The following is a 106,663-nucleotide window of genomic DNA, read 5'->3' on the forward strand; positions in this document are numbered from 1 at the left end:
AAAACTACTTTGATGAAAAAGTCTAGAGTCACAGAATAGGGTTGTTGAAAATGAAAAATGAAAAAGCGCTAGTTGTAGCAGTTAGGCAGAGGCAATATGGGAATAATAGTCTTAATCTAGGGACAATATCGTTAAACTGAGTATCAAGATGCCGTCGAGTTACACTTCGTGTGAAACTGCATGTTGAATGTGATTGTTATACTTCTATATATTCTCCTACCGTCTATCGTTATGAATGCATACTTCATGTTCATCACAGTTATCATCATCGTGATTGTCATCATATAACACAGTATGAATGATGACCCTTCTTTATTTAGTTACCTTCGGAACATTCTCACATTCTCCCCTAGGTTAGGTCAGGTTGTTTGTTCAGTGTTCCTGGATAGCCCTGAGGTGTGAGGTGTTCCAAACCAGTGCCTAAACCTTCTGTACAGGTACTCATACAGACAGAGAGAGGGAGAGAGAGAATGCAGAGAGAGAGATATATATATAAAGAGGTGAGACTAAACCATGCTGCTGCACTAAGGTTTTCTTTCAAGACGTTCATCTCTCAATGGGCGCCCTACAAACACAGGGCCGGGATGAAAGGGGTCTAGACCCCTCTCATTCTACACACTGGCTCGGACCCTCTCTAGTCTCCCTTCCACACCATGCAACCAAGTGTTACATTTACACATGCCATCCCCAGCCGGTTAAACACAACATCACATGATGATACGTGGAGCCTATAAATGGAGAAAAAAAGATTGCAGAATCAATTATTCATTGAATTGACTGTATATTTCCATAGAGATGCATTATAGAGTTGCCTCTCATTGATAACACACACTCGGTTCAAATGAAAATGAAATCTATAGTAGAAAAAATTATTCTCGATAACGTGATATTAATATGCGCCTTAGGATAGGAATTAATTGTAGTTCAACGTATGGGGGAGGGGTACACAGAAAAAGAGAGATAGAGAGGAGCAGGCGGAGAAGCAGGGGAGTGATGGAGAGGAGGAGGAGGAGGAGGAAGAGGAGGAGGAGGGGAGAGATGGAGAGAGGAGGGAGTACTGTAAAATAGCCCCTGGACTCACTTTGTCGAGATAACAAAGTGCCACTGCCGCAGCGCTGTCACCGGAGTCGACGGACAATCGGCAGCACTTTCCCAGAATCCTACGGGGGTTCCATCTCTCTTTTCTGCCTCCCTCTGTCCCAACGACTCAATCCTCTATCCACACATGTACGCACCAAAGTCCTGTAGGTAATTAGATGGGTCCTGCGTGCTTAGTTAAGGTTAACACATGATCCATATCCTGATCATGGAGATAGAGAGAGGGAAAGAGGGGACGGGAGAGGGGGAGAAGGCGATGGAGAGCATAGCATCTTGGGCGAGACGTAGGGCCCTTTCATGGACAATCATGGCGTGCTTCAAAAGCCTTCATCAAAACCTCGCCTGGAAACCAGAAACCCCCTCTCCCTCTATTCTTCTCTCTCCCTCTCTCTCCCCTCTCTCTACAGTGACAGAAGGTAAAGAGGGAGTGAAGGACGGAGGGAAAAAGAGGAGAGAAAGAGGGAGATTAAAGAGGAGAGAGATCAGTCAGACAACGAAAGGGGTCTTCGGAGTGGATAATGTATTTTCTTAGGAACTGTTTTCTCTTGTGGTTGCTCATGAATGCCTCTGAATCCTTTCTCATCATCTTTTGTTCTGCTCTATGGTTAGGTTACAGAAAGAACAATAGGTGTGCATGAGCTTGAGTGAAGAATTTAAATTGGATCCCTGCCAATGGTTAAGGATGGTCTGAGCCTACTGTAGCTTGTCTATGTCATATACAGTGCCTTTGGAAAGTATTCAGACCCTTTGACTTTTTCCACATTTTGTTATGTTGCAGCCTTATTCTAAAATGTATATATTTTTATTCCTCTCATCAATCAAATTGAATTGGTGTAGACCTTACCGTGAAATGCTTAATTACAAGCCCTTAACCAACAATGCAGTTCAGGAAATAGAGTTAAGAACATATTTACTAAATAAAATAAACTAAAGTAAAAAATAAAATAAAAAGTAACACAATAAAATAACAATAACAATGATAATATACTGTAGGTCCTGGATGGCAGGAATCTTGGTGTACTGAGCCATACGCACTACCCTCTGTAGCGCCTTACGGTCAGATGCCGAGCAGTGGCGAAACCAGACGGTGATGCAACCAGTCAGGATGCTCTCGATGATGCAGCTGTAGAACATTTTGAGGATCTGGGGACCCATGCCAAATCTTTTCAGTCTCCTGAGCCTCTGCCTGCCCTTGACCTGTCGTTTGCCTGCCCCCTGTTTCATAAATAAACATTTGTTATTTCGAACTGTCTACATCTGGGTCTTATCCTGAGGTATGACACACACATGCGGAGATCATCCCTTCACCTACTCTGCGTCTCACAAAGACAAGGGGGTTGGAACCAAAAATCGCACATTTGGACTCAGCAGACCAAAGGACAGATTTCCAAGGGTCTAATGTCCATTGCTCGTGTCTCTTGGTCCAAGGAAGTCTCTTCTTCTTATTGGTGTCTTTAAGTAGTGGGTTCTTTACAGCAATTCGACCATGAAGGCCTGATTAACGCAGTCTCTTTTGAACAGTTGATGTTGAGATGTGTCTGTTACTTGAACTCTGTGAAGCATTTATTTGGGCTTCAATTTCTGAACTTATCCTCTGCAGCAGAGGTACCTCTGGGTCTTCCTTTCCTGTGGCGGTCCTTATGAGAGTGCTTGATGATTTTTGCGACTGCACTTGAAGAAACTTTCAAAATTGACTGACTGTCATGTCTTAAAGTAATGATGGACTGTCATTTCTCTTTGATTATTTGAGCTGTTCTTGCCATAATATGGACTTGGTATTTTACCAAATAGGGCTATCTTCTGTATACCACCCCTACCTTGTCACAACACAACTGATTGGCTGAAACACATTAAGAAGGAAAGAAATTCCACAAATTAACTTTTAACAAGGCACACTTGTTAATTGAAATGCATTGCAGGTGACTAGCTCATGAAGCTGGTTGAGAGAATGCCAAGAGTGTGCAAAGCTGTCATCAAGGCAAATGGTGGCTACTTTGAAGAATCTCAAATATAAAATATATTTTGATTTGTTTAACCCTTTCACACGTACCATCACACGGGTGTGATCATTCTACAGTGGTCCCTGTCGCGTACGATCACACCGGTGTGATTAGAAAATTTATTTAGAACATCCAGTTTCGATTGACAACAGTCAGCATTTGAGCTGGCCACACTGTTTTTTTCAGAAACATTTTTCAAAAACACAGTCCTTACAAAGTTATGTCCAGAATGTGACCAGTTTATTTTTGGATGCACTATTCAGACATTCACAGAAGTACCTACAGCATAACACAATCATCCAAACCGGAAAAGTGTAGGCTACATTTGTCCTAGCGCTAACTGAGGAAAGATTTACGTAACACAAGCGGTCATATTTAGATAACTCTCAGCTGACATAAACTACAAAATGAATTAGCTAATAGAAATGGCTATTTATTATTAATCACATCACGGGTGAGCTCACCATTAATCAAAATAATTGAGTAAAACACTCTAGAAATTGAAAGTCATCCGACGATAGGTAGTTTCTGCTCGCTGCCATTTTTTTTCTCTCACAGGAACCAAAGATAATAAGAGAAGACAAGATGAGTTCGGTCTGTTTATAGTATGCATGTTGAAGGGGGTGTGTCGTCTATCATTGTTCACATTCCACCATTAATTTCCAGAAGTTCTCAAAAAATTTGTGAACCCTCACTCACCTCATTTTGTTGTAACATCTTTGGTCTAACAGACGATTACGTGGAACCCAGAATGCATTGTATGTCAACAAACATGGCCCCACACATAGCTAGAATTAGCTAAGCTCATCATAATCAGTACAACCTTCAAAAAACTATTTTACACAAATAATATGTGCCCTGTACAAGCTATGCAAGAATCGGAATGCATGATTTGTTACCGGTAATTGAAAACATGAATAAAACAGTAAATATATAAATAATTACCTCACAAAACATTTTATGATAGTGATTTATTGATACTAGTGGCGTGTGCCGGAAGTCAATCACGTAACCTCTGACTCCCACTCTGAGCTATTCAGAGTTGTTGTTTATGTATGTAGCTAAGCTGTAGCATGAGCAATGTCTTTCAAAAGGAGATAACTCACACATGCGGAAATTCCGGAGATTTTTATAAATCCTGACAATGAGTCTGAAAGTCAGGAATCAGATTCTGACAGTGAGGAGCTGCCCCCCAACCTTGTAGCCATTGAGAACCCTGAATCTGAGGACTCCTTGTCCACTGATGAAGTCACAGGTTCCTTTGAAGATGCTGGTGGTGATGGAGGCAGACCAACAGTGGATGAAGTACAGGAGGTCTGTCGTAGCTGGAAGGCCGCCAGCCATTTCACCCCTCCTGGCCCTGCTGTTTGCTTTGATGAGCCCCAGTCTGGAGTGCAAGTCTAACCGCTTCAGATACCAGAACTAGAGGCCTGTAACTTTACTAAACCCTGATTACAAAATTACCAAGTTTCAAGTGTGACTTATACAACAAATTCCCATGGGTTCTAAGCTCAAATCCATGACTCTCTCTCTCTCACTCCAGAGCCTACGACTTAATTAGAATATAATGATTATAAACGGTCCCATCAGAAAGGCCTTATTAATCAAAACAAAACTTTCATTTTTCAAAATAGGCCTCCAATGAGTTAGTAGTATTAAAAGGAAGCGCACTATCGTGTTTCTTGGTAGGGGGAAGATGAGAATGCTGCCGAGCGTGTTGGGCGGATGATGATTTCTAAATCCTATCAGGGGGAACCAAGGTGGCACATTGGCATTCATTATCAGTCAGTGTTTAATCAAGAGCCGGAGTGATTAAGTAGCAAATTGAGGAGCTTGTCATTTCTCGAAATTGAGTTTGTTGTGTGTGTGTGTGAGCAAGGGTTATTATTCGTTTCCAACTCACAGCAGTTCTATGGGTAAGGTTCTAATTATTTTATTTTTTACAAGACTAAAGTAATTTCTTTAACAATCCTGTTTGACATTTGAACCAAATTGGATTGCCAGATTAAAAGCTGCAATATGTAACTTTTTTAGGCGACCTGACCAAATTCACATAGAAATGGGAGTTATAGATCTGCCATTCTCATTGAAGGTACAGTAAGTCTAAGAAGTGGTCGATCTGTTCTATGTGCACTATGCTACCTGTAAATTTAGTTTTTGCGTTTTTTTACTTTCAGTCGAAAATACAATATTTCTGGTTATTGAAAGATATATTCCCCAGTGGTTTAGATGGTTCAATGAGTAAAGGAGTTATAGCCAGGTATGTGATACATTTACACCATCCTCTTCTGAGCATCAGAAACATTCAAAAACCCTTGTGTATCAAGCGAAATCTGTAAGCATAATATTGTCATTACCGTAGGTTCATCTGAATACGAAAGCCATTACAGATTTCAGAGATCACCAACTGTGTTATTCACAGGGTTCTGACACTAAACGTAGCTTCAAGTAGCTAACTGTTCAAATGATGATCTTGCCTGGAGAAAGACAGTGCGTGATATATGTGCTATAGAAATTGTTGCGCAACCTTAGATCACACCATTCACCATATCCATACATTTCTTGTGTCTCTTTGGTACAATCAACAGGGAGGAAACAGTAGTTCACCTCCCCACAGGGAACATTATGCGGGGGAAGACTTTCTTTTCTTTTCCTTTTCACTTCCTCGCCTGTCAAAACCTGAATCCAATAAAGTGTCTCGGACAAATCAACAGCTCTTTCAACTAATTCCTCGCAATCCTGAGAATAAAGAAACGTGGGCAATCGAGAGAAGCGTTCGGACAGCATGAGGGATGTAGCAGCAAAAACAAGAAGTACTATTATGTACTTCAATGGTAGAGGCCTTAGTTTGCTTAGTGTGCTTTAGAGGGTCCAGTAATGGCTGTGGTGCAGTCACACACCTTATTACCAAATTTCCAGCTGACTTTGGTATTAGAACTGTCTGGTCTTTTCGGGTGAAGTATCAGTCCAGTAATGCAGTCATTTAGGTACCTTGCAACTTGGCAGAGAACAGCTTAGAACTGAACTCCACTGATACCTAGTATGCATTCATTCTATCCACCTCTTCTTGGCACAGACGTTTGGCAGTGATAGGTGTTGTCCGGTAAGGTTCCTGTGGTGTTTGGTATAGACACACATCCAATCCTGTAATGTCTGACCCAGTTTGTGGCCATATAGTACTACAGTGCATTGCAGTGGCCCAGTGGAGTGTCGGTCGGCTGTGTTTAGTTCACTGAGGTGCTACGTCTCCACGCCGGCCATGGCTTAGCCTCCAGCCATGAGTCTTTATGAGGCTTGACAGCGTGTTTACTTTGGACTCCATTTCCTAGAAGTTTATGCATGGTTTGGCGCTCACTAACAGTTGATGGCCGGGCCTCTTTATTGAATTAGTTCTGTCTCAGAGCATGAGAGAGAGGGAGAGAGAGACGTGGTGGTTTTTGTCCCCTGAAAACATCCACCCAAACCCCTTTCCCTAGTCTCTCTCCTAATGAAAGGGTAATAAATGTATGTTCTACACTCTGACATAGACACACACTGACCCTAACCCCAACACAAACATCAACAGAGTCAACCATTCAGGGGGTTATAAATTGTGGTCACACCCAGACACAAAGGCACACAAACAGAAGTGGGGAAACTGGATGGATGTGTAGGGAATGGATCGATCAGTGTTGTTGAGCAAGAGTTGGAGAGAGATTCTCTTATTGGCTCTGCTTTATCCTCTTGGCTCGTTGCTTTATCCTATTGAGATGCCTCTCTTTGGGATGTGTCGTACATACATCGTTCTTGGGCAAATATCGCATACTTACATGTACTGACCTTGTTCTGTATAGAGAAGCGTATCCGTACAGCGAAACAACGCGTGCTTTAACTAGTGATAGCATGGGTCTGTTAACCCATTGATCAAGCGAGCAAAGACACACACACACATGCCCACGCTACCCACTAATGCACACACACATCCCCCCCCTTCCTCCTTTCCTCCCACTTCTTCCAAGAAAAACACCAAAATATGGTGTCTTCCATTTCAACACTTTGAAGCGTTGGGGGTCTTCACGACCATTGCTCAACTAAGGCCTTAATAAGCCCATTCTGAATGAACTAACCTCGATCACATGCTAAAGTAGTTGTAGGGTGCTGGTGCTCTAGCCAAGATTTGACTTGCTCTTAATCTCACCATCCGTAAGGGATACGGACGCCTCAGGAACACTATGGCACTACCGTACATCTCTGTGACAGATATGGAAAGCAGAGGCAGGATAAATCTCCCAGTTAGCACTTTACATCCCCATTATACTAATCTCAATCCAGAACCCATCAGATTAGTTCCGTAAAATGATAATGCTTCATCCATCACTCATAAAGATTAGTCATCAACACTGATAATCCCAAATCAAAGCCCAAACCTTATTTGATGGTTATCGGGTGGTGATATACAGTGTGCGCTAATAGATAAGTAATTGATGCTTTATTGGTATATAGATCATGTTAATCATTACCGAGATATAAGCATCTGTAAAATGGCGTCTTGGGAGACCAGTATACAGTATTTCCTCAGTCATTGGTTGTGGCCTGAGGGAGAAGAAACAGTGAGGAGAAAGGACACAGGGATCAATAAAGAAAGCCCACACAAGATCGATATTAGGCCACAATGTTTATTCAGTAGTGTTGTTTCAACGTATAGGTACAATACTGTCTGCTTTTGTAAGACTAAAAAAAAGTGACCATTACAGTCATCTGTGCTCACAGAATGCCAGTCATTATCATCATCATCCTGGTGTAACGTACGCACCTCCTTACGCTCTCCGAGAGAGCAAGTACATTTCCAAATGGTAGGCACTTTGAAGGTTTAAAACATTTGTGAATATGCATTTATATATATAATATATATCTTTTTGTATACTAATAAGCAATTGGACTCAATGGTCAAAGTCTCTAATAAAATAAAAAGCTATAAAAAAAATGAAGGAAAAGAAAATGAGAGAGTAATGTGGCCATAATGGGAATAAGTTCAAGCAATGGTGAGAATACTGTTTCTTTGGGTTTTGGTTTGCAGTTTAGTACCTATCTTTTCTATGATGATAAAACGAGAGAGAGAAAGATTGCAGGCAGAAGCTGGAGGGTATAGCAGAAAGGGAAGGGATGAGGAGGGAATGAGGGAGAGGAGGGGATGCAGGGAGGAGGATGGCCTCATGTGGGTGGTTGTGAGTTCAGACGTCTACTTCACATTTGTGTACAGCTCAAAAGGCAACTTCACAACCTGTTGTACCTTTCACGCAGAGGTGACCGTTTCAATGCGAGAGGATGGCAACAACAGGTCAATCCCATGGTGTATTTCTCGATGTCTTGTTCCTGGTAACCAACTTCACGCTCTCTGAGAAGCGCTCAAAGGAGAGCTCCTCGCCGCTAAACGGACGAAGGTGTCCTGCAAACTGAGGGCCAGCACTTACGTTTTCTCTTGGACTTAGCTCAAGTCAAAATGCTGTGACTGACCACAACACGTGAGAAACCTTAGAAAAAAGGATCCAAAAGTTCCATTTCCCTCTAACGACTGGATCTGAATCACCGTGGTCCCGCACAGAGCCGACTCTTTTCAATGGGCAGCTGGTGCGTATCCAGTAGCACAGAAAAGGCTGTCGGAGAGGATCTCCGGGCTAAACCATCGACACAGGGGAGACAAAAACACTGGCAACACAGTGGAGTGAGAAAAAGGGGGAGAGGCCGACAGCTTACATGGAGGAGATGGAGAAAGTGCTGAGGATGAGAGGGAGGAGCAAGGGCAGATGGGACAGGCAGAGTAAACTAGGGAAAACATTGGGCATGGCAGGGGGCCAATGCCCCAGAGCCAAATTTAACCCCAAAGATAGTAAACACTCAGAGCTGAACGAGACCAGCAAAGAAGCAATGAGGTGAATGTGCAATATGAGAAGTCGTATGCAATTAAATTAAATTGAAAAAAAAATACATTCACAAGACATACTGTAAAGTAAGTCTTGTGTTTTTCTTGAGCCCCTGCTGACACATCTTAGCTTTTTAAGACCGATTACTGTGTTTTAACATGTATGCTGTATAAGAAATGGTTTTGACCAAAAGAAACATTGAAAGAAAACAAACAAGACGAACAAAAAATAACTGAAACGCTCAAGTTCAACTAGATTGATTGCCATTGTAACCTGAAGGGAGAACATTTACATTGACAGTTATCAGCGTTAATATGAAGATGAAAAAGCTTCATGAAAACTACAAAAGGCATATATATATTTATTTTTTTTACATCTGAGAAAAAAATATAAATGAATGAAATACACCTTTTAAAGATCAACGCCAGACATGCTAGGACAATATTTTTTTATAGGATTGATACAGAATAATTATATTCAATTATTTCCACTTTTAAAACATTTCTTTACAAATACATACTGCTACAGTTAAATAGTAGTCAGCGACTAAAAACAGCTCCTTTGACAGAAGACAGATGCAATAGCTTTTTCTCACCTTAACAGATTTTTTTAAATGTTTTTATATTTTTTTGCCTTTTCAAATAATACACAAAATGTTTAAATACACTGAGATATGCCATAAAATAAGCAATGCTTGGCTTTTCATTAAAAAAAGAAAGAAAATGTCTTAATTACAATACTCTATGCAAAAGCTTTCCTTTATGTAATTTTTCCTCAATTAACTTTTTTCTTTTTTTGTTGTTGTTACAGTATATTTGAACAGATTTTTCTCGTTGTCATGGACTGCTTGCTATAAACTGTCACTCCGATTTGTCAATCTTGTCATGAGGAGGCGGGGCTTTATGCATAAAACTCCTTGGTTGGGGCCTTCTGATAGGCTGCCCCAGAGGGTTTCCTCTCTCCCAGGTCGTAGCTGCCCTCGTCCTTCTTCCTCATGCGGTAAACCAAGAGGAGGATGAGGAAGATGGCGAAGAGGAAGCCAATAACTCCACCCGCAATGACAGCTGTGGACAGAGAGAGGGTGAGGTCAGAGGTCAAAGCTATTCAGAGGACATTAAAGCTTATAGCATCTAGAGAGGGAACTTTGAATGCACCGTGCCCTTTCTTACACAATCCCCCTATCAAGCTACTCAACATTACTCCTAGGACATGCCCTTGTTTCCTGCATGCTAATTATTTCCATAGGATTTCATCATTCTTCCAATTATACTTGTATAAGGTTTCTTTACAGCCCTTAATCTGTTTTAGGGCTCTTGTGGCGAAACAATCTCCCCTCTGCTCCAGTTTTATTTCCACATGTTGAACTGGCGCCTCGGCCCCATGGGTAAAAAGATATCTGGCACGCTTACAGCCAGAAACCGTCCGGCTCCTCGGTGTGGAGCGGATAAATGTAAATTAGATTACAGACAATTTGAGTTTGTGGGAGCCATAGGGGACAGGATGAGGAAAGGTAGGAGGTAGAGAGGACAGGAGGAGGTTAGCTAGCCAGATCTGTTTCCACACAGTGGGCCTGGGCCTCCTGAACTCAGAGTTTTACATTACTCTAATCCACAGTATATACAGCCCTGTCAAGGCCATGGTTTTAGTGGATGTGGCCAACATGACTATAATTGAAAACAGAAAAAAGTAGTGTAGCTAGCAGACAGTTCGAAAAGTCAAGGCCTCACATGTCTACATGACCAGTAATTTGAGCAATTTTGAAATACAATAGTTAGACAAAGTTTCCTACATTGCAAACTTTGGAATAAACAACAAAATCCAAATGAGCAAAGGCGGCTAACTGGTTGGATGTTTGTGGGATATATTTCCAGCACGACTGTATTGACGTCCCTATTTGTCCTCATCCATGTCACTTTTTCACAGTAACTATCAGATGGATGTCAGAACAAAGGGGAACTGAAGTGCCAATCCATTTGTAACACTCTACATGTTTATCGCCGACACTGAAAGGAAAAACAGCATCAGAGAGTGCGATTGCCAGTCAGATCATTTTCCTAGTTTGGATTTCATTAGAAGTGAATTAACACTAAATTAGAGCAAAGTGGGCTATGATCTCTGGAAGGTCCCACTGACGGGTAGAAATGTATTTTATACATTATTTCCAAAAGCTGTAGAGAGCATGAGAGACACGGGCAGAACATCATGATTAAGGAATGTGGATCTGATCAGGAAATAAACACAATGTACACTGAGTGTATAAAACACTAGGAACACCTGCTCTTTCCATGACATACCGACCAGGTGAAAGCTATGATCCGCTATTGATGTCACCTGTTAAATCCACTTCAAATCACTGCAGATGAAGGGGAGGAGACAAGTTGACGAGGCAATTGAGACATGGATTGTGTATACGTGTGCCATTCAGAGGGTGAATGGGCAAGACAAAAGTTTTAAGTGTATTTTGAACGGGGTACGGTAGTAGGTGCCAGGCGCACTGGTTTGTGTCAAGAACTGCAACGCTGCTGGGTTTTTAACGCTCAACAGTTTCCCGTGTGTATCAAGAATGGTCCTCCACCCAAAGGACATCCAGCCAACTGGACACAACTGTGGGAAGCACTGGAGTCAACATGGGCCAGCATCCCTGTGGAACGCTTTCGGCACCTTGTAGAGTCGATGCACGACAAATTGAGGATGTTCTGAGGGCAAAAGGTGGTGCTACTCAATATTAGGAAGGTGTTCCTAATGTTTTTTTACACTCAGTGTATAACAGCAATGTTATAGCAATTATATTACAGATTATTAGGTGTTATATGGCAGAGGATATATGAAGTTGCTGCACAAGCTAAAGATGCAGCAAAGATCCAACCAACAAAACTCGCCAGACATCCAAACGCAGATTTTCATGTCATCAATCTCGGCAGCAGACACACTTTAGTGTCGCTCCAGACCCGGCACCTGACCTACTTCATAATCAACGTTGTAATCAAGAATTCAGAAATAACACGGCAGTGTCATTACCTGATGTGACAGAATTTCCCATACAACAGCTCACAACCCATAATCAACATTCAGATGTGTAGACACAGGTGTAAAGACTGCACACTGTTGCCTGCGTCGAGTGTGAAAATGGTGAACCCCTGTTCTGCTGTTGCCGTACGTACCTGCCAGCACCTCCGTCCTCTGGAAGAGGTTTTCCGAGCGAACATCGATGGGCTCCAGGGGGGAGCTGAGGGTGCTGGTGATCTGGTTCTTGCGCACGTCCTCGGTGACGGGTACTGGGGGCTGGGAGGAGAGAATGGAAGGATACGATGGTGGTATACCGTTTTTTTTTTTTTTACAAACATAATGGCCAGGAGAATGGAAGTTAGAGATGGAGGGATATAGTTTATGTACTAACATAGATGCCTGGCTCCATATTTGGGTCTCTAGCCCCGAAACCAAGGTCAAGTAAAATCACCTGCCCTACACCTTCCGTGTTAACAGATCTGAAAAGACTGGATAGGAGAAAGCAACATGGCAGAAGCCACACTAACACTATTGGAGGGTTTGGTGGAGTCGTCACTGTATTGCTGTCACCTCCCTAGTGTCTTCATGTGTAAATATTGAACGGTAAGGGATTAGGGGAAGGAGAAAGGGACCACAATGGAACCAGGCCAGAAATAATCTAGGCCATCACCCAACACACCAAGGGAGGGGGGCCCAAGAGCTGATGTTGTAGTGTTCTAAAACGGGAGATTATGACTGTTTGATTCAGTAATCCAGCATAATGTACAACAAACCAGAGCAACATCAGGAGCCTAGATGACTGCTTGATCCTCATCCCCAGAGGAACCTCTTGGAGGGCATTATCATCACTGCATTAGAGGGATTTGATGACATGCTATGTCAACGAGTTAAGACTTATGGCTGATGGTTTATACTCTGTGGGGAGGTCAAAGAGCATAGATCACTGTCTAGCAAAATGCTATAATATCAGTGTGTTATTAGGGCTCTATTACTAATGACTACTTTTATGTATAGCATTCCAGCATCGGGGTCAATGCATGTTCAACTGTTATTTTGGGAGGGGAAAGGCTCCCACAGAATAGTAGACAATTTCCAATCTTTCAATATCTACCGTACGGGGGGGAAAAAAGGACTGGTCCTAGGGCAGTTCGGGCAAATGCCCAATGGGCCGGTCCATCTTTAGCTTAGTGGGCCGGTCTAAAAGGTTGTCATGTTCCCTCACCTCTGTTCTGACTGGCTTCCTGGGCGTTTCCCTAGGCAGGTCTTCTCTGGGCGTGTCTGTCTCCACTCTGGGAGTGAAGTCTTTGGTGGAGTCCTGGGTGGGTTCTGCTTTGGGCGCGATGTACAGCGTGCTCACGGTCACCATCTCCTCGATCACCTCCTCAGCAATGCCTGCAGAGCAAGATGAGGAGATAGCACTGTTGTACTACTTCACCAGCACTCAATTACTTTCAGTTGGTTGTCAGTCTATATCTAAGTGAAATCCGGCTTTTCATAAGTACCTTGTGTTCACATTCATAATTCAATCACAACAGACAAGGCCACCTCCTGATATTCTAGAATGGGATCAGGTGAAGGTAAAGTGAGTCTGGTTTCCTTTTTACTGGGAACAGTGTTCGCTACAGTTATCAAAACTCTTTCTTACAGCCTGCTTTGCTTTGGCCATCTGCATGTTGTTAAAAGTTTTGTAAAAAGTGGCTTCAATACCTAAGTTAGACCTCAGTTCTACAGACATGCCCCCTCTGGTTGAAAAGCCAGTCTCAATGAATCCTTTAAAAAGACACAGTATAGATAAATGACTTTTTGTGCGTGCCAGCCTTTCTGCCTGTGCGTGTCAACCCAGTCGAAGGCTACTGTGACCAGACTCTTACCTGACCCTGACCCCGAGTTAAAGTCGTCGTCGTCCTCAGGGTAGTAACCCCCGGACCCTGTGTCGTCAATGAAAAGTTCATCCACTTCGGAGGACGACTTGGCCGCGTCCGCTATCTGAAACGGAGAACAACAGAAATCTAGACAAAGTATTGGGCATTTAGACTGTTCCGAGACCACTTTCCAATGCGCAGGTCCAACATAACTTTCTTACGGTCGCCACTTTTGACTTTGAAATACTTCTAGCAGTGAACACGTTTCTGGATACCACGGTCTGATTGTTTGGTAGAAAAGCACTGAGAATCAATGAAAAGTGAACACCAAAAAGGGCTTATCACTTGACTCAAAGCCATAGTTGACTCAAAGATAGCTAGTCGTTTCAGCACTCCAGTATGTTCTGCCAGGCGGACCTACCGCTATTTGCTTGAACATCGTAGTCCATGTACCACAAGAGGGCACTTGTCTCAACAAACCACGCTGGACTATATCACTGTGTCAGAGTCAAACAACCACTCTCTAAACAGATTAGACGTTTAGCTCCGCCCACCATTGTTGCCGGGGTAAAAGTTCATAGAAGCGTGTGTGTGTGTGTGTGTGTGTGTGTGTGTGTGTGTGTGTGTGTGTGTGTGTGTGTGTGTGTGTGTGTGTGTGTGTGTGTTTGTCTTACAGCTTAAAGTACTGGCCAATAGTAAAGCTGAAATTGAACAATGCTGTTCGTGTGACTTGCAAAGACATCAACCCCCTCAAGACTATAGAATGCTAGTTAATAAAATGTCATCCATCCTCAATTTCCTTTACAAACAACAACTTCATACAAACTCAGTGAAATTACTGCACAATGGGCAAAACATTGCCATCATTGTCATGTGTGTGTGTGTGTGTGTGTGTGTGTAGGTGAGTGCGCACCTTCGTGCGTGTGTGCATTAAGTGGAATAGCGAGGTAGGACCCATGGCAACCTCCATTCAACCTCAGTCTGAGTCCGAGTGTGATGTCCCCTCCATACTGATGCTGCTTTAGAAAAAGGGCCACAAAAGAGGGCCAACAATAAATCATCCCTGCTTTGCTAGTGCTTGTGTGGTGCTGGTGGTGCTCGTTGGTTTGGTGCACCAACGTTTTTGTCACGTTTCAATCCTGCTCTTGTGCTCTTCAGCTGATATACCTGGAAATAAATGACCTGGGATCAGTTTTACACTCGTTGCTTTTGCGGAAAAGGCCGGGGACGAAAGAGAGTGAGGACATAACATACGGGACGACACATTTCTCAGAAGGAAGCTGTGATAAGTAGGTTTGTGTTGTTGTGTGTGTGTGTGTGTGTGTGTGTGTGTGTGTGTGTGTGTGTGTGTGTGTGTGTGTGTGTGTGTGTGTGTGTGTGTGTGTGTGTGTGTTCTAACCATGTGGGGACCATTTCCCACATCCGCATAAGGACAAAGGCTATTTTAAGGTTAGGGTTAGAATTAGGGTTTTGAATGGAATGTTTGTCTCGGTCCTCACAAGGACAGAAGAACAAAACTTGTGCGTGTGTGCGCGCGCGTGTGTGTGTGTAGGTGCGTTTGCATATGTGTGTCTGTTTCTATGCACGGTTGCCTGTTTCACTTTGACTGCAATACGTGTACAACTGAGTGTATAAAACTGCGAACTGAGCCTATGGGAATGAGGGTGAACGTAGCCCCTAAATGCCTCGGGCTGTGGGGGTAAAGTGTGTGTTTTGAAGGTCTGTCTGCCTCTCTTCAAAGAGCAGCCTGACACTCTCCGCCGTCACAAAGGGGCAGGTCTGCGGTGGAGAGCGTTGGTGAAAAGACAGGGGATGATAAAACAGAACAATATCTGCCCCCCCCTCCAAAAAGGAGCAATGACTTTCCGACAGAAAGGCATTCAGGTCAGGGCTGGCTGATCAAAGGATGAATTTGATCAAAGCAACTTTATTTTAACCTCGCTGCCTATTCTGTTTCACCAACCCCCCCTCCCCAGTTCAGTTCACTAGCTGGGCCCACACACCACTATGCATCAGTAATAATACAATTAACGAACCAAAGGATGGAGCCCACAAATCAAGCCACAAACAGCAGAGCCTAATGAGATAGAGGCAATTGAGGCCACACACACTCACACCCGAACGCGCACACGCTCAAGCACACACACGCGCGTACCCACAGCATTCAACACAGCACAAATCTAAAGAAAGTGAAAGTAAACAATGCCATTGCTATAGCGTGCATGGCACAAAGAGCGAGACAAGGAGTGAATCAAATCAGATGTTCATTCTGGAGCGGAAATGGTCCGTAAACTCCTGCCTCTTATCACTATTGACATGTTTAACCTTCGAGGAGGACTTGCCTTTGAATCCTTATCCCAAGCTGGGAGTTCAAGCCTGGAACCCCATAACAAAGGAGCACCCTCCTCATAGAAATAGGATTTCTAGAATTAGGCTACTAGTAACTCCATTTCTATGGCCATTCTCTCGCGTATGAAAACCCTCTTCTCCTTCCGGTCCATTCTATCTGTTTACTTTCCTTCCGCAGAAAGTGAGAGGCCAGACAGAGCGTCGGGTTATCTTTCAGCTCGTCAACTCCACTCGTGTAAATGGCAATTAGCCTATTATAGTAACTGACGTTCAAGATGTGGTAATCGTGTAGTGGGACTCCATAAAAATCACCCTCTGGGTTCTCTTCCCAAACAAAGCCGAATCTACACATGCTTTGACTACTACGCACTGGCATTATTTGAACTCAAGAGATAAAGGGTTTCTTCCAAGCAGGCTATTTAAATAACTTCTTCCTTTAGAAAGACTAGGGCTCTAGAGCACGGACAGACATCTGTTAATGCTTCAAGCACACACACACACACGGACACACACACACACACACACACACACACACACACACACACACACACACACACACACACACACACACACACACACACACACACAGACTGTGTGCTTGTAAATACCCCCCACCCCCAAAGTGTTAATGACTAGGTCTGGGGGTCATTGTCCACTTCCAGGTATGACCCTAACTAACACAGTGAGAGCTGGCAGATACAGCTCATGTAGCTCACTGGTATGAATGAACGGGAAAAAGCCCATGGAGAATCCATCCAGCCAGTCAGTCAGAGCCGTAGCCGCCTAATCCTCAGCCGAGACCCTAACAAGCAACAAGCAGCACCTAGCCTCGCGCCCGACTGACAGCGAGACTGCGATAACGAGCGGCACCATGGCTTTTATTAGAACAGAACTACCGTTCCTACGGTCTGTCTGCACCTAATGAACAACGAGTGACCAGCAGGAGGCTGGCTGGTGGATGCGGTCAGTCTCCATGGAGAACGTCTGCAGGGAAATAAATATTATACGCAAGAGGAGGAAGAAGAGAGGAGAGGCAGAAACGAGCGAGAGTGACAAGGAGGGAGAGTGACATAGAAAGAGGAGAGAGAGAGAGAGATTACGCGCTGCAGTAGACAATATGTGGCCTGCAGGTTGCTTTGCTAAAAGCTTGTTAAACAGCCAAGTCCATGGCTGGCGGTGTCCGAAAGTCAAAGAGGCTCTCTTTATGGCGTGTGCAGTTAGCTGTAAGCTAGCGCTATCGTGAGAGGAGGTAGTTAGAGTAGGGTGGGTGGCTATGGGTCATGGGGGTAGTGTAGGGTAACTTGGGTGAGCCATTTTGCCCCGTCTCTAATCCGTGTAGACACATTGCATTCACTTCGTACACGGTCAATATTATCCCACCCCAACACAGGGGAGACAGGGGAGGAAAAAAAGACACAGGAAAAAGCTCACACACGCAAGGGCTCGTACACACAGTAAGGCTTACATCATTGACAGGAGTGGAAAGCAAGAGACAGAGGGCAGACAGTGCCTCAGACATTCCTTGTCCGTCTGTTGCTCTGCTCCCGCTCAAAAATATTTCCTCAAGAGAACCTCGAGTTAACTACGAGGGCGAGAGAGAACCATTACAACATAAAGCACTTAAGACTTGCTATGCTGTCATTTCATCTTTCTTAAGGATATTCACTGATGTCAGTCATTGTACTTCAATGGTCATTGTTCAGTATTGTCCGCTTCTGTAAGACCATTGGGTACCACTGTACAATCAAAAGAAATCAGTCTCCTCTCCCCAGGATCGGGGAAAACAAAAGTGAACCCTGAAAGTCAATGATTTTCTGAAGGGAAAAAGCCTGAGTGTCTCTGTGTTAAAGTAGTGCAGGTAGATGTGAGTTTATCTGTAAACTCAGCGAGCCACGGATCCATACGGTGATCAATACCGCCACCACTCTGGCCTGGCCTCCTTCCCATCTCTCTCCCACAGGCACATTTACAAGGTGGCTTTTTTATCGGCCCTGAACGGATGGATGGCTACGGCTTTTCCCGGTGCCGGACCTGGCTGGGAGGAAAGGATTAGAGGTGACTGGGTGAGAGCAATTGGCTTGAGTGGGCTAGAATGGCTGGATTCGAGATGGAGCGTTTCAATAGTGAAGATTTGACTCTTGTTATCGGCTCTATGTGGTGTTTAGTGTGTCACTTGTTTGTCTTAAGAGATAACGACAACAGCAATGGACGGCTAGGTTGGCACCTGTTTGGCGGCCATTTTGTAGGCTAACGCTAGCACATACTAATGCTAAACAAACAACCCCGGCAGGAGCAAGCTGGCTTCATAATTGATGTTTTGTTGGTGAGGATTTGGTTGTCGAATGTAAATGGGGTTGAGACATGAGTTCATAAAGGCTACAACGAAGTGGGAGTTCAAACACTGACCCACAAGCTAAGCAAACGGCTGTGGTGGTGGAGGAAAGGAGGGGGAGGAGGGTGGACGGATGTCTCTCCGCGCTCTTCAGAACCTTTAACTTTTATTGCCCTCCTGGGATCGTAATAAGAAACAAATTGATGGTCTTTGAGACACTGGAGGGGAGGGGCTGTTACTGCAGGAAGTTGACACAAATCAAACTCTCCCTAAAAACCAGACTGTGTGCCCTGGAGCTATTCCCGGAGTGCGGGGGACAGCTTTGTAGCTTGGTGTGTGTGTTGACATTTACCACAAAATCCAGGAAACAGAATCTGTTCATCTGGCTCTGTCGCTAGCAGCTCACTTTGCCACATGTTCCTTTTTCATTATGCATAACAGCATAAATAATGCATCCACAATAGGGCTTTCTGTTGAATGATCGATTTGTGTTATTTAAGCATGTAAAGCCTTTATAATCCTAATTGGAATACAAAAGACACAGTTGAGAAGAGCTACACAGGCGAGTGTTGACAGTATGTCGACGACTAGCTTTTGAACAATTGATCGGCGGTTGATCTGAGATTCCCGAAACCGTCACCACTCGTACTAAACTGAATGACGAACACCGGAATGAACCCAGCCGAAGAGCTCCTGTGGAAAGTTCAGGAAGTAATCCAGATGCCGTGGCTCCTTCCTGTTTCGAAGCAGTGCCACACTTGGGTTGACGTGGAGAGTTTATAGGTGGATGTGTTACCTTTTCATTTCGGGGTGCAGTTGGACTCCATCATCAAATGAATGGCGGAGAGCAGTCATTTACGGGTGCATTAGTTGATCTTTATGTCCCCATAAAGATTGAGTAAACTGTCCGGGATTGTGCTAGAATTAAAACCAGCAGACCTTGCTGCTCTATGGAACTGGATCAGCTCACCACATACTGCTGGGTAAATATGCTCCGTACTTTCAGAACCGTTTGACAGATCGGTTTCTTTAGTTCTACACAATGCTAGGACATTCTATACCCCAAAAAGGCCGTCAAGTTCTGACATGGGGGGGGGGGGGGGGCGGCATAAAAAAAAAGTTCAGTATAAGCTTTGCTTTAGTTCTCCAAACAAACATGTCAAAGTCCAGTCAAGCAGCTCAAACTACCTTAAACTACATCCATATGTGAACAAACACTAGCTGCATAAGCTGGCTGGGGAAACATTTATTAAAGTTTGACCAAAATAAGACCAGGCTCAGGAGTTTTCGCAAACATGTCTCACAGACGAGAACAGAGAGCTTGACTAACTCCGTCCTCACATACACTGACGATTCATCTACCTCAGACTGCATAAATATAACATGAGGCAAGAATCATAAAGAACCTGATAGTACAGACTGTGCAAAATAAAAAATATTTTATTTTATTTTGCGCCCGTGCCAAAGAATCCAATGTTTTTCCTACAGACGCCCAATAAGAGACAACATCCTGAGAGGAAGAAAGTCAATTTCATGGTTTCCAACGAAAACAGACGCTCACTGATAGTCTGGCCGTGGGACAATAGAGTAAACCTAACTGCCTGTACAATCCTATTTACGCAGTTCAGAAAGATAAAATAAGGCAAGAAATGTGTATTCTAATGGTCTGAATGTAAACCTGAATGAGACCATAAATCATAACAAGCCATAACACAATTCATGAGACACAATCGTTTTGCAATGTTGCAATATAACATAACATGCGACATATGTGCCAATTTCGCTGTGGTATCGGTGTGTCAATGTGTGTGAACGCTCACACACGCCGCGAACGCTCACAAATATTTTACTCGCATACCAATTAAAGCCTGTCTGCTTGACTCATTCGCTGAGGCCCCTGAAGAACCTCAAGTAAAGTTAAATGTAAACCTTGAGTGAAACAATAAGAAGCAAATGTGACTCACGTGGTCTCAACATGTAAGTTTTTTTTTGGTGAATACCTCAGCTCTATTGCATCTAAGCCTGCAGAAAGTGACAGAGTTCTTTCTGCACACAGCCCTCTCTGGAATCCCAAGTCTACCATTTGGAATACTGCCTGCCCCCCCGGGTTGGGAATTGGGAAATTCCTCGGCCCCGTTAAACATCTTTTGATACGCACAGGAAACCCTAGATTCTTTGTCAGCTCGGAAACCCAATATGCTGGGAAATGGGCTTCACCTGCGAGTCATTTTTGTGAGGAGGGAAACTGAAAGATTTTCCGCGGCGCGGCAGGTTTCGTCCCTCAAGTCACAGTGGAAATAGGAATCTGTAACAGAGGCAAGGCTGAACAGAAACGAGCACAGGGTGGTTTTAAGTGCTTAGGCCTGTATAAAAACAGGTCTAATGTTCTATAACTCTAAAACCTCTAGCTGTAACAAAAAACTAATTGAGTTCAGTAACATCAGTAATCTAGAATTCCCACATCCAGGAGCAACGTTCTTACTTGACTACCATTTATCAAGTCCACTATCCACACAAATAACACTGGGCCAGTCAAAATGGTGCTCGTGTAAACATGAACGTTAGGTCTCTTCAGAGGGCAGGTCTGTGAGAGGAGGATGTTGCTTATTTTAACACGAGTGGGGAGAGAGGGGAAAGGGGCTTAGAGAAGTTTCAACCCTCAGCAAACCACTGACCCGCTAATTGACATCGTCTCAAGTGGAAAAGTACCACGCCGTGTTCCCAAATTCACCATTTTGACCGGTTCTGACTTGTCTGAATGTCGTTGGAGACGCTCTGTTCTTTCGCCCTGCCTTTGTACCCGCTTTGCGTTCATTTCACACATCCCCCCCCCCGACTAACTCGGCAACGCGCACTTCATCACAAAGAAACTTTTCACGAAAGGTTTGGAACAGATCTTCCTTTCGCGTTCCAGTTTGTCGGAAAATAACACATTTTCAGCAACATCCTTTCCAAGGCCACATATTCATGCAAAGCCCTTTAAGGCAATTAAGGCAATGACTGTTGGTCCTCAAACGTCTCCAGCAAAATTACTATGAGGATGATAGTGGAAGAGCGATTAACAAAATGTCATCTATTCAGGTTATAGGCGCTGAATTACCCCTCCAGCCAGTTAATCATTGGCCTTATTCATCATGGCTCATATCACCTAAAGAGAGGTTGATGAGGGGAGGGGCAAAGTGAGAGAGCGTTAAAAAAAGGAGAGAGCACAAAAGAGAAAGCAGATGAGGGGGCATTTGAAAGCCTCAGGTAAGAGCAATTACTGCAGCCAACACACACACACACACACACACAATTCCAACGGCGTCATCAGTTTCACCTTTAATTAATAGCCGGACCAAAACTGGCTCACACGGTAACCTCTACTGAAGCACTTTTGGCTAGAGGCACATTAAAGCAAGATGAGGCCATTTCAGTCATGGGGAAAATGAGCAGGCCTGCCCCGCGGTCGGCTCCACACAATCACGCCGAAGAAAATTAACACTTTCCCAAGAGCTCATTCTCCAAGTCCGAGTAACTCTACCGTGACTCATTGATCTTAATATAACACAGACCGGATTTCCATTCCTGTAGTAAAATCCCTGGTTGCCGTGTGGAGGAAAATGTTGAAATGTCCTTATGGCCTCAAAGACGTAGATTACACCTTTCTGACTTCACATGCAGCACATTAATAATGTCTTACTTAGATTTTTATCCTACAGGTGGAAGAGAGGCCTGCTTTTTCTATAAAAAGGAAATGAATACTTTTTCTCCCAGGTTGACAGGTATGCTTGACTATTCTCGATGGGGCCTGTGCACATTAGGGAGAGTATGCAGGGTGGATATTGCAGGAAACAGGCCTTGGGTTCTGTTCAAAGCGCTCATCTCTTTGGTTTGATATGCAACACTCGGGTACGATTGGGTTCTTCCTGAACACAGGGCTGGCTTACAAGCGCGTGGTCCAGATTCGTACCGTTCCGCCGGGAGCTGTCAGTGACTGAAAGACATTCCTGCCTGATGAAAAGCTATCGGAGGAGGAATGCTGAGAGGATCTGCCAAGTCCTCTTCTTGGAGAGAGAAAACAGGCCTTTGCTTTTTCCTTATGTCTTAATACGAGCCAGAGGGAGGGAACGGATGGGGATGGATACTTTTCACCAAAGATGCGTCCCTGATTACTGCATTGTTTGAATAAGAAGAGCAATGTATAATTTGACTTTGACAAGTGAACCAAATCCTCCTTACGGTATTCAGTTTCATATTCCAAGGACTCGATTCAAGGTATTCGCAATGAAAACAAGTTACGTAACACAGCAACAAACACCCGGTTCACGGGGGAAGTTGCCCGGCAGACCTTGACAGTACACTGCCTTGGCACACAAACCTCCAAGCATGCAGAGAGGCACAAACAAATGAAGCGGCATGTGTCCGCACATGCACACAGACACAGGGAAACATGCTCCCTCGCATGTCCCAGCCCCCCCCTGACCCCTCTATTAGTCGGGGTGTTTTAGGTGCTCTGCAGGGCTCAACAGCAGGAGATGAATGTACCCTTTCAGGTCACAGCCTGTCTGCCATATCCTCTACAAACACAGGTGCTGCTAGCTAGCTACCCCCTGGATGAGTAAATTGGGGGGGGTCATCTCTCTGCTACAGCCTATATAAGCACTCAAGAGGACCATATGGTATCACCCGGACCCATGTTCTGCACTGCTGACTGCACATTGTAAACAAAGCATGGGCATGTGCGTGAGGAATTCCTTGTACAATATGTATTTTGATGCCCCCCCCCCATGCTGCCCACACAGTAGCATAATACAGATTTTTACATTTATACTCCAAAAGGTATACAAAACATTTAAAACTATAGATGAATCTAATCTAATTGTATTGTGGGGCTGTATCCCCGTTCTGAGCCTTTTCAACAATGGCATGCTTGGAAAGAATTTCAGACACAAAGGCGACCAAAGAAGTCACCAGTCACCTCGACCCATGTGCTTCAGCCTAAGCCAGCTATACTAAACCACTATGCTAACTAGCAATACCTCTGATCCATGCCACTGTTGCCATTGTGTCACAAGGCACTTCTCATTCACACTTCAAACAGTCTGCTATCCCCTTCAGTGTGTCAGGATAAAGGCATGGCTTCAATCGGCATCGCTCAAAGCCTTTGTGTTTGGTTCCCCGGGCCCCTAAAAGAGCTATGGCATCCAGGGAGGGGGGCGTGATGGATAAATTAGCTTCTGGTTCAAAGTTTAATTTAATCCAGATTCTAAGCCTCGGCCAGAGTGGTGAAAAAAGTTGCTGTGTGTGCCTTTGTCCGGCTTCCATCCAGGCTTTTAACCCTTTTCTTAACAGGAAACTCATGAGGATTTCAGAGCCAGCTCATTAACCCCATGCAGCCAGGAAGGGCTGTGACATGAAAGAGCTCCTAGGAGTGGTGGGGGGGGGGGGGTCAAAGGTGACCTGATCACAATGTCATGTTGTCTTTCTCACAACATAAAGCAGAAAAGTGGCTCGTTGGGAGGGTGGCTTTCGTTGTCTCTTCGTAGCCAAGGCGCAATGTGACTTTTGAGGATTTGTTTTATTTTTATTTGATAACTTATCCAATTTTACAGGCATGGACAGGCAAGTTGAGTCGTCGTGACAAGATTATTTTCCAAATGTGTTTGGTCATAGTATTTACAGTTAGCTGTCATTTCCAATCTTATTCCTTTCATTTACAGCAAGAAAACTTAAGAACGGACCGGTGGGATGCTAAAATAAAAAGTTCATGCTCTTTCACCCACACTCAAGCTCATTTATACATATGACCTTTTCCCCACCCACTTATCTATTCGTGCAGAAAAAATTATGACCTGCCAAATTCCTCCAAAGCTCAGTCCATCTCTCACTGCCCCACTGCTGCAAATGGACCCTTATCTGGGTAGGTATGGGCCATGTGTATGGGGGGTGATTTCACCGCTTCAGTGGCTGATCTGCTTCAATCTTAACAGTGCAGCAATTGAATTCCCATCCAACCCTTCCCCTAAGAGGATTTGTGTTCACGGGAGTCAGGAGAGCACTACACTCTGGTGGTGGTGGTGGGGGGGGGGGGGACGACAGTAGGAAGAGGGTGGGCCGTGAGAGATAGGGAGGGGAAAAAAAGAGAGAGATTGGCCAAGATGAAAGAAAGAACGACGGGGGAGAGAGGTAGTGGAGATAGAGTTTCCATAGCGGTGATGACTAGTTCCTCTGAGAGCAGTGGGGACCTGTTTATCTGTTAGTGTACCTGAGGGCATGACTATGACGCTGACTATGAAGAGGAAAATGAATGTTGAGAGGTTGATGAAGGGAGCGACACACAGTCAGTACCGGCAGGGGGAGGAAGAGAGAAGCAGGCGGTGATCCCTGATCCCATTATCCCAAGCTAATCCAGCAGAACACAAAACCAACGCTAGCACAAAATAAAAAATATGACTGGAGCACCAACCCGGGTCTCAGCACAACCTGCAGGGACTGTGATCCAGGACCAGGGGGGTTAGCCGGGTTTTTTTTGGGGGGGGGGGGGGTAGCCATGCCCCGTCGCTACGTTCATACACCAATTCAGAGACAGGTCTAAAGTTTCACACTGGGGCACTTAGCCCTCACCGCAAGCTACATACACTGACCGCACTACGCAGGTAAGATGGAAACAATAACAGCCCTAAAGGCATGCTCAAGCCAAGGGGCAACATACGAAGAGTGGGAAGCCAAGAGTCATCTAATAGCCAATTAATGAGACAAGGCCCTGGGAGCTGGGCGAGCTACCTTATAGGTTTGCACAGTCACAGACTATTCAACGGTGCATCACGAAGACATATTGAAACATTGACCGTAACCTCAGATTCTCATAGAACAAAGCCACAGCTTTAAATATGTAGCCTCTTCCTGTTTTGGTAACGAGAAGGTGCGGGGGGACACACCTACAGTACATACTAACCTTTCACACAGTCACACAATTACTGGGTGGATTATCAGTTTAGGAAGTGGCATATGCTGAAGATTAGCTGCTATAGCCGGCGTTCAGGGAGCGATTCAGGCCTCGTACACAGGAAGGGATCAAACACTACTCTACAGAGAGGAAGCCATTTGAGTGTGTGTGTGTAACGCTTGACAGACTACCGCTGCTCCATCCGATTTGGTTTCCATGTTTGTTGAAACAAACCGCTCCACAACAAAAGGAAAATAATTCTCCCCTCCATGTTTTATGTATGCCAGCTGCTGGGATTGCATTCCTAGCTAATTAACAGAAAAACAATGTAGCCACAGTTAGCTCACAAAGCAAGGGTAAACAACTCACGCGGTTCTGGACAATATCATCTCCAGCACATTATGTAGACAACTTTTGTAAAACAGCTGTAACAGACCAGGATTTTCCAGGTCTCTGTTTTTTTGTATTCCGCTCAATAAAGTTATGAAGTCACAAAACCCATAGGCATATAAGCTACCCTCTGAATATAAATATCAGGGATTTTACAAAAAGCGGGTTTGCTTGGTTTCTATGGAGCTTTTGTCTGACTGTTCAAAGCAGCGCTCTAGCCCTGAGCTCATATTTGAGAAAGAGGAGGCAATTCATATTCCATTCTGTGGATACAGAAATAGGTCCTTTACCAGTACCACGTCTTGGCTGCTTTCTCCATCATTAATGATTGTGTGGCAGAAGGAGCATCTTACCCCCTCTGGACCCTTGGAGAAGCCAACTTTATCAACACAGAAAACACACTTTCGACCAAGAGGCACACACACACGGCCAGAACCTCCTAAATGTACCGTTTTGTCCTCCGTCAGGAACCAGCGATTGTGATCGCTGACAAAACGGTGCAGCTAAAAACAGCTTTAACGTATCTGCCAAATCTTACTCTCGCTACGCAGCCCAATTCTATCCCTCTGCTGTAATTCCTGAAGAATGTGCAGTTATGAAATCTGCCATCTAGCCTTCCCTGAGTTCCTGAAACGACACAAGGCCACCCTGTGCTCCGCCATCTGTCTTACTGTCTCCATATGGATGGGCAGAAGATGCTTAGGATCAAGTCGAAGAAGCATTCTATTTGGTACCAGAGACACACCAAGCACCTAGCCAGTGTTTTCATTGGTTACCGGAAACTTCAAGGCACAACTTTAGAGCCTTTGAATAGGTCTCAGTAGCTGGTGCCCGGGAACACTTTGAAGGCCGGACCTCTAAGCAGGAACAGAAGAGACGTATAGCGCCTTAAAGCTGGAGAGCAGAGATTGTGGTGGTAGACACCTCACTAAAAGGGGAGATGCTACTATACCCCACACAAGTACAGATGTCTTCTAAGCATTTGTAGCCTAGACCCCAACAAAACCTGTCAAGATGCCTTATGTCGTCGATAAGTCAAACATAGTGATGTGAAGCCACGCAAAAAGGGGAACACAACGCTTCAGAAGATGCCATGAACCCGTGGAACATTTTGAAGAGGTTCTGAAAACTTTGTCCCTAATATCTAAGTCCAGGCACTGGCGGGTATGGTAGGTCAGGTCTGGTATTTTACCAAGCCTTGGCACTGAGGAGGAATTATTGGAGACAGCCATGAGGCTTCACTGTCTCTGCAGGACATCCTGGGTCTGGAGTCAGGGCAGTCGGCCCTCATTCCAGCCAGCCACTGAATCACTTGATTAAACAAATGATCATCAAGCCTCCCTCCTCCATTACGCCAGGCTAACAAGTTTATGCATAGCATGAAAATGCCCAGATTCAAATAGCAATGACCTTGGCCCAGTCTCTCTGAAATCAGGGATGGGGGAAAAAAACGGGGAGCCGATTATATCAGAGATATGATATACACACTATCAAAAGGTGACAGATTTGGAAATGCACTTTCGCATGACGTCATGGGGGGCCAAAATTCACCCGACTGTGGAACGCCACCCATTCGACTCTTGTTTGTTTGGAGGCTTTCCTTGAAATGCTCCTCCCATTAGTACTGTGCAGTCGCCTCAAAAGGACAGCGAGAAATGAGCGTGTCAGTGGCATTTGCATTTCAAATCAAAATGGATTCCATCTGACACGGTTCCCTAAAGCCTCCTCCCCTGTTGAATAAGAGTGCCCTCGTTCTTTCTCTCTGTAATGGGAGCGCTATGGGACACTGGACATGGCTATCTGGCTGCGCCAGGTTTACAGTTGGTGTTTAGCACATAGATGGGTGTTAACAGAATGCATTAGTAAAGATTAACGGGCTCGCAGGACCCGGTGCATTAATGCGTCTGAGCACGTCAAAGACTTGGTTGAGGTCCATTTTGACCTGCGGTAATTAAAGACCCACCGAATCTCTTTCTGTCTCGTCTAGCCGGGCTTTACATCTGACCTGTACTATGTTTATCCCATGCCATTGATTACTGTTGGTTTGCCTTTTGCTTGGATGACGCATTGTCTGTCTTTGTTTGATGATGTGGCCAGGGTTTAGGGCTTTGGACAGTGTGCCTGCCACCGCTGCCCTGGAGAACCAAACTACAGAATATTTTTGAAAGAGTCTTTCAATCATGACATCATGGTTGTCTTCTGGATACAAATTAGAAGACGCAGGAAGCTCTATTCTAAAAACGGCTATGATTAAGGATAATAATGTAGCTATATTACAAAACACAAAAGGTGAAAATGTCTTTGTACAACTGAACCGAATCTGAATTGGAGGTAATTTTCCTACATGCTAGGAGAGCAAAATAGTAAAAAAAATTGCTGTGCCTTAGAGAGCAATTATTGGTTTGAAAAGCATTTCCCTACGGTGCAGTGTAACTAGACAGAGAACTAAAGTACTTCCTGTTTTTATAAAACTGTTCCTATGACAACCACTACTCTGCTGAATATTCATGAGTGCGCCATCAGGGACTTTAAATGCAGTACCATTGAATAAAAGAGAAAGGTTTGCACATGACCACAGCATTCGAATGAGAGGTGTTATTTTGAAAGCCCCTAACAACTTTCTATCCATTTCATTACGGAAGTTCCTCAAACGCCTTTGGAATCTGGGAGATTTCTCATGAAAACATTACGAGGTTATAAGTTATAATTTGTGGTCCCTAACACACCCTGATTAGAGTGCACGATTTACACCCGGCAGCTGATTCAGTGTTGCATAGAATCAAGCCATGGAAAATAATGGAAACACCAGACATTAAAGTACATTCTTCTGCTTGGCGGAGCACAGTACAGGTTTCAATTAGGAGCTTTTTAGAACTGATAAAACGGGCTCGTAAATATGAGTGAGCACAGATGTGTTAAATGCACCGTGTCCTTTTCCAGAGCAATCTTGGGAGTGAGATGGAAAAAGTGAACCTGACGTCATGCCTTCATACATCCCCCATTCTTTGGATAACACCCCACAGATGGAGCACATTCCCACTCAGATCCTTGTCTATAGAGCAGAACAGAGCCAAAAGGGACAAGGAGAGATTTAGCAGGCAGCAGATATACAACGTCAGACCAACAAGCTCGACCGCAAACTATGAAACTGGGAGCCAACAAGATTTCTGTCACTTTTGGTGTGGCGTGCGTGTGCCCAAGTCTGAGCAAGGAGTTGGAGAGTGTTGTTCCAACGTTTCAGTTTTGACTGAAGTCACTTGAGAGTAATTCCACGGCACCTAAAATTTGATTTGAGTGTGAAAGGAGGCCCAGATTAAAGAATGTCCACCCAGATGTATTCCTCTTGACTGAACCTGAAAAACCAAGGAGATGTCCTTCCTTTAAATGTGGCAACAGTAAAAACACAATTTTAAACAATCACATAGAGTGCATTTGGAATGTATTCGGACCCCTTGACTTTATAGCCTTATTCAAAAATGGATGGAGAAAAAAAAAAATAATTCATCCCCATAATGACGAAGCTAAATTTTTTTTTACAAATGTTTGCACATTTATGAAAAATAAACTGAGATATCACATTTCCATAAATATTCAGACCCTTTACTCAGTACATTGTTGAAGCACCTTTGGCAGCGATTACAGCCTTGAGTCTTCTTGGGTATGACGCTACAAGCTTGGCACATCTGTATTTGGGGAGTTCTTCTCTGCAGATCCTCTCAAGCTCTGCCAGGTTGGATGGGGAGCGTTGCTGCACAGCTTTTTTCATGTCTCTCCAGAGATGTTCGATCGGGTTCAAGTCCGGGCTCTGGCCGAGCCACTCAAGGACATTCAGAGACTGGTCCCGAGGCCACTATTGCGTTGTCTTGGCTACGTCCTTAGGGTCGTCACCCCAGTCTGAGGTACTGAGCGCTCTGGAGCAGGTTTTCATCAAGGATCTCTCTGTACTTTGCTCCGTTTATCTTTGCCTCGATCCTGACTAGTCTTCCAGTCCCTGCCACTGAAAAACATTCCCACAGCATGATGCTGCCACCACAAATGCTTCACCATAGGGATGGTGCCAGGTTTCTTCCAGACGTGACGCTTGGCATTCAGCCTAAAGATTTCAATCTTGGTTTCATCAGACCAGAGAATCTTGATTCTCATGGTCTGAGTCCTTTAGGTGCCTTTTGGCAAACTCCAAGTGTGCTGTCATGTGCCTTTTACTGAGGGGTGGCTTCCGTCTGGCCACTCTACCATAAAGGCCTGATTGGTGGAGTCCTGCAGAGATGGTTGTCCTGGAAGGATCTCCCATCTCCACAGAGGAACTCTGTCAGAGTGACCATTGGGTTCTTGGTCACCTCCCTGACCCTTCTCCCCCGATTGCTCAGTCTGGCCAGACGGCCAGCTCTAGGAAGAGTCTTGGTGGTTCCAAACTTCTTCCATTTAAGATTGATGGAGTCCACTGTGTTCTTGAGGACCTTCAAGGCTGCAGAAATGCTTAGGTACCCTTCCCCAGATTAGTGCCTTGACACAATCCTGTCTCGGAGCTCTACAGACAATTCCTTCGATCTCATGGCTTGGATTTTGTCTGACATGCATTGTCAACTGTAGGACCTTATATAGACAGGTGTGTGCCTTTCCAAATGTCCAATCAATTGAATTTACCACAGGTGGAATCCAGTTAAGTTGTAGAAACATCTCAAGGATGATCAATGGAAACAGGATGCACCTGAGCTCAATTTCTATCACGCTGCAATGCTGAACATCCGCGATATGGATTGAATAAAGCCCTGAGTCTAAATAGCTTTCAAAACAACATGAGATAATAGTACGCAATCGATTGTTGGATCATACATTTTTCATTTCAATGAGGGAAAGCAACAAATTGCTTTTTGACACAATACAGCCGTTATTACTCTTGGCAACCCAGATTTCTTGGGGATATTATCAGGCAGATCTGTGATGATGTGTTCAAGCCAAACACTTAACACTCATTACTGTTCTAACTAGCCCAATCCAGTGCCATCCTGCTCGGCACATGGGTCTGCCACCCCCCCCACCCCCCGCCAAGTCAGATGGACTCACACGTTCCCCCACAGTAAAGCACCAGACAGAGGGAGATTTGTTCGCCAAAAGGGAAACCAAATTCACACTCTTCTCTTCCTTGAAAAAGTGTAACCAGGCTGCATGCAGGGTAGTAAATGAAATAAGCAAAGAAAACACAGGGTTTTCCCCTCTTCTCTTCGTCACAACCACAGAACCTCCACCGCAATCCACTGAAGGAACTTTCCATTCGCTCTGCTAATCAAGAGAGCGCGGAGAGAGACTGCTTTATAGACAAAAGCTGCTATGAGTTAGTGTTTTCAACAAAAACTTGACATCCACGTTAAGAAAGATGAGGGGTCACTAGTTTGTCAAATTGCGGCTCCTTGCTGCACCTGCCACATGCATGGTGGAAGGGGCCAAAGTTAAACCACTGTCCATGTGCTGCCTCTCCCCAATGTGTTTTTCCCATTCCTAGAAGGCTGGACTGTCTTTTGGAAACACACACAACCTCAGCCTCATGAAAGAATCCCTTACAACCAGTCGAGAGGCGTGAAGGGGGAGAAGCTGTTCCTTTCAAAACAAACACACATACGTCCTGCAGATGTTCGCGACGCCGACACAAACACTCGCTTCTCGAGTGTCCACAAAGCAGAGTGCGTTGCTGCATCGCTCTGTTCTTAAAATTTTTTTTTAAACGTTTGCCTTCATTCTTTTCAGCTGTCTTAAAGGGAATATTCATGCAACTGTTCTCAGGGCAACTCAAGACACAGCGGTAACGACAAGCAGAATCTTAGCTTCGGGGTTGCGTCTACAAATCAGGGCTGCGTGGCTGATGACGAAACAAGAGCACAAGGGATGGACGGCTTCCTTCAGAGGCCCAAGGAGCCTCGGCCTGTGGAATCCATTAGAGATTACATCATTTTTGTCAGATAGGGAGCAAATGAATACACCCCCGGAAGGGGCTTGAAGTAGATTCGGCACACAGCAAGACATGACTATTCCCACTGGTCACTTTAATAATGTTGACATACTTTTTTACCCACTTCACATGTATATAGTGTATTCTAGTCATGGCTCATCTCATATAACCACTGCTGTACACACCTTTCCTATTCACATACAGTCCATACACACCATTCACATACATATTTATTTATATTCCAGGCTCTGGTCTGGAAGCTATATTCCTGCAATTCTATCCATTTTGCCATGGGGTTTTGTAGTGTGTATTTAAATACTGTATTCTCAACATAGTTCATTCTATTATTACTACAGTACATTGCATTTTAGTTACACTGCTTATACACACCACATATTGATTTATTTCCTGGATTCTTCGAAAATACTGTATCTACTGATGTACATATCATTCTTAGTATATATTGTGTAAATTGATATGGTGTATATATGTAAAGATTGCATTAGTATTACTGTTAGTCCTATTCAGGTGAATAAAATTCATTCCGACATTTCAAAATTTCTTGTAAAAAAATAAAATATATATTATTATTTGTGTGCTTGTTGACATTTTACTGCATTGTTAGGAGCTAGTAACATAAGCATTTAGCTGCACCCGCTATAACATCAGCTAAACTGTGTACGGGACCAATAAATGTTGATTTGATGTGTGGTAGGTTTATAAAAACACAGTCCACAAACTTAGCTTTGGTTTCTATGTGGCTGTATGTACCTAAAATGCTTGCTCCCAGATAAAGACTAGAATGTTCCAGATAGGATGCGATGGGAGGCTAAGGAAAGTGAATATTTTGTCCACTGCAAACACACATTTTATTTATTTATCATGCCTTAAATTAGAGATGATGCTCTTCTTAAATAGCTTACTTTTTATAAAAGAAGGATGGATAAAGCCCTCCTCTACTCACCTTAAAAGAGCCTGGTTCTAAAATTGCACAAAGGCAGGGTGTACAAATGATCCGGTCAAAATATTTAAAAAAAAGTCACAAGAATCTACAGGAATATCGATAAAGTTGTTTGAAAATTGTATAACTAGGAAATAAAAAAGGCCTGGCATCTGTGGTTCTGGGCCTGCTAGCGAATGCAGTTTGTGTATTGATGTTGTTATGTCTTCTTTATACCGAAGCCAAAGAGCCTCAGGTGATGAGCTGTCAGGGGTGTGGGGTGATCCAGCGGTCAGCTAGCAGCTTGTGCTACTTGGGCACAACATTACTTAATCAGTGAACAAAAAACAAACGGCCAACGAATGAAGCTCTGATGTGCTGTGTAGTACATCTCCCCTGACCCCCTTGATTTTGTGTTATTTAAGAGCACGGGATAATAAAGCATACAATACACATTCATAAGCACATCATAAACATTTCTTTACAGCTACATAGCATTATTACACCTTAATGTAAGTATTCATGCATTTATGGTGTGCTTATAGATGTGTAATGCTTCATGATATACAGTTTGTAAACAATCCCCTATTTTGTTAGATACAAAGTCCCTCTAAGTGTATAGAATGGAATTTCAGTGGTTCCCCACTCATTGTCCTTGAGTGTCCCAAGATTCCATGGCAAAGGCCATTTCGGAGTTATTCCTTTGAGGTCCTGCTTCAGACACTGACGTGCATCTAGTGCATTGGATGAGAGTAAGGGCTGAACGTAATCTGTATCGCTGAAGCGTTACAGATCGCAAGATAGAAATGTAAAAGGTCATTTCTGATTGAGCCGACACATGCAGCGTTTACCGCAGCGTTTACCGGGAACATTGCCTTTAAATTTCAATCACGCTGCAATGCTGAACATCCGCGAGATGGATTGAATAAAGCCCTGAGTCTAAATAGCTTTCAAAACATCAACATGAGATAATAGCACGCAATCGATTGTTGGATCATACATTTCAGTGTAACTAAAAAGTAGCTGGCTGGCTCGTTAGCTAACGTTATGTGTATAATCTGTGTAGTAATATTATTCGTATATCAGAGCCATTTGCATTGCTAGTTATAGCTTGAACCTAGTTGGTTAGATTTAGCTACCTGCAGATTCATGCATTATGAGTTGGGATTTTGGTTAATTGTTTAGCTAGATAGCCACTATGCAAGTAACCATTTCACTGTACCTTTTACACCTTCTGTATCCTGTGCATGTGACAAATAAACGTAGATTTTATTGGATATAATATGTGTTTACCAGAGACGGTAATGTGAAGAACAACATGAACTGCAGCAAAGTTAGATTAGGTTATAACGTTAAGCCAACGAGACAGTGTCCATGTTCTAAAATTGCTTTAATTTCGTCACACTCATAACGGTCGCCAGTTGGACGGTGTTTCCTCCGACACATTGGTGCGGCTGGCTTCCCGGGTTAAGCGAACAGTGTATCAAGTAGCAGTGCAGCTTGGCAGAGTCGTGCTTTGGTTACAGCGACGGGACAAGACTGTAACTACCAATTGGATATCACGAAATTGGGGAGAAAATGGGGTAAAAAGCCATTTTAAAAAAGTAGACAAAGAGCTCTCCAGTAGGTGTACCAAAAATTCAAGGGCCATTTTCTCAAAAGTGGGGTTACAAGTTAATCAACTTTCAAAGCAAAATTACTTACCTAATGTTCCTCAACTGTAGGGTATGATATACCATTTTCTAGCTCTGAGTCTCTAGTTTTATCCAAAATACCATTTCAAATTTTACTACATAAAACTGTGTAGCAAGCCGGTCGGTCACTTATAGCCAACTTTCCAGCTGGCCCATCTAGCAGAAATCACTAAATTCTACCTCCAGGGCAAGATTCATGACAATAAACTTCAACCTTCAAATTAACACATAGATTTTTCTGGTGGTTATCAGCCAAACCACTTGATTGCCATGCCAACATTGAGAATCAATGCCACGTGACGAGTTTCATTGAGGCGGATATCTACGTCCCTCACTTCAAGGGAAATACAGATAGAGAGAAGCGATAGATTGATAGGGGAGGGAGGAGGAGGGTTATGATAGTCAGAAATTAATGTGTGTGTAACGTCTGCTTCCAACTCACACCCTCAAACACCTAGATCCCCTGAACGCAGCTCACTTTCCAGCTCACACTCAAACACCTAGATCCCCTGAACGCAGCTCACTTTCCAGCTCACACTCAAACACCTAGATCCCCTGAACGCAGCTCACTTTCCAGCTCACACTCAAACACCTAGATCCCCTGTACGCAGCTCACTTTTCAGATCCCAATCACCTGAATTCTAATCACCTGTTCACACACCTGTATGTCATTATCACACACTATTTAGTTCAGTTCTTTGCACCCCATCACTGTGAGTTATTGTTTGTTTTGTGACACACGTCTTTCGGAGCTCTGTTTTTTCCCCGTAATTTACTCCTCCCGTTTATGATAGTGAGGCAGGCAAAAACTAACGACGCCTTTTGTCTATTCCCTGCCTGTACTTTAGCCTATCGGATTTCCTGTTATCTACCTATTGCCCGATCTCCCGGACGACGTTACTAGCCTGTTCCCTGCCTGTACTGGACCCCTGTGTATGACCTTCAGCCTGCCCCTGGATCCAGCTACATGTCTCCTCCTGTGGTCCTTTGCGACAAACACCTGCTGCGCCTTGCGCTTGAAACCACCTCTCTGTCTCCCCATCGTGTTCATTACAGTGTGAGCAGTTAGGCCTGTAGTTGTCATGCCCACACAACCATGGATCATAACTGGGTAGGTTACATGCAACCCAAAGGGTCAAAGAAAATTACCATTTGGGAGGCTCTCTTCACAATTGCCTGATCACAACATTCTTTGAAACAACAAAAATGCACAGTAACATGGCCACTTGTGTTTTTTTGTGAGCTTTGAGCTTCTCCCCAATCATATCCAATAGAGTGAGACTTCTCTCTAATCATATCCAATGGAGTGAGACTGCTCCCCAATCATATCCAATAGAGTGAGACATCTCTCTAATCATATCCAATGGAGTGAGACTTCTCCCCAATCATATCCAATAGAGTGAGACTTCTCTCTAATCATATCCAATAGAGTGAGACTTCTCCCCAATCATATCCAATAGAGTGAGACTTCTCTCTAATCATATCCAATAGAGTGAGACTTCTCTCTAATCATATCCAATGGAGTGAGACGTCTCTCTAATCATATCCAATAGAGTGAGACTTCTCCCCAATCATATCCAATGGAGTGAGACTTCTCCCCAATCATATCCAATAGAGTGAGACTTCTCCCCAATCATATCCAATAGAGTGAGACTTCTCCCCAATCATATCCAATGGAGTGAGACTTCTCCCCAATCATATCCAATAGAGTGAGACTTCTCTCTAATCATATCCAATAGAGTGAGACTTCTCCCCAATCATATCCAATGGAGTGAGACTTCTCCCCAATCATATCCAATAGAGTGAGACTTCTCTCTAATCATATCCAATGGAGTGAGACTTCTCCCCAATCATATCCAATGGAGTGAGACTTCTCCCCAATCATATCCAATGGAGTGAGACTTCTCCCCAATCATATCCAATAGAGTGAGACTTCTCCCCAATCATATCCAATGGAGTGAGACTTCTCCCCAATCATATCCAATGGAGTGAGACTTCTCCCAAATCATATCCAATAGAGTGAGACTTCTCCCAAATCATATCCAATAGAGTGAGACTTCTCTCTAATCATATCCAATAGAGTGAGACTTCTCCCAAATCATATCCAATAGAGTGAGACTTCTCTCTAATCATATCCAATAGAGTGAGACTTCTCCCAAATCATATCCAATAGAGTGAGACTTCTCTCTAATCATATCCAATGGAGTGAGACTTCTCCCCAATCATATCCAATAGAGTGAGACTTCTCCCCAATCATATCCAATAGAGTGAGACTTCTCCCCAATCATATCCAATGGAGTGAGACTTCTCCCCAATCATATCCAATAGAGTGAGACTTCTCCCAAATCATATCCAATAGAGTGAGACTTCTCCCCAATCATATCCAATAGAGTGAGACTTCTCCCCAATCATATCCAATAGAGTGAGACTTCTCCCCAATCATATCCAATGGAGTGAGACTTCTCCCCAATCATATCCAATGGAGTGAGACTTCTCCCCAATCATATCCAATGGAGTGAGACCTTGAGTCAAGCAGACATAAGGGCTTCAGGTTAAGGCTCATCTATTAAAAAAACGTGCAGTCTGGGAGTGACCTCACACAAAACTATGACTCGTTAAAACACTGATGTCTGAATCAGCTAATTGGACAACCATTCATAGAGGAGCGGAGTCAAGTGACAAGTCTGTAAGCCACAGAGAAAACAGCGGGCACGGTGAATAAGAGTTCAGTTACAGCAACAACTACATGAAAGACACAAATGCTCACTGGTATCCATGCCGGCATTTTAGCCAATGTATGGGACAAACAGTGTGCCCCAATTGAATGACTAAACATGATGATATAGAAACAACATAATCACATAATAGTAAGTTTGGACTTTATCATTTAAAGCATACTATACATATTTCTAATAGGTTGGACAATAATGCTGCTTTTCGACTAACACCAGTGTTACACTAGTGTATACACCTTTGTACTAGGGAAATTCTTTTCATAGCTAATCGTGACAGTGTGGACCTGTGAAAAGCAGAATCAACCTCTGCATAATCAAAACAGTTGCCTTCTGAAGTGTTAAAGTTCACAATTAGCTGAAAAGTACCAGTGGCCTGGCTTGGGCCCCGAGTGAGAGCAGGTCCACCAGAGCCATGGCATAGTGACTCGGGTGAGGCCCGTGTAGATGGAAACAGAAACGTCTGAGCCTTTTAGGGAACACTGGGGGTAAATCCTGTAATGGAAATGTGTCAAACAACTTATTTAGCCCTCAGTGAAGTGAATGTAAACATCACAGTATCTTGTTGGGTCGCCTGGAGTTATGTCTGACTCTGATAACCAAGTAGTAAACTGAGCAGCGCAACATAACGTAGCATAGGGATAGGACTATAGCTAGGTTACTTTCCTGGTTTAGTTTATGAACAGGTCCATAGCCACGGGTCAGTAGTTTTGGGGGTGGGCAGTTCAGCTTAGCCTATTGTATGGCAAAGTGGGGTGTGTCAAAATACACCCACCAGTTGAAGCTCATTTACTGTACTTCTACACAATTTTAAAACACTAAAATCCTATTTGGAGAACAGCAAAAACAAACAAAATGTCCCCCGGTCATTATCACCACAATATTAGGTTTATATTAGGTTTAAAGGTCTGTGGAATGTCGTCTACAATGTACGACTCAACCTCATCATCCATAGGCTACATTTACTAATTTAGCCTACGTATGGAACAGTGCATACATACCGCGTGCAACATGACATAGATGCATAACACACACTATCAAGGCCCACTTCAAATACCCACATCAATGTGAAGGTAACCAGAGCATAAAACAGCTGACTGGGAATGCATTGAAATCCACATGCATTGAAATAAAAGGCATACATCGAAGGAATTACTTCGGCTTTCAATTGACAAGGACGCATACAGAGAAAGAATGTCGACCAAGGAATCTGCACATTAAGGAGGCACAGACAGCGCCTCGGTACAGGCAGGCGTAGTGGAGCTCCGTGGAGTGTTGCTGTATGAACAGTGTCTCTGTCTAGTGGGCAGCTAGAGTTAGGCTATTCACTTTGTGGGCAATTAGACATTTTCTGGGCACAGTTGAGTAGCCTACAATGCTTATATGAAAATCATAACTGGCACGTAGATCTTTAGAAATTGTAGGATCAATTGTAACTTGCCACTCCTATGAAAAAGGATGCAGACCCCCTGCTATAGGCTATATGAAGTCACCCTTGTGGTATGGTGCATACAGTGTACTATGACAGTGTCATTGTTTTGTGCGCTACCCACCAAAATGGTTCCTTATGTGTGCACCCAGCTCATTATTGTATATGCCCGTCTGCATTATTCACCAGGTAAGGGTAACATTCTGGGAATATTGAAGCATTGCATCAATGACTGAGGCTGCACTGAGAATATTGAAACATTTTGTAGCAACCTAGAAGCCAAAGTGGAGGCGGCCATTGGAAATGTTTCACCCGGCCAGCTTGTCTCTGTCTGATATTTGTGTTGCCTACACAGCATCTGGGTGCTCATTATATACAACAAAAAAACAGCCCCACATCCACACTATATCTAAATAACTTTGTCATATTTTATGATTTGCCAGCAAGATTGATCTGTTAGAATATCAAATGTTTTAATTCAGGAAGATGGACAAGCAAGACTGATATAGTGAGAGGTAGAAATGCATTATAACAGAAACATGTAGGCTACAGATAGGGTGCAGGTAGGCTACAGGTAGGGATGCAGGTTGGGATGCAGGCAGAGGATGATGATGTTGGCCTACAGCAAGAAGTTAAAAAGTTAGCCCAACTAGGTAATCATTAAGGTTATCTCAATTATCATTCTGTCAATGTATGACAATGCAAATGTGTTATAGCCTACAATTGTTATTGTCTTTGATGCCAAACACATGAGATATATTCTGGGGAAATGCTCTAAAAAGCAAATTGTTCAGTTGTTACTTTCCATACCAATAGGCCTACATTAAACCAACATTGCACTAGCCTACTGGGAGAATAAATACAAATAACAATTAGGCCTACAGCTACCACAGCCTGTATTGTAATAGAAATAAAACAGATTTTGGTTTCGAATGGTCACCAAAAAGGAGGGCTCCCCACCTCCCAATTCCCAATTACATCATCCCCTGGCTATAAGATTACAACAAGGCTTACAAGGCCATGTTCAAATGCCGAAACCAAATTCAAAGCAATCGGTGCAATGCCTAAACAGCTGACAGGCAAAGCAAATGTCACTCTCCCTGCCTTCTGCTTTCTAAAAGTGACAGAAAAGGTGCTCCACTTTTACATTACTTTCATGAAAAAATTACCCCCCCCCAAAAAAAAATTAAATAAATGATATATATATATAAAGTACCAGTCAAAAGTTTGGACACACCTACTCATTCAAAGGTTTTTCTTTACATTCACTGTTTTCTAAATTGCAGAAAAATAGTGAAGAACTCCAAACTATGAAATAACATATGGAATCATGTAGTAACCAAAAAAGTGTAAAATGGGGGGTGGGGGGGTGGGGTGCTTTGCTGGTGACACTGGCAGTGATTTATTTAGAATTCAAGGCACACAAGCATGGCTACCACAGCATTCTGCAGCGATACACCATCACATCTAGATTGGGCTTAGTGGGATTATCATTTGTTTTTCAACAGGACAATGACCCAACACACCTCCAGGCTTTGTAAGGGCTATTTGACCAATAAGGAGAGTGATGGAGTGCCGCATCAGATGACTTGGCCTCCACAATCACCCAATCTCAACCCAATTGAAATGGTTTGGGATGAGTTGGACCGTAGAGTGAAGGAAAAGCAGCCAACAAGTGCTCAGCATATGTGGGAACTCCTTCAAGACTGTTGGAAAAACATTCCAGGTGAAGCTGGTTGAGAGAATGCCAAGAGTGTGCAAAGCTGTTGTCAAGGCAAAGGGTGAATTTGAAGAATCTCAAATATGAAATGTATTTTGATTTGTTTAACACATTTTTGGTTACTACATGATTCCATATGGTTACTACATGATTCCATACGTGTTATTTCATAGTATTGATGTCTTCACTATTATTCTACAATGTAGAAAATAGTAAAATAAAGAAAAACCCTGCAATGAGTAGGTGTATCCAAACTTTTGACTGGTACTGTATATATATTATTTTCAGGGGGTGCTGCAGAACCATCCGCACCCCTACTTCCCATGGCTATGAATAGGCTAGGCAGTTTAGATAGGCTACATGCAGCAATAGTGTTTATTTGCATTTCACAATAAGATTTTATTAATGGCCAATTCATAGGTTAACGACAAAGCCTCATAAATGGAACCAGACTGGGTTTTATTACCCCCAAAGACCAACTGATAACAGATAGCGTATAAGCAGTGATTTGTAAAACTATGCTCGTTGACATTTCCATCCAGAAAGGGTTCCTCTATTTTTGACCATCAACCTGCCACGTACATCGAAATTATAGTTTTGGAGATGTTAAAATACTGACATTAAACTAAAACTCTAAAAAGAATGTGTATCTGTTCAAAGCAAACTCTGAACGTTGAAACATTGTCAACATCGACAAACTTGACGTGCAAGTACGGTTCCCAGACCAAGAAAAACAATAAAAAATAATATTGACTACAGTTCCAAAAATACCTCTGGCCGAAACTGAATTGACATTGCTCTTAAGTTATAATATGATAGACTACAACGTGTCAAATTCAGGACAAGAATAGGCTACATTTACAATTGCGCCGAGTACTCTAACCTTACAATGCAACAATCAAGAAAGAGTGGTCAAAGACTCGAAGTTGTTCGCTTTCCCAGCTACCCCCTCAAGCAAATCGACATTGTTCGCTTTTAAAACTTACCCTTTCCCCCGAGAGAAAGGCTGTTATGCCGAGGGTCAAAATTATCCAAATGTTCCTCATTATTCCTTCAATAAAATGTGTAGATACGGCAAAACATACAAAATCTTTCTCCTTCTCTCCCTTTCCTCTTCTGTTTGTGACTAGCCCCCTCTCCCCTTGCACCCTCGCGTTTCTCGACTCTAGAATGGAATCCCACCGGATACGTGTTGCGTTTTGTTAGTCCTCCACGTACTTTTTCGTACCCCAAAAAATGTAGTTCGAGTCAAATTGCTGCGTAGGACACTTGACTTGGATGTTTCACAGTTGAATCCGGACTTAATAATACCCTGTATTCACTTGAGTACAGTAGAAACGCAAGTTAGATGTTCCGCTATAACGCGCTAGGATTCGGCCATGTCACACGTAACACAAACTCAACCGCATTGCTGTATGCAGAGAGAGTCGGGAAGAAAATACAGGTCATATGAGAGAGAGCTCGTGCAATGATTGACAGTAACTCCGACCATATGGGAGCATTGTTCAAGCCAAGAGCTTTGCCTATCTGCACATCATACAGTATCAACGGACTGCCATCAAATGAATTGCCATCAAATCAAGTGTCCTGTTGCTTGCATCTACAATTATTTTAAGTAATAAACTTTATTGACATGGTATACCTTTTAATAGCCTACATAAATGTTCCAGAAAAGTCCAGTTACCATTAGTCAACGATAACATTTGTCATCTTAATTTGTGGGTTACAAATATCTGCATCTTCTGTCCAATGGAGAGGCATAAACAACCATTAAATCACTGCAGACATATCATCAGATATTATTTCCCTGTAACAAATAATTACTTTACTGAAATGACTGTGACAGCTTGAAATTGTAATTGTGCTACCAACTGTTTTTCCTGAGGGCCTCTATAGTCCAATAGAGCAGGTCTTCTAAAACTCGTTCCTGGGGCCCCACCTGGGTGCACACATTTTGTTTTTTTGCCCTAGCACTACACAGCTGATTCAAATTATCAAAGCTTGATGATGAGTTTGTTATTTGAATCAGCTGTGTAGTGCTAGGCCATGGACCGAGTTTGGGAAACCCTGCAGCAGAGGATCATTTCAAGGAATTTTCCAGTCAGTCCATCTCTATGGTTCATTTCAATGCAAAGTCTCCCCCTACTGGTATAATTCACTCCTAAACGGTAGAGTGATATTATATGGGGTCCAGTGTTAGTAGGCCTACTTTATAAATCATAGAATCATATCACGCATAGAATGTCAGTAAATGACAGTTTGAATCTTGAATGAGCACTATGTTTAAATTGTGTGACATTCTCATACTGTGAATGGCAAACGTTGTTGCGTTGTTGCCAAGTAACCATGCATTCAGACTTTGTATCAGGTTATATGCTTGTATATTTGCCATCCTCGCTCAAATCGAATGACATTTTATTTCTCACCAGCGCCAAATACAATGGGTGTAGACTACCGTGAAATGGTTGCTTACGATCCCTTCGCCACAATGCAGTTTTAAAAAATGTATAAAAACAGCAACACAAAAGGAATAAAATACACAACAATTAAGGTTTATACAGGGAGTACAAGTACCAGATCAATGTGCAGGGGTAAGAGGTATTTGAGATAGATACAGTGCCTTCTGGAATAATTCACACCCCTTGACTTTTTCCACATTTTGTTGTGTTACAGTCTGAATTTATAATGGACTCACTATGTGTGCAATAGTGTTTAACATTATTTTTTTTTATAACTTCTTCATCTCTGTTCCCCACACATACAATTATCTGTAAGGTCCCTCAGTCGAGCAGTGAATTTCAAACACAGATTCAACCACAAAGACACAAAGGTTTTCCAATGCCTCGCAAAGTAGGGCACCTATTGGTAGATGGGTACAAATAAAAAAGCAGACATTGAATATCCCTTTGAGCATGGTGAAGTTATTAATTACACTTTGGATGGTGTATCAATACACCCAGTGATTGTCTAGTAATGATCAACAACCAATTTATCAGAGCTTGAGGAATTGTCAAAAGAATAATAGGCAAATATTGTACAATCCAGGTGTGCAAAGCTCTTAGAGACTTACCCAGAAACACTCACAGTTGTAATCGCTGCCAAAGGTGATTCTAACATGTATTCAGTCAACGGGTTGAATACTTATCGAATCAAGATAGGTGTTTTATTTCTCATATTGGTCTTCCACTTTGACATTCAAGTACTTTGTATTAGATCTTTAACAAAAAAATGACATTTAATTCCATTTTAATCCCACTTTGTAACACAACAAAAGGTGGAAAAAGTCAAACGGCGTGAATACTTTCAGAAAGCACTGTATAAAGTCTTGTTAGTGTGCATAGAGTCAGTGCAAGACAGGATCAATGCAGATAGTCTGTGTAACTAATTCATTGGCTATTTAGCAGTCTTATGGCTTGGGGGTAGACGCTATCTCGGAGTCTGTTGGTCCGAGAGCCGATGCTCCGGTACCATTTGCCCGGACCGTAGCAGAGTGAACAGTCTATGGCTTGGGTGGCTGAAATCTTTGGCAATTTTTCAGGCCTTCCTCGCCGCCTGATATAGAAGTCCTGGATGGCAGGGAGCTCGGCCTTGGTGATTTACTGGGCTGTCCGAACCACCCTCTGTAGTGCTTTGCGGTCGAGAATGATGCATTTGCCATACCTAGTGGTGATGCAGCCAGTCAAGATCTCTTTGCAGCCTCCTGAGTTGAAGCGGCACTGTCATGCCCTGTTCACGTATGTGTGTCTGTCTGTGGACCATGTTAAGTCCTTACTGATGTGGACATTTCTGACCTCCTCCCTGTAGGCTGTCTAATCGCCATTGGTGGTCAGGCCTACCACCGTCATGTTCTCAGCAAACTTGATGATGGTGTTGGAGTCGTGCGTGGCCACACAGTCGTGGGTAAACAGGGAGGTGACTAAGCACACATCCCGAGGGGCCCCCATGTAGAGGGGTCAGTGTGGTGGAGGTGTTGTTGCTTACCCTCACCACCTGGGGCCGGCCCGTCAGGAAGTCCAGGATCCAATTGCAGAGGGAGGTGTTCAGTCCCAGGGTCCCGAGCTTGGTGATGAGCTTGGAGAAAAATAAATATTGTCACATACACCGGAACGCTGAGCTGTAGTCTATGAACAGCCTTCTCACATACAGATAAAGTCAGAAGTTTACATACACTTAGGTTGGAGTCATTAAAACTAGTTTTCAACCACTCAACCACAAATTTCTTGTTAACAAACTATAGTTTTGGCAAGTCGGTTAGGACATCTACTTTGTGCATGACACAAGTTATTTTTCCAAAAATTGTTTACAGACAGATTATTTCACTTATAATTCACTGTATCACAATTCCAGTGGGTCAGAAGTTTACATACACTAAGTTGACTGTGCCTTTAAACAGCTTGGAAAATTCCAGAAAATTATGTCATGGCTTTAGAAGCTTCTGATAGGCTAATTGACATAATTTGAGTCAATTGGAGGTGTACCTGTGAATGTATTTCAAGGTCTACCTTCAGACTCAGTGCCTCTTTGCTTGACATCATGGGAAAATCAAAAGAAATTAGCCAAGACTGCAGAAAAATAATTGTAGACCTCCACAAGTCTGGTTCATCCTTGGGAGCAATTTCCAAACACCTGAAGGTACCATGTTCATCTGTACAAACAATAGTATGCAAGTATAAACACCATGGGACCACGCAGCCGTCATACCGCTCAGAAAGGAGACACGTTCTGTCTCCTAGAGATGTACGTACTTTGGTGCGAAAAGTGCAAATCAATCCCAGAACAACAGCAAAGGACCCTGTGAAGATGCTGGAGGAAACAGGCACAAAAGTATCTATATCCACAGTAAAATTTGTCCTATATTGACGTAACCTGAAAGGCCGCTCAGCAAGGAAGAATTCACTGCTCCAAAGCCGCCATAAAAAGCCAGACTACGGTTTGCAACTGCACATGGGGACAAAGATCGTACTTTTTGGAGAAATGTCCTCTGGTCTGATGAAACAAAAATAGAACTGTTTGGCCATAATGACCATCGTTATGTTTGGAGGAAAAACGGGGATGCTTGCAAGCCAAAGAACACCATCCCAACTGTGAAGCACGGGGTGGCAGCATCATGTTGTGGGGTGCTTTGCTGCAGGAGGGACTGGTGCACTTCACAAAATAGATGGCATCATGATGAAAGAAAATGATGTGGATATATTGAAGCAACATCTCAAGACATCAGTCAGGAAGTTAAAGCTTGGTCGCAAATGTGTTTTCCAAATGGACAATGACCCCAAGCATACTTCCAACATTGTGGCAAAATGGCTTAAAGACAACAAAGTCAAGGTATTGGAGTAGACATCACAAAGCCCTGACCTCAATCCTATAGAACATTTGTGGGCAGAACTGAAAAAGAAAGCATGTGCGAGCAAGGAGGCCTACAAACCTGATTCAGTTACACCAGCTCTGTCAGGAGGAATTGGCCAAAATTCACCCAACTTATTGTGGGAAGCTTGTGGAAAGTTACTTAAACATTTTAAAGGCAATGCTACCAAATACTAATTGAGTGTATGTAAACTTCTGCCCCACTGGGAATGTGATGAAAGAAATAAAAGCTGAAATAAATCATTCTCTCTACTTTTATTCTGACATTTCACATTCTTAAAATAAAGTGGTGATCCTACCTGACCTAAGAAAGGGAATTTTTACTCGGATTATATGTCAGGAATTGTGAAAAACTGAGTTTAAATGTATTTGGCTAAGATGTATGTAAACTTCCGACTTCAACTGTACATAGTTATTTCCCCTCTTGTCCAGGTGGGAGAGGGCAGTGTGAAGATGAATTGAGATTGCGTCATCTGTGAATCCGTTGGGGCGGGATGCAAATTGGAGTGGGTCCAGGGTGTCTGGGATGATGGTGTTGATGTGTGTCATGACCAGCCTTTCAAAGCACTTTAATAAATACAGATGTGAGTGCTACGGGGCGATAGTCATTTAGGAAGGTTACCTTGGAGCTCCTGGGAACAGCGACCATGGTGGTCAGCTTGAAACATGTTGGGATTACCGACTGCGACAACAGATGCCTTGTCACCTTGCTTCCAGAATTTTCTCTCACCTCAGTCTCACTATCAGCTGAGAAAGGACTCTGGCAAACTTCTGGGGAGTTTTACATAACACTCTTTAAATTAGGAGTGCAATAGACCTATACCCTTTAACAGCCAGCACTGTATAACCTTTAACTTTATGAAACACATTTTGCCTAGCCTCTTTCCTATAATCACAAGCAGGGTGCTCTGCTATTGGTTGTCTGCCTCAAACAGAAATCCCTTAACATCGCCTGTCATTGTTGAATATGGATTGTAATTACAGGCATGGCTAGTTCTTTACAAGAGGTGACATGCTTCAACTGCAAACTATTTCAGAGGGCATAGACTTTAGGACCGCAATGTTCTAAAGAGCAGGGCAGGGGCCCTAATGTATGGAGAATAGAGGAGAATCGAGGCTTTGTGGGAATTTATTGAACTATGAGTCAGAAACATTGAGTGAAAATAGTTCAAGTTGGGGGTGTTGTTCTTGAATGTGGTTTTGCTTTTTTTATAGCAAAACTAAGATGATGTATTGGCTCAGGACAAAGATTTTCTAAGATGAAATGTTAACTATAGCAGCAGTAACAACTCTGAGTTAGTATATTGAACTCATAATGTTTACCAGAATTTACCAACTTAGGTTTCTCTTTTTTTTGATAGCTTTGCATACAGCCATGCAACTTTTTGGCCTACAAATTGAATCGCTACTCTCTATACTTATTACCTATACCGTGTGTCATTTTTTCTTTACTACTATCTCAATAAAACTCGGAATCTTTGATAACCACTATGTCATTACTTAGCTATACGTGGTACCTGCAGAAGGGCTTGAAACAATGACTGAAATGTAAAAAATAAAGGTCCCCGTTCCCACAGTATCTGTGTAACTTAATATAAAGTGTGACCCTCTGTCACTCTGCCAACTGTGCCAATATCCTTTCCCATGCTTACTTCTTATAAGGGGATCTTCTGACTTCGGAGTCTGGAGCGCGGCGTAATCCTGCCATCCTGCCTTTCTGGTCAGATCCAGCCCTTATAAAGGAGGAGCCATGGAGGAATCACGCTCCAGCCTCTCTCCAGCGTCCCCCTCCATCCCTGTCCTCTGTGCCCCATCCCCCAGTCTCCTGAGCAGGCTTAGCTCTCGCTCTGGCATCCCAGATTACCCAGCCAATTAGGGTGAAGGCAAAGCCCCTTCTGCCACCGCGGCTGGTGCTGCTGCAGCATGCTTAGTAGCTATGGCCCTCTGCTATGGGAGGTTAGGATGCAGGCAGCATTGACTGGAAGGCTTGCAAGTCACCCTGGGGGGAAGAGTCATGGAAGCGGTCTTACGTCAAAGAGGATGTACTGTCTATGTCAATGTGACAGATGACAAAGGATTTGCATACTGTAGCATGAGATTTACTTAGTAGTTGCAGATGTCGTGAATGATAGTGATGCATTGAATACATACAATGGTATTTTGTGATCCTTATATATTTTCCCAAGCATTGAGTTGAAGCTGAACTGTGTACAATGATGATGGATGGATTGTACCGTCGGTATGAGGAAATCCCATTTCATTATATCTCAGACAACAGCTCCACCTGGTGACAAATAATAATAGTTCAGAACATCCAAACACATTTTTAGACAGTCTACTGGGGGAAACTGAAAACACAGGATATCAAAATGATGTTTCAAATGATAGCCCAGAGATGTCAGACAGACAGACACACACACGGAGTGCGGGTAAAATCACTGGGGAAGCCAATTCAGGAAAAAAGCCATATTACAACCTATGTGTTGTGATAATTGCGTTTTTTGCTCTATAAATCATTTTAGTTCACACCCCACCGTGATATACATTGTGAACAAAACATTAGGAACACCTTCTATTTCCATGACAGACTGACCAGGTGAATCCAGGTGAAAGCTATGATCCCTTGTTGATGTCACCTGTTAAATCCACTTCAATCAGTGTAGATGAAGCGGAGGAGACAGGTTAAAGAAAGATTTTTAAGCCTTGAGATCATAGAGACATGGATTGTGTATGTGTGCCATTCAATTGTAGTGAACATGGGCCAGCATCCCTGTGGAATGCTTTCGGCAGCTTGTAGAGTCCATGCATTGAGGCTGTGAATTGAGACTGTGAATGAGGGGTGAATGTTATGTACACTAAGTGTATAAGGCCGAGACGACAAGAAGACAATAGTCACACAGTGGGCAGAATCAGTGGTGGAAAAAAGTACCCAATTGTCATACTTGAGTAAAAGCAGATACCTTAATAGAAAACGACTCAAGTAAAAGTGAAAGTCACCCAGTCAAATCTATTTGAGTAAAACTCTAAAAGTATTTGGTTTTAAATATACTTAAGTATCTAAAGTAAATGTAATTGCAAAAAAAAAAAAAGTATAAATAATGTCTAATTCCTTATATTAGGCAAACCATTCGGTACAACAATTTTCTTGTTCGTTTTATCGCTAGCCAGGGGCACACTCCAACACTCCAACACTCAGACATAATGTACAAACTAAGCAAACTAAGTCTGCCAGATCAGAGACAGTAGGGATGAGCAGGGTTGCTCTCTTGATAAGTGTGTGAATTTTACAATATTTTCTGTCCTGCTAAGCATTCAAAATGTAATGAGTGCTTTTGGGTATCAGGGAAAATGCATGGAGTAAAAAGTACATAATTTTCTTTAGGAATGTAGTGAAGTAAAAGTTGTCAAACATATAGTACAGTACAGATACACCAATAAACTACTAAATAGTACTTTAAAGTATTTTTACTAAAGTACTTTACACAACTGGGCAGAATAAATTCAACCACACGTTTGTTTCATCACAAAACCAGAGAGCCATATCTGTCCGGTGAAGTCCACAAAGCATATTGCATGTAACAAACAGGTAGATGACCTACAGCAGGGATGGGCAACTGGCGGCCCATGGATCAATAAAAATAAATAATTAAGAACTCAATTGAGGTCTCAACTTACTGTTGAGAGTTAGAATAGTAGAATATACAGGGTGCCATTTTGAAAATGTAGTGGTGCATCAGAAGTTTTTCTCTTGTTATGTCAGTCACTGATAGTCACTCAATTAGCCCATGTCAGCTAACATTTTTTGTTAGTCTAATGTCCAGCTTTCTAAACTTGTAGTAATCATGGTCGAATTACCAACTGGGGGGCCCCCATTGATTTAATTAGTCACTCACAAAAAATATGAAATATTAAAAACTGCAAACATTACTCTCCAACCTATGGCAAAATGTGTAGAATTGCAGAAAATGTGATGTAAACCTGCTACATTTTCTCTACACCCCATGGGAAAATTTGAAGAACTGCATGGAATTTGTTATGAAATTGGTAAATCTTCTGTTTGGCCCATGGCAAAATGTGTATAATTGCAGCAAACTTGCTTTAAAAATGCAACATTTTTTCTACGCCCCATGGTCAAATTTGTACAACTGCAGGAAATGAACTTTAAAACTTGATGTTTTTCTTACAAAATGTCTGACTACTAAACAATTATTGATTTAGAACCACAGAGAGTTATCACAAGTGGCAAAAAAAAACAGGAGAGGCCTCTGCTAACGTAATTCCACCACCATTTCAACTTCAAAATCATCAAATCACCAATCATCTAATAGAGTAGCAACTTAAAGATACCAAAAACAATTTAGTCCAATCAAAATAAGCTGAATAACATGTGGCTGTCCATGGTCCTGATTGTGTGTGTGTGGTGTGTGTGTGCGCAAGTAGAAAAAACAATGATTTACCTTACTTGTAGAGGAACGCCAATGCAATCTTCCTCTCTGTCATACAGTAGGCTACACACTTTTAGTTTTTGTTGTCCTAGACTAGGCTACATGGCTAAAAGGCTTGCCAGCTAGCCTAACTTAATTTCAAGGGCAATGATGAGCCAGCTATTTAACGTTAGCCTACTACATCTAGCTACATATTGAACTTCCACCCCCTCAGACCAGGGGCACAATGTATGCATTTATGATTGGATCAGAATCACCGTTATAATCACTGGCTGGTACACAAAGTCCACAAATCCAAATCCTTATCGCCATCCAATTTTTCCTTATCTCCATCCAAGCTAATTTATAAAAGACAACGACACAACGAGATGCAAAAACGCACCTTTTTTTGGCAATGCTTTTGAAGCAATGTGATTGGTGTGAAGTCAAATCCAAACTAGCTTCCATTGACACTTTTTTTGGTGCACCAGGACCATTCACAATTGAGCTCGCTCAGTTTAGCTCAATGCTGATTGGTTATTTTTTTATTTAAACATTATCAAGGGAGGCTAAATGCTTGCTAGCTTCCCTTGCTATTAAATTCAATGCTACGGGCAGCAACAATGGCATACTCTTTTTGGCCAGACAGCATCAGATAGATGGGCTACATATACTGAGACAGAGGGGCGCCGTTTCGCTCGATCGGATGCTTTCTCTGGTGAGATACATTCAGCCACATGCAAATTGAAGGCCAATTATGAAACAAAGAGAGACTAATGATACATCATTTTATATGTTTTTGTTCTTATTTTATTGGTCAAATTTTGGGGGACGCGCACATACTCTCACTCTGTGTCTGAGGACACTCCCTCTGTGGTGGCCCGTGAGATGACTGTATTGGCGCGGCTGAGGCTGCCGCGTTGGTCCACTGCTGATGCGACAGGTCTCTGAGCCATGAAGGTGCTCTTACTGCTTTGAACATGGACGCCAGAGTCTTCATCATCGTCATCGTCATCATCTTCCTCCTCCTCCTCGTCTTCGTTGTTGGCTCCCTGGGGCATAAGGGTGGTGCAGCTGAACTGGCTCAGAGGCTTCCCCAGAATCCCAAAGCTAGAAAAACAGATTTCAAAGTTCAAACATACACTCTTAGAAAAAAAGGTGCTATCTAGAATCTAAAAGGAGAACCCTTTGAATTTTGAATTGTTGGTTCCAGGTAGAACCCTCTTGAGTTCCATGTAGAAGCCTTTACACACAGGGTTCTACATGGAACCCAAAAGAGTTATGGTGATGGAGAGTTATGGTGTCACCTATGGTGACAGCCATTTTTTCTAAGAGTGTAGCAGACATAAGTTCAGGGGTGTGGAAATACAGTGCTGTGAACGTTAACTTCATGTACAAGAGATATTCATACATTTTTGAGGGACAATTAAAGTTCAATAGAATGTTTGTAGTGTATATTATCAATCTCTTACACATATAGTTTGTTATTTTCATTCAACCTTCTGATATACTTTGTATCACTCAAAATGTCATGCTTTTGCCTCTAACCCTATGATACTCTTTTCCACCTTCTCCTCCCTCCTTAATCCTCCTCGGTTCTTGGCCCTCTTCTCTTCCCTCTAAACACCAAGTCACTCGGCTCTGTCATATCCTCACATGTTCTCTCCTATCATTGCTATGCAGATGACACAAAACTACTTTTCTCCTTCCCCCCTTCGACACTCAGGTGGCGACATGCATCTCTGCGTGCCTGGCAGATATCTCAGCTTTGATGTCGGCCCACCACCTCAAGCTCACCCTCGACCAGACGGAGCTGCTCTTCCTCCCGGGGAAGGCCTGCCTTCCCAAAAGACCTCTTCATCACGGTTGACAACTCCACAGTGTCGCCTTCCCAGAGTGCACAGAACCTTGGCGTGACCCGCGACAACACCCTGTTGTTCTCTGCAAACATCAAAGCAGTGATGCAGGTTCATGCTCTACAACATCCGTAGAGAACGACCCTACCTCACACAGGAATCGGTGCAGGTCCTAATCCAGACACTTGTCATCTCCCGTCTGGACTACTGCAACACGCTGTTGGCTGGGCTCCCCGCTTGTGCCATCAAATCACTGCAACTTATCCAGAAAGCTGCAGCCTGCCTGGTTTTCAACCTTCCCAAGTTTGCCCATGTCACCCCGCTCCTCCGCACACTCCACTGGCTTCCAGTCGAAACTCGCATCCACCTCAAGACCATGCTGCTTGCCTACGGAGCAGCAAGAGGAACTGCCCCCCCCACCACCTTCAGGCTATGCTCAAACCCTACACCCCAACCTGAGCACTCCGTTCTGCCACCTCTGGTCTCTTGGTTCTCCCACCCCTCCGGGAGGGCAGCTCCCGCTCAGCCCAGTCCAAGTCATTCTCTGTCCTGGCACCTTCCCCCTAAAGCTAGGACAGCAGAGTGTACTTACTATGCCTGTGATATGTGGTTGTCCCACCTCGCTATCTTAAGAATGCACTAACTGTAAGTTGCTCTGGATAAGAGTGTCTGCTAAATGACTAAAATGTAAATGTAAAATGTATATAGCAAACATATTCCTTCCCTAGCCTGGTCCCGGACCTTACTAACAGTTGGTGTGACAATGACCATAGGAGTTGGCAAGACAGCACATACAGATCTGGGACGGGGCTATTCCCTCCTTGTGCTGTGACTGTTAGCTACCTGACAGAGGCCAGCTGCTCTTTGAGCTCCTCCATCAGAGTCTCTGGGTTACACAGCTTGGCCTGGCTCGGCTTCCTGGGTCTGTAGCGGCGGAACAGATGAGGAGCCTCCTCCCGCGGATATGGCAGCAGGGACACCATGACCGGGGAGCGCTGGGTCACGATCTTACTCAAGGCCGGACGACGCTGGGACTTCCTGGGGTCAAAGGTTAAAGGTCAAAGGACAAGAAGCAGAAGACTGAGGACCAATTCCAAGCTGGCGCCTATTCCCTAGGGCCTAGGCACTAGATATTAATTGATTTAGATTTGGGCATTAGAGAGAAGAGTCATTAGGTGCAATCCTACAGTGGAAGGACAAAATCTCACAAGTCATACTCTAGAATTTCCTTAAGCCGGGAGAAAATTAATGAAAGTGAAATACCAGAGCATGTCATTCTAATAGCAAATATTATAAATATATATAGATATCAACAAAATAAACTCCCCACATATGATTAATTTGGTTCTACTTATGGAGTGCAGACTTCAAGACCAACTTGGCCTAGACCTGACAGCATAAGAGCAATAGACCTGAAACCGCTTACAGAACTGTCAGTCATCTGTCAGATGTTGGGAGCTGACATAAAACGGCCTGTCACTCTTATCTGACAAGTCATGAATCTGTCTCAGTCAATCCTATGGTCTGGGAGCTAGATAGACAGCATTCAAGCAGAGATGGCTTTGCAGCCTAAACCATTTTGTTCTTTACTGCAACATATCATGTCAGTCAGTCACTTAAGCTAGTAGAAACTATTGTCCGGAAAAACATTTTAAAAAATGACTCAAAATGGGAGCTGATAGATAGCAACGCATGCACCACCCCATCCTTCCCCCACTCCCCACACACCTTTGCTCTGGGGCATTGTGGCTCTGTGTGTGCACTTTGGGCTCAATCTGTCCCTCTTTGGTGGAGGTGTCCTGGGCCAGGGTGTCCTCTGTGGCATCTATCCTGGTCCTGAGGGCGGGGTTGAAGGTGTCAGAACGCAGCAGGCGCCCCACCTCCTCCTGTATGCCCCTCAGGTCCTTCCTACTGAACGTCACCCACGCCACGTAGCAGAAGAAGCTGTACAGACACTGGTGTAGATAGGACAGATTACAGAGATGAGATGCTACAGTTGCATTTGATGTCGGCCATTTGTTAATATCTAATGCTGATGGCTCCATCCTCTGGAGATAATAATAATAATAATGTTTAGGCCTGTTCATTAATTTAATCATTCATTTATTCATCCAGCCATTCAGGCAGTCAGCCAGCCAGCAAGCCAGTAATTAATTCAAGGTGCTAAAGTTGCGTCTGGGTCTGTGTCACATCATCATTCTTTTTTTTCCAAAATACATTTACAAACGTCAAAAAAGCTATTCTGGTACTAGATGCAGGCACACAGGGTGCTGAGTTACCCTAAAATAACCCTGTTACACTATACCACCACCTCTGGTTAAACAGTACTGCCTGTCAAAGCAGTAGCCTCTGTTGGGTGAACATCTCCTCTGGAATACACAGTCGCAAAAGTCAAATCACAGTCCTGTGGTGTTCGGTACTAACCTCATACAACCGCCTGTCTTTGTAGGTCAGTGACACACGGCTCCTGTAGAAACAAAGCACTTAAAGTGATAGTTTAACGCAGCAAGTGAAATGTTTTGTGCATGGAGGTTAGGCCGCTACTCACAATTTCTGGATGTATTAGATGTTGTGTATAATCTACGTATATTATTCTGAATATAGGCTTTAAGTGTCAATCGCATTGGATCTAAGGTATCTGTTTAATAACCAAATGTGTATCTATTCCCTTGACTTTTGTCACTTCCCCTCCTTGCCCCTGCAGAGCCAAAATGAAGGCGAGGTGACTGACCTGCCACAGGCCATGTGGTGCTGCTGGGACAGGCCCAGGCCCAGGACCAGGCTGGAGTAGCAGAAGGCCAGCTGCTTCTGGGCCAGCTCCACCTTAGCAAGGGTCTCCGCCATCACCTGCTTCTCTGTGATACTCTGCTCACTGACACAAATCAATACATTATAGAGAGGCAAAGTCATGAGAAACATCAATATATGCAAATTAAGAGTCTCAAGTCTATATAAAATGGTAATTAATGTAAACACACACATACATACACACAAACACACACGGCACAATGAGTATGGTACTGACGCCATGAGAGGCTTGGGCTTCTTCTCCAGAGACTTCCTCTCAAAGTAACAGGACAGGTAGAGCAGGAGGGCAGCCAGGAACTCATCCAGCTCTCTGCTCCTAAACACACACACACAGGGCAATGTCTAAGAGCAATCATAAAGCCTAAGCAATATACACTACCGTTCAAAAGTTTGGGGTCACTTAGAAATATCCTTGTTTTGGAAAGAAAAGCACATTTTTTTATCCATTAAAATAACATCAAATTGATCAGAAATACAGTGTAGACATTGTTAATGTTGTAAATTACTATTGAAGCTGGAAACGGCTGTTTTTTTATGGAATATCTACATAGGCGTTCAGAGGCCCATTATCAGCAACCATCACTCCTGTGTTCAAATGGCACGTTGTGTTAGCTAATCCAAGTTTATAATTTTAAAAGGCTAATTGATCATTAGAAAACCCTTTTTCAATTATGTTAGCACAGCTGAAAACTGTTGTCCTGATTAAAGAAGAAAGAAAACTGGCCTTCTTTAGACTAGTTGAGAATCTGGAACATCGGCATTTGACGGTTCGATTACAGGCTCAAAATGGCCAGAAACAAATGATTTTCTTCTGAAACTCCTCGGTCTATTCTTGTTCTGAGAAATTAAGGCTATTCAATGTGAGAAATTGCCAAGAAACTGAAGATCTCGTAAAATGCTGTGTAATACTCCCTTCACAGAACTGTCTGGGAGGCCCCGGTGCACAACTGAGCAAGAGAACAAGTACATTAGTGTCTAGTTTAAGAAACAGATGCCTCACAAGTCCTCAACTGCCAGCTTCATTAAATGGTACCCGCAATACAACAGTTTCAAAATGATTTTCTAATGATCAATTAGCCTTTTAAAATTATAAACTTGGATAAGCTAACACAACGTGCCATTGGAACACAGGAATGATGGTTGCTGATAATGGGACTCTGTACGCCTATGTAGATATTCCATTAAAAAATCTGCCGTTTCCAGCTACAATAGTAATTTACAACATTAACAATGTCTACACTGTATTTCTGATCAATTTGATGTTATTTTAATGGACAAAAAAATGTGCTTTTCTTTCAAAAACAAGGACATTTCTAAGTGACCCCAAACTTTTGAACGGTAGTGTACGTAAATGGATGTAGCATGGATTGAAAACATAGCCGTAAAGAAAGGTTAGTGTGTGTGTGAGAGGGATTGAGAGAGAGAGAGACAGACAGACGGACAGACAAGAGAGAGAAGGCAGATATACTGTGCAGTGGGTGCTTCCTTACTTCAACACAGACAGGAAGCAAAGTGGAATGGGGAGTGCATCATTCTCCTGCAGCAAACTGAGTGCCACCTCTGCAACACAGACAGACATACATACAGTGCCTTCAGAAAGTATTCATACCCCTTGACTTATTCCATAATGACAAAGTGAAAACATAATTTTAGAAATGGCTGCAAATTTATTGAAAATGAAATACAGAAATACCTATTTCACAGTATTCACACCCGAGTCAATACTTTGTAGAATCCCCTTTGGCCGCGATTACAGCTGTAGATATGGCCTTATGTTTTAGGTTGTTGTCTTGCTGAAAGGTGAATTCATCTCCCAGTGTCTGGTGGAAAGCAAACTGAACCAGGTTTTCGTCTAGGATTTTGCCGGTGCTTAGCACCATTCTTATCCTAAAAAACGTCCCAGTCCTTATTAACGATTACAAGTATACCCATAACATGATGCAGCCAACACTATGCTAGAAAGTATGGAGAGTAGTAGTCAGTAATGTGTTGTAATGGATTTGCCACAAACATACCACTTTGTATTCAGGACAAAAAGTGAATTGCTTTGTCACATTTTTTGCAGTATTACTTTAGTGCCTTGTTGCAAAAAGGGTGCATGTTTTGGAATATTTTTATTCTGTACAGGCTTCCTTCTTTACAAAAAAAAATTGAAAAACATATTTCCACTTTGATACTATTTGTGTAAACCAGTGACAAAAAAAATATTCTCAATTCAATCCATTTTAAATTCAGGTTGTAACACAAAAAAAATTGGAAAAAGTCAAGAGGTGTGAATACTTTCTGACGGCAAAATCCTAGAGGATAACCTGGTTCAGTCTGCTTTCCAGCAGATACTGGGAGACAAATTCACCTTTCAGCAGGACAATAACCAAAAACACAAGGCCAAATATACACTGGAGTTGCTTACCAAGACGACATTGAATGTTTCTGAGTGGCCTAGTTACAGTTACGAATTAAATCGACTTAAAAAAAGGTTGTCTAGCAATGATCAACAACCAACTTGACAGACCTTGAAGAATTAAAAAAATAATAATGTGCAAATAATGTACAATTCAGGTGTGCAAAGCTCTTAGAGACTTACCCAGAAAGACTCACAGATGTAATCGCTGCCAAAGGTGATGCTAACATATATTGAATCAGGGGTGTGAATATAAATGAGATATTTCTGTATTTAATCTTCAATAAATGTGCAAACATTTATAAAAACATGTTTTCACCTTGTCATTGTGGAGTATTGTGTGTAAATGGGTGGGAGGGAAAAAATGATTTAATCCATTTTGAATTCAGGCTGTAACACAAAAAAATGTGTAGTAAGTCAAGGACTATGAATACTTTCTGAAGGCACTGTACATACTGTACATACAAACAGACAGACAGACAGAGAAAAACCATATATTCAACTAATCTGCTGTAAAGGATGTGTTCTATAACATAGATCGGTATTGTGTATGACCGACCAACACCTACGTTTCACATCCTCGATGGTCACATAGTCCCTCTGACCCCGTTTTACTGAGGACTTGTAGGCATTGAGTTGAGCAGGACCCACAGTCTTCCTGCTGCTTTGTCCCCCCCTCTTGGCCGATGACTGTGTTTGCCTACAAATAATAGACAGAAAAGTATTTGTTGAAAGAGTTCAGAACACAGTAATGCCCTTAATTATGTGTCAATCAAGGATACATATCACTTGTAATATAATAAATGCTCTATCTATTAATATCATTGCTAGTTGAACAGCATGGATAGGAAAAGTGCTGTTGGTTTAGGCTAGAAATGAATAGCTAGCTACCTCTCCGGACGCTTGCTGGCAAGATCTTGAAAATTGACAGGTTTTGTCTTTTTTCTCTTTTCTTTTACCTCCACGGATGTATTAAAACTGAAAATAAAAGGACGAGAAAGTAGTTAAATACTTATCAACAGGTGCATACTCAATGATAAGTTAATTAGATAATAAAATACATCCATATACACCCGCAAATAATAGTGCGAAAACGTTTGCACAAAAATAGGTCCAGAAAGTATTTTAACATTTGCTACTGCTATAGCTGCCCATTAACGTTACCTGGTGAACTCAAGGGCTTGGGTTTCATCATTCCAGTTCCATCGCCCAGGTGGAGGTATGCTGATCTGTCATATGAAATAGCCATTGTCATTACTTTAAAATGAATCACTGACACGTTCACGATCGAGCGTCATTATTGCAGCAACAGGTGTACACTTGTTAAAATGTTGCACTCGAGCTCTCTCAGGCAGCTGCTACATCTGTATCTGTTTGTTGTTCTATTTGTAGCACATCGTACAATTGCTACATTGTGACATTCGCTAAAACTCAACGGCAACATTGGGCCACCCTTGTCACATTTAACAAACGTACCGTTTCCTTTTGTGGTTTCGGCATTTCTCCTTTCTAAAATTAAGCTTATTTTCGTCCCTGATACCCTCGCTATGTTTACTAAAAATGTAGGTCTAGTATCTAGGCAACAGCCAATCGGGTCTATGTGACAGCGCGTGAAAAGAGAGAAGCGCATAATCCAATGCAGTACCTTGGTGTGGCTAATCGGATGTTTGCAATGAGGTAGCCTATGCATTTCAAGACCGTTCAGAATCAGTATAACAATTACTATGGAGTATCTAATGTATCTAAAGTTTCTAAAAGTTCCTTGCCTTCACTGTAGAGAAATGTTTTCAATAAGACAAAATATCTATGATAGAAATATGATACAAACTAACAATAAAAAGCAAAGGCAATATGTCTGCAATTTTATATTAAAATGAAATTCAGTTCATTTTCCATATGAAAGAATTGACTTGGCATATTTCGACATTAGGTCATTTCCAAACTGTGAACAAAGCTAATAACAATACATCAAATACAATAACAGAACACCAAATATCCTGACAATCATTTTCAATGCACTATGTCTCTCAGATATCGCTCCCTGTAGTCTCAGAGAAGCCCGTTAAATCAGGTTTGAGGCCTTTGGTGTGAGGAGATGAACTCTCTCTATGAAGACATCCAAGCCCCATTCCTTATCCTTAACCTCTGGGAGAGCATTTGAAGACTGTATAAGCTTAGTACCACAACTCCTCCCTGGAATACATGAAAAGAAAATACCATAAAACTACCTTACCACAATTCTCTCGTACAATATCTTCTTATACTCCATTCAATTGGTTTCTATGTTAAATATCAAATTCAGTTCAATGACAGATATTTTTAAAAAGTCAGTAAGCGTAATAAAGGTATTATCAATGACAAATGTAATTGTATTAATAAAACTCACTGAAAAGTCTGTTAACTTCCTCATCAGGCACATAAAATGGAGAACCTATAGGGAGGTGTTAAAGAATGATAATGGGAGGTTAATGACATACATGCATACTGTACTGTTTGTTTGAATCAATATGTTACACTTGCATGAATCTAGAATGAATGGAAGACCAATAGAATTTCCTCTGTTATTTCAGGAAACATCGTACCTTTGAACAATACAGGATTGTATTAAAAAAAGTGTCCAAGTGGTATCGGCAGTCCTTGTCCATTAACGACATGATCAGTGCTGCATACCTGTAGCATACAGTGAACAACAGACAGAACTTATAATGTGTCAAAACAATCTGTGCTTTCTTGTTGAATCACAGAGGGAAGTCCAGCTCATGTGGTCATGCTTTTCTCTGTCCCGTGGGTTGATGGCCACCAAGGAGCCTCTGTCCAAAATCCCTCCAAACTCACCCTCAATGGCACTGTTAAAAACCAAACATTCATAGATTTAGAAAACTTGAATGTTACTCTTTAACAGGTAGCCTAGTGGTTAGAGTGTTGCACTAGTAACTGAAAGGTTGCAAGATCGAATCCCTGAGCTGACAGGGTAAAAATGTCATACTGCCCCTGAACAAGGCAGTTAACCCACTGTTCCTAGGCTGTCATTGAAAATAAGAATTTGGTCTTAATTGACTTGCCTAGTTAAATAAAGGTATACTTTTTTTTTTGGAAATGGGTTACTGTTCAAATAATCTTTAGCTGGAGAATTTGTATAGGTCACACTGGTACAAGGATATCTTTCCATCTGAGCTTATGAAGGCATAATCAATCTGAAGTGATTACGTAGAGGGACAATCAAAATAGATTGGTCCTCAGAATGTCAACTGAAGAGCATCGTTTTCCTCATACCTTGTAAACCTTGGCAGTAGGTATAGCTGGGACCACTTCTTCACTGTAGGTCAACTTCTGATCTCCATCTAAGCTATATCCAACAACTGAGTGCCCCCTGTCTGTAAGCATATGTATCAACAGGTAGGAGAAGAGAATTCAGTCATGTGCAAGTGCTTGCCAAATACAAAAATAGAACAAAAATATTATTATTTATTTATGTTTTCTTGTTGAATTTCACCCACCTACCATTTCATATCAAGAAAAAGAAAAAACAGGAAGAAAAAACAGACTCCCTTCTGTCCACACAGAACCTTGTCAATATAGCTCTCCAACATCCTATTAGAGATGCGTTCGTAAATTCACTCTTGCTATCTACTCCGATTTCGGAGCACTCTCGTGTGAGTGTGCCAGAGCGCAGAATAACTGATGAATTTATGAACGCACAACGCCAGTTGAATATGATCGGTGTCATTAAACGTCGGCAAAAAAAACACAATTAAATTATTGCCAGCAGCACAGTGACAGTCATCAATGCTCTAGAAAGCATGAAATCAGCCTAACCAGTTCTGCTATGGCGAGTAAAGTGGTCAGAGTGAGGTGTTCTCTCATTTGTGTCTAGAAGTAGCTAGCAAGCTAGCCAGCTTTACCAGTCAGCTTGGGTGCTTGACTGCCGTTGTGAGGTCAGAACGCTCGGATCAACCCCTACTTCTCGCCAGAGCGTCCAGTGTGCGCTCTGAACGCTCAGAGAGTGAAACGCTCTGAATTTACAAACAGGCAATATGACAATGCTCTTAATTTACGAACGCCTAGAGCGCACTCTGACCGCACTCTGGAATCGCAGAGTGAATTTACGAATAAACAGCAATGTTGTACCACTGAAAAACGAAGTGAACACCATCTCCGTAATTTCACACATTTTAAAATCACAGTCTGTAATCCCTTAAAGAACTACTTGAGATATTCAGTAGGAGACAATAATATATTTACTTGTGCACGGGGTACTGATCTGGGTACTGATCTCCCTCTCCTTACTCCCATTCTCCAAGAATCGTCACTATCAGCCTGAGCTTCCATTCTGTAACACCTTCCACCCAATCAGACATCAAGAGAATAACAAATGGATGGAATGCCTGACCCAATCACTCTACAGAATTGAACAGAAACGTTACTGCTGATAGGCTACACTACACAAACACATACTACAGGCAGCTACAAACAAAGAATGAGTCATCCAGATTCCATTAAGCCATACAATATTATTTATTCATTCATAGTGTCTCATCAAATATTGCATGTGTGAAGCTGGATGATAGTACTATTGACATAAGACAGGAGTAGCTGTATACATGATGAATACAAGGGTAGAGAAATATATTTAAATTCAAATGAATGTGCCTCTGCACCTGTATTGAAACATGATTTTGCCAGAAGGAAATCTTCTGAACCAGCAGGCTTAGCAACCCTGTTCATTATTCATGAACTACTGCAATATAAAATGTATACTCAATCTTTATTACAGTATATTGTACTACTGATCCATTCAGGTAAACATATTTAGAAACGGTTTTTACAATTACTTTTTCCCCTAATCAAAAACGAAATCCTGGATCAGTTATATTAATTGAGTCTGGAAATGTGTGACTTTTAAAGTTTACTAATGAGTAAAGGATATGAGTTTATTAATTTAAAAAAATGATTTATCTATTCCAGCATGAGGAAAATGTATCACCCTCTTCGAGGTACAGCGTGACACTAATCCTCCCCTATAGAACCATCCCAACCAAATGCAAAATGTGAAATCTAAATAAGAGTCATAATTGGTTGATGAAATGTTCCATAATTGGTCTTTGGAGTGATGAAATGCACTTTCCTTGAAGAAGTCCAGGCCCCAAGCCATCTCATCATCTGTCAGGACCTCCATGGACTGCAGCATCTCTATATCACAGGTCTTTCCTGGAATTAAAAACACATCTAAATGCCCAAACACATACAGGGCCTTCAGAAATTATTCACACCCGTTGACTGTTTCCTCATTTTGTTGTGTTACAGCCTGAATATAACATTTATTAAATAGATATTATTTTTGTCACTGACCTAAACACAATACCCCATAATGTCAAAGTGATATTAAGTTTTTATACATTTTCACAAATTAATTAAAAATGAAAAGCTGAAATGTCTTGAGTCAATAAGTATTCAACCCCTTTGTTATGACAAGCCTAAATAAGTTCAGGAGTAAACATTTGCTTAACAAGTCACTCAATGAGTTGCACGGACTCACTCTGAGTGCAATAATTGTGTTTAACCAGATTTTTTAATGACTGCCTCATCTCTGTACCACACGCATATAATTATCTGTAAGATCTCTCAGTTGAGCAGTGAATTTCAAACACATTCAACCACAAAGATCAGGGAGGTTTTTCAATGCCTGTCACGTTCCTGACCTGTTTTCCTTTGTTTTTGTATTTGTTTAGTATGGTCAGGGCGTGAGTTGGGGTGGGCATTCTATGTTATGTGTTTCTATGTTTAGGTTCATTGTCTATTAGCCTGATATGGTTCTCAATCAGGGACAGGTGTTTTATGTTTCCTCTGATTGAGAACCATATTAAGGTAGGTTGTTCACACTGTTTGTTGGTGGGTGATTGTTCCTGTGTCTGTGGCACCACACGGGACTGTTTCGTTTTCGTTCGTTTGGTTAGTCTGTTCCTGTTCGTGTGTTCTTCGTGTTTTATTGTAAGTGCACATGTTCAGGTCTGTCTACGTCGTTTTGTTGTTTTGTAATTTTCCAAGTGTTTTTTCGTGTTCGTCTTTGCTTTAATAAATCTTCATTATGTCTTCATACAACACTGCGTTTTGGTCCGATCCCTACTCCTCCTCTTCAGACGAAGAGGAGGAGAGAAACCGTGACAGAATTACCCACCAAACTCGGACCAAGCAGCGTGTTAAGCAGCAGCAGGAGCAGCGCATACAGGATTCTTGGACTTGGGAGGAGATACTGGAAGGTAAGGGACCTTGGGCACAACCGGGAGAATATCGCCTCCCTCGTGAAGAGCTGGAGGCAGCTAAAGCCGAGAGGAGGCGATATGAGGAGGCAGCACGGAAGCAAGGCTGGAAGCCCGCGAGAAAAACCCAAACATTTCTTGGGGGGGGGGGGCTACAACGGAGTGTGGCGAAGTAAGGTAGGAGACCTGCGCCAACTCCCTATGCTTACCGTGGAGTGCGAGAGTACGGGCAGACACCGTGTTATGCGGTAGAGCGCATGGTGTCTCCTGTACGTGTGCATAGCCCGGTGTGGGTTATTCCACCTCCCCGCACTGGTAGGGCTAGATTGGGCCTTGAGCCAGGTGCCATGAAGCCGGCTCAACGCGTCTGGTCTCCAGTGCGTCTCCTCGGGCCGGCATACATGGCACCAGCCTTACGCATGGTGTCCCCGGTTCGCCAACACAGCCCAGTGCGGGTTATTCCACCTCCCCGCACTGGTCGGGCTACGGGGAGCATACAACCAGGTAAGGTTGGGCAGGCTTGGTGCTCAAGGGAGCCAGTACGCCTGCACGGTCCGGTATATCCGGCGCCACCTCCCCGCCCCAGCCCAGTACCACCAGTGCCTACACCACGCACCAGGCTTCCTGTGCGTCTCCAGAGCCCTGTTCCTCCTCCACGCACTAGCCCTATGGTGCGTGTCTCCAGCCCGGTACCACCAGTTCCGGCACCACGCACCAAGCCTCCTGTGCGTCTCCAGAGCCCTGTTCCTCCTCCACGCACTAGCCCTATGGTGCGTGTCTCCAGCCCGGTACCACCAGTTCCGGCACCACGCACCAAGCCTCCTGTGCGTCTCCAGAGTCCTGTGCGTCCTGTTGCTGCTCCCCGCACTAGCCTTAAGGTGCGTGTCCTTAGCCCGGTACCTCCAGTTCCGGCACCACGCACCAGGCCTACAGTGCGCCTCAGCCGGCCAGAGTCTGCCGTCTGCCCAGCGGCGCCTGAACTGCCCGTCTGCCCAACGCCATCTGAGCTGTCCGTCTGCCAAGCGCCGCCTGCGCTGCCCGTCTGTACTGAGCCTTCAAAGCCGCCCGTCTGTCCCGAGCCTTCAAAGCCGCCCGTCTGTCCCGAGCCGTCAGAGCTGCCCGTCTGTCCCGAGCCGTCAGAGCTGCCCGTCTGTCCCGAGCCGTCAGAGCTGCCCGTCTGTCCCGAGCCGTCAGAGCTGCCCGTCTGTCCCGAGCCGTCAGAGCTGCCCGTCTGTCCCGAGCCGTCAGAGCCGCCCGTCTGTCCCGAGCCGTCAGAGCCGCCCGTCTGTCCCGAGCCGTCAGAGCCGCCCGTCTGTCTCGAGCCGCTAGAGCCGTCCGCCAGTCAGGAGCAGCGAGAGCCGTACGCCAGACAGGAGCAGCCAGAGCCGTACGCCAGACAGGAGCAGCCAGAGCCGTCCGCCAGACAGGAGCAGCCAGAGCCGCCCGCCAGACAGGAGCAGCCAGAGCCGCCCGCCAGACAGGAGCAGCCAGAGCCGCCCGCCAGCCATGACCAGCCAGAGCCGCCCGCCAGCCATGACCAGCCAGAGCCGCCCGCCAGACAGGAGCAGCCAGAGCCGCCCGCCAGACAGGAGCAGCCAGAGCCGCCCGCCAGCCATGACCAGCCAGAGCCGCCCGCCAGCCATGACCAGCCAGAGCCGCCCGCCAGCCATGACCAGCCAGAGCCGCCCGCCAGCCATGACCAGCCAGAGCCGCCCGCCAGCCATGACCTGCCAGAGCCGCCCGCCAGCCAGGATCAGCCAGAGCCGCCAGCCAGCCAGGATCTGCCAGAGCCGCCAGCCAGCCAGGATCTGCCAGAGCCGCCAGCCAGCCAGGATCTGCCAGAGCCGCCAGCCAGCCAGGATCTGCCAGAGCCGCCAGTCAACCAGGATCTGCCAGAGCCACCAAAGCGGGTATTAACTATGGTGGAGTGGGGGCCACGTCCCGCACCCGAGCCGCCGCCGTAGGAAGGCCCACCCGGACCCTCCCCTTCTGTGTCAGGTTTTGCGGCCGGAGTCCGCACCTTTGGGGGGGGGGGGTACTGTCACGCCCTGGCCTTAGTTATCTTTGTTTTCTGTAATATTTTGGTTAGGTCAGGGTGTGACAGGGGGGATGTTTGTGTGTATTTGTCTCGTCTTGGGTGGTTGTATGGTATAGGGGGTTTTGGTAGAGTGTATGGGTTTGTGTTGAGTGTAGGTGTCTAGGTAAGTCTATGGTTGCCTGAATGGTTCTCAATCAGAGACAGCTGTCATTCATTGTCTCTGATTGAGAGCCATATTTAAGGCAACCATAGCCAGTAGGCTATTGTGGGTAATTGTCTATGTGTAGTGTTCAGTGTCAGCACTATTTTGTTTGAATAGCTTCACGGTCGTCTGTTTGTTGTTTTTGTTTGTTTGTTCGTCTTCATAATAAAAGAAGATGTATTTCTCTCACGCTGCGCCTTGGTCCTCTCTTCAAAGTTACGACGATCGTGACAATGCCTCGCAAAGAAGGGCACCTACAGTATTGGTAGATGGGGGAAAATTATAAAAAGCAGACATTGAATATCCCTTTGAGCATGGTGAAGTTATTAATTACACTGAATCAATACACCCAGTCACTACAAAGATACAGGAATCCTTCCTAACTCAGTTGCCGAAGAGGAAGTAAACCGCTCATGGATTTCACCATGAGGCCAATGATGACTTTAAAACAGTTACATAGTTGAATGGCTGTGATAGGAGAAAACTGAGAATGGCTCAACAACAGTGTAGTTCCTCCACAATACTAACCTAACTGACAGAGTGAAAAGAAGGAACTCTGTACAGAATAAAAAATATTCCAAAACATGCATCCTGTTTGCAACAAGGCACTAATGTAATACTGCAAAAAATGTGCCAAAGCAATTCACTTTTTGTCATGAATACAAAGTGTTATGTTTGGGGCAAATCCAATACAACACATTACTGACTACCACTCTCCATATTTTCAAACATAGTGGGGGCTGCGACATGTTTTTCAGGATAAAAAGTAAACGGAATGGAGCTACGAACAGTCAAAATCATAGAGGGAATCCTGGTTCAATCTGCTTTTCACCAGACACTGGGAGATTAATTCACCTTTCAGCAGGACAAGAACCTTAAACGCAAGGCCAATTCTACACTGGAGTGAGAGAATGCCAAGATTGTGCAAAGCTGTCATCAAGGCAAAGGGTGGCTACTTTGAAGAATCTCAAATATAAAATATATTTTGATTTGTTGAACACTTTTTTGGTTACATATGCGTTATTTCATAGTTTTGATGTCTTGAATGAGTAGGTGTGTCCAAACTTTTGACTGGTACTGTATATTGTGATACACATTTTACATACATGTAAGAACAAAAATATAAACGCAACATGCAACAGTTTCTAAGATTTTACTGAGTTACATTTCATATAAGAAAATCAACTAATTGAAATAAATAAATTTGGCCCTAATCTATGAAATAACACATATGGAATCATGTAGTAACCAATAAAGTGTTAAACAATTTAATATATATGTTGTATTTGAGATTCTTCAAAATAGCTACCCTTTGCCTTGATGACAGCTTTGCACACTTTTGGCATTCTCTCAACCAGCTTCACGAGGAAGTCACCTGGAATGCATTTCAATTAACAGGTGTGCCTTGTTAAAAGTTAATTTGTGGAATTTCTCTCATTCTTCATGCGTTTGAGCCAATCAGTTGTGTTGTGACAAGGTAGGGGTGGTATACAGAAGATAGCCCTATTTGGTAAAAGACCAAATCCAAATCCATATTATGGCAAGAACAGCTCAAATAAGCAAAGAGAAACGACAGTCCATCATTACTTAGACATGAAGGCCAGTCAAAGTGGAACATTTCAAGAACTTTGAAAGTTTCTTCAAGTGCATCGCAAAATCCATCAAGGGCTATGATGAAACTGTCTCTCATGAGGAACGCCACAAGAAAGGAAGACCCAGAGTTACATCTGCTGCAGAGGAAAAGTTAATTAAAGTTAAATGCTTCACAGAGTTCAAGTAACAGGCACATCTCAACATCAACTGTTCAGAGGAGACTGTGTGAATCAGCCCTTCATGGTTGAATTGCTGCAAAGAAACCACTACCAAAGGACACCAATAAGAAGAAAGGACTTGCTAAAGCCAAGAAACATGAGCAAGCGACATTTGACCGGTGGCAATCTGTCCTTTGGTCTGATGAGTCCAAATTTGAGATTTTTGTTCCAACCGCCGTGTCTTTGTGAGACGCAGAGCAGGTGAATGGATGATCTTCGCATGTGTAGTTCCTACCGTGAAACATGGAGGAGGAGGTGTGATGGTGTAGGGGTGCTTTGTTGGTGACACTGTCTGTGATTTATTTAGAATTCAAGGCACACTTAACCAACATGGCTACCACAGCATTCTGCAGCGCTACGCCATCCCATCTGGTTTGTGCTTAGTGGTACTATCATTTGTTTTTCAACAGGACAATGACCCAAAACACACCTCCAGGCTGTGTAAGAGCTATTTGACCAAGGAGAGTGATGGAGTGCTGCATCAGATGACTTGGCCTCCACAGTCACCTGACATCAACTAATTTGAGATGGTTTGGGATGAGTTGGACCGCAGAGTGGGAACTCCTTCAAGACTGTTGGAAAAGCACTCCTTGTGAAGCTGGTTGAGAGAATGCCAAGACTGTGCAAAGCTGTCATCAAGGCAAAGAGTGGCTACTTTGAAGAATCTCAAATCTAAAATATATTTGGATTTGTTTAACACCTTTTTGGCTACTACATGATTCCATATGTGTCATTTCATAGTTTTGATGTCTTCACTATTATTCCACAATGTCTAAAATAGTAAAAATAAAGAAATGTCCTTGAATGAGTAGGTGTGTCCAAACTTTTGACTGGTACTGTAGTTACACATCTCCATTAATTTAAATGCATATTCTTATCAAATAAATTAAACATTTTAAACATCTCTTCTTTCATCTGTTTTATTAACCTCATTAGTCTGTGACAATTACATTACATTCAGTGTAATTGAGTTCACACAGAAGCAGGATTGTTGCGTCAACAATTTTACAAACATGCTACGGTCAACAAACAAATTCTGTCATCTATTTACATATCTAATAATCATCTGTTAAAGATGCAGTCCGGGATCGTAAGCACAACAAATTCGCAACATATTGTACGAATTAGATTCGTAACATATCATACAAATTCCCAAAAATATATACTATATATACAAAAAAAATAAAAACACAACATGCAACAATTTCAATGATTTTACTGAGATACAGATGAAAAGGAAATCATCCGAAATAAATTCATAAGCCCTATGGATTTCACATGACTGGGCAGGGGCACAGCTAACAGTGGGCCTGGAGGGAGGGCATAGGCCCACCCACTGGGGAGCAAGGCCCAGCCAATCAGAATTAGGGTTTTTTTCACAAAGGGGCTTTATTTATTTTTTAGATTTGAGTGAAGCATAACCCATCATGTCACCCAGTTGTGTTTCAATAGGAGTGTGACTTCAGGAGGCTATCTAACACAGAGAAACTGAGGATTTGGACCAACTGACCCCAAACCCAGGATACAGGGGCTCAGTGAATGTGGTGTGGAATGTGTGCAGGTGGATCAGTGTATCAGAGGAGATACCATACATGTAGAAGGACAGCGTGCCGGCCACCCAGTCCAGATATACTCCTACTCTGTGGGAGCCGGAGGAGGTGACAGTTCTCTCATTATTGTGCTTGGCAGTGTAACCTTTATCAGAGCAGAACAGACACCAGGACTTGTCATTGGCTCCAAGCACACAGTCATTATGTTGTCCTCTCCTGCTGATTCCTTTATATACAACTCCTATTATAGCCCATTTCCCACTCCACTCTACCTCCCAGTAACAGCGCCCAGACAGACCCTCTCTACACAGCACCTGTGGATGGTCCTGAAATCTCTCTGGGTGATCAGGATACGGCTGACTCCCATTCCCACATGTCAACTTTCTATTCACCTCAGACCAAGAGAGGTTTCTGTGTACTGTGTTTGGGTCCAGTGTGAGCTCAAACGCATCTGAAGGATGGGAACAAGACACAATATTACAAATGATCATCATTCACATTCGAATGTTCACTCACTTTTCACTTATCCATACATTTAAAGTTGATGTTTCTAGGTATTAAAAAGGCACAGTCAAGGTAACTTGAGACGTGTTGAATGATCACATGTTATACTGTATGGTAATGTAAAACACACTTATTCCCAGTAATTACACACACTCAAACATGGTTGCACACATGAACACATACACATTTCTAATGTTACACAAACACATTTTTCTCACTCTCAATGACTAAACTAGTAACACTTGAAACAAAGGCGGTCTTACATTCAAAACCTTTCAATGTCCATTAATTTTGTTGTAGACATCTTTCACCACACAACAATTGATCCAAAATATAAATGTACTGTGAAATATAATGAGTACATTGGTTTAATCACCAAAACATAACATAATGATATCCTCTCAATTGAGTTATTTTAACAACCAGTTAATCCAATAGAACAAAATGTAAGATACATGTTTAAAAATTGCCCTTTGAATGTAGTATGCTTCAGTAGTGTACATATCATTACATTACACTGTTTTCACATTAGGCAATACACTTGCACTGCCCATGTAAAATCTATAGGTTTACCAAACGTTTAAGTGATCATCAATTAAGAGCAGTCGGGTTAAGTAATAGTAAAATGTATTTTAACAAAAGAGAAGAGAATCATATTAAAAGTAATGTGCACATTTAATTGTGAAAGGCAATTACTTTATATGAACATGTATTGCAATGTGAAACATGTATTTCTAGGTGAAACACTGATTAAGTTTGGTGTAAAAGTGAATATGATTCTGTGTTGTCAATTGAACTGTGCTTGGAGTTTTGAAACACCTTCCTTCTTGATGACCTGTTTTGAGTTTTGTAGAGTTTGAGAGTTGTGAAAATGTACCACATACTTGTGAAAATTGCACCAAAGCGATAAAAAACAAAGACTCATTTATAGGCATATTCTTCACAACAGTCAACACTCACATTTTCTAAGCCCAGGTTTCATTGTGTGTTCTCCACCATGTTCCACACTGTAGGAGTGAGCAGAAGAACAGACAGTCATTGAGTGATACACGTGCACGCAAATACACACACACACACACACACACTGACACACACACGGTCAACATATAACTGCTTCGAAGTGGTGGTAAGAATCTTTGGCTTACAGTAAATTATGATAACTAGCCTGATAACTCAAACATGTCTGATATGAACATGGATTGACATAAATCCTCTACCTACTTGAGTTTCTCCAGTCTGCAGTGTGGATCCTCCAGTCGAGCAGAGAGCAGTCTGACTCCTGAGTCTCCTGGGTGATTGTAGCTCAGGTCCAGCTCTCTCAGGTGTGAGGGGTTTAACCTCAGAGCTGAGACCAGAGAAGCACAGCCTTTCTCCGTGACCAGACAGCCTGACAGCCTGCAAATAGTTTAAATCGTTTCAAAATCACTTTGGTATTTTTTGGTGGTGAAGTGGCATTATATTGTTTTCAACCTTTTCAGATATATCACTGTCCCTAAACCTTCCATATCTATTAATATATGGATGTATCGTTATTAAAAATGTACAATTATTGAAGTATTACTTGTAGAGAGAAAAATGTATATTACAAATATTTGAGTAGACTGACCAGACTAGTTTAAAAAGCAGTATCAGTCAAAAGAAAGAAGGTGAGGTATCAGATTTAGATTGTATTGAGTAAACCAGGGCTGCCAAACCCTCTTCCTGGAGATCTACTGTCCTGTAGGTTCAGTCCAACCCTAATTTAGCATATCTGATTCAGCTAAGGTCTTGTTGCGCAGCTAATACGTAGAATCAGGTGTGTTAAATTAGGGTTGGACTGAAAACCCACAGGACGGTAGATCTCCAGGAAGAGGGTTGGGCAGCCCTGGAGTAAACAGTCCACACCATATGGATTTGGACAGTGAAGCTAACATTTTAAATGTGGCTCTGTACTCCAGAATTTTGAATTTGAGATAAAAAGTTTAATACGAGGCGACAGTACAGAATGTCACCTTTTATTTGACGGTGTTACCATACATATCTGTTTTACCATTTAGCAATGAAAGCACTCTATGTATCTAGTCTGCCCATTTGAAGAAGTCATACTGTACAGAGCCTTGCAAAAGTATTCATCCCCCTTGGCGTTTTTCCTATTTTGTGGCATTACAACCTGTAATTTAAATAGATTTTTATTTGGATTTCATGTAATGCAAAAAGCAGCAGCAGCAGCTGCTACTCTTCCTGGAGTTCACACAAAACATGAAACATAATACAGAATGACATAATACAGAACATGATTAGACAAGAACAGAACTACATCAATTTTTTTTAAAGGCACACGTAGCCAACATATCAATGCATACACACAAACTATCTAGGTCAAATAGGGGAGAGGCGTTGTGCCGCGAGGTGTTGCTTTATCTGTTTTTTGAAACCAGGTTTGCTGTTTATTTGAGCAGCATGAGATGGAAGGAAGTTCCATGCAATAAGGGCTCTATATAATACTGTACGTTTTCTAGAATTTGTTCTGCATTTGGGTACGTGCATATGTATTCAACCCCTTTGCTATGAAGCCCCTAAATAAGATCTGGTGCAACCAATTACCTTCAAGAAGTCACATATTCAGTTCAATTGCACACAGGTGGACTTTATTTAAGTGTCACATGATCTCAGTATATATACACCTGTTCTGAAAGGCCCCAGAGTCTGCAACACCACTAAGCAAGGGGCATCACCAAGCAAGTGGCACCATGAAGACCAAGGAGCTCTCCAAACAAGCTCCACAGCGGAGATTGGAGTATGTGTCCATAGGACCACTTTAAGCCGTACACTCCACAGAGCTGGGCTTTATGGAAGAGTGGCCAGAAAAAAGCCATTGCTTAAAGAAAAAATAAGCAAACATGTTTGGTGTTGTGTGGGCATGTGGGAGACTCCCCAAGCATATGGAAGAAGGTACTCTGGTCAGATGAAACTAAAATTGAGCTTTTTGGCCATCAAGGAAAACACTATGTCTGGCGCGAACCCAACACCTCTCATCACCCCAAGAACACCATCCTCACAGTGAAGCATGGTGGCAGCATCATGCTGTGGGGATGTTTTTCATTGGCAGGGACTGGGAAACTAGTCAGAATTGAAGGAATGATGGATGGCGCTAAATACAGAGAAAGTCTTCAGGGAAACCTGTTTCAGTCTTCCAGAGATTTGAGACTGGGACGGAGGTTCACCTTCCAGCATGACAATAACCCTAAGCATACTGCTAAAGCAACACTCAAGCGGTTTAAGGGGAAACGTTTAAATGTTTTGGAATGGCCTAGTCAAAGCCCAGACTTCAATCCCAATTGAGAATCTGTGGTATGACTTAAAGATTGCTGTTCACCAGCGGAACCCATCCAACTTGAAGGAGCTGGAGCAGTTTTGCCTTGAAGAATGGGCAAAAATCCCAGTGGCTAGATGTGCCAAGCTTATAGAGACATACCCCAAATGGGGGGGAGATACAGTACATAAAAAAGTTATTTTATGTCTAAATGGTAAGATAGATATGCCTGAAATTCCTCTAAAATAAAAAGTGTTATTCTGTACTGTTGCCTAATATCTTAAATCCAAAATGCTGGCGCATAGAGACAAATAAAAAATGTAAGCCTGGTAAACACATGTGGATCCAGTGAACAGTTATCACATGTTGACTAAAAATAGGAATACTGACCTCAGAGTCTCCAGTTTACATTGTGGATCCTGCAGTCCAGCAGAGAGCATCTTCACTCCTGAATCATTCAGGTCATTGTTACTCAGATCCAGCTCTCTCAGGTGTGAGGGGTTTGACTTCAGAGCTGAGGCCAGAGAAGCACAACCTTCCTCTGTGACTCCGCAGTCTGACAGCCTGACGGAGAGATCATCATGATTTCACATAGACAGTGTTCATTTAACATGAGTAGTGCAGAAGAAGAATGGTATTTGGTTTATTCTCTCGACATATAGATTCATCCTCCGTCTCCTAGAATTGTATGGTCTTCTTGTTATACTGATGCGAACATCAATGTATTATTCCATACGTTGTTCAATAGTGCATATTTTGTTCTAAATGGAATATTTAATGATTAACACTTAAATGCCATTCTACAATATGTACTCACAGAGCTGCTCTGGAGGCTTTGACAACTGGCAGCAACCTCAGAAGACCTTCCTCTGATTTGGAGTATTTCTTCAGGTCAAACACCTCCAGCTCCTCTTCTGAAGTCATCAACACAAAGGCCAGAGCTGACCACAGTGCAGGTGAGAGTTTTTCACTGGAGACATTTCCTGAGCTCAGGTAACTTTGGATCTCCTCCACTAGAGAATGGTCATTCAGTTCTTTCAGACAGTGGAACAGATTGATGCACCTCTCTGGAGAGGGATTCTCCCTGATCTTCTCCTTGATGTACATGACTGTTTGTTCATGGCTCTGTGGGCTGCTTCGTGTCTTTGTCAGTAGACCTCGTAAATGCTTATGATTTGACTCCAGTGAGAGGCCCAGAAGGAAGCGGAGGAAAAGATCAAGGTGTCCACCCTCACTCTCCAAGGCTTTATCCACAGCACTCTTGTGGAAGTCAATTGCAGGTATGTTTCTGAACAGAAATGTTTTGAAGATGAACTGTGGTTTGGCTATTAAATTCTCATTGTCATTGCTGAATCTGAGAAACACATATACAGCAGCCAGAAACTCCTGAATGCTCAGATGCACAAAGCAGAACACCTTGACCTGGTACAGCCCACATTCCTCTCTGAAGATCTGTGTACACACTCCTGAGTACACTGAGGCTTCCCTGACATCAATGCCACACTCTTTCAGGTCTTCTTCATAGAAAATTAGATTGCCTTTCACAAGCTGTTGAAAAGCCAGTTTTCCCAGTGACAGAATGCTTGTTTTATTCCAGTGTGGACATGTCTCTTCTTTCGCAAGATACTTTTCATTCGTCTGTTTGGTCTGAAATACCAGGAAGTGTGTGCACATCTCAGTTAGAGTCTGGGGCAACTCTCTCCCTTCTTCACCCATTTTCTCCAAAACTGTGGCAGAGATCCAACAGAAGACTGGTATGTGGCACATGATATAGAGGCTCCTTGATGACTTCATGTGTGAGATGATTCTATTGGCCAAGTTCTTATCACTAAATCTCTTTCTAAAGAACTCCTCTTTTTGTGGATCATTAAACCCTCGCACCTCTGTAACCTGGTCAACACATCCTGAAGGGATCTGATTGGCTGCTGCAGGTCGAGTAGTTATCCAGAGAAGAGCAGAAGGCAGCAGATTTCCCTTGATGAGGTTTGTCAGCAGCACATCCACTGAGGTCGACTCTGTGACATCACAACAGCTCTTGTTCCTCTTGAAGTCTAGGGGCAGTCGGCACTCATCCAGACCATCAAATATGAACAGAACTTTGTACTTGTCGTAGTTGGAGATTCTTGATTCTTTTGTTTCCATTGAGAAGTGATCGAGAAGTTCAAACAAACTGTGTTTTTCCCCTTTCATCAAATTCAGCTCCCGAAAAGGAAGTGAAAATACGAATTGGACATCCTGATTTGCTTTTCCTTCAGCCCAGTCCAGAATGAACTTCTGCACAGAGACTGTTTTTCCAATGCCGGCAACTCCCTTTGTCAGCACAGTTCTGATAGGTGAGTCTTGTCCAGGTAAGGGTTTGAAGATGTCATTACATTTGATTGGAGTCTCTGGTCTTGTTTGTTTCCTGGTTGTTGTCTCTATCTGTCTGACCTCATGTTCATTATTGACCTCTCCATTTCCACCCTCTGTGATGTAGAGCTCTGTGTAGATCTTATTGAGAAGTGTTGGGTTCCCTTGCTTAGCAATACCCTCAAATACACTTTGATATTTCGTCTTTAGATTAGATTTGAGTTCCCGTTGGCAAATCAAAGCAAGCTCACCTGAATAAACAAGAAGCACAGAGGATATTCAAAATTGGAAGAATGGAGTTCGACATACATATATTTGGTCAAAACAAAACAAATCCCAGAGATCCCACTCTGTAACTTTCTGTGTCAGTTAAACACAGTCCACAGAACAACATATTAAAATATGAGAAGAATTGAAGGGGGTATATTTGAATTTTCACACTTCCCAAAATCATATAATAAATGTACATTTACATCTTGCATAATGAAATGTTTTACTCATTTTAGAGCACACAATGATGTTTCAAATGACATTTTGTGCCACATATAGATCAACAGTTATGGTGTATTGCAATGCTCCTGGGTAGGGCCAAAATGTCATAAATACGCCAACTTTGATTAATTCTTTCTCAAATATGCTTTTAAATACAAATGTCAAATATATGTCAACAATCCTTCCTCCAAAGGACCATTCTATGGATTACATTTCATGACCAACCCAAAAAATCACAGCCCGTGAGGAATCACCCACATACAGTGTCTTTGCATACATTAAGTAACCTGCTTAATGCTTACACATATCTAACGTTAAAAGGTCTGAAATATACAAGTGTTTTCCATCACTCTGTACTTCAGATCACACAGGACACAGTTCTCAGAGGCCTCGTGACAAACTGGCACAAACTCAGTGTCCGGACACCAATGAGATAGAAGTCGCAGAACTCTCAATCAATCAATCAATCAATTTTATTTTATATAGCCCTTCGTACATCAGCTAATATCTCGAAGTGCTGTACAGACACCCAGCCTAAAACCCCAAACAGCTAGTAATGCAGGTGTAGAAGCACGGTGGCTAGGAAAAACTCCCTAGAAAGGCCAAAACCTAGGAAGAAACCTAGAGAGGAACCAGGCTATGAGGGGTGGCCAGTCCTCTTCTGGCTGTGCCGGGTGGAGATTATAACAGAACTATGCCAAGATGTTCAAAAATGTTCATAAGTGACAAGCATGGTCAAATAATAATCATGAATAATTTTCAGTTGGCTTTTCATAGCCGATCATCAAGAGTTGAAAAACAACAGGTCTGGGACAGGTGGCGGTTCCATAACCGCAGGCAGAACAGCTGAAACTGGAATAGCAGCAAGGCCAGGCGGACTGGGGACAGCAAGGAGTCACCACGGGCGGCAGTCCCGACGCATGGTCCTAGGGCCCAGGTCCTCCGAGAGAAAGAAAGAGAGAAGGAGAAAATTAGAGAGAGCCAAGATTTTCTAAATGTTCATAAATGACAAGCATGGTCAAATAATAATCAGGAATAAATCTCAGTTGGCTTTTCATAGCCGATCATTAAGAGTTGAAAACAGCAGGTCTGGGACAGGTAGGGGTTCCGTAACCGCAGGCAGAACAGTTGAAACTGGAATAGCAGCAAGGCCAGGTGGACTGGGGACAGCAAGGTGTCATCATGCCCGGTAGTCCTGACGTATGGTCCTAGGGCTCAGGTTCTCAGAGAGAAAAAGAGAACGAGAGAATTAGAGAGAGCATACTTAAATTCACACAGGACACTGGATAAGACAGGAGAAGTACTCCAGGTAACCAACTGACCCTAGCCCCCCGACACATAAACTACTGCAGCATAAATACTGGAGGCTGAGACAGGAGCGGTCAGGAGACAATAAGTCTCACTGTTCTTCTCATTGTTTAATTGAAAGTTGTATCAGCTTCTTATCAGCCAGCATTTGTAATGATGCATATACATAATTGAGAATGTGTATACGAACTTGAATGAAGAAACATCCTTTTCTACTATGCATTTGCTACTACGCCCTTGCATCTAAGATGTAACTTTCTCTTCTATCTTGCATATTGAATGTAAATGCATGCATCCAGAAAAATTCCGGATGAAATTTGTTACTTTGGCCCAGCATGGCCTTGAGTCTCCTCTTTCAAATGCCAAGTCAACTTATCGAGATGACAGGTCTACATAGGATTGTGTTATAAATGAGTCAAATGTAATCATAACCCCTCTTAACTGCCTGTATAAATGCACAAATGTTTTCTTTATAAGTTAAATTAATGCACACAACACATAATTGAGTTATAATGCTGTGTACAGCTTTTCTACATACCCGTAATGGAGCAATCAACAGTAAAGGCATACAGCTCTTACTTTTCTCCAGTGTGTCGGCAAGCTCCTTCTGGTTTATGTTCCTCACGACGTGAAGTGTACTCTTCAGAGCCCCCTCTCTGGCACTGCACTCCTGCTTCTCATCTTCAGAATCCACCACTTCCTCACCCTCCCTCTGACTCTGTTAAGATATGTTATCAAGGTTTAAGATAAAGGATTAAATGATTCTACCCAGAAACTTACCCCTTAGGATTAGAGGTTATGTAGCATGGACAAGGGGTAATTAAAAATGATAACCACTGTGGAAGAGAGGAATGTATGTATATACCGAAAGAAAGCAAAGTAGATCATTAACCTATGTTTGAACCTACCCAGCTATAACTCTGTGGAGATAAAATAAGACAGCGAGAGCCCCTCCAGATTTTCCTTATCTGGGGGGGACTGGAACTGTCAGCTAAGTGGTAATAAAGTGTGGTGAGACTTCAGGAGATAATCCAGATATAGTGTGTAATGTATGTGCGTTAGTGTGTTGGAATGGACTTTTGAATCAGCTTTGTTCTTGTCGGAGAGAAGGAGGGACATTTAGGACGCCATGACGCTATGTGTGGTATATAAACTAATGTACAATGGTATTTTGAGTAGAGCTCTCTCGAGAATAAAGCTATTGATTCATTTGGACACTGGTCTTTGTCTATTTTATGCAAATAAGAATCTTACAAATTCTTAGAAATGGACAGAGTGTTTGCTTTGTTATAATTAAATTGGTTAACGAACATACAGGAAACTAATTCCTATAACAGACTCTCAAAGCCTTCAGGGAGATCTGAACTCAGCATTGTCTTGAACCTCTTCAGCTCTTTCTTCACTAATGTCACGATATTCTGCTCAAGCAACTGAAATAGACAAACTGAAGAAGTTCATATCAGAATCAAATCACACATTTCACATGACAAATTCATGAATGACTGACCAATCAACTTTACAAAATGTATATAATAGGACCACATACACTGAATATGGAGGACACGTCTGTTTGATGAGTCTGTGGAGACTGACCACTGAGAATCTCTGATTCTGATATCTCCTGTTGGTCTCTGTGGACAAAACATGAGCTTACATTCAGCATGCACACAGAAGCAATAATACATAAGAGGGTATGCATGAAATAATTGCAACGATGTGATGTGGTCAAGACTCGTACTGTCAGCATATCATTACATGAATCTGTAAAACAATGATATCTCACATTTGTTCAATGGAAACAACTCCATCTCTGAACCTAAAAGGTGGATCCATAGACTGGTCACTCTTCATCGACACACAGCTGGGTGCCGTGATGGCTGGTCTCTCCTGGTGGACCCTGACAAAAATACAAAGAGACCAGAGCAACTGTAATACAGTAAAACTTTGGTAGTAGTAGCTGTAGCAAAATACTCCAATGAGCAACAATACATCAGTAGTGTTTTTAACACAATGACAAAGTTTACACTTTGACCAAATTAACATCAACCAATTGGTTCTTACCTTTCTACAGTAGACATGTTTCCCTCTTTAAATGTGAGAGGTGGTTCCATAGACAGGTCACTCTTCATGGACACGCAGCTGGGTACAGGGGAGGCTGGTCTCTGCTGCTTTAACCTGTCAAAAGCACAAAGAAACCAGTCAGTTTGTTGTACTCACAGAGACTCATCTGGTTGGCAGGAAACATCAAGAAAAAGGACAATCAGTATGACATAGAAAATATCATGTTCATTATCTACTCTATGTTCTATTAATAAAACACACTTTTGTTCAATGGAAACTTCTCCTTCTCTGAACATGATAGGTGGATCCATAGATGTATCACTCTTCGTGGACACACAGCTGAGTACAGGGGAGGCTGGTCTCTGATGTTCAACCCTGAAAAAAAGCACAAAACTTCTCATTCTTCAGATATAAAAAACACAGAGGTATTTTGTTGCATTTTCTCTCTCTTCGTTCCAGTTCACTTTTATAGTTCTATCTGTTCTCTTAACACGTATGGACCCTAAACTTAATCCAGCATCTGACCAATTACACAAGACTTGAGTTCTGGGTTAGAGTGTTGTAGACTAATTGACCAAGTTGACATTTCGGCCAAATTGACATGGACCAAGTCCACTGGCTTCTTGCCTTTTTTCATTAGAAAGGTTTCCCTCTTTAAACGTGAGAGGTAGGTCACATGGTCACATTTCATGGACACACAGCTGCATACAGGGGAGTTGGGTCTCTCCTGATGGATGGGGCTTTAACACAACAGAGACATACTTTCAGTCTCTAATATATTTTGCCTTATGAAAATGTGAAACAATTTTGTCACTCTTTAAATTGCACACTTATGCACACACACACACACACACACACACACACACACACACACACACACACACACACACACACACACACACACACACACACACACACACACACACACACACACACACACACACACACACACACACACACACACACACACACACACACACACACACACACACACACACACACACACACACACACACATGTCCTACCTCGTAGCTTTAGTGTCATGTACCCCAGAGAGACTAATGTTAGAGGCAGTGCCCCCCTCCTCTCTGTCCCCAGAGAGACTCATTTTAGAGGCAGTGCCCCACTCCCCTCCTCTCTCATCAGACCTACAGTAGAAAACACACAATGAAGAGTGATACACACTTCCTGGATCAAAACTCATACTGTAAAGACTACAGAGACACAATGTCTGGATCAGAACCAAACAGAAAATAACGACACATATTACCTTGAGCAAACAAATACCCATCAAATAAAAACAAACATGGACAGAAATCCTGTTTTGTTTTCGCACTTCAACTATCAGCCAATTTACTGATAACCAAGAACAACAGATTCACTTCCTTTTTGAAAAAATGTTAGACTGAGTAACTGAACTGAAGTAGCAGCACTTACTTCAACATCCATGTATTCACTCTCTCCGCTAGTAGATACACAGACTTCCAGCCATTGCGCTAATGCTAGTTAGCATTGGCTTGCAAAACTACCTCCCTTCATTTATTGATTTAACCTTTATTTAGCTAGGCAAGTCAGTTAAGAACAAATACTTATTTACAATGACAGCCTAGGAACAGTGGGTGAACTGCCTTGATCGGGGGCAGACCACCAGATTTTTACCTTCGCAGTCCAGGGATTTGATCTAGCAACCTTTCAGTTACTGGCCCAACACTCTAACCACTAGGCTACCTGCCGAGAGACATAAGTGGTATCCAAGAGTACATCTGACTCTGGGGAAGTAGATAAAGGGCCTCAGTGCCAAAATCCCGAAGTATCCCTTTCATCTGAAATACTGTACTCTATTTTCTCTGTTCCAATTGCATGAGAATGCACAAATCTATATACTGTACAGTGCATTCGGAAAGTATTTAGACCCCTACACTTTTTCCACATTTTGTTACGTTACAGCCTTATTCTAAAATAAATCGATAAAATAAAATAAAAATCCTCATCACAATACCACATAATGACAAAGCAAAAACATGTTTTTAGGAATTATTGCAAATGTTTTATAAATACAAAGCAGAAATACATTATTTGCATTAGTACTCAGACCCTTTGCTATGAGACTAGAAATTGAGCTCAGGTACTTCCTGTTTCCACTGATCATCCGTGAGATGTTTCTACAACTTGATTGGAGTCCACCTGTGGTAAGTTTAATTGATTGTACATGATTTGGAAAGGCACACACCTGTCTATATGTGGCTGCTGTCATATCATAAGTGCAGGGCGCCAAATTCAAAAAACAGAAATCTCATAATTACAATTCCTCAAACATACAGTGGGGCAAAAAAGTATTTAGTCAGCCACCAATTGTGCAAGTTCTCCGACTTAAAAAGATGAGAGAGGCCTGTAATTTTCATCATAGGTACACTTCAACTATGACAGACAAAATGAGAAAAAAAATCCAGAAAATCACATTGTAGGATTTTTAATGAATTTATTTGCAAATTATGGTGGAAAATAAGTATTTGGTCAATAACAAAAGTTTATCTCAATACTTTGTTATATACCCTTTGTTGGCAATGACAGAGGTCAAACGTTTTCTGTAAGTCTTCACAAGGGTTTCACACACTGTTGCTGGTATTTTGGCCCATTCCTCCATGCAGATCTCCTCTAGAGCAGTGATGTTTTTGGGCTGTTGCTGGGCAACACGGACTTTCAACTCCCTCCAAAGACTTTCTATGGGGTTGAGATCTGGAGACTGGCTAGGCCACTCCAGGGGCCTGTTGCACAAAAGTAGAATTAAGACATCCGGGATAAATGACTCAGCTGAGCTCAATGAAGCCAAAACATGTGCGTCCAGGCTTAATTGGTTGCACAAAGACCAAGCCAGGATGAGCAGACACGGATTCATTAAGCCAGGTGAAACCAATCCTGGATAGGTGCGCGCTCACGGCTCACTCAAATAGACCCCGCCACAGATCACAGATTAACTGATTTACCATGGCAACTAGAGCCGCGTACTTTTCCCCGTCGGAAGCACAAATCCTCATGGAGGCATACGAGGAGGTAAAAGATATAATTAAGAAGAAAGGCAACACCGCCACAGTGATAAAGCAAAGAGAAAAAGCGTGGCAAAGTATTGCAGACCGCCTGAATGCGTAAGTAGTGCACAATTACACACTCACCGCTCCGCTGAAACATCACAATTACAATTCAAATATTTAATTCACATCTCCAAAAATGCAGTTGTACTGTAATTATGAAACGGTTAAATTTTTAATTGAAATGCACTGCAGATATGAGTGAAATTGTGTAAAGTAACTCCATCACACTGTATAAAGCTATGATAAATTTTTTGATATTTTTACTGAAAACAAGACAAAAATACCAAGTAATTTTTTGCAGTGTGACTCCATTAAATGTGTGTGTGTGTGTGTGTGTGTGTGTGTGTGTGTGTGTGTGTAGATTAAACATGAACGGGCCAAAACGGACATGGCAGCAGGTCAAAATCAAATACAAGAACATTCTGCAGAATGGTATGGTCCCTGACTAATATTTAACAAAGCACAAGCATATATTGTACCCAGAAGGTGCCTGCTCACACATTGTCTGTACTGTTTTAGCAGTGAAAAAGAATACCCACAGACAAGGCACGGGTGGTGGGTCACCAAAGGCTGACCTTACCCCAGCAGAGGACATGGCCTTGGAGCTAAATAAAGGCAGGCCCGTCTTAGAGGGGATCCCTGGGGGGAAAGAGACGAGCATAGGTTCCTCCCAAGATGCCACCCGCTTCATTCAAGGTATGTCCTTCCATCTCTACATGGGATACAACCACATTCATATTGAATCAATTTGGACTGTCTGACTTTGGTTTACCTATTGCCTTGCAGTGTCTGGCAGCACTGTGTTCCTGTTAGAGCCACCAGCACAAGCACCAGACGATGCTGATCCAGTGAGTACTCCATCAAAGGCATACTGTAGGCCTGGCATGTCTTGTCTACTAGCTTCAATATGAATCCGATTAAATGTGATAGGGTGAAGGCCCCAGTGCAGCAGCAACAGCACATGATGGAGACGATGATGAGGAGGAGACCATCTCTCTGGATTCCAGAAGGCATGAGGTATCATGTTAAGACTGTGAAAGTACTATTTACTCTACAATGGTGAGGAGTCCTCATCAAAATCAAAAAATCTAATTTCTTTTACAGGACCCAGATGCTATACAGTGGGAAAACCAGCCTGGCAACATAGTGCGTATTAATAAAAGGACACCACATCCTGCCAAATTCCAGCTGCGCTAATTGTATTGTGTTCACAGAGCTCACAAGCTATCAGAAAGTTGTATGGCAACCACCTCCGGCGCCAAATAGAACTGGCAGACATAGACATTCAGTACAAGAAGAAAAAGATGGAAAATCTTGCACTGGAGTCCGAAATAAAAAAGAGGACAATTAGGAAACTGGACCTTGAAATAAAAAAACTTGAGAGGGAGGTGAGATATGCCTTCAATGTACACTGTATGCTAACTGTAACACAAATGTATTAATCATTATTTTTCTTTCCTCCCCCAGCTCCAAGAAGATGACACAGCTCAAAATAAAAATTAGGTATATTCTCGTAAAGTCAAGTGAGCCATGACATATGAGCTCTTATTGTGAGCACACAGGACGGTGGCATCTTTCTAAGGTTTTTTTTATTTTCCCAGCAATCAGTACAACCAAGTCATCGTTATAAGGCATCGCCCTCTTTTGCCCACCCCCCCAGCACCAGGTGTGGCCACTAGCCTATATGAAGGCCCAAAATTGTGTGTTCCTTTCTGCTCTGACAATGGCATGCCCATTCGTGCGAGATGTGGTGGATGAAGAAGCACTTGTGCTGAGGAGAGCCTTCAGGCGAGAAAGGGTCTTCAGGGACCGGTTGGACCCACTGGCCTTCCCTGATGACCATCTATATGAAAGATACAGGTTTTCTGCAGATGGCATCAGGTATCTATGCAGACTACTGGGTCCCAGGATTAAGCACCGCACTGCACGGAGCCATGCACTGAGTGTGGAGCAAATGGTTTGTGTGGCCTTGCGCTTTTTTGCTAGTGGAGCCTTCCTGTACTCAGTGGGGGATGCAGAACAGCTGAACAAGGCCACAATTTGCCGCACAATAAGGAGTGTGTGTCTGGCTATCAAAGCATTAGCAGATGTCTTCATCTCCTTCCCTGGCCACAGAAGACTCTGTGACATCAAAGAGGAGTTCTATAGGATTGCAGGTAAGAGGATCTACAAATTACAGGACAACTGTTAACACATAGTAGGATACTCATTACTTTGTGTGACAGGTTTCCCCAATGTCATTGGTGCAGTGGACTGCACACACATAAGGATAAAAGCCCCCTCAGGTGCCCATGAGGCCGATTTTGTGAATAGGAAATCCTTTCACAGCATTAATGTTCAGGTGAACATAACTTTTTGATATTGTCCATTGACGAACACTCTGCATTGCCAGTGATGTGCATTGATTGGTGTAATATTCCTCATCTTATGATTTCAGATGGTCTGCAATGCTGACTGTGTGATCAGCAATGTTGTGGCAAAATGGCCTGGCTCAGTCCATGACTCCAGAATCTTTCGGCCCTCTGAAATCTATCAGTGCCTATCACAAGGTAAGCCACACAACCCCTATTTATAACCATCATGGCTGTGTCAAGAATATCACTGTGTTTATGAGGTAGTAATGATGAGATTTTGTGTTGACAGGTGAATTCTCTGGTGTGTTGCTGGGAGACAGGGGGTATGGCTGCCAGCCTTTTCTCCTGACACCTTTCACAGACCCCCAGGAAGCACAGCAGGCCTACAACCATGCCCATGCCAGGACCAGGGCCAGAGTTGAAATGACCTTTGGCCTCCTGAAGGCACGCTTTCACTGCCTTCACAAATTAAGGGTCAGCCCTGTTAGGGCATGTGATATTACTGTGGCTTGTGCTGTCCTCCACAATGTGGCCTGCCTGAGGAAGGAGAGGGCCCCCAGAGTGCCACCAGCCATGGACTGGGACAATCCGGCAATCTTCCCTGATGACGACAGTGGTCGGCTGCTGAGGGACCAATATGTGTTGAATTATTTTAGTTAGTATGTGTGCTTTCAATTTTGGTTAAATATGTCCTGCGGTGGCAGAGGAATTTGGGGTTTTTTGGGTTTGTTTTTTGACGAATTTGGCCTCTTATGATGTTTGTGCGGTATACTGTGTGTAATACAAGGCTGCAGGGAGGCTACTGCATCCATTCATTTGTCTGTTCAGTTGATGTGTATGGATTTGTCCTGCATTTATTTTAGTGTGCAGACATGCAGGGTGTGTTATATACAGACCTTTGAATGTGTATGTATCATTTTGTATAATATGCTTGGATTCTGTGCTTTCCATCTTGTAGAGTCACTGTGACGTCAGTTTCGAAAGGAGCTGATGGTTTACCTGCTTTGTTTTGTCCTTATTCAATAAAGGAACATAATGTTACACATTGTGTTTTTATATTCATATGGAATGTGTATTTGTTTATATGACAGAGTACTAGGGCCACACTGAAGAAAAAGGATAAAGTCATAAATTTATGAGGCTGGTTCTTTCTGCAGAAAAGCTACATATTGTTTTTACAGTTTTGATACTTATGACAATGTGATACTTAATATTCTGGCACATCAGCATGTCTTTGTTTATGAAACCATACTGAAGTACAATTTCACGAAATGCCCCACATCTGTCATTTTAACAACTGTCCTCCTTTAAAACAACTGGTTACAATATTATGACTTGTGTTTTTTTCCCCTCTGTGGCCCTAATATTCTATCATTTTATATATAGCCTTATAGTCTATGGGAAACTGTAAATTATCTAATGATAGCAACATCATCTAAAAATCATTTTTTATCCAAAATCATTGAAATTAATGATCACAAACGTTTAAATAATAACAGTGGGTCTAGTTATATGTGATAACAATGTATAGTGAGCAGTGAAATAACTATTGGTTTCCATTTGTGGTGACTGCTGACTGACATTAGGGATGAGATTAAATAGATCCTGGAATTTAGCCTGGTCTGGAGCAGGCTAGCTCCACAGAATAAATCTCCATGGTAATTTATACCATAACATATCCTCCTGCCCCCTATCCATCTTTAGTGCAACCGGATTACGGATCAATTGAGCCAGGATCACCAAGATATCCTGGCTTAATCCCTTATCCTAGTTTTGTGCAACAGGCCCCAGGACCTTGAAATGCTTCTTACGAAGCCACTCCTTCGTTGCCCGGGCGGTGTGTTTGGGATCATTGTCATGCTGAAAGACCCAGCCACGTTTCATCTTCAATGCCCTTGCTGATGGAAGGAGGTTTTCACTCAAAATCTCACGATACATGGCCCCATTCATTCTTTCCTTTACACGGATCAGTCGTCCTGGTCCCTTTGCAGAAAAGCAGCCCCAAAGCATGATGTTTCCACCCCCATGCTTCACAGTAGGTATAGTGTTCTTAGGATGCAACTCAGCATTCTTTGTCCTCCAAACACGACGAGTTGAGTTTTTACCAAAAAGTTCTATTTTGGTTTCATCTGACCATATGTCATTCTCCCAATCTTCTTCTGGATCATCCAAATGCTCTCTAGTAAACTTCAGACGGGCCTGGACATGTACTGGCTTAAGCAGGGGGACACGTCTGGCACTGCAGGATTTGAGTCCCTGGCGGCGTAGTGTGTTAATGATGGTAGGCTTTGTTATTTTGGTCCCAGCTCTCTGCAGGTCATTCACTAGGTCCCCCCGTGTGGTTCTGGGATTTTTGCTCACCGTTCTTGTGATCATTTTGACCCCACGGGGTGAGATCTTGCGTGGAGCCCCAGATCGAGGGAGATTATCAGTGGTCTTGTATGTCTTCCATTTGCTAATAATTGCTCCCACAGTTGATTTCTTCAAACCAAGCTGCTTACCTATTGCAGATCCAGTCTTCCCAGCCTGGTGCAGGGCTACAATTTTGTTTCTGGTGTCCTTTGACAGCTCTTTGGTCTTGGCCATAGTGGAGTTTGGAGTGTGACTGTTTGAGGTTGTGGACAGGTGTCTTTTATACTGATAACAAGTTCAAACAGGTGCCATTAATACAGGTAACGAGTGGAGGACAGAGGAGCCTCTTAAAGAAGAAGTTACAGGTCTGTGAGAGCCAGAAATCTTGCTTGTTTGTAGGTGACCAAATACTTATTTTCCACCATAATTTGCAAATAAATTCATTAAAAATCCTACAATGTGAATTTCTGGATTTTTTTTCTCATTTTGTCTGTCATAGTTGAAGTGTACCTATGATGAAAATTACAGGCCTCTCTCATCTTTTTAAGTGGGAGAACTTGCACAATTGGTGGCTGACTAAATACTTTTTTGCCCCACTGTACATGTGTCTTATATCATTTTAAATGTATTATTGTTGTTAATTCCACCAAAGTGTCCGATTTCAAATATGCTTTTCAGCGAAAGCACTACAAACGATTATGTTAGGTCACCATCAAACTACAATAAGCACAGCCCTTTTTCCAGCGAAAGATAGCAGTCAGAAAAGCAGAAATAGAGATAAAATGAATCACTAACCTTTGATTATCTTCATCAGATGACACTCATAGGACTTCATGTTACACAATACATGCATGTTTTGTTTGATAAAGTTCATATTTATAACAAAAAATCTGAGTTTACATTGGCGCGTTACATTCACTAGTTCCAAAAACATCCAGTGATAGTGCATAGCCACATCGTTTCAACAGAAATACTCATCATAAATGTAGATGATAATACAAGTTATACACATGGAATTATAGATATACCTCTCCTTAATGCAACCGCTGTGTCAGATTTCAAAAAAACTTTATGGAAAAAGAAAATCATGCAATAATCTGAGACGGAGCTCAGAACAATAGCCAAATTAGCCGCCATGTTGGACTCAACAGAAACCAGAAAATACATGATAAATATTTCCTTACCTTTGATGAACTTCATCAGAATGCAGTCCTAGGAATCCCAGGTCCACAATAAATGCTTGATTTGTTCGATAATGTCCGTTATTTATGTCCAATTAGCTACTTTGGTTCGCGCCTTCGGTAAACAATTCCACAGTCAGAAAGCGCCTCCACTATAACGTGACGAAATGTCCAAATGTTCCGTAACAGTCAGTAGAAACATGTCAAACGATGTACTGAATCAATCTTTAGAATGTTGTTAACATACATCTGAATAACGTTCCAACCGGAGAATTAGATTGACTTCAGAAGAGCGATGGAACGGACGTCCTACTCATGTGAAGGCGCATGGTGAATGCCTGATCAGTTCGTGGAAGTGATTACTCATTCCTGTCTCCTTCGGCCCCCCTTCACATTAGAGTCATCAGACAAAGTTCTGTTGACTGTTGACATCTAGTGGAAGCCGTAGGAAGTGAAGACTCATTTATATCTCTCTGTATTTTCAATTGAGAGCTTGGTTGAAAATCTGACACCTCAGAAACAATTCAAACAGGAAGTGGAACTTCTCAGGTTTTTGCCTGCCATATGAGTTCTGTTATACTCACAGACATAATTCAAACAGTTTTAGAAACTTCAGAGTGGTTTCTATCCAATATGAATAATAATATGCATATATTAGCAACTGGGACTAAGGAGCAGGCCGTTTAATATGGGCACCTCTGTGCACCTTTCATCCAAGCTACTCAATACTGCCCCTGCAGCCATAACAAGTTAAGCATGTCCCAGTTTAGGTCACCTAACAGTACGAACTCTGAAGATAGATGTGGGGGTTATTAATTCACATATGGTGTCCAGGGCACAGCTGGGGGCTGAAGGGGGTCTATAACAAGCGGAAACGGTGAGAGACTTGTTTCTGGAAAGGGTTAACCTCTACATCACCAGAGGAACAGAGTTGGAGTAGGATAAGGGTACAGCTAAAGGCTATAAGAACTGGTCGTCTAGTGCATTCGGAACAGAGAGTAAAAGGAGCAGATTTCTGGGCGCGGAAGAATAGATTCAAGGCATAATGGACAGACAAGGGTATGGTAGGATGTGAGTACATCGGAGGAAAACCTAGGCATTGAGTGACGATGAGAGAGGTTTTGTCTCTAGAGGCACCATTTAAGCCAGGTGAGGTCACCTGGCATATTGAGCGTATTAACAACACAGACAAACCTTGTATAAAATATGTTCAATTTGTACCTTTAAAACAACGTTAGATCTTCAACGTTATATCCACATCAGCTAACCTTTGGTCTCCCATCCGGTTTTAACCAAGCCCTGCTTAACTGTGATTTTTGTCACTGACTGTTACCAATGTGCTATCGTGACAATGATTGGTGAGATCTCCATTTAATAACAAAAAATATTTACTGTAGCTATCAAAGTCAATCCACAAAGAGTAGGTTTAGCAAAGCAAATGAAATGTGACCATTCTTTATCACTCATGCTGTATATCATTAATCATGCTATTTAGGGCTATATAGCATTTGCAGCTATTGACATCAACAGCTATTGCTTAAATTAAACACAGAATTAATCTAAAATAGACCATACAAATGTAATGATATTTAGTGATGTTACATTTACATTTTACATTTAAGTTATTTAGCAGAAGCTCTTATCCAGAGCGACTTACAAATTGTTAAATTGTGTTTGGTTCTCAACGGAACCAAATATCAACATTTGAAGGAGATAACTTACTTTATTGTTTTCTTCTCTCAAGATGATTTTTTCTCTATCCTCTCAAAATGGAACCTGAATAAGAACAGATGTACTTTCGGTTTAAGCTCAGCTGTCTTCCCACCCCACCCTGATAAAAGAGTGTTGTGTTAATATCAAACATTAGATGGCAGAAAACACCTGTTCTGACTAGACTTTTTTTTGTAATTTATTGTGGATTTATTGGTGGTGACAGTGTTTCCTAGCCTCAGTGCAGTGGGCAGCTGGGAGGAGGTGCTCTTATTCTCCATGGACTTTACAGTGTCCCAGAACTTTTTGGGAGTTTGTGCTGCAGGATGCAAATTTCTGTTTGAAAATGCTAGCCTTTGCTTTACTAACTGCCTGTGTATATTGGTTCCTGACTTCCCTGAAAAGATGTATATCGCGGGGGCTATTTGATGCTATTGCATTATTACCCCACAGGATGTTTTTGTGCTGGTCAAGGGCAGTCAGGTCTGGAGTGAACCACGGGCTATATCTGTTCCTGGTTCAACATTTTTGTTAATGGGGCATGCTTATTTAAGATGGTGAGGAAAGCACTTTTAAAGAGTAACCAGGCATCTTCTACTGACGGAATGAGGTCAATATCCTCATCCCAAACCATCTCAACTGGGTTGAGGCTGGGTGATTGTGGAGGCCAGGTCATCTGATACAGCACTCCATTACTCTCCTTCATGGTCAAATAGCCCTACATAGCCTGGTGTGTTGGGTCATTGTCCTGTTGAAAAACAAATGATAGCTCCACTAAGCGCAAACCAGATGTGATGGCGTATCGCTGCAGAATGTTGTGGGTGCCATGCTGGTTAAGTGTACCTTGAAATCTAAGTAAATCACTAACAGTGTCAGCAGCAAACACCCCCCCACACCATCACACCTCCTCCTCCATGCTTCATGGTGGGAACCACACATGTGGAGATGCTCCATTCACCTTCTCTGTGTCTCACAAACACATGGCAGTTGGATTTTGCGACTGCACTTTTAGAAACTTTAAAAGTTCTTGACATTTTCCGGATGGACTGACCTTCATATCTTAAAGTAACGATGGACTGTTGTTTCTCTTTAATTATTTGAGCAGTTCTTGCCATAATATGGACTTGGTATTTGACCAAATAGGGCTATCTTCTGTATACCACCCCTGCCTTGTAACAACACAACTGATTGGCTCAAACGCATTAAGAAGGAAAGAAATTCCACAAATTAACTTTTAACCAGGCACCCCTGTTTTGAGAGAATGCCAAGAGTGTGCAAAGCTGTAATCAAGGCAAAGGATGGCTACTTTGAAGAATCTCAAATATAATATATATTTTGATTTGTTAAACTTTTTTGGTCACTACATGATTCCATATGTGTTATTTCATAGTGTTTATGTCTTCACTATTATTCTACAATGTAGAAAATAGTAAAAATAAAGAAAAATCCTTGAATGGGTAGGTGTGTCCTGAGGCCCATTGTCCTGCCATTCATCTGCTGCCATCACCTCATGTTTCAGCATGATAATGCACGGCCCCATGTCACACAGATCTGTACACAATTCCTAGACGCTGAAAATGCCCTAGTTCTTCCATGGTCTGCATACTCATCAGACATGTCACCCATTGAGCATGTTTGGGATGCTCTGGATCGACTTGTACGACAGAGTGTTCCAGTTCCTGTCAATATTCAGCAACTTCACACAGCCATTGAAGAGTAGTAGATCAACATTCCACAGGCCACAATCAACAACCTGATCAACTGTATACGAAGGAGATGTGTTGCGGTGCATGAGGCAAATGGTGGTCACACCAAATACTGACTGGTTTTCTGATCCAAGCCCCGACCTTTTTTGGGGGGGGTCTCTGTGACCAACAGATGCATATCTGTATTCCCAGTCATGTGAAATCCATAAATTAGAGCCTAATGAATTTATTTAAATTGACTATTTTCCTTAAATGAACAGTAACTCAGTAAAATCATTGAAATTGCTGCATGTTGTGTTTATATTTTTGTTCAGTGTATATATTAATTATTTATTGTCAATTTCGACCAGCCCATCCCAATAGAAGATGGCCGGCCCTTCTGGCATTTTCCAGAATTGCCAGACGGCCAATCCACCCATGGCTAACACTATGGTGTCCAAGGGGCCGGGGTTCCGGTCTAGAAGCCCCATTTAGACTGCTCCTACAGTTTTTCTTCGGTACTGCAGTTTAACTGACGCCCGCCCCAGAAAGACAATTTCCGTACACGACCACATAGAGAAGTCAGATTCAAAAATTCCTAATAAGACACTTTAGTCATCACCTTTGTGCACAAAACTTCCATTAAATTTGTTATCAAGTGATAAATGATGCTGGCTCATCTAACCAATAGGTGGCGCTATCACCGGTCCTAGGTTGGTAACCGTTCTGTGAGAAATAGAGATAGTTAGTTGAGTATTGGTCTCCATGATAGATAGTGGTGTAAATCAGTTCCTAATAAATGACAAGCAAAGATTACATCCTGTGTCCTCCAATTATATGTTGGTCTATTTAAGATATTACAAAATTATTAAAATAATTAATAATAAAATAATAAAAGCCCACTCACAGCCAAAGATATTAACATTTTCTATTCAATGTCTGCCATGTTTTTGGATGATGTGATGATGTCCGCGTCGCTCGCGTCGCTCCCTGTGCGCACTGAGTGCTAGTACACATGTGATATTGGTCCGTTTAAACCGGATGCAACCCGGATATAGACGTCCATAAATTGGCGTATGCGAAAACCTTGAAAACAATGGTCGGACATCTTGAACGCAGTCTCCAATTCTTATTATACCTCAGTGATTGTGTCCCGTCTCCTTATTCTTACATGGTGTCAGAAGTAAAAACTGTGACGTTGATTGCCAATCTGTCTCCTGAAACTAGCTAATCTAATGTCATCCTCAGGGAGTGTGGACATTTACATTTACAAGCGAAAGGGAACCAGAGATGTTGTGCAAACGAACAACACTTTTATACATGCTAGCTGAAGTCGTGAGGAAGCCCAGCAGCAGCATGTGTCTGATCACAGGCTGACTGTGTGTGTGGAGTCTTGGTTGCTAGGCACCGCTGGGCCCTCACGGAGCAGCACGGTCGTCACTAGCTTCCATGGCCATAGTTATGGATAGTTCTACAATTTCTCTTTTTAAAATTGTCTTTGAAACCTAACCCTAAATGTAACCTTAAAGAGATTTTCCTATAATTGTGTATACATTTTAGCAAGTAGCTCTGAAAGTAGCGCTCACGAGCCAAAAGTGGTCCCCGAAAATTGCGTACAATCTCACATATGTGCAGATTTGTGCACCCTTACATTGCTCTCTCTTTGCTCTGTTGTGGGTGCATCATGTGCATCTTGCTAGCTGTCCCTTATATGGCAGTGGCAGTTGTACATATAATCAATGAATCAATAAAATGTATTTAGAAAGCTCTTTTTACATCAGCAGATGTCACAAAGTGCTTGTACAGAAACCCAGTGTCACGACTTCTGCCGAAGTTGGTCCCTCTCCTTGTTCGGGCGGCGTTCGGAGGTCGACGTCACCGACCTTCTAGCCATCGCTGATCCTCTTTTCATTTTCCATTGGTTTTGTCTTGTCTTCCATCACACCTGGTTTCAATCCCATCAATTACATGTTGTGTATTTAACCCTCTGTTTCCCCTCATGTCTTTGTCAGTGATTGTTTGTTGTATGTTTTGTGCAAGTCATGTTCTGGTGTCATGTTCTGGTGTCATGTTCTGGTGTGCGACGGGTTTTGCACCCTTGTATAATATTTTTGTATATATTGGTTTTCGGAGTTCTTTATTAAACTGCTCCGTTTTTACCAAGTTCACTCTTCTGCGCCTGACTTCCCTGCCACCAGCATGCACCCATTACACCCAGCCTAAAACCCCAAACAGAAAGCAATGCAGATGTAGAAACACGTTAGCTATAATTCACCCAGAGCCCTTTGACTTGGATGGATGAGGAGCCCTTTGACGAAGATGGATGAGGAGATTTGAGAGGTTTCGTATGGCATCAGGACTGAATACAGAACCAGAGGAATATCAGGTGAACTCTCTTAAATATGCTATGGAGGATGATGATGATATTTTGGGAGTATCAATGGACTGATGCAGATAAAAATACAGTGCTTTCGGAAATATTCAGACCCCTTGACTTTTTCCACATTTTGTTACGTTACAGCCTTATTCAAAAATGTATTTAAAAAAAAAATTCCCTCGTCAATCTACACAATTCCCCATAATGACAAATACCTTATTTACATAAGTATTCAGACCCTTTACTCAGTACTTTGTTGAAGCAGCTATGGCAAATACATTTGCTAGATTTTCTAAAAAACAGTTTTTTCTTTGTCATTATGGGGTATTGTGTGTAGATTGACGGGGGCAATTTCATCCATTTTAGAATACGGCTGTAACTTAACAAAATGTGGAAAAAGTAAAGGGGCCTGAATACTTTCCGAATACACTGTAAGTATGATGCAGAAAAAGCATTTGAGCAGCACTGTGTAGAAATGTATGTATTTTTTTGGGAGAGAGAGAGTTTCATTCAACATGAGATGTCAAGATGAGGGAGAGAGTGCAGAGGCATTCATCACAGCTGTACACGAGCTGGCTGAGCATGGTAACGGTGGAATGCTCAAAGAAGAACTGATAAGAGACAGAATTGTTGTCGGAATAATAGACTGTCAGAGGCTGTCAGAAAAGCTACAGTTCGACTCAGACGTGACACGGGCAAAAGCTATTCAAAGAGTCAGACAAAAGTGAAACTGTAAAGAAACAGCAAACATTACCGCGCCGCACAGCAATTCAGTAAGAGGAGTAACCACTACAAATGTGGATCCCATCAAAGCGAAATGGAATAAAATTCCAACAAAGTGCACGGACAACATACAAAAGGCAAAACAAGACGTGAAAATCTAAGTGAAAAGGAGTGCAAAAGATGTAGAGGAGGACGAGAACATAGATGGAAGGACTGTCCAGCCAACGAGGCTGACTGTAGAGAAAGTGTTGCAAGAAGGGACATTATGCAGCTGTGCTGCTCAAGCTGTATACACAGTCACAACAGGCGGAGCCCACCACTGAAGCACAAGCCCATGCTTTCCTAAGTGTAGGGTCCTTGGAAGGTACACAGCAGTGGATGGAGGAAATTCATCTGAATGGGGATGACATCAGCTTCAAACTTGACACAGGAGTAGCTGTGACGGCCATATACTTCAAACAACAGAATGATGGCAGTCTGGTGAGACCAACCAAGATTCTATACGGGCCGGGGCACAATCTGCTTGCCGTGAATGGATGCTTTAACAGCAAGTTGATAGCAAAATAGCACAACAGAACAAGAGGTGTACATCGTAGCAGGACTGACACAACCACTCCTAAGCTTACCAGCCATAGAGGCCCTACAGTTAGTACACAGAATCAAAGAAGTGACACGACTTCGCTGCCGTCTATCCGTCGGACTTTCAAGGACTGGGGAAACTCCAAGAGTCATACAAGGTAGAGCTCCACAACGTGTTCCGTTCCACTTGAGAGACAAAGTATATAGAGACCTGGGCAGGATGGAGAACATGGATGTCATATACATGAGCAAAAGCAATTGGTTTTCTACCTGAAGTTGCAACGAAAATGTGATCCATTGAATAAACACAAGAGACTAGCAACATGGATAAAAGGGTGTGGTGACAGTAGCAGGAACAGCGGCATCTAGTGGGCAAAACTTTGTACTTTCACACCAATTTATAGTAAAGAACACAAGTGACTTCAGTGGCTAATTTCTCTGAACAGAGGGAAAAAACATCACCAGATTCACAGGGATAAATTCATATAAAGGTTGAAGAAGCAATACTCCAAGCAGCAGCACCATACTAGTTGTCAGACGTAGATAACTGATACTGTACAGTATACTAGTTGTTGGGGTGGGATTGGTGTGAGGTGTGGGGTTCTGTGGGTGACTTTTGATCATTTTATTGGATTCCTCACGTCTTACTCATTGTAAGGAAGAATTATGGTCCAAATCAGACGTTAGGTACTATATTTATTGAAGACTTGTCACGATCGTCTTTCAGTGAAAGAGAGGACCAAGGCGCAGCGTGATATAGATACATCTTCTTTTATTTGAGAAGATGAAAAACGAACACGAACACTATACAAACTAAACAAAAACGACCGTGAAGCTACAAACGAAAGTGCACAAGCTACTAACGTCAAACATAGACAATTACCCACAACCTACAGTGGGGAGAACAAGTATTTGATACACTGCCGATTTTGCAGGTTTTCCTACTTACAAAGCATGTAGAGGTCTGTAATTTTTATCATAGGTACACTTCAACTATGAGAGACGGAATCTAAAACAAAAATCCAGAAAATCACATTGTATGATTTTTAAATAATTAATTTGCATTTTATTGCATGACATAAGTATTTGATACATCAGAAAAGCAGAACTTAATATTTGGTACAGAATCCTTTGTTTGCAATTACAGAGATCATACGTTTCCTGTAGTTCTTGACCAGGTTTGCACACACTGCAGCAGGGATTTTGGCCCACTCCTCCATACAGACCTTCTCCAGATCCTTCAGGTTTCGGGGCTGTCGCTGGGCAATACAGACTTTCAGCTCCCTCCAAAGATTTTCTATTGGGTTCAGGTCTGGAGACTGGCTAGGCCACTCCAGGACCTTGAGATACTTCTTACGGAGCCACTCCTTAGTTGCCCTGGCTGTGTGTTTCGGGTCGTTGTCATGCTGGAAGACCCAGCCACGACCCATCATCAATGCTCTTACTGAGGGAAGGAGGTTGTTGGCTAAGATCTCGCAATACATGGCCCCATCCATCCTCCCCTCAATACGGTGCAGTCATCCTGTCCCCTTTGCAGAAAAGCATCCCCAAAGAATGATGTTTCCACCTCCATGCTTCACGGTTGGGATGGTGTTCTTGGGGTTGTACTCATCCTTCTTCTTCCTCCAAACACGGCGAGTGGAGTTTAGAGCAAAAAGCTCTATTTTTGAATCATCAGACCACATGACCTTCTCCCATTCCTCCTCTGGATCATCCAGATGGTCATTGGCAAACTTCAGACGGGCCTGGACATGCGCCTGCTTGAGCAGGGGGACCTTGTGTGCGCTGCAGGATTTTAATCCATGACGGCGTAGTGTGTTACTAATGGTTTTCTTTGAGACTGTGGTCCCAGCTCTTTTCAGGTCATTGACCAGGTCCTGCCGTGTAGTTCTGGGCTGATCCCTCACCTTCCTCATGATCATTGATGCCCCACGAGGTGAAATCTTGCATGGAGCCCCAGACCGAGGATGATTGACCGTCATCTTGAACTTCTTCCATTTTCTAATAATTGCGCCAACAGTTGTTTCCTTCTCACCAAGCTGCTTGCCTATTGTCCTGTAGCCCATCCCAGCCTTGTGCAGGTCTACAATTTTATCCCTGATGTCCTTACACAGCTCTCTGGTCTTGGCCATTGTGGAGAGGTTGGAATCTGTTTGATTGAGTGTGTGGACAGGTGTCTTTCATACAGGTAACGAGTTCAAACAGGTGCAGTTAATACAGGTAATGAGTGGAGAACAGGAGGGCTTCTTAAAGAAAAACTAACAGGTCTGTGAGAGACGGAATTCTTACTGGTTGGTAGGTGATCAAATACTTATGTCATGCAATAAAATGCAAATTAATGATTTAAAAATCATACAATGTGATTTTCTGGATTTTTGTTTTAGATTCCGTCTCTCACAGTTGAAGTGTACCTATGATAAAAATTACAGACCTCTACATGCTTTGTAAGTAGGAAAACCTGCAAAATCGGCAGTGTATCAAATACTTGTTCTCCCCACTGTACCTAATGCCTATGGATGCCTAAATATGACTCCCAATCAGAGACAACGATAGACAGCTGTCTCTAATTGAGAACCAATTTAGGCAACCATAGACTTACCTAAACACCTACACTGAACACAACCCCATAAACTCTACCAAACCCCCCTAGACAATACAAACACCCTCGACTAGACAAAAACACACAAACATCCCCCATGTCACACCCTGACCTAACTAAAATAATAAAGAAAACAAAGATAACTAAGGCCAGGGCGTGACAGTACCCCGCCCCAAAGGTGCGGACTCCGGCCGCAAAACCTGACACAGAAGGGGAGGGTCCGGGTGGGCCTTCCTACGGCGGTGGCTCGGGTGCGGGACGTGGACCCCACTCCACCATAGTCAATACCCGCTTTGGTGGCGCCTCTGGAACGGCGACCCTTGCAGCGAGTCCCGGACTGAAGACCATCCCAGAGGGCGCCACTGGATGGAGGGGCGGCTCCGGACGGAGGGGCGGCTCCGGACGGAGGGGCGGCTCCGGACTGAGGGGCGGCTCCGGACTGAGGGGCGGCTCCGGACGGAGGGGCGGCTCCGGACTGAGGGGCGGCTCCGGACTGAGGGGCGGCTCCGGACTGAGGGGCGGCTCATGACTGGAGGGCGGCTCATGACTGGAGGGCGGCTCATGACTGGAGGGCGGCTCATGACTGGAGGGCGGCTCATGACTGGCGGGCGGCTCATGACTGGCGGGCGGCTCATGACTGGCGGGCGGCTCAGGCAGCTCCTGACTGGCGGGCGGCTCTAGCTGCCCCTGACTGGCGGGCGGCTCTGGCTGCCCCTGACTGGCGGGCGGCTCTGGCTGCCCCTGACTGGCGGGCGGCTCTGGCTGCCCCTGACTGGCGGGCGGCTCTGGCTGCCCCTGACTGGCGGGCGGCTCTGGCTGCCCCTGACTGGCGGGCGGCTCTGGCTGCCCCTGACTGGCGGGCGGCTCTGGCTGCCCCTGACTGGCGGGCGGCTCTGGCTGCTCTTGACTGGCGGGCGGCTCTGGCTGCTCCTGACTGGCGGGCGGCTCTGGCTGCTCCTGACTGACGGACGGCTCTGAAGGCTCAGGACAGACGGACGGCTTTGAAGGCTCAGGACAGACGGACGGCTTTGAAGGCTCAGGACAGACGGACGGCTTTGAAGGCTCAGGACAGACAGGCAGCTCAGACGGGGCTGGGCAGACGGGCAGCTCAGACGGCGCTGGGCAGACGGGCAGCGCAGGCGGCGCTGGGCAGACGGACAGCTCAGACGGCGTTGGGCAGGCGGGCAGCGCAGGCGACGCTGGGCAGACGGACAGCGCAGACGGCGCTGGGCAGACGGGCAGTGCAGGCGACGCTGGGCAGACGGGCAGCGCAGACGGCGCTGGGCAGACGGCAGACTCTGGCAGGCTGAGGCGCACAGTGGGCCTGGTGCCGGAACTGGTGGTACCGGGCTAAGGACACGCACCTCAAGGCTAGTGCGGGGAGCAGCAACAGGGCGCACAGGACTCTGGAGACGCACAGGAGGCTTGGTGCGTGGTGCCGGAACTGGTGGTACTGGGCTGGAGACACGCACCACAGGGCGAGTGCGTGGAGGAGGAACAGGGCTCTGGAGACACACTGGAAGCCTGGTGCGTGGTGTTGGCACTGGTGGTACTGGGCTGGGGCGGGGAGGTGGCGCCGGATATACCGGACCGTGCAGGCGTACTGGCTCCCTTGAGCACCGAGCCTGCCCAACCTTACCTCGTTGAATGCTCCCCGTAGCCCGACCAGTGCGGGGAGGTGGAATAACCCGCACTGGGCTGTGTTGGCGAACCGGGGACACCATGCGTAAGGCTGGTGCCATGTATGCCGGCCCGAGGAGACGCACTGGAGACCAGACGCGTTGAGCCGGCTTCATGGCACCTGGCTCAATGCCCAATCTAGCCCGGCCGATACGAGGAGCTGGAATGTACCGCACCGGGCTATGCACACGTACAGGAGACACTGTGCGCTCTACCGCATAACACGGTGTCTGCCCGTACTCTCGCTCTCCACGATAAGCACGGGGAGTTGGCGCAGGTCTCCCACCTGACTTCGCCACACTCCCTAGTAGCCTCCCCCAAGAAATGTTTGGGTTTGACTCTCAGGCTTCCAGCCTCGCTTCCTTGCTGCCTCCTCATACCGCTTCCTCTTGGCTTTAGCTGCCCCCAGCTCTTCACGAGGGAGGCGATATTCTCCCGGTTGTACCCAAGGTCCCTTACCGTCCAGTATTTCTTCCCAAGTCCATGAATCCTGTATTCGCTGCTCCTGCTGCTGCTTATCACGCTGCTTGGTCCTGGTATGGTGGGTAATTCTGTCACGATCGTCTTTCAGTGAAAGAGAGGACCAAGGCGCAGCGTGATATAGATACATCTTCTTTTATTTGAGAAGATGAAAAACGAACACGAACACTATACAAACTAAACAAAAACGACCGTGAAGCTACAAACGAAAGTGCAGACACAAGCTACTAACGTCAAACATAGACAATTACCCACAACCTACCTAATGCCTATGGATGCCTAAATATGACTCCCAATCAGAGACAACGATAGACAGCTGTCTCTAATTGAGAACCAATTTAGGCAACCATAGACTTACCTAAACACCTACACTGAACACAACCTCATAAACTCTACCAAACCCCCCTAGACAATACAAACACCCTCGACTAGACAAAAACACACAAACATCCCCCATGTCACACCCTGAGCTAACTAAAATAATAAAGAAAACAAAGATAACTAAGGCCAGGGCATGACAAGACTATATGAATCTTATTTATGAAAATGGCCTATTTGGGTGCAATCTATTAGCTTAATTTCTCAGAGATCAAATTATATTTCAACAAAATAATGCTTCAGGAATGCCAATCTTATCTGTTTTTAACTACAGAAACTATTTCAGAACAATCTGAAATAGTGGGTGACGTGGCTTGCTGAAATGACATGGAATGGCAACTGCTCGGTATCTGACCGTAAGGCGCTACAGAGGGTAGTGCGTACAGCCCAGTACATTACTGTGGCCAAGCTTCCTGTCATCCAGGACGTATATACTAGGCGGTGTCAGAGGAAAGACCCAAAAACTGTCAGAGACTCCAGTCACCCAAGTCATAGACTGTTTTCTATGCTACCGTACGGCAAGCGGTACAGGAGCGCCAAGTCTAGGACCAAAAGGCTCCTTAACAGCTTCTACCCCCAGTCCCCCCTCCATTTGTTTTGTACACTGCTGCTACTCGCTGTTTATTATCTATGCATAGTAACTTCACCCTTACCTAAATGTACAAATTACCTCGATTAACCTGTACCCCCACACATTGACATGGTACCGCCTGTATATAGCCTCGCTATTGTTATTTTATTGTGTTACTTTTTCTTATTTTTTACTTTAGTTTATTTCGTAAATATTTTCTTAACTCTTTATTGAACTGCACTGTTGGTTAAGGGCTTGTATAAGTAAGCATTTCACAGTAAGGTCTACACTTGTTGTATTCGGCGCAAGTGACAAATAAAGTTTGATTTGATTTGAATGACCCAGCAGGAATGTCTCACACTCAATGAAAAGTGCGAGTTTGTCAAGGATGAAATCATTCTCTTGGGTCACAGGGGTTCTGCTTTTAGGGCTCCCAAGTGGCGCAGGCACTGCATCTCATAGGCACCGCATCTCATAATAGAGGCATCACTACAGACCCTGGTTCGATTCCCGGCTGTATCACAACCGGCCGTGATTGGGAGTCCCATAGGGCGCACAATTGGCCCAGCGTCGTCCGGGTTAGGGTTTGCCTGAGGTAGGCTGTCATTGTAAATAAGATTTTTTTTCTTAACTGACTTGTCTAGTTAAAACCTCTTGAGAATACAGGGGGTGCTGTTTCAACTTCGACATTTTGCGTTCCCAAATTAAACTGCCTCGTACTCAATTCTTGCTCGTACAATATGCATATTATTATTACTATTGGATAGAAAACAATCTCTAGTTTCTAAAACCGTTTGAATTATGTCTGTGGGTGAACCAGAAGTCTTTCTGCAGCGAAAATCATGACAGGAACTGCGAAGGTCTGAAAACTAGGCTCTGATCTCGGATCAGTTTAAAGCTCTGTATGTGTCCTATGGGTCGAAATGAACTGCACCCGCCTTCCTCTGGATGTCAGTAACCAATGAGAAGTGGAATGGAGTCTCTACGTATTTCTCAGACTTTATAAAAGGCCATGGAGTGGGAGGTCCGTTCTTTTCGACGCTCGTCAAGACGCAAGAGAGGACATCAGAATGGCATGCTCAAAAGCTCTCGTTATCGGCCTAAGATATATCGGTCTGTGATTTAATTCGATATAGGTGTTAGAAACATCATAACGAAGTTATTTTAAACCGAGTTATATCAGTTTATGCGAGTATATTGCTATTTTCGGAATTTTCGTAGTATTGCGTTTTGAGGATTTGGACATGTGTGTGCCACGTAGCTATTGTTAGCTGCTAATTCCGAAGTTGAAGAGGACGTTTTACAACAAAGCAACGATTCTTTTGGAAAAAGGACACCTTGCCCAAGATTCTGATGGAAGCTCAACTAATAATAAGAACTATTTATGATGTTAATTCGTTGTTCTGTGGAAAAATGTAAAAGTATTTTTCGGCCATTATTGCGGCACTGGTCTGGCTGTAACGCACACTGTATGTCTAGTAACGTTAATTTTTAAAATCTAACACAGCGGTTGCATTAATAACTAATGCATCTTTCAATTGCTGTCCAACCTGTATTTTTTAGTCAAGTTTTCGATTATTTATTGATTAGATTAGGTGCCTTTCCAAGATGGCGCCGGCCAGAATGCATGCCATGTTTTTACTGATTACATTGCATAACCACGATTTGTGCTGCTAAATATGCACATTTTCGAACAAAAGCTATATGCATTGTGTAATATGATGTTACAGGACTGTCATCTGATGAAGTATATCAAAGGTTAGTAAAATTATATATCTTTTGCTGGGTTGTTACGATCGCTAACATTTACTGCTGGTAAATGCGGTTGTGATTCTGGCTATTGTGGTAAGCTCATATAATGCTATATTGTGTTTTCGCTGTAAAACACTTAAAGAATCTGACATATTGGCTGGATTCACAAGATGTTGGGCTTTCATTTGCTGTACGCTGTGTATTTTTCAGAAATGTTTTAAGATGAGTAATTAGGTATTTGACGTTGGTCTCTGTAATTATTCTGGCAGCTTCGGCACTATTTCAGATTGCAGCTGCAATGTAGAACTGTGATTTATACCTGAAAAATGCACATTTTTCTAAAAGAACATATGCTATACCATAAATATGTTATCAGACTGTCATCTTATGAAGTTGTTTCTTGGTTAGTGGCTATATATATCTTTATTTAGTCGAATTAGTGATAGCTACCCATGCAGGAAAAAAATGGTGGGAAAAAAAAGTTGTGTCTTTTTCTATCGTGGTTAGCTAATAGATTTACATATTGTGTCTTCCCTTTAAAACATTTTAAAAATCAGAAATGATGGCTGGATTCACAAGATCTGTATCTTTCATCTGGTGTCTTGGACTTGTGATTTAATGATATTTAGATGCTAGTATTTACTTGTGACGCTATGCTAGGCTATGCTAGTCAGCTTTTTTTACTGTGGGGGGTGCTCCCGGAACCGGGATGGTGACTCGTGAGAAGTTAAATAAATGTTAAATAAAAAATATATAATCCAGGACCGGAGCCAGATCACAACAAGGTCGAAGCAATCAGGGAGATGCCGGGGCAATCGGTGTAAAAGGAGCCTTTGCTCGCCATGGAGTTGTTGAGACCATAGTTTCAGACAATGGACCGCAGTTCCCCGCAGAGATTTTCCAAGCTTGCGCTCAAGAGAACAACTTCATGCCACATCACAAGCAATCTGCAGTACCGCGGAGCATGCTGTACAGAGCATCAAAAATCTCTGGAAAAGAGACCTAGACCAAAGCATAGCGCTGTTGGTGTAGCTAGCCACACCATTGGCACATGGATTCTCTCCAGCACAACTGCTCATGGGGAGACATCTGCGCACAAGCTTACCAAAAACAATTACCAAACTGCTTGCCAAGTGGCTGGGTGTGCAGGCTTTCTGCAAAATCGATGAGGAAGGAAGGAGGAAGCAAGCAAATAATTACAACCAACACCACTGCTCAAGACCACTACATGAGCTCCCATCTGGACAGAAAGTGTGGATCACTACAGAACAAACTCTGACAACAGCCACAACACCGAGATCCTACTAGGTAGAGACTGACAGGGGTGTGCTCAGAAGAAACAGCATTCACCTTCATTCTGCACTTGAAGACCTTCTTGCAAGACTGCCTTCCTACATATCCCTTGGCTACTAAGGTTCTGCTATTTTAGAGACTGCAACTGAGAAAATGAATGTTTTTTCCCACTCTTAAACTGACACTGATGAGGAGTGTGTCTGATATGTTTGCAGATCATCAATTACAGATGAAAGGAATGAAATCCAATCTCATTAATATAAATGAAGCCGTTTGTGCTTTGAAATATAATTTGTGTTGTGCTTTGAAATATGATTCATATCATAACAATTACTGATTAAATAATATTATAAAGCTAGGCAATTATTTTGCTAACAGTGCAAATTCATGTCAGGTTGCTTAGATGTTTTTTTTAAATCCTCTTTTTATTTTGTTCAGCCTACACCTTGAACACATAAAGGGTTATTGTGTGGAGTAAGATGCAGCCAGTGCATTTGGGAATCCTAAATGTACGTTCTTTCCATTTGGAGTGAAAGAATCCAAGGAATCACATTGAAACTGTGACAGATGCTGTTGCTAATCCGCAGACAGCCTGCACGGTGTTGCACAAGGATCTCAGTCCTGAGAGATGGAAGATAGGAGATATGCTAGCTATGATGTCATCATAGGAGCAGGCTGTTGACAGAGCAAGCAGGTCACCCGTGATACAAGTCAGTATTCGATGTCCATCCATGTCTGAGGACATCGGGAGATGACATGGAAACCAGCCACTAGGGACGACAGTGAGCGCTGTTATCTTCAAGTAGACTTTGGTTTTGCTAGAGTGTTCTGGGCAGATATGGCGGATAGGCAATAGATAGTTGTTTTTGATATTTTTCTTTTAAGCCTATCACAAACCTTAATCCTTACCTTAACCATTTGGAGTTAATACCTAACCTTACGAATTCTGAGGTAATGCCTAACGTAATCTTGGAACGACACAGAGGAGTAACCAAGCACTTTGAAATTTTGACATTTGGAACAACTTTGAAATTTGATGTTTGAGAATCATGGATGAACATCTAATTCTGACGTTAGACTGTGAGAGCTTGTTGCAGGACAGAAAACACGGAGCAGCCTCACAAAGGAGAAAGAGACTGTGAGTTGTTAAATCTTTTGAACACAAGGAGGCACTAGGTGCATAGAAAGTTACCAGCGTTTGTGTAGGCTTTGTTCACAAAGAGACCACCTTGATCATACTGATGACTTGATCATCTTACTCACATGAGCATACAACCACTTGCTTTCTCTTCATTTTGATTGGTAGCACTTTATACCGTAGGCGTACAGAAAATGTTACATTGTAACATGGTAGGCCTAATTAGGTAATAGCCTAAATTATGAATTGTGTGTGTTGAAATGAACACCAAGTGTGATAAAATATTGAATTACTGAATTAGTTTTGAGTGTTATTTAAATGGCGTGAGATAGGCTAGTTGTTTTTTCTTAGCTTCCTGCTCAAACTAGATTATTATATCACAGACAAACTCAGCATGAATTTGTCTGTGATATAATGGGTTTAGAGTTTTAAGCAAAGTTAATCTTGAACCCAAATCAATTGCCGACTTATCGAGACCTTGGGACCATAAGGTTCTATCTATTTTGGTCAAAAATGACTTATTCACAAAGAGTTGCTCTTTAGGAGGTACTTCACATGTGAGATATGTCAGATATGTGAAGAACCCTGAACCCTGCACCCTGAAGAAGGCACAGTGATGCCGAAACGTTGTTAAATACCCATTAAATTGCTGGGAGATTACACATGGAGTTTGCGACTTTCTTTATTTTGATAGTGTATAGCTTATTCGCCGTTAGTCAGCACCTCCACACAAACTATTATTCTGGGTGTGTGCCAGCTCATGTTTTTTTATCAGATATGTGAAAATGTAAATCATCCCAATGAAAAAAATCTGCGCAAAAACCTTTGGACTTGCTACTATAAGGTTCTATCTACAATCCATTTACACAATGCTGGGTTGTCAATACAAAATTATTGTATATAAGTTATGTACTTATTGAGTCATGAAAGAGGAACACGTCACAAAATAGATCTGAGATCTGGGACTTGGAAAATACTTTATTATCTCAAAACCATATATTTTGCCGATAGGGCCTTATTCCAAGTCTTTGTTTATTCATAGGTTCTGGTTGTCTTTTGCGATTACTTCGATTTTTTTCACCACTTTTTCAGAAGAATGGCCATCTCTTAAAGGAAAACTCCACCCCAAAACAATATTTTGGTATTAGTTTCATTAATCCATTGTTGATATAGTCCCAAAATGTTTTGCATGTCAGCAATCAAGTTTTCAAGATATATAACTTTTAAAATACAGAAATACAGCCAGTATGATGCATGTTACGTGTTTTGCATCATATGATGCAAAGTGCATCATACCGGCTGTATTTCTGTATTTTGAAAGGTATTCTAACTTGATTGCTGACATACAAAATATTTGGGGCCTATATCAACAATGGAGTAATGAAACAAATACCAAAAGAACGTTCTTGGGTGGAATTTTCCTTTAAGCTCTTTATGGTAAAAGCAAATACATAGGCTACATGTGCATTTGAGCATGGTTAAGACCAACTGGAGAGACATTGCTGTGTTTGTCTTTTTCTATATAAATATGAAAACCTACATAGGAGTATTTCACCAAAATTACAAACATACCACATTTGTATTGATAACTAGCAAGTAATTTACTGACTTTTGGTGTCAGAGACCAGAAAATGTGTCATTTTACTGATTCAGAGCTAAGTTTTAGCAATGTTGCTAGTTCTCT

The 106,663-nt window shown here is 43.0% G+C and overlaps 4 protein-coding genes across 11 annotated transcripts; 1 reads left to right on the top strand and 3 right to left on the bottom strand.

The window, feature by feature from the left end:
- Window positions 1-7,733: 7,733 nt before the first annotated feature.
- Window positions 7,734-41,771, bottom strand: LOC139554527 (syndecan-2-A-like). Its single transcript, XM_071367387.1, has 5 exons — window positions 41,311-41,771; window positions 13,876-13,990; window positions 13,227-13,396; window positions 12,160-12,280; window positions 7,734-10,062 (listed from the first exon to the last, which is right to left on the bottom strand). The coding sequence occupies exons 1-5, from the start codon at window positions 41,368-41,370 to the stop codon at window positions 9,899-9,901; spliced, it is 630 nt and encodes a 209-aa protein (XP_071223488.1). The 5' UTR covers window positions 41,371-41,771; the 3' UTR covers window positions 7,734-9,898.
- A 169-nt stretch (window positions 41,772-41,940) lies between these two features.
- On the bottom strand, window positions 41,941-61,520 carry LOC139554525 (protein phosphatase 1 regulatory subunit 36). 6 transcript variants are annotated; one of them, XR_011670855.1, is made up of 17 exons: window positions 61,417-61,520; window positions 60,448-60,548; window positions 59,757-60,020; window positions 59,561-59,605; window positions 58,339-58,403; window positions 58,066-58,152; window positions 57,744-57,874; window positions 56,264-56,333; window positions 54,991-55,089; window positions 54,697-54,837; window positions 54,390-54,432; window positions 53,694-53,920; window positions 52,809-53,003; window positions 51,080-51,219; window positions 47,837-47,969; window positions 47,338-47,684; window positions 41,941-44,395 (listed from the first exon to the last, which is right to left on the bottom strand). XR_011670855.1 is itself a non-coding variant. In XM_071367385.1 (15 exons), the coding sequence occupies exons 3-14, from the start codon at window positions 59,826-59,828 to the stop codon at window positions 50,955-50,957; spliced, it is 1,440 nt and encodes a 479-aa protein (XP_071223486.1). In that variant the 5' UTR covers window positions 59,829-60,020; window positions 60,448-60,548; window positions 61,417-61,520; the 3' UTR covers window positions 47,840-47,969; window positions 50,953-50,954. The 6 variants fall into 6 exon arrangements, 5 of the variants coding, with proteins under 5 accessions (XP_071223486.1, XP_071223485.1, XP_071223483.1 ...); XM_071367385.1 differs by lacking the exons at window positions 41,941-44,395; window positions 47,338-47,684 and having other exon boundaries at window positions 47,840-47,969; window positions 50,953-51,219; XM_071367384.1 differs by lacking the exons at window positions 41,941-44,395; window positions 47,338-47,684; window positions 47,837-47,969 and having other exon boundaries at window positions 50,897-51,219; window positions 59,757-59,844.
- Window positions 61,521-68,386: 6,866 nt separating this feature from the next.
- On the bottom strand, window positions 68,387-89,802 carry LOC139554517 (NLR family CARD domain-containing protein 3-like). Of its 2 annotated transcripts, XM_071367371.1 has the most exons (13): window positions 89,737-89,802; window positions 80,064-80,186; window positions 79,300-79,413; window positions 79,039-79,152; window positions 78,761-78,874; window positions 78,524-78,608; window positions 78,313-78,407; window positions 77,557-77,693; window positions 73,646-75,428; window positions 73,219-73,392; window positions 70,758-70,931; window positions 70,497-70,543; window positions 68,387-69,483 (listed from the first exon to the last, which is right to left on the bottom strand). In XM_071367371.1, the coding sequence occupies exons 2-13, from the start codon at window positions 80,144-80,146 to the stop codon at window positions 68,957-68,959; spliced, it is 3,447 nt and encodes a 1,148-aa protein (XP_071223472.1). In that variant the 5' UTR covers window positions 80,147-80,186; window positions 89,737-89,802; the 3' UTR covers window positions 68,387-68,956. The 2 variants fall into 2 exon arrangements, with proteins under 2 accessions (XP_071223472.1, XP_071223471.1); XM_071367370.1 differs by lacking the exon at window positions 78,313-78,407 and having other exon boundaries at window positions 77,557-77,695.
- Window positions 81,031-85,901, top strand: LOC139554518 (putative nuclease HARBI1). Of its 2 annotated transcripts, XM_071367372.1 has the most exons (10): window positions 81,031-82,559; window positions 82,647-82,823; window positions 82,914-82,975; window positions 83,058-83,144; window positions 83,232-83,515; window positions 83,595-83,630; window positions 83,729-84,283; window positions 84,353-84,468; window positions 84,565-84,676; window positions 84,771-85,901. In XM_071367372.1, the coding sequence occupies exons 7-10, from the start codon at window positions 83,812-83,814 to the stop codon at window positions 85,139-85,141; spliced, it is 1,071 nt and encodes a 356-aa protein (XP_071223473.1). In that variant the 5' UTR covers window positions 81,031-82,559; window positions 82,647-82,823; window positions 82,914-82,975; window positions 83,058-83,144; window positions 83,232-83,515; window positions 83,595-83,630; window positions 83,729-83,811; the 3' UTR covers window positions 85,142-85,901. The 2 variants fall into 2 exon arrangements, with proteins under 2 accessions (XP_071223473.1, XP_071223474.1); XM_071367373.1 differs by having other exon boundaries at window positions 83,232-83,273; window positions 83,342-84,283.
- Window positions 89,803-106,663: the final 16,861 nt, after the last annotated feature.

Source organism: Salvelinus alpinus, chromosome 26 (genome assembly GCF_045679555.1).
Source record: "Salvelinus alpinus chromosome 26, SLU_Salpinus.1, whole genome shotgun sequence".
Classification (NCBI taxonomy): Eukaryota; Metazoa; Chordata; class Actinopteri; order Salmoniformes; family Salmonidae; genus Salvelinus; species Salvelinus alpinus.

Excerpts from the sequence above, each read along its gene's own strand:
- LOC139554527 (XM_071367387.1), bottom strand. The coding sequence starts at position 41,370 with ATGAGGAACATTTGGATAATTTTGACCCTCGGCATAACAGCCTTTCTC. Across the intron at positions 13,397-13,875 it reads TAACTCGGGGTCAGGGTCAG|GCATTGCTGAGGAGGTGATC; the intron begins GTAAGAGTCTGG and ends CTTGCTCTGCAG. Across the intron at positions 10,063-12,159 it reads GAGGACGGAGGTGCTGGCAG|CTGTCATTGCGGGTGGAGTT; the intron begins GTACGTACGGCA and ends CTCTGTCCACAG.
- LOC139554525 (XM_071367385.1), bottom strand. The coding sequence starts at position 59,828 with ATGTCGTTAATGGACAAGGACTGCCGATACCACTTGGACACTTTTTTT. Across the intron at positions 56,334-57,743 it reads GACCATCGAGGATGTGAAAC|AGGTGGCACTCAGTTTGCTG; the intron begins GTAGGTGTTGGT and ends TCTGTGTTGCAG. Across the intron at positions 53,921-54,389 it reads AAGACAGGCGGTTGTATGAG|TGTCTGTACAGCTTCTTCTG; the intron begins GTTAGTACCGAA and ends TATCTACACCAG.
- LOC139554517 (XM_071367371.1), bottom strand. The coding sequence starts at position 80,146 with ATGAGTCTCTCTGGGGACAGAGAGGAGGGGGGCACTGCCTCTAACATT. Across the intron at positions 78,609-78,760 it reads GTTGTTTCCATTGAACAAAT|AGACCAACAGGAGATATCAG; the intron begins GTGAGATATCAT and ends TTTTGTCCACAG. Across the intron at positions 73,393-73,645 it reads AAAGCCTCCAGAGCAGCTCT|GCTGTCAGACTGCGGAGTCA; the intron begins GTGAGTACATAT and ends TCTCTCCGTCAG.
- LOC139554518 (XM_071367372.1), top strand. The coding sequence starts at position 83,812 with ATGAAGGCCCAAAATTGTGTGTTCCTTTCTGCTCTGACAATGGCATGC. Across the intron at positions 84,284-84,352 it reads GGAGTTCTATAGGATTGCAG|GTTTCCCCAATGTCATTGGT; the intron begins GTAAGAGGATCT and ends TTTGTGTGACAG. Across the intron at positions 84,677-84,770 it reads CTATCAGTGCCTATCACAAG|GTGAATTCTCTGGTGTGTTG; the intron begins GTAAGCCACACA and ends TTGTGTTGACAG.